The sequence below is a fragment of the Onychostruthus taczanowskii genome, unplaced genomic scaffold (assembly GCF_017590055.1).
Source record: "Onychostruthus taczanowskii isolate IOZ18803 unplaced genomic scaffold, ASM1759005v1 scaffold57, whole genome shotgun sequence".
NCBI lineage: Eukaryota > Metazoa > Chordata > Aves > Passeriformes > Passeridae > Onychostruthus > Onychostruthus taczanowskii.
Genome location: NW_024503346.1, coordinates 4646079 through 4771806, shown reverse-complemented (window position 1 = coordinate 4771806; position 125728 = coordinate 4646079). Strand labels below are relative to the sequence as shown.

The following is a 125728-nucleotide window of genomic DNA, read 5'->3' as shown; positions in this document are numbered from 1 at the left end:
GACTGTCAGCTGTGTTTACTGATAGACTATAGATTGTTTTAGCATGTAATTTTCTGTAGATTAGTAAAATTAGCACCTTTGATCCAGCAAATATTTAGATGCACATATTACTTGCTGGAATAGTCTCCAGTACTTTATAACAAAGTCCTGTCCACTTGTCCCTAGGCAACCACTAGAACAAACTAATTAGTAATTACAAATTCACACATATGCATCAAAACAAGACCCAGGTTAATTTTATGGTGCCTCTGTATTTGCTGTGCTTAAAAATTAGCATCTCAACTTTCCCAAAATAAATTATACTAATCTACAGACTGGTATTAAAAAGGTCTCATCATGAAATTCCACAAAAAAAAAAAAAATGAAGTAAATAAGATATTTGAGCATGAACAAAAAGAAAAAAATCAGATCCTGTCCTAGATCCTGTCCCAGATGGAGTTGGGAAGTTTGGCTCTGGATCTGAAGGCTGCTACACAAGAAATCCCCGACAGGCAGACAAACTAATGTGCCTCCCTCGTCAGCTTCTGTGTCAGCTACAGCTGACTCTATTTACTTTTTGCCCAAAGAAGGAACTGGGAGCAGAAGGAAAAGAAGAGAAACCTTCATTGATATTCACAATGCTGTCTTACATGATCAGCATTATTTTTGTCCAGGAAGCTCTTTCAGAAAATGGGAGAAAACAAGTGATGAGGTGGAAGAATGGCTGTCAGAGGGACAGAAAGGACCCTGTTGTGGAGGAAGGAGTTTGTTTTATTTCGAATTAAAGTACCATGAATCGTTTTGGTTTCTGTTTGTATATTGGGTATCAGAAGAATGAGGTAGATTCAGTCTGAAAAAATTGACTTTTTTACCGTAACTAAGCTAAATGTCAAATTAAACATCTCTAACTGTGAAGGTGGGCTGGTGGAAATTGCAGCTCACCCTGATGGCAAAAATCCCCACTTGTCCTCATTTCCGTGCGAAATAAACGATGTCCTGAACGCGAAGCACACCCTGCTCCGGGGCAGGGGTGCAGATCCAGGCACTGGGCTTTGCCAGGACAGCTCCTGCAGGCTCTGCCAGGCTGGGCTGGCCATGCCAGAGCCCAGGGCAGCAGGAAGGAGCCCTGCCAGCTGGCAACCTGCTCAGCCTTCCAGCAGCAAGGGACCCTTCTGCCTGCAGCACTGCCCAGGGCTCCTTCCACATTTCCATGGATTCCTCTCCCAGGGATGGGAACCTGGAAGGAGCAGAAGCTGCTTTACCTGTGCACGGCTGCTCTGGATGCAAAGCACAATTGTATTTTTCCAGCCCTGCCATTCTGAAGGGGATTTTGCAGGTCCTGTCTCCTCGTTTGGACCAAGTGAGGGTTTCTCCCTGGCTGACAGAGCTCAGTTTTGGCTCCAAGCATGGCATTTACTCTGCTGGGAATAATGTCCAAGAAGGCACGACTGACAGGAAACTTCTAATTGACCACGGTGTGATTCACTGGGAGGCTCACACTCCCTGGGTTAAAACTGCATCACTAAAAAAAAAGAAATCACTGAAACCCCCAGGCTGCCTGGCTATCAAGTGCCCCAGGAGCCTCGACGTGCTGCTGTGGGATGGCCAGGGCTGTTTGCTGCAGGTGCAGCTGGGCTGGAGCTGCTGCAGCCCCTGACATGCAGCTCAGGCAGGCTCCAGCAATGGCTCTCCAGATGCAGCCAGCTGTTTTTTGGAAGTGGCTCTGCACAGGCCAGGAAAAACAGCCCTTCTGTGGGAGCATGGAGGCAGAAGGAGTGAAGACTGAGGCAGGAAGGAGTGGGGTGAGGAAGGAACAATGAGTCTCACATTTCCTCAAATTAGTCATAGAATTATAGGATTTCCTCAAATTAGTCATAGAATTATAGGACAGTTTGGGGTAGAAGTTTTGGTCCATTCCCCCTGCAATAAGCAGGGACACCTTGAAGCAGACCAGGCTGCTCAGAGCCCTGTCCAACCTCACCTTGAACACTTCCAGGGATGGGACATCCATCACTTCTCTGGACAACTTGTTCTGGTATTTTACCACGCTCGTTGTAAATTTTTTTCCCTAATATCTACACTGAATCAATCTTTTCTTAGTTTCAAAGCATCACCCACCCTTGGCAGTGCTCAGATCAGCCCTGGGAGTTCTGACCTGGAGAGGGATGAGTCTGGAGCAGCCCTTTGCCAAGAGAGGAGACACAAGTGCCCTTTCAGCCAGAGTGAACTTTAACAGGTTTTTAGTAGGAAAAAAACCATTATCTGATCACAAGAGCAGCCTTGTGAGGCTGCACATGCTCTCAGTGCTTCAGGCAAGCAGAAGTGGAAGGACTTTTTCCTATCTTTTGTGTCTGCAGCCACTATTTAATGTAAAGGTACTTACCAGAAATTGAATAACTCCCACACCAGTAATTTTATACCCATCCAACATTTAAATTATGAATGCAATAATCTGCAGCACCACGACTCACAAGGCAAGGCTAGAATTCCCCAGGCAAGAAAAGTCTATTTTTAGATCTTTGCAGCTGAGATTTTTACTAGATGTAGAAATTTGCTCCCTCCTGCTGCCTCAGGGGTTAATTTGCATGCAAAGTTTCAGGGTTTTGTTTTTCTGTCGTTCAGGGGGTCAAACCTGAAACCAGCGAAACAAACAAGCTGCTTTCGGGGGAAGGAGTGCAAGAAGAAATCCCCGTGCTCTGTCTGGGTGAGGGATTGCCTAACAGGGTTACTCTGAGGCAGAGAAGTGATGAAATTGGTTTTTCCTCTGAGAACATCCTCTGGCTGGGCTGGAACCTGGCTCAGGAGTGGTTGTGAGCACTGAGCTCCTGAGCAGGGGCTGTGCTGGAATCATTCCATCTTTCGTCCATGTAGCTGGCAGCAGTTTCACAGAAGATGCTCCTGACTCATATTTGCAAATGGCATTTAAGATATTGGGTTATTTTTTTCACTGCATTTCTTAAGGTTTTTTTGGGTTTTTTAGAATCTATTTCAGGGACTTGGTGTTTTACTTGCTGCTTTTCTTCTCTGTGTGTACCAAGGAGAGACCAAAGCAGTGCAAAACTCTTGTTTCCCTCTGTGTGTGGCAATAGCAGAAAATGAATGAGAGCGAGAGAAGGATGAGATGCACCCCAATAATCAGAAGCTCCATTCTGCTGCACCCCATGAGGAATCTGTGTCACCCAGAGCATGGAGGCAGCTCTGCTTCAGGCTGAGCAGCTCAGGGTTTCACCACTTTTTGTGTCACATAAAGGCATTTATCAGCAGGGCTCGTAATAACTGGTGGATGAGATGTGGTGCTCCTTCCAAATCAGGACCTTAGGGTGATGTTCTCCATGACAAGATGTGTCTGGAATTACAGCCTGGTGAGAAATCCCAGCCCTGGAACTCCCCTCCCTTGACAAATCACCCCACTGGCATTTCTTGATCAAAGGCTGCCAGAATGGGAGCTCTAACACCACCCTGCCTGCCCAAACCCAGCTGAGTGGCTGCTTGGTGGCAAGAGTTAAACACAGTTATTTTGCCTCTGAGTATCATCTGTACATCATGTAGAGAAAAAATTGCTAAATCTCTGTCTCCCATGCCCTGTGAAAGGCTCTAGCAGAGTAGGTGGACATTAATTTCCTCTCCTCTGCAAAGTAATGCACTGCTTTCCCTGATGTCATCAGGCTTTGGTCGTGCTTGAGGGAAAAAAATATTAAAAAAAAAATATTGTGGCAAATGGAGATGCGATTCTTTTAAAACATTGTCTTTTTGAGAGGTAACAGCAAGAAAAATTGCGTGAAGATCAAAGAGAAAAGAGATTGTGCTCAAGAATAACTCAAAAATAATATGGGGCAGTTGCTGAGCAACTCTCCAATGCAAAGTATTGCTATTTTCTGGTCCCTTCCCCCATCTGCACAAGGGGGATGGTGTCTAGTGCTGGTCAAAGAAAAGGTCTGTGTGATTGCCTGGGTACAATTAGATCTGAGGTCTTTGCAAACAGCTCCTATCAATCAGCCTCGAGCCATTGATCTTACATCTGAGGCACTTATTGAAAAATAAATTATGGTTTTTTTGATCTAATCCACTATTAAGGATTCCTTTCTTCCTTTTTGAGGCTGGATAAATAAAATTCTTCCATCAGAACTTGCTTAATAATTATGCTGGACACACAGCAGACCAAATCTTGAGGGTGAAGCAAAGCAAGGACTCAGAAGCTAAAGGCTGATTTCTTTCTCTCTGGTCTTTTTTTTTTTTTTTTTTTTTTTGTGTTGGAAGAGCTATTCTTTAACCAGGCACTGCACAGTGCTAAATGCATTCCAATAATCAGGGTATTGTCTGTTATCTGCCTCGAGCTGAGCAGCACGTGTGCCGCAGGGATGTGCCTGCTGCAGAGCTACCCGAGGGCTGCACCTTTCTCCTCCCACAGGGGTCTGCCCTTGTCCTGCTTTTGTGCAGCTGCTGGCACTTGCTTCCAGATGCAAAAGTGCTTTTTTTCCTCTAGAAGAGATTGTCAGTATCCATCCATGGGGATCCTCCAGCATCCAGACTGCACTGGGACCATCAGGTGGAGGAGATGCCATGGAAACTCCACAGCAGGGCTGGGACACAGCTCAGGTGGTCACCACCCTCCCTCCTGCTGGGGTCTCTGGGGAGGTGCTGAGATCTCTGATAACCATGGAAATATATGGTGTCATCTCATTTTGTGACAGAAAGGAATAAATTCCTGAGCTCCAGCCCAGCCTGCAGAAACGGGAAGGGAGGGATCCCACTTTCCCATCTCCCTCTCCAGCAGGGCAAGATGGAGCTGTGACTCAACACCACACTGTGCATCCCACTGGGAAGGGTCCCTGTGAGCATCCTGGCAGTGGGATCAGCCACAGGGTCAGGAACCACAGAGCCCCTGCTCAACTCTCCTTCCCAGGGGCTGGACCTGAGGCAAAGCAGATGCTTGACCCACAGCAACATCAGTGTGACAAGGCTTGCCCTGCTATTTCCCAGTGTGTTTTTTTTTTTTTTTCCCAGTACCCCTTTGAAAGCAGTGCAGCCAGCTCAGCTCTGCCTCTTGGATGCTGGCAGGCTGCCACCCTTTAATTAAGCCTGCTGTTATGTCTAATGCTGGTGGCAGCATTTCAGGGCACCAGCACAGAGGCTGTGGGAGTGGGAGCAGGAGATGAGGTGGCTGCAGAGCTGTGTGGTGACTTGGATGTTCAGGATAACATGCCAAAGTAAGTGTTGATTTTATCCTCCACACTGGTCAGATCAGCTCCTGAGCACAGATCCAGCCAGGCCATAGAAAAACTCCTTTTCCTGCAGGGAAGAGGGCAGCTGAGCGCAGAGAGCATTGCCTTGAAACCCTACCCCTCACTTTGTGGCACAAAAGTGGCACAGAGAGCTCCCTGGAATCCCCTGGTACCCGGCTGTGTCCCCAGCAGGAGCCAGGTCACCACAGTGCACTCACCTACAGCTGAGCACCTGGGTGAGCAGGGCTCAGCTTCCAGCCCGGGTGACAGCAGCAGGGACTGAGGAAGGGACAGCTTCAGCATCTCCCCCTGTGCTGCAGGCCACACTGAAGGTGAAGCCTGAGAGTTTTCCCTCCACTTCTGGCTGCTCCACACGGAACAGCTCAAACCCATCTTGTCCCCCATCCTGTGCCTCAACACAGCGAGTTGTGGCCAGGTGCATTTCACTGCCACAGAGCCTCTTTGCTGCAAGTCATGGCTTGATTTCAGTGCATTCTTCAGCCTCACTCCTCCTCACACAGCTCCCAAGAGCACAACTCTGTTCCTTCCTCTCCTCTCCATGCAGCCGCTGCCGTTGTGCAACCCCAGGACTGAATTTCAGTGCAATGACCGTGCACAGGACAGGACGGTGAGGCACAGCCAGGAGTGTGCAATCCCAAATCCCCGTCCCCACAGCTCCCTGTCCCCACAGCCAGGAGTGTGCAATCCCAAATCCAGGTCCCTGCAGCTCCCTGTCCCCACAGCCAGGAGTGTGCAATCCCAAATCCAGGTCCTTGCAGCTCCCTGTCCCCACAGCCAGGAGTGTGCAATCCCAAATCCCTGTCCCTGCAACTCCGTGTCCCCACAGCCAGGAGTGTGCAATCCCAAATCCCCGTCCCCGCAGCTCCCTGTCCCCACAGCCAGCCGTGGATGCTTTGGAAAATCAGCCTCGCATTGCAAAACACACTGGGATGCTGAGTGGGATGCGGGACTCTGCCACCACCAAGTGATCAGTGGAAAGAAGAGAGCAGCCTGCCCCTGGCAGCACTGTATAACCCCAGACTGGAGCCCAGCACCCTGCGATTTGTGTCCTGCCTCTTGATCCGCAGCAGCTGTGCCCTGCTGCCCCTCCCGACCCCCATCAGGGCTGTCCATCGCTCTGAGCCCCCCGAGGCTGAGCTGCTCTGCTCTGCTCGCAGATAACGCCACGGGCAGAGCCGTGCTGCAATTAAACACTCTCCCGGTTCTATGCTAATGAGGAGCTGGAACGGAATGCACAATGGCACTGAGTTACAGCCCAGCAATTACAGACACAATCCTCCCTCTTCCTTGTCCTTGTGCTGTTTTTTCCACTGCTCCACACTTGCTGAGTGCCTGACACAGCGACCAGAGCTCTGAGGATGATGAGCAGAGTAAGAAAAAAGCTCTTTGAAGCACGTCCCTGAAGCTCCATGAGCCCTGATCATCCCTTCATGTTTCTGCAGCCCTGCTGGCCAGGGCAGCGAGCAGGAGGTCCACTTCAGGTGGTCTGAGCTGCTAAAAGTAGTGTCATTAAAAAACCCCAACTTAATCATGATAATTGAGTTAAAGGAATCTTGTTTTCAAGAGGGCTGGTACTTGTTAAAACCTTTTGAAATCCAGCTGCTGCAAATAGCAGCTCATGTGCTTTCCCAATTGCTTACCTTTCTTGCTCAATACCCAGTATCTATTTAGGAACTGTTTTTTAAAACACTGTGCACTTTGCACAATTAATTTGGGGAAGTCTGTGGTGTGTCCCAATGCTCAAAAAAGTGCTGTGACAAGCTGAGATCACATGTATAAACTCAACATACAGAAACAAATAAGCACATTTTTGTACGTGCAACCTCTGGCAGGATTGCTTAGAAATCGTGAAGAGTTGTAAAACAATGCCATAATAGTCTTAAATGCCAGATGTCACATGAAATGTTATTCAGAATCACTTCTCTCTCCTTCCCAACCTGCCTGCAAACAAGTGGGATCAGCACAGCCTGGCCGTGGGTGCTGGGAGCAGCATCAGCTGTGAGTGGTGCATTATTAACAACTGGAATTATTAACTCTGTTTCAGAAAGCTGTTCTGTGCTTCTACACGCAGTCGTTTGCAAAATTATTTGAAAAATTCATCTTGCACCTGATCCCTCCCTTTTTTAATGAACCGTGTCGTGCTGTCAGACAACGCTGATGGACAGCACCAAGCATGGGAAGGGAAAAGGGAAAATAGCACCTGAAAAGGGAAATAGCACCTGAAATGACAGGCAGAGCCTTTCCCACAAAGCGCCCCACTCACAGAGTTAAAGCAGAGCAGAACAAGGGGAGATTAAATGAGAAATTGCACCATGGGAGGGGTGGCAGTGTGGGGAAGGTGAATGTCCCAATTCCTCACATGCTGCCAAAACTTTTAGCCACCAGGAAGATGCTGGTGGTACCTGCCTGCAGTTTGGTCCCCTCCTCTATTCCCAGTTGCCCTGGCTCTGCTTTTCCAGCAGCAGCTCCAGGAGAACCTCCCTGCCCATGGGGCTTCGTTGCTTTTTGTCTCCTTCAACATCTGGCTGGAAAACAGGAATACTCCCTCTTTGCAGTGACCAGTGGTACCCCTGGGCTCCAGGGGAGCTGTATAACCTCTGGAACCCTTGGCATCCTCACTCCATGCTCAGGTCTGCATCTCATTCCTATTTGTGCTTCTCTTCGCTTTTTTCAAGCAAATTACTGAGGAATCCTCCACCCACCAAGCACCAACCCAGCCTTCATCAAATAATACTGCCTGCAAAAAATTTAAGACAGGGATTTTTGTGTGCTTGACATTCATTTTCAAGCTTCACAGTGCCTTGTAGGCCCTGTAAAAGAAAGGAAAGAGACAAATGGGAAAGATTTCATGCTTCCCCTGCCCTGCTAGGGCGATGTTTTTCAGCCTTCACAGGGAAGAAATGCATATGAAGCAAAAGGGTAAAAGGAGTTTCTGTGGCCACTGGTTTTGGGATAAGCAGGTACAGTTTGTCATGCAGCCTAAAAGGAGATCTGGCTTCTACATTCCCCCAAATTCTTTCTTCTCTACTCTCTGGGCCTACACCATGCAGGAAATTCACTGACGGACCATTGTCCTCTGGAGGTGTTGGATCCCAGCAGAGATCCTGCTGTGCTGAGGATCAGCAGAGAACAGCCAGGGGCATGACAGCAAACACCCTTCAGAAGGATGACCCAGCACCTGCACATCTTGTTTTGCTACAGCTCCTGTGTTATTCAGTCCCTTAAATTACACTGAAAGTGATTAATGTTCCTTGTTCTCACCTTCTCCCTCCAGCATGGCTGCACTCTGCTTAAGCAGAGGTCAGAACCAGCAGGACATGATTACTCATTGGAGAGGAAAGGACTTTCAGTTCTTCTTTTTCCCATTTTTTTTGTTCCAGGATGGTCTGAACTCAGATCACAGCAGCTGTGACATCCAGTGGCAGCTCTGTAGCGTTTGGAGTCCCCCAAGCAGCTTACCAAGACAGCTTTCACAGGTAGAGTCCTCTTACCATCACAGTCAGGGAAAGGAGAATCCTGTTACTTACAGCCACAGCAAACTCCTCTCTTCAGGCCAGAAGCCTCAGCAAAGCTCAGGGTGGCTGATGAGATGGATTTATTTGCTAAAACCCTGTTTGCTGCAAGCCAGACCAATAAAGAGACCTGCTGGAAGTCTCAGCTCTCCAGACCCAGGAGGGCTCTGTTTCCTTTGCCCTGTACTATCTTTACACAAATCTGACTCCAAATGGTTTTTCTAGAGGTCAAACTAACTTCAGCAACATGGATTTGGGCTTGGAAGAGGAAGACAGTAGATAACAGCACGGGCAGAAACATCCTGAGAATCGTTGCAGCTTTTCCTGCAGTGAGCTGATGCTTCCTAAATCTTCATCTTCCTCCTGTCACTGTCCCTTTTCACTCCTCTTCCCCATGCCTTTGTAGTTGGATGCCTGACATATTCTGCTAGTTTCTGCTGCCTTTTAATGAACATCAAAAGAATTAAAATGATGAATTGGAGATCAGGACCCAGAGCAATCGTTCATAGAAGGGAGCACATTAGGCACACCACGGCTCAATAGGAAATACATTCTCCATCTGCCTTTGCTACAGACCTAAGGGCAGGCTTGGCATTGTCTCAAGCAGATATGAAATTGAGACATGGGGTTTTTTATGAGAAAAGACAGGAGTCAGGGAAAATCCTTGTACAGATGAAGGTCTTCCTGAATTAGAGTGATCTGGAGAATGCAGGTCAGGCTTTGGAAGGCAACGGGCAGGCAGGGGGAGCAGAATCCTCTGGCAGCAAATTCAAACAGGGAGATGAACAGAATCCAGCCCCTTCAAAAATGGAAAAGTGGCCACAGTGACTGACAGGGGTGAGACAGGGAACTCGGCAGAGGTGGCAAGGGCTGGACGGACAGAGGGAAGTGTCACCCTCTCCCTTGGAAGGGCACCTTTCTCTGGAGAAAATGCACTTGACAACTAAAAATGCTCTTGCTTAAGTGCTGGACCTTAAACCTTGAGAGAGCTTTTAGAGACACAAACACTTGAAATTCCTGCCTGAAATGGCAACATCTCCAGAGAGATAATAGAGATGGTGAAGGAGTGCTGCCCAAAGGGCCTGGGCAGATGCTGCTGCATCATTTCACAGGAGCCCCTGGAGAGGGAGAGAATAACAACAAGCTTCAGACCCTCTTGGCTAGACATTGCCCAGCACCTGAGGGCACCATTTTTCATTTTCGCAGAAGCCAAATGGCCAAATAAACAAGATAAAGTTAGCTAGACTGCTGATTCTCCTAATCTCAGACACAGAGATTTGTTTGCCCTCTACTCTCCAGAGAAATGTGTTTCCCTCTATGCCATGTTGCTTATACAACCACATATGCTTGGGAAAGAAGTGTCATAATACACGAAATACAAGCTTTTGCTTAAAACCCTCAAATACTGTGCCTGAAGGTCCCTCCAGCTTGTAAGACACCTGATGGGAGCCTCTGGGGACAGCTCCTGCTCTCAACTGCCCTGGCGTGACTCAGAAGAAACTCTTTTGGTCCAGTTAAGTTGGGCAGAGACAAGAGCAAAGTTGTCTCTATTTGTGTTTGGAAGGGGTCTGGTGAACCCAGGGCTTCGTCACCCTCCCTGATGCACACAAAGAATTAATGGATTTGCATCTTCATAAGGGGAAAGAGAAGTGGGCCCACGTTGAGCAGCGATAATGAATTAAACTGAATTAAATTTTGATACATATTAGAGATATGTTAGTTACTATATAAAGTAATATACTTAATTAGCCCAGGAAGTGTGTTAAATATTACATGAGGTTACCAATGAGTTCCTGCAGGAAGCGAGCCAGCTGACATTTGTAGTTCTCCTCACATGAGAACCTGGTGGTAGCTCTGGAGATACCCACGGACTCCACAAATGGGCTTAAACCCTCCCCTCTCATTGCTTAGTGACCCAAACTTTTATCAAGTCTGATGGAGTGCAAAGGAGCCCACTGTGCCACAGCTTGCACCACAGCCCAGAGAAACCCAGCTCATTTCTCTACAGCTGCTCTGTTTTCATCTGCCTGGGAACAGAAGTGGCTTTGATTAGAAATGTTTTAGTCCTTCCCAAATCTCTTTTTGTCGCTCCTAACCCACACTGCTTGCTGCCATTAAGTGTATTAGAAACAAAGGCCAGCCTTGCCTCTTAAACCACTGCCTGATGGAGTACCAAATTTAATGGATACTTTTTCAACAGAGATTTAACATTCACTCCTCCATGTGGCAAAATGCTTCCAGCATGGTTGGTACCAGCTGCACACGGATTTCACATCTTCATATTCAGACCCTGCTGTCTCTCTCTGCAAACATCTATCGGTCTGAACAGCAGATGCCAGCTCAGTCCAGGCTGACAGATGTGGGATGACTTCTGGTTTCATTCCCCGCTGTGCTCTGAAATTCTCATTTTGAAATACAGCACTGAACTGGCCTTGACAAGAGTCAGGTGTTAACTCTGATCAGACACTTACTTCATTACTAATGGCATTACTCATCCTGCTCTGCATTGTTTTCCTCCCCCAGAGTCGTTAAACTCGGCATTTCCCTGCTCACAGAAGTGCTGCTGGATTGAACAGGGATAGAAATGTGACTTCTTGTGGTGACAAGGTGGTTTGTAATTTTAAGGAGCTCATTCCCAAGAAGCAAAAAGCAGTCATGGCAGTTTGAGACAGGTCCAACTATGGAAAGTCTCCCTGTAGTAAAGGATGCATTTTTTAACACTTTGGATTTGCAGGTTACAGCTGGAAATGGAGAGAAAGAACAAAGGAAGGAGAGGAAAGAAGGAAGGAAAATAAAGAAGTGAAAAGGTACAGGACATGTTTTGAGTGCAGATGAACACACACTGTGCCCAGATGGGACAATTCCCCTCCAGAATCTGTGATCCTTCTCAGGGACACTGTGACCCTTCTCAGGGATCCTTCTTTGTGCCATTTGCAGCTCTCAGAACTTGTTGCTTTGGGAGTGGAGATGTTAGCTCCTCCCACCTTTCTGAAAGCTGGCTCACAGGTTATTTGCTAACATTTTCAAGGATTATTCTGGTCATCATTGTCTTCGACATCAAACTCACTCAAATTTGTCCCTTGAAGCATGGTAAAGAAGAGACCTCCTGCCAGCAGCAGAAGCTGTTTTGACACCTGTCTGAGCTGGATGAAGCACATCCAGTGACTGATTTCATCACGTCCCAGCCTGGTCTGGATTGCCACGCTGGTTTTCAGTCCTAATAGCTCCCCAAGCTTTGACAAACAAGTTGTTGTTGGGTTTGTTTTTAAGAGAAATGTATATCAAAGAGTAGCATTTCACTGCAAAGGCATCTCCAGCATGAGAAATGCTCCCCTGGCATTTTCTGTGTTCTACTCATTGGTGGTACATGTGAAATATTTATACTGAAGGTTTGTGCTGTATCTTGGGGGTCTGGCAAAGCAGGAGCTGAAGGGCTCCTTGAAGATTTTGCCTTCAGCCAATCTGGAATCTCTTTTCTCTACCACACTGCCCTTCTCTTCACCCATGTGTGCTGGAAACTTGTGAGGGGATCTCAAAAAAGGGAATTTTCCAAACAGAATAAACATGTCCCATGATGAAAGGCAGAAGAAAAGGAAATAAAACAAAGGTTTCATAGTGACAGATACTTGTGTGAATGCCAGAGGACTTTCAACCCTCATCAGTAAAGACATGAACACAGAGAGATTTTTTAATAATCTCTTTCTTTAAAGTTTGTTTCAGAGACACACTGGCTCCATGGGACAGAAGTAAGCAATGGAAAAACTACAACTTTTGCATATCCTGCTAGTCCTAGGTTTATAGATAGAGAGCTATCTGTGGGCAAGATGGTGCAGGCAAGAGAAGAATTTTTGACTGTGAGGGCAGTCTGGAGGGCAGCTGGAACAGGTTGTCTGGAGGGGTTTTGGAGCCTTCATTCCTGGAGATATTCAAACCCGAACCAGACAAAGCCCTGGACAACCTGCTGTATCTGCTTCAGCAGGGGAGTTGGCCTAGAAAATCTCAAGGGGTCCCTTCCAGCCTGAACCATCCTGTGATCTGCCACCCCCAGCTCCTGCTGCTCAGGAACAACCTCAGAACAAGCAGAAATGAGGCTCAGGAGAGCTTGGAGCTGAGCTACAGCTCAGACCATCCAGAAAGGCTCCACAGGGACTGAGCAGTGCTCAGGAGATCTCCCTGCCCATGGCCTGATGCAGGGTGATCAGAACACCCTATGTGAACTTATATAAGCACTTGTGAGCACATGGGGTACCTACACATGGCATGTGTACTGTGTCAGCCAGGCCCAAACGTGAGCTGTCAGACCATCTGCTTGCATGTCTGAGTGCTCTGCTTTAACTACAGGTTGTGTGATTTTCTTTCCTGAAATATATTAGAAATACACTTGCCCTGTCTGCTGAAGCAAGAGAGAAACATCAGGATCAGGAAACCTGTAGTCTGAGCTCTATCACCTCTTATTTATCTAACAATCCTAGAAATTTACTCTGGATAAACAATACCTGTGATGTGTCCACATTGTATTGTTTCACTTTATAAATTATCTTAGGTGCAAAGTGGGGGGTTTGTTTTCTATCCAAATGGTGCAAATTGAATAATGGCTGACAGCTAACAAACAGCAAACTGCTCCTAGAGATGGGAGCTGCACAGCACACACCCCATCGTCTGGAATTTGTAAACATTTCCATGAACACTAATGCTTGACTGAGTAGCTGGAGATTACAAATAACACCAGATCACGAACAACCACACAGTGAAAGTGGTTCGTGGGTTCATTAAACATCATGGACACCAAAAATTTTTAAAAAATCTCTTTCTCCATCACATCTGTGGTGATCGGTATAAAATTCACGTTCTCTCTGCTGGGCTGGGGTGCAATCCCGGCCCGGGGGTGGGCGGCTCGGTGTGACCCCCCTCGGGCAGTGCTGAGCACACACCAAGCGCCTCGATGCCGCATCCCCAGCGCTCCCACCCGCGGCTCCACGAGCGCACAGTGACATCCTCTGTCGGGATGCGGCAGCAGCCGAGCCTCAGCCACCCGCGGGGAGACCGGCTTGGGGACACTGCTGTGTCCCCAGCGTGCCAGGCAGCTGCCGGCTCGTTGTGCGCACAGCTGGGAGATGCAAGCCCGGCTCTGAGCGCTGTCCCAGCGCTGGGCACGGTGAGGGACGGGATGAGGCTGACTCCTGCCGAGGGCATCCTTTGGTGGGTGCCACAACGACCACACCCTGCGGAAGGGCTGAGAAGTGTTCTCACTTCTCGCTGCCGGCTGCAAGCGATTTAGGGCGATCGCAGAGCTCTCCCAGCAGGAGCAGCCGCCCCCGGCAGGACAGCGGCTGTGGCAGCCTGTTTGAGGAGGAATTCGGTGAGGCTGTAGAAGTTCCTGAGGTGAAAATAGCTTTTGGAGCAATCAGAAGGTGGCAAAACCCCTGGGCCTTAACTGCAGGCTCGTTTCTGGGTTTGCACAGTTTTCTCGGTTTACGTTCTCTCTGTTTCTCGAGTTCCCCAGACAGAAGGGCGCCTGCTCAGGGTCTCCAGCCTGTACCCTCCTCTGTTTTGCAGCTGCTGCTCTGCACATCCCTGCGCTCTTCTCCAGACGTGTGATAGCAGAAGTGTTCCTGCCCCTGTGACAATACCTGTGGGGACGTTTCCTCTCCTGCCACCTGGAGCAGGCACCGTGCACAGGGGTTGTACGGTGGTAACTTCATCCTGCAGAATCACCTGCTGAAACAAGTCCCCAGACAGAAGTTATTCTCTTTGGCTGTGAAGGGTAAACAAGTGGTGGAAGAAGGAAGAGTTAATCACCTTCTTGGAGCTGGGGCTGGGGGCCCCAAGGACTCCTTGGTTTGCAGACCAAGAATTGCCTGCACCCCAGCAGCTTTATCTCTTCCCCTGCTGCCCACGAGGAGCAGAGACAAGATCATCACCCTCTGTGTTCCTCCTGCCCAGGGAGCCCTCCTGGCTGATTAAAAGGCAAATGAAGTTCTGACTTCAGTTCTGTTTATTAAGGCACAGACACCACGGCAGGAGCAATAAACTCATGGTGGACACTTTGGAGAGATGCAGGAATGTTGCTGTGCAGCATGCAAGGATGCTCTGGGAGAATACAAGAATGCTTCTGAGCTGAGAGGGGAAAGAGGAATGTAGAGATGTTCTAGGGGGTGGCAAGGATTCTTTGAGGTAATGCAGTGATGCTCCAGGGTTGAGAAGGGAAGGGAAATTGGAGAAGATGCTCTGGGGCAGGGGGATCAGGGATGCTCCGGGGTTACGCAAGGATGCTACCAGGTTGAGAGGGGAATGTGTGGATCCTCAGGGACGCCCCGGAGGAACGAAGGGATGCTCTGGGTAGTACAAAGATGCTCCCGTGCCGAGAAGGTACGCGGCAATGTGCAGCGATGCTCAGGGCTGCTCTCGTGGGATGCAGAGGTGCTCGGGCGGATTTAGGGATGCTCCGGGAGTCTCGGGGCAGCTCGGGGGGTACGCGAGGGCGCTGGGGGCCGGAGCGGGGGGCGGGACGGGCAGCGCCCCCGGGGCTCCGCCGGCCCGGCTGCTCCCCGCTCCTGCCCCGACACCCTCCCGCAGTCCCGGTCCCCTCCCGCTGTCCCCCGGCCGCTCCCTCCGGCCGGACCCCGCGGTCCCCCGGGGCAGAGCCCGGCTCTCACCGGGAACGGGCCCTTCCGCTTGCAGGTGCCTTCTGCATCCCCCTCTACGTGCCCTATGTGCTGACGGGGAGATGGATCTTCGGGAGAAGCCTCTGCAAACTCTGGCTGGTGGTTGATTACTTGCTGTGCACCTCTTCGGTCTTCAACATCGTACTAATTAGCTACGACAGGTTCCTCTCGGTGACAAGAGCGGTGAGTCCTGTCATGGCAGCTGAGAGGGACATAACTCTCCTCCTGATTATTCTCCAGATTGTCTGCAATACTTAAAAGTTCTTTGAATCCTCATGAAATTATGAATCTTTCAGCCTGGAAGGCAATAATCATCCACAAATGCATAATTCAGCTGTGGTTTCAGATTAGTATTCCTGGCATAATTAAATCACGTAAGGCTCAGTCCCCGTTGTGCAGGTGTTCCCTTCCCAGGTGACAGGATTGTAGTGTACAAGCAAGCCAGCCAGGGAAGCAGACTTTAAACTAGCAACAGCTTATTATCCTCAGGACAAACAAGTGAATTGCAGTCAGACTCGCAGCTTCATGGCAGTAGGTTGCACTGCCAGCTTTGGCAGGGAATGTGGAGAGATCTCTGAGAGTGTGGGAGATCAAAATGCTCAGCCTTTTGCAGGAGGTAACGAGCAGCTCACAGGCAGATCTGACCCACTGCTGTTTGCTCATTCCCTGACTACAAATACAGCACGGATTTAGCCCAGGAGTTTGTCAAGTCCCTCTCCTTGGGACTTTCAGGGAGTAGCTGGGGGCAACTCAGGTAAGTGGTGGGTGCAGACAGCTGTCAGGCTCCAGCCAAATCAGTACATTTCCACTAAGCAGACACCATATTTTGGAGCTGTAAAATGAGTGTTCTAAATTTTCCCTGTAAGAGTGTGATTTATCTAGCAATTGCTCCTGTTGCCTATGGCATATCAATTTGTTGGACTGCTGGGGTATTGCCTAGCAACTTTACCAGGAATGCTAATAGTCCATTTGTGAGGAGCCTCAGCCAGCTGGGGTGTGGGACTGGGTGTAAGAAAAGACTTTCCTCTTGCAGGTCGCCTACAGAGCCCAGCAAGGCAACACCAGGCAGGCAGTGCTGAAGATGGTGATGGTGTGGGTGTTGGCATTCCTGCTGTACGGACCTGCCATTATCAGCTGGGAGTACATATCAGGCCAGAGCATCATCCCCAGTGGGGAATGCTATGCTGAGTTCTTCTACAACTGGTATTTCCTCATGACAGCCTCCACGCTGGAGTTTTTCACCCCTTTCATCAGCGTGATGTTTTTCAACCTGAGCATTTACCTGAACATCCAGAAGCGCACCAAAATGCGCCTGGATGTTTTCCACGAAGTGCACAACCAGTCCTTCACTGAAGAGGTGGAAAGGAGCCCAGAAGCAAAGCTTTCTTTGAAATGCTGTAAGTGGGAGCAGAAGGAGTCAGCTGAAACCCTCGACCTCTCTAAGAGCAAAGCTCAAGCAGCAGCCTCCACCTCCAGCCTGGATGCCAAAGACCTGCTGGAAACAGAGAGCTCCAGGGAACCCAAGTGTTGCAACAAAAAGAGCTGCAAAACTTCAGCCTCCACTCTGTCCTCAGACAAACGGGTGAAGATCGTGTCCCAGAGCACGACTCAACGCTTCAGGCTCTCCAGAGACAAGAAAGTGGCCAAATCACTGGCAATCATTGTGGGCATTTTTGGGATTTGCTGGGCACCGTACACTCTCCTGATGATCATCCGCGCCGGCTGCCACGGCCAGTGCATCTCTGAGTTCTGGTATGAGACTTCTTTTTGGCTGCTGTGGATCAACTCAGCTGTCAACCCTGTCCTATACCCCCTCTGCCACTCCAGCTTCAGAAGGGCTTTTATTAAACTCCTTTGCCCCAAGAAGCTGAAGATTCAGCCTCACTATGCCCTTCAGAACTACTGAAGGTGAAGCCAGCCCAGTGTGAGCATGAGAAAAGCCTTGGTTTACTTCTGCTGTACTGGTGTGGGACAGGAGCTGGCTTCCTTGGAAGAACCCAGGAGCAGTGGTGTGGGGCAGGTGAGGAAGGCAGAAGAGAGCCCACTATTAATTTATTTTAGTTCATCAACAACAAAATCCCACCGCAGAGAAGGATAAAGGGGTTTATTGACATTAACCACGGGTAGTGAAATCTGTGTCTGCCACTTGCAGGTGCCACAAAAGAGCTCTGCTGCCACCTAGTCAACCTGAGCAGCACCAGCATTTTGCTCCAATAAACTGAAAACTGAAAAGAAAAAGCTAATAAAAATAAATATCTGGCTTAAACTACTGTGCTAAACTACAGCTTAGCTGTGGGCAGACCTAATCTTCATAAATGGGGGAGTTTTTTCCTCACACCTATTACACATAGATGATGACACAGAAAGAAAAGAACAAATCTCAGAAGGAAAACATCTCATTTATCATTTTTGTTACAGCAGCTGCAGCCATAATCTGGGTCCCTGTTTCATGGGGTGCAATAGATGTCCCTTCCACACCCCAGGAAGGGACAGATCTCTGCCCTAAGGAGTTTACAGCCAGGCTCTGAGGCATTGAGCATCGTGCTGTTGGCATTGCTTGATCCCTCCCTGCTTCAAAACTGCTCTGATTTCCTCTGGGTCCTGCCAGTGCCCCCGTGGGAGTGCTTCCCTCCTGGCCAGAGCCATGCAGCAGGAACCAGCCCTGGAAGGGCCCTGGAAAAGGATTCTGTGCCCATGTGAAAGGTGCCAGCACAGCGCCAGCTCCTCCACAGACTCCATCCTCACAACCCAAAGACATCTTCAAACATCTTCTGCAGGATTTTAAAGATATGCTTCTGGCACTGTGTCAGGGAATGACAAGCTCAGATAGAAGCAAATCTTGTGGGTTTTTTTTTTTTTTTTTAAATATTCCTTTTTAAAATGTTCCTTTCAGACCTCTTCAATTTTTCAAGAACTCTTGCATTCTTTCTTTTAAAATGCCTCACTTCATTGGAGACCTGGCTTGAGCTTGTTCAGTCAACACAAACATCAATTCTTTTACTATCTAATTTAATTTTTTTTAGAGCTGTCAACTAATTACACAGATAGAGCACAAAATTCAAGAGACCAGGGCTCTAGCCTTGGTCTTACCATAAAATCCTGGTAATTTTACTCTGCCTCCCATCTCGTGCTTCATCACAGTTGACCATTTGTTCTGCAGCCTCTTTGGGCACAGAGGCAGTATGACCAAAAAGCAGATTAATTCCACTGCTGGCACTGCTCAGAGATGTAGTAACACAAATAAGTAATTAGTTGCCATGGCAAATGCTCGTATTTAACAGTATTACACAGGGGAGCTCAAGTTCCTAACTCTGAAAACAACACTTACAAATAGAAACCCAAATGTTGTAAAGCAGTACCCCAAAAGCTTATGATGTTGTGATTGCCAATTACATTTTTCTGCTGCAAGCAAACTGCTTTTGGCTGCTGCTAAAAGTGAAAAGAAAATGCCATCCGACTGTATCTCAGTGATATTTGTCAAGTAGATCAGTATTGTCACCTGAAGTCAGGTTTTAAATGATGTCTTGTCTGGTGTATGTGATATTTCAGACTTGTGACAAGTTCTGTCAGTCTGTTATATATGGGTTAAAATTCACCCCTCCAAGTACCTGTGCTGTGAATTGACAGGGTAAATGTTGAGCCTGCTCATACCTTTCCCTGTGTCTGCTCCCTTCTGAAAACTTCAATAAAGTATTTTTACAAGAAGCTTGCTGAATATTTTGTGGTGAAAAAGGTGTTGTCAGAAGTGATAAAATGCAACTGTAAGCAAAACAGCCATGGGTTTACCTGAGGAAGCAAATATACATGTCACAGAAAAACCAGCTCCTGAAAGAGCTGAGCTTCTCTTACCTCTGGTGAGCAGGCTCCTGGCAGCCCCCTGAGGGTGTGGTGAGTGCACATCACTCAGTTCTCTGGTCTTTTCCAGAGCATGTCACATGCAGTTGGGATCTGGAGAGGTTACATCGGCAATAACTCTTCCTATAACTCACAAACCTCAATGGTTTACTTAAAAATGACAGAGCCATAACGTGCCCAAGGCACCAGTTTCCAGCTGTAGTTCTCTTCAGTTGTTCATCAGGAGAGCTAGAACTACTAGATCATTCATTCTGATTAAAAAAGGTGCCTGGTGTGACCCCTTCCTTTCCCAGAGGGAAGAAAAGAACGTGTTTCCTTGTGAGCCTTTTGCACAGTATTTTCATGGTCTCTGACCTCCATGTGGGCAGAATTATCTGCACTTGGCTGAAAGTAATTTTATTCATTGTTGGATATTGCAGGGAAGATACTTATATTCCTTCCTGAAATAAGAGATCTTGCTTTTCCAGATAAAAAGGAAAAATAACTATTTATGCTTGGACATGGGGTCACACCTGAGCCTGGTTTTCGTACTGAAAATGTTGGGAGATGCTCTGAAGTTTCAGAGTAGCTGATGACTAATTCAAATATGCTTAAAAGAGTATTTGAATTCTGCTGATTTTCAGTGTTCAGAATATAAATGTCTATATGCATTTGGAAGAGGGAGCGACTGGGGAGCTTCTAGGCATAATCCAATATGAATTATGAAAATGCAGAACCACTGGGTAAGGCAGGGGTCCTTGTCATCCAGCCCAGCAAAACACCTGTGTATCATTTATTTTTAGAGGCTAAAAAATTGCCTCTTTCCTGTTGTCTAGTCATAAGTTAAGCAAGCAGGACCTGTTTGCAACAGCCATGAAGGAAAAGTTGCTGTAATTATGAATATGATTGAAATATTTGGGGAAGCACAGAGGCTTCATTTCCACAGAGAAAAGAAACCTGGCTAATTCCAGAGAGAAGCATCCAATTTATGCAGGGAGTGTTGGAAAACAGCATTCACACAGCTGCAAGTCATGCCAGGGAGCTTTTTTGGATAAGTGACTTCCCACAGGAGCAGAGTGGAGGTGATGCCAGTTCCCCTCTGTTGGTACAAATCTCCACTCCATTAACTCGAGGACATAAAGGCTGCCCTAACGAGGTCTGTGGTCTTTTCCTACAGCAGCATCTGCATATCAATCAACTATCAAAAAACATTTTTTATTTTAGCACAGCTACTTTCTTTCTGTCTCTCTAAATGCTTCCTCCCTAATCACCAGTAATGAGAGATCTCTTTACACAGGCAGAGGAACTTTGCTCCACAGCCTCTCCTCCAGCCCTTCCTCAATTACCATCCCTTATTTTTTCTCTCCAACCTGTAGTTACAGAAATTGCTCCATTGTTCCACAGACATCACTGAAGCTTCATTAGCTCAAGTAGGAGGCTGGGGAAGAAGAGAGAATGCAAGGAGCTTTTGTGGAAAAACACCTGTCTGTGATAATTAATGAGATTTTCTGGGAGGGAAGGGCTTTGGAAGTAGCAAGATGTGATTATATTTTGATTTGAAAGAATGCTAATGGTTTGTAAATGACCATTCATTTTCATAGCAGAACTAGGATGGAAAGACCAGGGGTTAACATCCTTGCCAGAAAGAACTTTGACAACACGATTTCTGTGAGGGAGGATTGATTTTTCACAGCACCATCTGTGGAGCAGTGACACCAGCACAACTTTGCAGTACAGACCTGGTCCTGCACTCTACAGAGCTTGTTCTGCAAACAGATGAGGCACAGTAAGGAGTATTGTTATCTTTCCTTCTGAAGTGAGAATTGCAGACAAGAATAAAAACTCTGCGAGCTGCCCTGGATGAGTGCCACAAAAGAGAAAAGCTCTCTCAATTTCTGACATCACAAAGCCAGCCTTTCATGCACGATTGCACAGATGTTCCTGTGGACAGTAGGGAACCCACAGCACTTCTCTGTCCCCTCAACCTTTAAGTCTCCTCCTTTCCTCCTTAAAACAATTTTCTGTCAATATAGTTGCACTTGCAGGTTTAAGGAATTATGGGGGTTTAGAAAAGCAATTAGGAATTCTGCAGGGTGAAAGGTCTTACTTATAATCCAGCACCACCATTTACTGAGATTTAAAACTCTTGCTGGTATTTACTTCAACAAACCCACCACTACCTGAGGGAGGAACACTTGTGAGCACCTCAAAGGCAAAAAAACCCCAGCTCTGTCCCTGCACCTCCTGTTGCAAGCTCAGGAATGTCAATGACTCGTTCAATCAGCTCCATTTTTATTGCTAAGGATGCACAAGCATTACTTATTTACAAGCCCCACACTTTTACTCCATCATTTGCAATGTGCTTGCACAGTCTGGGTGCAAAAGGGAGCTAATACTTAATTCAACATATATGAATTAACCAAGCACCAAACAGCATAGGTAGAGCTATGTCTGAACCTCTGTGGGGGAAGAACAAGACTATTTTTTTTTCCATTTTTAAAGTGCTATTACCTGATTTTTTTTTTTTTTAAATGATTTAGAGGCACTAAGTGAAACATAAACTTTGGTTGGGTTGTAAAGGTTTCATGGCAAAACTGGAGTTTTCTCTATGTAAAATTGGAGTTTTCTCTATGCAGACTGGACCCACACCTTAAACATCTGTTCTTTTGTCTTGCTTTGGAAAGACAAGTGCCTGCTAAGGAAGGCAGGAGCCTCCCCTGAAATGGAAAATGTAAACCCCCTCCCTCCAAACTGCTATAAATTTGAAATTAAGGAGCTCTCAGGCAGAAATATGGGTGCAGGAATAACATTTGTTTATTAGGGAAGAAAATTAAAAGATAAAATGAACAATGCAGTAAACTAAAACAACACTGACAGAGTCAGAACACAGCCTGGCACCCTGTGCGTCAGGGTGTTGCTAGCAGTCCCATTGGAATTGTGGCTGCAGCCCTCCTGGAGTGTCAGGGGTGGTTCTGCTGGAGCAGGGATCCTGTAGAAGGGTGGTCTCTTCCTCTGAAGATCCAGTGCAAGAGGCAGCAGCTGTTCCTCTGGGAAATCCAGTGGAGAAGCCGTGCTGGTGTTCCAGAAACTCCAGATTATATCCAGGAAGGAATGCTTGGCTCCTCCCCTGGGCTCACATCTCCCAGTGGATGCTGTAGTTCTTATCAGCCATGCAGGGACATTCCATAGCCTGTTATCAGCAGATGTCTGCCCAGAGGGAGGAGTGGGTGTGGAAGAGATAAGGAAAACTGCCCACTGAGCGGGAGACAACTGCCCTACAGATGGCAAATAGAATACAATTGCTTGGCAATCCAGGACATCTTCTGAACACACAAAAATGTGTCTGTGGTGTGACACTGACTTTGGAATTATTTTTAACACAATATCCTGGGATTTAGCAGCACAATTAACACTGAAGGAAAACTGATTGCAAAGTAGTTAATAATCTCATTCAAGATCTTTGAGCATTCACAAACAACAAGCTCTTTACTAGGAGGGCAACAACAGTTCTGGCATTTTTTTTTAGCTGTTAACTCACAGCTCACACACAACTTTAGCCTTTGGAAGCTGTTTATTGGAGAACAAACAATAATGGGGGTTGCATATAAATGCTTGAACACAAGGCTGCAAGTGCACCCTGCAGTGTCCATGAATTGAAAACAGTTTGACAAAGCAATCACCCTCCATTATGAAAATAATTTATACTTTATATTCTAAGAAGCACAACCACCATGATTAAACCATCATTTAATGTCTCTGATACAGCTTGTATTCAAAATATACAGGGATAAAATATTATGTGTAATACTTTTACGAAGCCTATGGTCAGTTCTCTGGGAATTAAGCTGCTATCCAAGAGCTTTCATGAAAGGAACAAGGTCTTTTGTTGCTGTCATTAAAATTTTTAACCAAAATGAAGGTTGCAAAAATGTTATGGAACTGTATAGGCAGAGGAATGCTGACACACAGCTAATTCCAGAGTAAGGAAAAGACTGAAGTCAAATATGACTGTCACTGGAAGAATACAGCACCAGGGCAATATAAAACCTCAGCAGAGGACCAAAACGCCCAACACATCCTTCCTGAAGCTCTCACTGGGAAGAGCTGGTGCAGACAGAAGCCTGCAGAACAGTTCATCTCTATTTAGAGGGATAAGATCTGAAATACCTTAGAAATTCCCCCTCACAAGTCTCACATGCTCCTGTCCTCTACTACGAAGTGACAATCTCAAAAATGAGATAATCCCTGAGAACACAGGGATTATACTGATTTCCCTTGAAAAAACCCAGAAATTCAACTTTCCTTCACTCACCTCTTGAGAGATGCTCCAGCAGTACTGAACAAATGGCTAAAAGCTGGGGAAATCAGGAATTTAAGGTCATTACCATTGATTCATCTTAATAACCATGCTTTCACCTCAACAATTACTTCACTGAGAACCAGCACTATGCACCACTTCAGAAAAGTGCCTTCCAGTCGCCATTTGTAAAGAGGAAATATTTGTAATCAATATTAATCACTCCCAAATGTGGCATAAGAAGTTACCAAATCAGAATTGCCTCCTTCACAACAAAAGAATACAGAACATAAATTTCAGTCAGCCTAATGCCACTTTTACAACGGACTCAGAAGAAGAAGTGCTGACAGAATTTACCAAATTACCTTTGAAAAAGCAGGTCTATTAACTGAAAGACCAGAATGGGCATAGCATTTTCTGAGAAAATCTGAACAAGTTCCTTCTTTACTCAAGCACATTTGTGGCCCTCTGCAATTATTTTCTCAATTAGTGTATGAGCACTTAGGCTTTCCTGGCATGAAAGAGGGAATATAGCTATTTTTCAGTTTGAGTATTAACTAAAAGCAAATCTTCTACTGTGCACCCATTCATCAAGTGCCCTGGTTAGCTAAATGTGGTATCAGTTTTATTTCAGGCTAAATAGATTAGGAAAATAACTTCTGTAGCACTAATTTAATTTAGTCTTAACATATAATTCTAGAACTGTTCTGTTGATCAGCTTCATAAGCCACTTCAAGCCATTGAATAACAATTACAAAAATCACTATCTTTAGAACATTTAATTAGTGATAATTATATCAATTAGTAGCACCAGTTAGTAAATTGTAGATGTTTCACATGGCAATTGTTGTTATCCATCTACAGATTAAGTTTTATCCACTGTGAAAGAATTTCTGAATGCTTTAAAAAAGAAATGGGAGTTGTGTGAGTGAGCTCTCCTAAAGCTCCTAAACGCTGCCATGGACTGCAGTTCCATGAAGAGGGTAAAGTGGATACTGGAGGATTATTTCCCAAATTCCAGGTCATCTGTTTTGCCACAGAATTTCTGTGTGACTCTGCAAGTTGCTAGGGTCCAAATCCAGGCAGATATTTTAATTCAAAATGCTTAAAATTCAGTGGGATATAGGCTTTTACAAGCCTGGCTAAGTTTGGACCTCAGCCTTCCATGATTCATTTTCCACCACTGAAAGAAGATCTAAAAAATCACTCAGAAACATAAGACACAGTAATTGAAAAAAAAAAAATTTCAAACCCATGAAATTTTCATCCATCAAAACCATCTTCCTAATGGCCATAAATTAGTTAATGAAGCTGGGAAATTTTGGTTGATTTAGAAACAGAGATGTGTTATCTTGCCAAAATAAAATACATTTTCCCAGCCTATAGACACAAGAGGCACAAGCACAGCTGATGTGGCACCCAACCCATAGCACAGTGGGGCAAGCTTCAAACGCACAACCCCCGGCTCTGGAGTTATTTTTAATGTTACCTGCTTTGGGGTTTTTCGGACAGAGCTCAGCAGCCCAGTACGGGCCCGTTTGCACCGCGGCTTTAAACTCCCATCGCTCGCCTGCTGCGGGGCCGGGTAGGTGAAGACAAGAAACGTTTTGTGAAGCCACGCAGTAAGAAAATATTGATTTAACAGGGTGACATTTTTCCAGGTTACGCTTTAAATGTGTTTCACGGGTGCGCCCGGGGGCGACCCCGCCAGCATCGCGAGCACCGGGAGTACTGAGTACCGGGAGCACCGGGAGCACCGAGTACCGGGAGCACCGGGAACACCGGGAGTACCGAGTACCGGGAGCACCGGGAGTACCGGGAGTACCGAGTACCGGGAGCACCGGGAACACCGGGAGTACCGAGTACCGGGAGCACCGGGAGTACCGGGAGCACCGGGAACACCGGGAGCACCGAGTACCGGGAGTACCGGGAGCACCGAGTACCGGGTACCGGGAGTACCGGGAGCACCGAGTACCGGGAGCACCGCGGGGGCTCCGGGGGAGGCTCCGGCTCCTCCCGGCGCGGAGGGGCCGAGGAAGCCGAGAGGCGCAGTCACGGTCAGGGGGCTCCGAGAACGAGCGGAGAGGGAGAGGAAGGAGCAGCGGGAGCAGCCCGCCCCGCACAAACCCGCAGCGGGGAATCCTCCCTGAGCGAGGAGGAAACCAATAAGCTCCGGGACAAAGTGGGGCTGGAGGCACGGCAGAGCAGCACGGCCAAGAGAGGCGGGCACCGAGGAGGAGGCGGTGGCAGCCGCGGTGCTCACATCCCCGGGCGCTGCGGCAGCGTGAGGGGATCCGCGAGAAGCGGGCAAGGAGAGGCGGCTGCTGAGCCACAGACTGGGAACTGTGAAGACGCTGGGGAAGGAGGAGCCCTGGCTGGACAGGGCGCTGCAGAGGGAGAAGGAGCTGGCAGAAAAAAGGGCCAAGCTGCTGGAGGACATGGACCAGGAGATAGGGGTCAGCCCCTTGGTGGAGGAGGAGTTCCAGCGGCGCCGGCGGGAGCGTTACAGTGCCCGGGCCCTGCAGGGGCTGACGGTGGAGCACGACTCGGCCCCATCCTCGAGGGACAGACCGTGGTGCTGGCCCTCAAGGACAGGGGGGTGCCGGAGGGGAGTGAGCAGGAGCTGCGGCGGCCGAACTACGGCCCCAGCGGCGAGCAGGAGCCCGGGCCCGGCCCACAGGCCGCGGCGGTGCCGGCGCTGCCGCCGCAGCACGATGAACCGGCACGGCGCCCCTCCTTCCGCATGGGCCCGGGGGGCCGGACCCGCGCTGTGGGGGCAGCATCGGCTTCGACGCCACCTCGGAGTTCTGCCGAGATCCCGACCTACGGCCTGGCCGGGGACAGTGAGGAGCAGGACGAGCTCATGGCCTTGGAACCGGCCGGCCGCCTGGCATCGCCCCCGGAGCCGCCGGATTCGGAGAGCGAGGAGAACGTGGGGTGGAGCAGCGTGAACCTGGCGGAGGAGCGGCAGCACCAGGCCTTCTCAGCCTCGTGCAACACGATCCTGGACGAGGAGCCCATCGTGAGCCGGGGCCTGGCGGTAGTGCTGCTGCTGTGGCGGAGCAAAGGGCTGTGGGAGACCACGGTGCGGAAGGTGGAGCGAGTGAAGGCCCCGAACAAACCCCTGCCCTTGGCCATGTACTGCATTGAGGACAAGATGGCCATCGATGACAAGTACAGCCGCCAGGAGCAGTTCCCAATCATGTCCCCATTGTGTCCCCATGTCCCCAGGGCCATCGATGACAAGTACAGCCGCTGGGAGCAGTTCCCAGTGATGTCCCCAATGTCCCCAGTATGTCCCCATGTCCCCAGGGCCATCGATGACAAGTACAGCTGCCGGGAGCAGTTCCAGGGTTTCACGCAGGGTTTCAAGGAGAAGGACGGCTATTGGCCCCACATCAAGATCGAGTACGTGGACAAGACCATCCGCAAGCTCAGCCCCAGAGAGGCCTTCCAGCAGCTCTTGCATTGCTTCCATGGGAAGGGCTTGGGGCGAGAGGAGGATGAACAAGTTGGATGAGGAGGCGCTGCTGAAGAAGATGAGCTCCAGTGACACCCCCCTGGGCACGGTGGCACTGCTGCAGGAGAAGCAGCAGGTGCAGAAGATGCCGTACATCATCTTGAGCGGCTCTGGCAAGAGCATGAACGTGAACACCATCACCAAGTGAGGGGCATGGGGACAACCTGGGACATCCTGGGGACACCTTTGGGATATTGTTGGACACCCTGGGGACACTCTGGGACTCTTCAGGACACCCCTGGATACCCTGGGACACTCCTGGGGACACCCCTGGGGACAATAAAGGTCTCTGGGAGTAAAAAAAAAAAAAGGGTTAAAATCTCAGCCTCTGTCTGCCACGGCTGGGCACTTTCTGGCCCGCCCTTCTCCTTCTCAGCCGTGGTGCCAGCACATAATAGGAAATTTCAAGCTGGCACAGACTCTCTCCCGGGTTAGGGGGAGGCTGCCCGAAGCATCTCAGGGTTCCTCCACCCCTCCATCCTGCAGCGGCTCCAGCCTACCTCACCCAGGTTGCATGGCTTCCCTCTGCCTCACTCAGCCGTGGGCTGGGTGGAGAGGTTCAGACCTCTTCACTGACCAGAACCAAAGAGAGTTCCCCTGGGAGTGCTCGGCTTTTAACCCCCTGTGTTCTCAGAGGTGTGTCCATGACTTCAATGGCCACACCAGGTGCCAATATTTAGATCTGACCACTGATTGGTTTGACTACAGCTTCCTGCAAAACACTCTTCCTTGTCAAGCCAGGACATTGTGATAAATGTGAGTCCTGTCTGGACAAAGCACTCTAGCTGCCCAAACTCATCTTCCTGATTTATAAGAGAGGAAAACAACAGGAAATGAGGAGCCACAAACCAGTATGATTTCATGAATAAGATAATAAAAATAGGGGTATTTCATCTGTAATATCACAGATGTCTTCTTGACAACCAGTGTGTCCTGGATTGCCAAGCAATTGTATTCTATTTGCCATCTGTAGGGCAGTTGTCTCCTGTTCAGTGGGCAGTTTTCCTTATCTCTTCCACAACCACTCCTCCCTCTGGGCAGACATCTGCTGATAAGAGGCTATGGAATGTCCCTGCATGGCTGATAGGAACTACAGCATCCACTGGGAGATGTGAGCCCAGGGGAGGAGCCAAGCATTCCTTCCTGGATATAATCTGGAGTTTCTGGAACACCAGCACGGCTTCTCCACTGGATTTCCCAGAGGAACAGCTGCTGCCTCTTGCACTGGATCTTCAGAGGAAGAGTCCACCCTTCTACAGGATCCCTGCTCCAGCAGAACCACCCCTGACACTCCAGGAGGGCTGCAGCCACAATTCCAATGGGACTGCTACCAACACCCTGACCCACAGGGTGCCAGGTTGTGTTCTGACTCTGTCAGTGTTGTTTTAGTTTACTGCATTGTTCATTTTATCTTTTAATTTTCTTCCCAAATAAACAACTGTTATTCCTGCTCCCATATTTCTGCCTGAGAGCTCCTTAATTTCAAATTTATAGCAGTTTGGAGGGAGGGGGTTTACATTTTTCCATTTCAGGGGAGGCTCCTGCCTTCCTTAGCAGGCACTTGTCTTTCCAAACCAAGACAGCACTCTAGCTGCCCAAACTCATCTTCCTGATTTATAAGAGAGGAAAACAACAGGAAATGAAGAGCCATAAACCACTATGATTTCATGAATAAGATAATCAAAATAGGGATACTTCATCTGTAATATCACAGATGTCTTCTTGACAACCAGTGTGTCCTGGATTGCCAAGCAATTGTATTCTATTTGCCATCTGTAGGGCAGTTGTCTCCTGTTCAGTGGGCAGTTTTCCTTATCTCTTCCACACCCACTCCTCCCTCTGGGCAGACATCTGCTGATAACAGGCTATTGAATGTCCCTGCATGGCTGATAGGAACTACAGCATCCACTGGGAGATGTGAGCCCAGGGGAGGAGCCAAGCATTCCTTCCTGGATATAATCTGGAGTTTCTGGAACACCAGCACGGCTTCTCCACTGGATTTCCCAGAGGAACAGCTGCTGCCTCTTGCACTGGATCTTTAGAGGAAGAGTCCACCCTTCTACAGGATCCCTGCTCCAGCAGAACCACCCCTGACACTCCAGGAGAGCTGCAGCCACAATTCCAATGGGACTGCTACCAACACCCTGACCAACAGGGTGCCAGGTTGTGTTCTGACTCTGTCAGTGTTGTTTTAGTTAACTGCATTGTTCATTTTATCTTTTAATTTTCTTCCCAAATAAACAACTGTTATTCCTGCTCCCACATTCTTGCCTGAGAGCCCCTTAATTTCAAATTTATAGCAGTTTGGAGGGAGGGGGTTTACATTTTTCCATTTCAGGGGAGGCTCCTGCCTTCCTTAGCAGGCACTTGTCTTTCCAAAGCAAGACAGCACTCTAGCTGCCCAAACTCATCTTCCTGATTTATAAGAGAGGAAAACAACAGGAAATGAAGAGCCATAAACCACTATGATTTCATGAATAAGATAATCAAAATAGGGATACTTCATCTGTAATATCACAGATGTCTTGACAACCAGTGTTTTAGCAATTACATTGCCTTATGCAAATATTTTTTGTCATAAGCATTTTCCACTTTTAGGGGAAGATTAATCTGGATTTAGAGAGGGAATAGTAACTTCTGTCAGTAGCTGATTAGTGTGTGTACAAAGGAAGCACTGGGTGGGGATTCACAAGTCTTTGGGAAACAATGATGTTCCAGTCTCAAAGGTAATTAAGCACCAAGAACCCAAATGCCAAGATTCAAATGAGAAATCTTTAAACCATGACGAAGCTTTTCCATATGCAAAAATTGATCCCAAACCATCAGATGCTTTCTAAAATATTGACTGTTACCAGCACATTAATTGCCTATCGATTTCTCCAGTTACAAAGACAAAAAAGGCTCTATGTAGGATTTGAATAACAAAAGATAATTTTTTCAGCAGTTCATTTTCAGCTTTTCAGTCTTAATAAGTCTGGATCTAAAGTGCATTTCTAAACCTGCACTTTAAACGGTGGTTGTGTCTGTATAAAACATTTTCAGCATATGTGAATAGCACAAGGATGTTTTGTGTCTTGTACTCACTCATCATGACATAAAATAAGAGCATCTGAATTTTCTGCAGTGCTACAGTCAGGTTAAAAGCCCACCAAACTGAGCCCAGGTCACCACTGCACTATGCCACTCACTCCAGTTACATGAATTGAATGTTACCAGAATAAAATGGATTGTAACAAAGCAACCAACCACAGCCTTACTGAAATGGAACATGCAAACACAAGTGAGTTATTAAACCATAATCATATGGATTTGTAGTATGGTTGGTCTTCAGTTCTCACTCATCAGTCAGGAAATGTCTATAAAATACACAAATACATGTCCTCACCTTTATGGCAGAGCAATATAGCAACCTGCAAAGAAGAGAGCTGAGTAAGGAATGCAAAGTTCAAGGAGTCAGTGCTATATTTTATATATACAAGGGCAGAGAAAAAAACCCCAAACCCTATGGATGACAAATGAGATGCTGTTAAAGCCTCCTTGGACAATTCTATTTCAATCAGAAAAGAGGAGATGAAAAATTACTCTCAGTGGGGAAACGAAGGACAAACATAATCTCAACATTAAAACAAGGTTGATGAAAATCTCCCTGCCTTTGTCCTTCTACCAGCTAGGTTTTATGACTCAGAAAAATGGGCACACTCCACATGATAAATTTCAGAACTGCTTAGAGAAAAATCAAAAGTGCAGCCTGAAGGGAGCTTTGTTCTGTTATCAAGAGTTGCAAAAGCATCTTTTATCATTATTGGCATACAAATGTAACCTCCCCTTCAAGTAATAATACTCCCCTCCAAGCAATAACTGCAGTCTTTCCAGACTTCTACAGTGCAGGCACATTTAATCCCTATTTAAAAACCAGAAATATTTGTTGCTGGGGAATGGCACTAGGACCTGCAGCATGGAGGACTAGCAGAAAACAGAGCTGTTCTTCACAGGCCAGGCACACATTAACCTTGGGATGAAGTTTAGCAGTGTCAGGGGGGAGTTTTAATCCACACCAAAGCTCTTCCCACAACAGTGCACTGCCAGTGCAGGTGTTGGACAGTGAGCTCCATTGACAGGATCCCATGGGAGACAGGACAGAAAGGCAGCTGGATGGTGGATCCGTGTCAGCAGCTTGTACAAACTATGACAAGATCCCACTCCATGTGCACGAGCATCTCTGGCTCACAGCCACTCCTGTCATTCTTTAATTTGAATTAATGAACAGCTAACATGTTATTCAGCATGTTCAAGTCAAGAGTACTTATTCACTTACCACAAATTTACTATGAAGACTCTTAATAAGGACACAGACAATAATGGAAGATCTTTTCCTAATGTAAAAAAAAATAAATTAGGTAATATAAAAAAGTGCTTTAGGAAACAGTAAGTAAAGTAGATTGCAGAACATCTCATGCTTAAACACACAGATTCAATGCTTTAGTTAATGTACTGCAATGAGTCCTCAGTATCCACATTTAAAAGTGCAGTCCTTTCTAATACTTGCTTTTACATTAGCATTTGATTTTCTTTTTCCGGGCAATTGATACTACTTACATTTTCCAAGGACTTACAAAGGGGAAAATAAATAAAATAAAATAAAATAAACCCCCTACAATTAGCACTGAAATAATGTTGTAATTGTGTACTAAAAAAATGAAAGAGTACTAGAATTGCAAAGTGCTAAACAAAATTATAGCTCAGGCTTCTCCAGGAAATGGAATTGACTGAACTTCAATTCACACTGAATTCCCACAGCTTATTGTCAGAATGAGAAATAAAATCTACCATATCTCTCTCCTCTTGCCAGCTTAAGGAGCAAAGTCACCACCAAAGGGTTCAACAGAGGAAAGCAAAAGGGAATGATGTAGAAGAAATGCACCAAAACCTAAATCAAAACAAGCCCACCCACCCCAGCCCCTGCCAAAAAAAAGTGGAAAGGCATCCTATAGCACACAATTCCCCAAAACAATTCACCATTAAACTAATGATTCTTTTCCTCTCTCTGTTTTTAGAGGCAAAACACATTTCCTTTGCAAATCCTTTATTTTCAGCAGAACCAGAGGTTCCTCCTCAGTCCTGTGCTCCACTGGGATGGGACCCAAGGGATCTTTGTGCTAACTGTGAAGGAGCACGTGGAGAAATGTGGCCCAAGTGGTTGAAGGCTATGGGAAGTCCAAGCTTCTACAAAGAGCTGTTCCAACAACAAAGCTGGAGGTATTTGGCACTTTTCACTGCCGGATGAGGGAGTACCTGAGGCTGCAAAGCCTCTTTGAAGCCTGTTAGGAACACGGCTTTAGGAGCTTGGCGCTGTCACCTCAGAGCAGGTGGCTGAAGCGCCAAGAACAAAGAGCCTCACTGCAGGAGCAGCGGCACGGAGGTGTCAGGAAACCTGCAGTGCTTTCCACACAGCAGTAAACAACACTGCTCTCCCTGCAGGAGCTCAGGGCACCCGAGCACTAAAGGAAGGCTGGGAGCTCCTCAGGGTACTGAGGAACAGCCTCGGCATTCTTAAACACAGCCAGAGAGAGTGAAAAGCCTTTGTGGGTATTAAATAATCTGCTAAGAAGCTGCACCAGCTTTTGATGTTCAGGCAACCTTCCCCTGGTTTTATTAAAAGTGGTTGAAAAGCATGTAGCAATAGCAGGAAGAAAAGCAGTGAAGCCTAAAAATGCTGCACAAATCCAAACAGAAGAGCAGAACTGAGTATTAACTTCTATTTAATTCAACTCGGTAAAGCCCAGGGATGAAGCAAAACACAGGAGACTTTAGGATTTAATACTAGTTTTGATTTTTTCCTGATCCTATTTATACCAACATCACTGCTTACAATGCACAGATTACTCCCCACACCTGACCACAACTAGAAATACTCAGAATGTGAATTTAGGAGAGGTAACTACTTGGTTTGCCATAATGTATTGATCAATTCAGGCTTTCAAGTTGACCTGTACTTTTTCCAGAATTAAAACCCTGCTTTTAAGGATGTTCCATACAGAAGCATCAGACTACCAGGGATGAAAAAAAAAACACGTGCAGAGAAAGAAGCAGAATTATCACCTTCACTGTGGTGTATTACAAAAAGTGGTTAGAGGCTACAGGTTAGTGTTTTTCATATCCACTCAGTAGTTTCCTCTATTTCTGACAGTGTTGTGTCTCAGCACCCCACAAGCCTCTACAGGTCCCTTATGAAAAAGTTTAATGATGTTTTGATGAATTTTGACTTTCCATTATTAAGATAATAATCTTTTACAGAAAATATGACCAGAGTCTACAGAAGCAGCTCTTCTTTCAGTATGAGAGGGCAAAGACCACTGTTCTAAATTAAGATTCCTGAATTCCTAAAGTTTAAGAACACAGTCCATACAATGATACAGTTGATTAAAAAAAGGGACACACACACACAAAGAACTGAACGTTTATTTTATTTGATGTATCTAAGCCTAGGATTTCTCAGAACACTGCCTGAGATTGCTAAAAGGGAGAACTCAGATGTCAGTCTCAAAAGGCTGGCTCCTGGCCAGTTTATTCAGCTGCTTAGCTGCTGCCAGCATCTCAATATAGTAAATTATTTATATTAATGAGAAAATAATTTCATTAATTGCAGTTCTTTCATGCTCCTCCTCCCTAAAATTACTGAGCTGTGCCTCCCTCTGAGGAGAAAAATTCACACCAAACCACAATAGGAGAAAAGTTTTAAGACATGACTGAAATTTGCCATCATATAAAAACAGATAAACATGGGACCACCTGATTTTATTTTAGAACTTTTGATTAGCAAAAACTGAGAAAGTGACTTCAGTACACTTCATAAAATAAGCTAACATCTCCTGCAGATGCTGAGTTTCAGTCATTTCTACTAGACAGCATTCTCTTAATTCCATAGTATGCCAAACAAGAGCCAGGTTTCCAGTCCAACACCCACCATGATTACAATTTTCAAGCTTTGTTGTAAAACTTCAGAGACACCTCACAGGTGAACAAACAAACAAAACAATCTTTCCAAAGCAGCAGTCCAGAACAAATCCCCATGCTGTGCCCTTCCATATTAACAACAAAAACAACCCACAAGAAGCCCAAATCACAGAGATGCACTCAAATCAAGCTGCTATTTTAACTTTGTTCTCCTTCCAGCCCAGTTCACAGCAGCTGTGGCTTCTACCACTTGACTGGGCTTTGTCCTCGTGACTGTTCTGCCTTCACATAAGTGTCATACAGTTCTCTCAGATGCAACAGCAGCTCCTCCAAGTTGTCTCCTGTCAGCGCAGACACCGCGACGACCCTCTCAGCTACCTGCTCCCTAAGGAGTGGCAGATTGATCCTGGACTGAGCAAGGTCAACCTTATTCCCAATCACAACACAAGGCCTCTCAGACAAGCCTCTTTCATATGCTTCCAGTTCATATTTCAAGTCTTGCAGCTGGACCCAGGGCTGAGGCACAGAGAGATCCAGCAAGTACAAGAGGAAGCGGCAGCGCTCGATGTGCTTCAGGAAGGCCATCCCCAGCCCGCGGTTCTGATGAGCACCTTTGATTAGGCCAGGAATGTCAGCAACTGCAAGAGAGATTTCACAGTGAATCCAGCAGATCCAATAAAAAAAACCCCAAAAATTGCCCCAGTCTTTTACTGGCCAGTGTCAGTACTTTTAGAATTAAGTCTCAGCGCTCAGTACTAAAGCACAACTCATGCTAAGTTTGCTGCTGTTATCTTTTAAAACACCTAAATTTGGATTACTCCAGTGCAGACAGAACACAGACTGACAGTTTGGCACTAAGGGTACCTACCAGTGAAGGCGAAATGGGCTTTCAGTAGAGTTTTCTTTGAAGTTCTTTAGAACTAGCAAGAACACTACAAAACTCAATCTATTTCTGCAGCATTTTAAAGCATTTACAAAGGTGACACAAATTGCTATCAAGGTACACACAACAAACTTCAAATTCTTACCTGCCACTTGTTCATAGTCTTGATAGTGGACAATGCCAACGTGGGGGTTCAGGGTTGTGAATGGGTAGGCAGCCACAGCTGGCTTTGCCCGGGAGATGGCTCTCAAAAGGGAGGATTTGCCAGCATTGGGAAAACCCACCTGGAATACAAACACACAAATTTCTCAATCTTTAACAAATCTGCAAAATTCTGCTAGACCAGACAGTTATTCTGCAGTTGTTGGACTACATCAATAACATTTTGCAGCAAAGTATAACTTTCACAGGTTTGCCAGCTGGTGTTAGAATATTTCCATACTCAAATACAAAAATAGCTTAAGCTCAGAGTTGACTGAGCATTTTGAATTTCAGAGGCTGATAAACCTGGCTCTAACAAAATCAAATGTTTAATATCTGTAAAAAGAGAAATACAGGGATTAAACACATGATTTGAATTTTATAATTTAGGGGAAAAAAAAACAAAACCAAGAAAACAAACCAATTTAAAAGAATTCTCTATACTGTAGTGTTCATCTGCAGAACCAGCAGACAAAGCTGCTGTACATCATCAACAACCACTGATGAATCTTGTTTCTCTATGTATAGTATGGATTTTAGCAGAAGTAGGATGACACCAAGTAGCATGAGAGTGACAGCTCTGTGAATCACTTTGGACACCCTTCTACCAAGTAACAGCAAGAAAGCATCGAGCTGTGTCTCCAAACAAGCAAGCCAGGGGCTAAGAAAATGTTATCTCACATTATTTCTTCAGTCAGTCAGGTGGAAGCTGAACCAACAGAAACTCACCAATCCTGCATGAGCTGTTGTCCTGAGCTCCAGATGAAGGACCCTCTCCTGACCTGGCTCCCCTGGAGTGAATAACTTCGGAGCGCGGTTTTCGTTGGAGAGAAAGAAGCGATTCCCTTTCCCTCCAGCTCCTCCATAAGCTGCAATGTACTCTTCTCCATGCTGGGTGAGGTCAGCCACAACTTCACCATCCTCCTTCACCAAAGTACCCACAGGGACCTCAAAGGGAAGAGGTGCAAGCATTACACCGAGGCTCAAAGCCTGCAGCAGATCCTCCCCCAGCTGATTTCAGGTTTGCTGAAAATCACTCCTGCATATTCTCAGGGTGAGCAGCCCAAAAAGAGCGCTGTATTTCATGAAACTCACTTTCTGAACAGCACTGCCAGACATCTACCCTCCATTACACATGAGATTTGCACACAATAAGGTTCTCCAGATTGAAAATCAGCTGTGTACCAAGCTACCACACAGCAGGCAACACCCACTGACTTACTTTAACATACATGTGTGCACCATTAGCTCCATAACAGTTTTTGCTTCCTCCTCTCTCTCCGTGACAGCCCCGATAGAAGCGGAACACCGAAGAAAGGGATTTCATCTGCTGGTCAGCTGAAAAGCAAAAGACACACATTTTGAACACATTGCTTCAGTAAAACAGGCACAGAAAAGCCAATTCTTGACTGTTCTTTCCCTTTTTGAATATTGCATGAGTGCACATCCTATTTACTATTTATTGTCCCTATTTTTTATTTACTGTCTCAACAATAACATGTCAGGGAAGACTAACATCAGTCTAAGTTGTGATGAAGTTTAACTGTCTGTACTTAACTGCTTAATGTGGTCATTCCAAACCAAAACTAATTTGCTAGATTAGATTTTACAGCAGAGTGGTGGTAGAAGCAACTTTATTAATCTTAAGAGGAAAATTTAATCAGATCTTAACACAGTCAGGCACCACTCACTAAACTATCTGCAAAATACCTGAATTTTCAAAATTCTTTCTAAGGCTGTCAGTGTCATTTATGTCCTCCTTACCACAGCCCAGGACAAAACTTCAAAAGTGAAGACATCTCATACAGAAATAACCATTTTAACCTTTTTGCCATTTACCATTTCTCACCATCCGTGCAGGGTTGTTTTGGCTGGGGTGGGGTGTTAAGCAAGAAGACACCAACACAAAACAGAACAGATTCAGTGAAGTTTACCTTTAAAAATGACATGACCTCCATCACCTCCATTCCCACCATCAGGACCTCCAAACACTTTTCTGGGCTCACTGTGGAAGGAATGGCCCCCGTCTCCTCCCTGTCCTCCAACCACGCGCACTTTCCGCTGATCCACGAAATAACGTGTCTGCAACAGGGGTGGGGGTTGCTCCCTTTGAGTACAATTTATCAGACTCATCTTCCAAGAAGTTTTAGTTATTAGGCAGACCTGCTATTTTTAGCCATGATGAATTTCATTCAACAGTAAAAAAAAATAAATCAAAACTCTGCTGCCATTCACAGATCAACTAAATGCAGTGTACGGAGTGCAATGATAGGGATCTCATCTTTCAAGTATTTTTAAGAACTTTTTAAAAAACAAATGTCTAAGGCTATGCTATTTTGATATAACTTTATCTATCTCCAGAAAAGGGACTGAAATTCCCAAGGGAAAGTATCAGGGAAGTACATTCACTGACAGGTGGAATTGTTTACACAGAGGGATGAAAAGAGAAAGCGTGACTGTGGTCACGGTAACTTTCAAATTCTATCAGTTACCGATGAGGGACTTCATGAGAATGGGCTTTAAGGGTCACTTTAAATAAACGGCACATATTATTGTTGTGATACCAAAGATAAGCAACTGAAAAAAAACCTCCTCTCAAATGAACTTTTGATAATCAAATTCATACTACTACTAAAAAGCCTCTTTTAGAAAGTATTTGGCACCACCAGATGGCAAAACAGTAAACTATGTCTTTTAATGGGAAGTGATTTATGGATCATTAGAAAATAAGACTTTCCAGAGACATGTAAATATAAAAATAAGATGAAGAATAAATTCTAGGACCCTGAAGTTTCTCTGACATAAAGTGATGCTTGCTTGGCAGCTGACTACACCGCAATACTAAAAAAAACAGTGAGAAACAAAACAATATTTTAGATTTAAAGCTAAATGGTGTTTTTAAAGCCAAAACACCATTTTACAGCTTTACCTTTAACAACCTTTTTACTTTCTAGACTTACGGATGCTTCCCGCCCAAAGAGGCCAAAGGGGAAGTGGACAGCTAACACGATCCCTGTGAGCACCGAGAATATCGCGGGGCAGACTCATTTCCTCACTATTCTGGAAGTCAGTCATATTTTAGCCAGTATTTCCTCACTCCAGAAGCGCCAGCGGCGGGAGCTGTGTCTGAGGCACCCCGAACTCGCCCGGAGCCCAGCACTCACCAGCTGCCGCTCCGAAATGGCTCTCTTTTGCCTCAGCCGCCTGTCCTTGGCGCAGCGGGCGCAGGTCGTGGAGAAAGCCGGCGGGCTGAGCAGCAGCAGGACCGGCTTCCAGGGGCTGCGGCCGCTCCCCCCGGCCCCGCAGCGCCTCAGCGAGCCGCCCAGCCCGGCCCCACACAGCACCGCCATGGAGGGACAGGCACGGCCACGGCCCCGCCTCGGCCTCCCGGGCGCAGCCGCTGCGGCGAAGCCGCGCCCCCGGCAGCCCCGGCCCGCCTCAGCCCCGCCTCAGCCCGGCCCCGTGAGAGCTGGGGCAGCCCGCGAGGCTCGGAATGCAGAACGGCTGGCATTGCAAGGGATCTTAAAGATCATCTCGTTCCCGGCAGCCCCGGCCCGCCTCAGCCCCGCCTCAGCCCGGTCTAAAGATCATCCCGTGAGGGCCAGGGCAGCCCGCGAGGCTCAGAATGCAGAACGGCTGGCATTGGAAGGGGTCTTAAAGATCATCTCGTTCCCGGCAGCCCCGGCCCGCCTCAGCCCCGCCTCAGCCCGGTCCCAGCCCGGCCCCGTGAGGGCCAGGGCAGCCCGCGAGGCTCAGAATCCAGAATGGCTTGGGTTGGAAGGGATCTTAAAGATCATCTCGTTCCCCCTTCCACTGTCTCAGCTTGCAGCAAGCCCCGTCCAGTCTGGCCTTGAGCGCTTCCAGGGCTGGAGCAGCCACAGCTTCTCTGGGCACCCTGTGCCAGGGCCTCCCGCCCCTCACAGGACCGAGCATCCGCCTAATACCCATCTAACCCTGCCTCTGCCAGCTTGAAGCCATTCCTCCTTGTGTTGTCACTCCAGGCGTTTTCAAATAGTCCCTTTCCGTGTCTCTTACAGCTCCCTTCAGGCACGGGAAGGCTGCAATTAAGGCACCGCAAGTTCCCCTAACCAGGCTGAACAATCCCGATTCTGTCAGCCTTTCCCCACGGCAGAGCTGCTCCATCCCTCTGATCAGCCTGGTCCTCTGGGCCCTCTCCATCAGCTCCGTGCCCCGAGGAGCAGAATTGTGCCTCCCTTGCCGGGATCAGCCCAGCACCCGGGGGATTTCTGGGCTGGGGCACGGCCAGCTCTCACCCACCAGCACCCCAAGGAAAGGGTAACCTGTGCTACCCATTCCATCTGCCACAAGAAAAGTACCACCAAATCCACTTTCAGATAATCTTTAAACTAAACAATTTTCAAGCATTCTGTATTACAAAACAGAAAATGATACAATTCATGGAAGAAGTCAAAATGCTGGCATCACTTTGTTTCCACATTAATACATAAAAATGGACGACACATTAAATAAACGTTTTGTTATTAACAATTAGAAATATTAACACCAAAAATCATGTATAAATTAGGAAATAAATGTACAAACTATTTTCAAAGTGCTCTTTCAAATACATTATATACACAACATTCACGAAGTTCTTAATGTAAGACATTTCAGATTGATGTAATGTTGCTGTTTCGGTTTAAGCGTTGTTCATATTCTCTCAAAAGCATTTCAGCACTTTCAAAAACCACATAAAAGGCGTATTCCCAAACTGGCAAAGAGCAATATTGCATTCTTCTGGCTACCTGTAATAGTAATTATTATAAAGAAAACAATCTTACTTCCTTCTGTTCCTTGCTGTTTGAGAGTACTTATTTGTACGAAAACACCAGCAGGAAAGATGAGAGAAATGAGGACTGACTGAAAACAAAGTCTTCTATTTTACCAGTAGCTGAAATTATTAACGTAGGAAGGACAGTGCTTGGACAACATTTAATAGTAAACTTTCTAGCTGTCCAGTTAAAGATGTTCTTCTAAAGGAAAAAAAAAGTAATGAATTGAGAGATGTTGTGTTTTCCTTGTGGCCTTTGTTTTTCAAAATATAAAGTACTCAAAATCCCATAAATAACACCAGTCAGATAAAGAAAAGGAGAAAATCCTACACAGTGTATTTACTTTTGTAAATCTCATATCAAAAAAGTTTGTGGGCTAGACAGCCACCTCAGCTTTTTGCTTCAGAGAAATTTGGACACAGTATTTTGCTTAACACTTATATAAGCACTTTAAAAGCGCTTTTTTTTTCCACCCCCCCAAGACTTTATAAGAACATATAAAACTGAATAGAAGTGACTTACATTGTTCATACTGATTTTTACATACCACTAGTTTTTCTCTCTAAATTCTCCCTCTATTCTCTCACTGGTTGACCCCATTAATAGCTCCTCTCTCTATATGCATAATAGTGTCTCACAATTAAAGCTGAATTTAATTGCTTGTCTGCAATAAAAATGCTTTTTTTTTTCTTTTACCTCTGAACTATCTTTCTGTCAAGCTACAATAGGAAAATAAAAGTGATGATGAGCTGTGAGAACAACAGACCACCAAATCTGACAATATTTATGGTTATAATGCTTGCTGGGGAATCTGAGCAAGGGCAGCACAAGAATCAGAATAAAGAAGGATGCCAGCCATCTGCTTGCAAAATTTGGCACAAAAATGTATATGCAAGTTATAAAATTTGGAGTAGGATATTCAAGACAGGACTTCTGCCAGATGTTTTTCTCAGCTAAGCATGATGTGAAGCAATATTGATGTCAAGCAGGCTGACACTGCAGGTCTCATGGCTCCCTTCTGTTTTTCTTCCCACGACAGAAATACCTTTGTTTACATGGACATATAAAAGGTGCCTCTGTTTATTAATATTTCTGTGATCATAGGTTTGGATCCTCTTCCACAGAAATGTGGGCTTATGCAGATTACTGAATTATGGGATTTGGGTAGGTAGGTGTTACAGAAGTTGCAGTAATTTTTTGTCATATAGCATAGAAATGACATTTTACAAGGAATGTATCCATCCTCTTGTTCTGTAGAAATAAACTGAAGAGCCACGGATTTTGGAGGCTGGCAGGAAATCTTCAGTGCATCCAGTTAAAAAAAAAAAAAAGACCAATAACTTACCACAGGGAACTTCCCTGGGCTGAGATGTGACTGATGGGCTTTGCATTGGGCCAGACTGCAGAACTACCTGGCTGTTTTCCAGAACGGGGCACAACTGTGATCTAATGATCCTAAAGCTATTCAGAAACATCAAGAATGGGACAAGAGGGGGTAAATGGAAAACCTCTGCGTTGTATCAACATACAGTACTATACACAGCACCAAATATCAAACCATTAAAGCATTGTCTTGTTATCAGTAGTGCACTGCTTCATATCCAGCATGAAATGAACACTGTTCACATACAGACGCTGCTTTGTGCTAAGGGGTAACCAACATATTACAATTAATCAAAACTGCCTGTACATCCAGTTCAAAAGATTGAAAGGAATCTGACACAGCACTGTGTTCTTTTATTGCTGGTAATTTCCATATTGTCCCTGTAAAAAAAAAAAAAAAAAAAAGAAAGGAATGTTGAAGGATAATATATTGGAGGATTACTGCGAGTTAGGCGATTTCTTTTGGTCTGTGAATTTTGCAAGACCTACTGAAGTATCACCCATATACCTGCACCAAATTATCAGACAGTTTTATAGACAGAGCTAACAGCCAGATCTGCTCTTTCAGAGCAGAGATTTAGACAATTTACCTGCTCATAGCCATAAGGCCTCTGTTGCTGAGCGGATGGGCCTGTCTGGGAAGCTCTGTAACTTCCATATTGCTGCCCCTGTCCCTGTTGGTAGCTGGAATACTGTGAAGAGGCTCCTTGTGCAGGACCTGAGAAGAGAGTAAAATCCATTACAGGCTTCATTTGCTGGAGTTTTTAAGAGTTAACACAATCTAAAACATGATGCTAACAAAGTAAGCTCTGTGAGTAAGAACTGCAAGTAAATTCTGCCCAGACCTCCCCTCTGGGTTTAACTAGGAGATGTTAATACTAATAATGATGTAGTTGCAGCAGTGTAAACTTCAGGTTTTAAACTTAGCTCAGAAAATGTCATAATACTTCTAAGTGAGGCCTCTCTGAAACCTGTATTGGCACATCTCTGTGCAAACTACCTGGTCTGTATTTTATTAACAACCAATGTTTAAATTCGTATCTAATCTGGCTGTGCCACCATAAACAACAGAGGAGTGATTCTCTGGACTGTTGATGTTCTTTTTCCTGTCAGTTCAGAAGGACCAAGAGTGTAGGAGGCCTGGGAACCCAGGCAGTGACCTCCTGATGGTGTTTAACACAAAGTCAACATGAAGAAAATGTGTACTTTCTAACTTCTATCAAAAGAGAGAGGGATTCAGGATGGAATGCAGTGCTATACTTATGTATGTTACTGCCCAGAATCCCTTCACTAGAACTTTGGCTAATTTTGGTACATTTTAATCCAGGGTTAATCAAGGAAATAGTTTACAGCCTATTTTAGCTTAGGAATGGAGGCATCAGGGTGAAACACTGCAAACACTTGACCAGCCACTGAGAGTTTTCTTACCATATCCTTGCTGTTGTCCTGGGTAACTCTGTTGATTTGGGTATTGCTGCTGGGAATATGTTTGCTGTTGTGCAGCTCCCTGTTGGTATCCTGCCTGCTGCTGGCTGTACTGAGAATTTCCTGGAGAGGGAAATATTGCAATTGTTTGGTCAGAGATGAGGCAGGTTATTCACTGTACATGTGGATGATAAGGAAAACAAAGGCGTAAAGGAGCCTTGGTCTACAACTCATACTCAAATACTTTTCTTAGAAACAGATGCTTGGATTTTGCCAAGCAAGATGTTTATTTCTCCAGTGATTTTTAATTCTTTTGAATATACACATCACTAAACAAACAACCAACCTGTTCCCCAAATTAATTTTTTTTATCCCAGAAGGGCTTCAGAAGAAAAAGTCACAAAGATAAATCTGCCAGAGTAAATAGCTGCTTTGTCAAGAAGCCCTCTCATTTTATTTTCTTCTAGATAATGATATTTATTCATATATCCCAGAAAGACCACTTATCTAGTTATTGCTGGTATTTTTTTTCAAATACCTATGAAATTCCATTTGCTGTATCCTGAAACAACAAAATTAACAGAGGCTCTATAGCTGATATTGCTTCTCCTAAATGCCACCTTGCTGCATCATAATTGAGTTAATATTACCAGTTAATTTAGAGTTCATATATCTTAATAATATATTGAATTTACTGTTAAGATTTTGCTGTGTTTTCCTACCTCCTTCATAGTAGTGTTGTGTGGAGTCGTCAAACGACCGGTCGTAGCTCTGTTCAGTATAGGATGACTGCTGATAGGCATAATCACCATGTCCTGCAAGGAGTCACAAAGATTTGTCAGAAACATTCTCACTGGGACCATAGACACAGCGTTGAATGTATATTTAATATATATTATGAAGCTGCTTATGCACCAAGATGAGGCTAAGAGCAAATACAGACCCCTTAGGGAGAATATCGAACACGTGGCAAGGAAAGTCACACCAATGGTTAGAATTCTTGTGTTCACTAATCCAAACTGGACTCTGGGCTCCTTTTGGAGCAGTTTATGTAGCAGGGTGCACTGATGTGCATGTTTTGTACCAGGCTCCCATCCCCTGGCATCCTCATTTTCCAGCATTAAATTGGAAATGAAGCATAATAGGTTTGCCATGTCCTTGGACGTGGCAGTCGTGGTGCTCTGCACTTTATCAGTATCCTGGCGAGCCCAGCTCAGAGGAATTACCATCTGGATAGTATTGCTGATTCATAGGTTCTGATGAGCCTTGGCCATGACTGTACTGCTCACTGTAATATTCTTCCTGACCCATGTACTGCTGCGAGGAACCTGCAAGGCACAAGACAAGGCAGACTGAGTCTGTGGACTCCTAAGGGATTTCTCTTATCTAATATTTTTTTTTAAGAAAACAAAGTTTATGTCTGGAAAAGTAAACAATTGAGAGCAGTTATGAAGATGTTTTGCTCACTAGAAAAAGGAAATAAATTTGTATTCTCAGACAAAGATGGCTGAAATTGAAATCACACAACAGTCAGTAACACATCCTAGAATCACTTCTGCAGCAACAGTAAGGGCTACATTTCATCTACTAATCTGAGCTATTAGAAATCACAGGAATGGATTCCATGCTCAAGAGCACAGTCAGAATTAAATATATTTTCATTAATACATTAATTTATTCCTTAGCAAAATTCAGTTTACTTTAGAATCAGTCTAGCAGCTTTGTTACCTCTTAGAACTTTATCCAGAGAGGTCTTAAAGCATGGTAGTTATCCTCTGGTGTTTTCCATTCCTTGGCCTAATTTTTGATTCTAATTGCTGGCAAACTGTATCTTCTTTCCAGAAATGTGTTCCTTGCTAACTGTGCCATGTTAGGGCTGATCCAACACCATGGAAAATAACTGAATAGATTCCCAGTGGCTTGAATGAGCTGTATATCAAATTGTTTATATTTTCTTTAGAGATTTATGATCCCTTTTAGACAGAATTATTTTTCTAAACACCCAAAATAATTAAATAGACGAATCTTGAAAATAGATTCAAGTTCATCTCATTGTCATGATACTTGCACCATTGAGGATTTCCTGTGCTCCTGGGGTGGGGCTCTCTGTTAGTAAAAGTGACTTGGAAATTTTGGTGATTTATGTACCCCACAGGACAGACTGAGTGTCATCAGTCTAATGAGAGTCCTATCAATAATCTGACAGCAATTTTACCTTGCTGTGAAGCTCTGTAAGGGCCCATGGGCCGCTGCCCCATCATGCTGTTGCCTTGGTTGCTCTGGCTCATCATGGCAATGGAGGATTGTCCCTGGTAGTGCTGGCTCCCTCCTTGTGCAGAGTTGTAATGCGACGTTGCTGCTTGCTGGTGCATCATGGAGACTGCAACGGACATGGAAAAGACTGTTTTCCAAATATTAACATGGGGCAGCTCTCTCCTGGTCTCTTCAGAAGCAAGCTAAAACCTTCAGCTAACATGCATCCTGATAATTCTGTGCATTTTCCACAGGGGGAGACGTTTTCCTACTGGATTTATTTACTCTTCTGCACTGGAATCCAGAAGGGATCTTATTACATGGTCAGTTCTTGCCATTTGCTTCAGCAGATATTTAAAAATACACCCAGCCCTTGATTATTATTAGCTTACTTAAAAGAATGTAAACCTTATTGCAGTAGGGTTAAAGGAAGAAACAAGAAATGATGTTTGTTCCTGTTTACCTCCTGACTATTTCACTGCTGCATTTCTTTTCTAATATATTCTTTCTTGTGCTTCCATCTTCTCATACACCTGATGATTACAGAGTTTAAGTAAACTGATATTCTAGGATTTATTTGATTCCTAAATGTCATGCTGCTGTAAAGAATTCTAAAGCATCAGACATCCCATTCAATGTGATTCAACTAGCAAACTTTTTTTTAATTAAGAGATTGAGTTGTCTGCTAGACTCTTAATGCCCTGCAAACAATGTGAAGTACCAATAAAATAACAAAATGGGCCAGTAATGTACAAACAGTGAATGTGTTATACCCTGGCAGGTTCTTTGTGCTCGGGTAAAGGTGCTGCTCAGATCCCTCCCATGGCTGTGGGATTTGCTGCCAGGGCTATCAGACACTGCTGCTGCATCTCTACCTGACCCTCTCTTCCCCAGCTCAGCCCTAACCATGGCGAGTCAGCCTGACTTAAAGCAAGTCTGAAGCTGTTCTGAATTACACTGGCACCCGACAGCTGGAAGTTCAGGGATGTCTGAAAGCTGTCTTTTCCTCTGGTACATTTATAGCTGTCTACAGGAAATATTTACAGAACAAAGGCCTGTGTGACAAACCCTCTGAGGTCAGTGGAAAGTCAAGGTGGCCCAGGAGGAGGGAAGTTACCTGGGTTGGACTGCATGTTGATGTTTGTTCGAGAGACGTAATTGCCTATGGAGCCCTGGCCCTGCATTGGCACGTTCTGGGACGCAGGCACTGTGTGGCTGTAACCAGGGCCAGTCCCGTGGCTGCTGACAGTCATGCTCAGAGAGGTCGTGGGCATGGTGTTCTGGCCTGACTGCTGCATAGACACGTGGTTAGGACCTACAAAAATTAGAGAGAGCAACAGGAAAATCTGAGCTATTATTGGCAAAGCACAGTGAGCGTGAGGACTCGCGGCCTTTCTGAAATACCTCATGGTAAGGCAAAACAAAAAACCAAAAGTCCTCATTATTAACACTCCCTGTCATGTACAGACAAATTAAAACTGCCTGCTGCACAGTTAGAGCAAACCTCCTCTTCCTGGCAGCCAAATCCAGGATTGCAGATGGGAAGAACAAAACCAGCAGCAATGCCCTACAACCACTTCCTTGCAGGCAGCAGAATTAAAAAATCCCAGTAATTTCAGGTGCTTCAGAAAATACATGGACTCTGGGAACATCCCAGCCTGTTGAAATTTGTCCTTTCCTTCCTCTTGTCCTGCAGCTGATTCCTTTTCCCCCTTCACACAGGTGGTGACAAGGGGAAGGCACAGCAGTGGCTGACAGACACTTTGCACATTGCTGCATCCACTATTCCTATACAGTGGATATAACTATATATAACTAGTAGTATATAACTAGTATATATAACTAGTATATATAACTACATAGTTCCTCTATAACCAGCTCACCTTCTTAGCTGGGGCTTCTGAAGTACCAATGCAGCCTCTGCTCAGAGAACAAACCTATCTCTCCCTTTTCTGAAGTTTGACTAAAAGTACCTCAGAGGAAGAGAAATTTTCCAAGTCACCATTACAATCCCAGTTGTTATTCCCCTTCCAACATCAGAATGAAATCATCAGACTGCCCCAGATACATCCTGGGTTTGTATCATCCTTATCTGGCAGTGTGCTTATTTTTCAGAATTCTGTTGCAGTTGGGTAGCTAATATTGGGGGAAATTGGGTTCTTATTTGTTGTTTTTTGCTGGAAATAGTTTTATGAATGAGTTTTGCAAAGTTGTTTTCACTGTATATTGTTACTATCCACGTTGTGATGGTGCAAATTGCTTTCTATCTAAATTAAGCCATATTGTTGTCAATCTCAATTAATTTAGGTAGAATGCAGAATCCTTAGAAGAAGCAGAATTATGCTGCAATGTTTAAATAACAATATTTTAATTCAGGGTTATTAAGTGTATCTGCAGCCTCTGAAAAACATCTAACTCATTTATACAAACCTCATTAATTACCCTTAATGGTTTTCATAGACACCAAAATGAGAACATTTGCTGTAAATAGTGATATTTTCCTCTGATTACGAGATGCAAGCAGCAGTTTCAACATGAAATAAAGAGAGCCAGCTCTTCTGAAATCAGTGGAGCTGGGTCAAAATGCTGCTCCAGAAAATTATCTCTGTGTTTTGCTCTGGTTTGTTGAAGTTGCAAAGCTGACCCTGGTGCAACACAAGGTCACAGAGTGTGTGAATGGAGATAGAGTTGCCTTGAGTGAGAGATGGAGTGAAGCAAGTGTTTGTAAACCTTGCTTTATTTGCATGGGAAAAATTAGAGATTCTTGGCCCTCTTTAAAATAAGGGAAAAAAAAAAAAAAAGGTTGGCTAATTTGTGATTGTAAGTGAAAATAAGTGGGTAAGTCCAGTCCTCAGGACTTCCAGTCTGGTTCTTTCAATCAGCAGCAAATTACTCCAGAGATCTGGAGGAGGCTGAGGAGCAAATCAAAAAACCAACAACAGTAGCACTGAAAATGTCTATTCTTAATAACAATAATAGACAAAAATGTCTATTCTTAATAACAAAACAATGTTTTGACTGAGTTATTATATTACTCATACTCAACATTAAATCTTTCAAAACAAAGGCCCTGAAATATTTAGTAAGTTCACTTTACAGGTCCTTTATCCAATCGTGTAAAAGGTACAATAGGCTTGACCACAAAGGGATTTTCAAAAACTCAGAAGTAATTTCATGGCTTGTGTCTGCTCTTGAGTCCCCCTGCCAAGGTCTGTGATTTTACAATCAGATATTTCTATTTATAGAAACTGGTTTTTGCTCTCTGTTACTCTGGGAGACACCCACAGAAACAACTGACTGAATAACCGTGATCTACAAAATAAACAGATTATTCATAATATAAAATGAACATATTAAAATTGTTTTTCAATTAGTTTAGTTGCATGAACAAAACCAAACAGATTATATTACCTTATTAATATGGAATGCCTGTGCAAATTCTTTGACTGTGTAGTACAACCTCTGCAAGCTGCTGTAGAGGACAAAGACTGGTGCAACACCAAATGATTTGTAAGGAGAAATGATTCCTGGAAGGTCTTTGCAATCTGAAGGCTTGGTTGTGTGGTTAATCATGCAAGCAATTCCATTTTACCCTGGCCAACCCTGCCACTTCCATGACAAAAATACTGCAACATATAATTTTTCTTACTAAAAACTTGGATGCATCTTTACTCTATGATTTTCACCATGCATTTAAAAAAAAAATAATCTTTAATTTCCTCTGCAGAAACACAAAGCACTCTGCAGAAACCAACACCATTCCTGCCTGTAGCCATTTTGTGGTGATTTCAGCATGTGCCTGAAATCCCCATACGCCTGAAAGGTGAGTTAGGAGAGGTCTTTTCCAGCTCTCTACGTATATTCTGCATTAATGATTTTGTTGCCAGGCAACAGCAAAGCAGCACAAAGGGGACCAAAGCTCACCATTGCTAATCTGACTCTGCATGAGGGAGGAAGGAGGAAGGCCGGTGCCGATGGCATCGCTGAGATTGCTCTGCGAGTGGAGGGATTGGTTGGACGCGCTCTGACTCATCCCTCCCGGGCCCAAGTTTATGTTTTGCGTTGGTGGCTGCGAAAAAACAAGGAGGAAAAGCAAATTTTTGGTTAGGTTTTGGATTAGAAAAATAGCAGTCCCCCAAAAAACTACTAATACGACTAAAAACTGCCTCGGTTAAAGACGGGTTTGCTTTGCCTTTTGGGTAAATCTGTCTCGGTTTGACTCCTCTGTGTGAATGACATTGAGCATGACAGAGCAGCTGACAGGCAGCAGCACAGTGAAGGGCTTGAAATTATTGTGTTTGTCACAGAGTGTGGCTTCTGTGCTCGTTCCTCTGCACTCACATGGATTTCCAAACACAACCACTGCGGGGAATGCATTAGCAAAGACAGCACAGGAGTGTGGTGACAGATTGACCTTTGCCAAGCTATGCTGCAGTTTGTGTTATGTGTGGTACTTCCCAAATCAATCCACTGAGCAAGAATAACAACATGTGTGAAGACAAACCAATGCCTGAGCGTTGAATTAGATTTTTGACATAAAACAGCAGCATTTTTTTTCCCCCCAAGTAAAGAATAGAGTAAGAACAGAATAAGAATACAGGTAAGAATATTGAATCTGGAACAAATGGAGCTGTTCAGATCTGCACCACTGCATCATAAACCCTGAGCTATGGGACAGAGATTAACACAAATGCCCCAAAGAACATAATTTAAACGCTGTAAAAGTAACTTTTGATTTGTTTGGTGGTCTACTTGGCCACTTCAAAACTTTCAGCTGGAAAAATACTAAAAAATGGTTCATTTATGGTGATCAGTGACAGAATCAAAGAACATTTCCCGCTGGCATTGCTAAGGTATCTGAGGGAAATAACTATGATATTAGCTATACTAATAACTAATTATTAGTTACAGTAATTGTACTTACAGCAGGAAGCAAGGACTGCATATTCTGGTTAGAGTCTGCTATTGTTGCCAAGTAAACCAGGTTTCTGTGCAAGATTTGTTGGTATCTACAGAACAAGGAGTAAAGCTCATTTGGAAAATGATAACAATACACAAAATTCCAAGTCTTTCTCCCCCCCCTATTTACAAATGGTTAATTAAATTACCTTAACCCATTTTTAATCTGTCCTAATAAACAGCAGCAGCAATGACCTGTGTCTGTGCTGTCATGTTTCCCATCAAGGATCAGTGTGCTCAACACCTCTTTTACAAAAGGATAAACTTCAAAAGGATAAACCTGGGGGAAGGGAGAGGTAAAATACACCCTCCTTTGAAACTTTGAACTGTGCAGCTGGGACCTCCATCTTTGAGGACTGACACACAGAGAGAGGTAAAATACATCCTCCTTTGAAAGCACTTTGACTGTGCAGCTGGGACCTCCATCTTTGAGGACTGACACACAGTCAGCTGCTCCAACAATCAGACGCTTTTCCCTTCTCTGTCTAACAAGAGCCCTGACAGGAACGAAATCCCAGAACTCCAAAACCTGTTTTCCCTGCCAGCAAGCTGAGAATAACATGATTTTTTTCAAGAGTGCTCTAACTGAAGTGTTTACTCAAGTAAGCACCACCAGAACCATTTATGCTTCTTCACAGTTCTCCATGAACTGGAAAAGCTCCTAGAAAGGAACAGGAGTGTTTCCAAGAGCAAAGCAACAGCTGTGCCACTGAGCAGAGTCAGACTTCAGGAAACATTTCTAACAAACTCCCGGATTTGTAATACTCACTGAGTACACTCTGCAGTTTTCCCCTTGCTCTGATAATCCATAATACATTGTATTAGGTGGTGATTTTCATCTAGCATCTGCATAAAAGAAATAGGACCAGAACATGTTACTGTGAGAATTGCATAAAAGTCCTGTATTTTTGTGATTCTCCACCCTCCCTGGCACTGGATGGTGTTTCTGCAGTTTTGTTGCTTTGGCTGTTGTAAATTACCTACATGTGACTTTATTGAGCCACGAGGTTGATTCACTTATAAACAGTTATCTTTAAAGTACTTACTTGAAATACCCATACAGAAGAATTCATGCACTTAGCTTCTTCCTTAAATGGCAGATAAATTCTGATGCTGAAGAAGGAAAACACTTTCACTTTTGAGTTATCTCTGCCTCATCCCAAAGTATCACCCAACCCTTAACAAAACAGGTATTACTAACATGCCCACTTTTACATAGGAAACAAACTTTCAAACAATTAAACCTGCTCCTTTTCCTGCACAGGACTAGAGCCTGCTGACAGCTGAACCTGATGCAGTATAAAATTAGCATCACTGCAGCTACTGAAACCATGTTTAAGAGAATTACATCCCAATATGACCTTATTTTTATTTAATGAGCTCATAATAAGATTAAAAGCTTTAAAAGTCCTTTGATTTGTTCTGAAATTTCAGATATGTTAGTTTGTCCGTTTCCCTCAGATTTCTTGTGAATGCAGTACACTTTCTCCAGGTGAATGAATAAAAAAAATAATATTGCCAGCATGTAGAAATTTAGATTTGCCTCTGGCATAAGAGAGCTTGTAGGTACCATGCTACAAGTGCTTGCAAGATTGAGCTTTTGAACCACTGTGTCATCAGGACAGGAGAGCTCTTGAGGAAAGAACCATTTCTGGTTCAGAACTGAATTTCACTGCCCTGGAAATGCTATTTGATGATCTATTTTAGAGGAGCACCACCACTTTTGGCACTCTATTGCCAAAAGCTCCAACTTCCTCTGTGTGAAATCTATTTTAGGAATATTTGATACTGGGATAAGAACAGCTTTGAAAGGCTATTAAAATTGAGTTAATAAATAAAAATAAGCTGCTTATATAATATGAATGCAAATAAGAACAATATTTTTCATTGAAATTTGTATATGTTAATGAGGATTTTTGGATTTTTTTTTCTCCTGCTCTCTCTGCTCCATTTCCATCCTTGACTATAAATCCCATCCAGTTCCTGTGCCTGCAAGTCTCTTCCTCAGCATTGCTGTGTGTCAAAGAGAAGATCACTGCCACCAGCCCAACACTGATGAACAGTCCCAAAGTACCCTGCCAGCAGATGCACCCGAGATGGGAAATGGTTCCACTCAACTATTTTTAAAGAAAGAACATTTTGAAGATTCCATGAAGTTTATGAATATGCAAAAAGGAAAGGGCTTGAAAATCAAACAGAAGACAATTATTTGCCCTTTGTCTGTGGGTGCGAGTTTAATTACAAACAACTCAATTATGAAATCAATTCCAACTGATTTGGAGGTAAGAGCAAAACTTATTCACCGAGTCCGAAATATTTCAGCATTTAAAAGGAATTGGTTCACGACACCACGTGCTGCAAGAGCTCCACAAAATGGGACGTTTCCAAACAGTCTCCTGAGATGCAGGTCATCTCTCTGGCCCCTCTCGGGGCAGTTTGCTCTGCCCTGCTGCCACCGAGGGGACTTTTGTCCCCGAGAAGTCACAAAGTGGCAGCGGATCACGGCGTGGCTGCACAGCCCTGGTGACAGTGAATTGCTGTGCTGGCAGTGCCACTCCTGCCCTGGTCCCTGACGGAGCTCACACCTGGCTGCCCCCACACGCAACACCTGAGCAGCCACAGCAAAACGCGCCTGACAAACAGCAGCGACAGTAAAACCCAAACAAGCACGATCTTTATTGACATTTCCAGCCTCGTCGCTCCTGAGCGTCACCTTCTGCAGGAGAAGGGTGCCAGGGTCTGCCTGGGCTGCCAATCCTGGGAAATAGGAAACAATAACTTCCCAACTCAGCACCCTCGGATTTGGCCTCCACATGAGACCCATGTGGGGATCTCCTCTCCAGAGAAAAGCTTTCAAAACATTTGTTTGTCATTAAACATCAATAAACACATCACAACAACAATAATAATAATAGTAGTTTATGAAAAATACCAGCGGCTGGTGCTCCCTCTATCTTCTGAGAGATTAAAATTCTGCATCCAGATACAAAAGAAAACCCTTGCAAATTCAGGATTTTATTTCAATTCATTTTTTTACGTTGGATTCTTTGGGGGCCAGAAGCTGACATACCATCATAAATTAATTGCATATTTGCAAAATTTTATTGCCGTTTCCCAATGTATGCTTGGCAGCGTTTCCCCTTGGCGAGCAGCAGGGATAACGTGCCATCCCGATTTTATTCCCCGCGTCCTTCTCTCGCTCTCTTTGCAGCGATCTGAACACCTTTGCTTTGTTCCACCTCCTCCTCCTCCTCCTCCTTCCCCCACCTCTCTCTCTCCAGCTGTCCATCTCTGCAGCCCTCGCAAATTCACGAGTTTTCCTGATCGCCCTAGAAATCAGCCTCCAGCTGCAGGAGCATGGACAGCATAAATGTCTAAAATTGTCTGTATAAAAGCATGCTCTTTTACCTTCTGGATAGTTTGCTGGGTGACCTCCCCTTTGCCTCTTGGGCGAGCAGAAGCAAAGGCAACCGACATGGTGGGGGATTTTTATGTGTCTATAATATATCGGTTCCAGGCTCTAATAATATTGTTATTATCTGGCTGCTATTGCCGTGCGAGGATTCTCCGCAGTGCACGGCCAGGGGGGCGGCCGCAGATGGTACGATCCCGCACATGGTGCGGTCCCGGCCGCCGGGCTCCCGCGGCCTCGGCCGCGCCGCCCGCTGCGCCAACTGCGTACGCCGGCTGCGTACGCCAAGTGCGCCGGCGCGGGGCCGCTACGCCAAGTGCGCTGCGTGCGGCCGGGGGACAGGGAGCGGGGGACGGGGAGCGACAGGCGACACGGTGACACGGCGACACGGTGACACGGCGACACGGTGACAGGGATGGAGCACCTCTGCTGCCAGGAAAGGCTGGGAGAATCGGGGCTGTTCACCCTGGCGTCGGGGTGGCCCGATTGTGCCTCTCCAGTACCTCAAGGGGACTCACAGCAAGGATGGGGCAAGGCTCCCACAAGAGAGTGAAGTGGCAGGACAAGGGGAATGGGTTCAAATTGAAAAGAGAAGGTTTAGGTTAGATATTAGGAGAATCTTCCCTGCGAGGGCGGCGAGGCCCTGGTGCTCAGAGAAGCTGCGGTTGCCCTATGCCTAGAAATGTGGCACACGGGGCTGGGAGCACCCTGGGATAGTGGGAGGTGTCCCTGCTCAGGCACGGGCTGATTTTTGGGGTCCCTTCCATCCCGAACCCCTCTGGATTCCCTGCGCGGGGCGTGCGCCGAGCGCGGGGCGTGCCGGGCGCTGCGCAGCGTGCGCCGAGTGCGTACGCCAAGTGCGCAGCGCAGGAGCGCAGCGGCTCCGCCCCCGGCCCGCCCGGATGACGGTGCGGGTTCTGCCGGAGCCATGAGCTACGACCGCGCCATCACCGTCTTCTCCCCGGACGGGCACCTCTTCCAGGTGGAGTACGCGCAGGAGGCGGTCAAGAAGGGCTCCACCGCGGTGAGTCGGCGGCCGCGGGGCTGGCGGGGCGGCGGGGCGGAGCGGGGCCCGCGGCGGGGCCCGGCGGGGCCTGCGCCGCGCTGCGCGCCCGGCCTGGCGGGCCCGGGAGGCCGCGGGGGCCGCTGCACCGCGACCCCTGAGGGGCACCCCTGGGGCTGCCCCCGGCCCATCGCTTCCTGCGGGGCTCCGGCCTTGTGGCAGGCCCGGGGGGATCCTCTCCTGGCCTGCGGATTGTGGTGTTTTGTGTTTGTGCTCAGATTCCCAACGCGATGGGAAACTCGTCGGTGAAAGCCCTTAGGAGCACATTGCTTCTCCCGGCTTCCAGTGGTCCCAGGCTTTTGCTCGATGAAAGTTTTATTTCATTTAGGGGAGGAGGAAAAAAGTGCTAATTTGCAAATATCTTTGTATTAGTGATTGTAATAAGTTCTAGCAATAGGAAGTTTTAATTTTAAAAAGTTATAACTGTATTAGTAGTTGTAGTATGTTTTAGTTACCCAAAAGAGAATTTAGTATCTTTGGGATGGGAATGAATGTAACAAGATTTATTACCAAATAGATTCCTCGTTTTTTTCAGAAATTAAAAATACTGTAAAAGTGGAGGCAGCATGCAGTATAACCACCCATCTTATCTCGTGTTGAGTTTAACATTTTTGGAAGCATTTGGAACATTCCCATCCCTCTGTGAGAATGTGGGAATGAAGGGGAAGGGTTAAGGGTTCTTTTCCTCAGTGATGTGCTGATTCCCATTTGGAACATGCTGATTCCCATCCCTCTGAGAATGTGGGAATGAAGGGGAAGGGTTAAGGGTTCTTTTCCTCAGTGATGTTGGAAGAGGTGTATTCAAGGTACGAATTAGGACATTAAGGCAGCTGCAGACAGAACATTTTGGCAGCTGTAGGTGTTACTTGGCCTGATCTTCAGTGCCTTGGCTCTGAGTTGGGCAGTGCCACTGGACTAGTGGGGTTTGCCGTGGCTGTGGAAACACTGATGGTGCTGTTGGAGAAAAGAGTTTGTAGGAGGAGCCTGTGTCTGAGGAGCCACAGGGATTTGGGTTGGTATAAACTGATGATGAAACTGCACCCTGAAATGCATTGCCATTTTTGTTACATCAGTCCTGCCTCTGGGTTGAGTGGGAAATAAAATCCTGACTTCAAGCTGAGGTAATGGTTACAGTGTGGGGGTTTGTGCTTGGTTACTGCTCACTTGAGTGAAGTCTGCAGCTGTCAGGATTTTTGGACCTGGGTTAACTTCTTTACTTCTTCTTTTCATGCACGGAAGGTTGGAGTAAGAGGGAAGGATATTGTTGTCCTTGGCGTGGAGAAGAAATCAGTGGCAAAGCTGCAGGATGAGAGAACTGTCAGGAAGATCTGTGCCCTGGATGACAATGTCTGCATGGCCTTTGCAGGTACACGGTGCCTTCAGGGCTTTTGGCAGTTACTGGGGCACCTTTGGGGGTGTTTGTGGAACCTGAGAACCCAAAATGCAGGGTGTAACTGGCTGAGAACTGTGGGAAGCACAGTATTTCCATGGTAGCTTATTCTTTTTTTTTTTAATATAGAGAAATAGTGTGTCAGTGTCAATAATACTTTTAAGGGGAGATCTGATTTACCTGACTAAAACAGCAGGGTTTAGGTTCAGTGTGCAGGAATGAGAGACTCAGTTCTTCCTCCTGCCTTGCTCCCTTAGCCAGGGTCTGGGATATGTGCAGGGGTGTTCACAAACTTGAGGAAAAAATCTCTAATAAAAACAAGGCTGTAAGTAAAAAATGGCAGCATTAGCTAAAAAGTAAATAATAATAATAATAAAATAATAATGAAATTTCTTTAAAATTTTTTTTTTAAAGGGTCACACTTTTGTCAGCTAATATCTGCTGTAGCCTCATTAACTAGATGAGGTTTGCTGGGCAGATGAAACTGGACTGCATGAGGAGTCATGTGTGTGAGAATAAGCATGGCAAATCAGCTGGGATATGGAATGCTGTCAGTAATATTCCCATTACAGAATTGTGTGTGTCGCTTAACTCACAAACATGGAAGCTGTAAACTAAACCCTTTAATTATTTTTGTGCATATTTTTGTGCCTTAGCCACTTTCTGCTGCCTTACAAATGCTCGTGCCCAGCAAACCTGAGAGTTTGAGCTCTGCTTTGATTTTCCCTGACCCCGTGGGCCTTTTAGGGCCAGGTTGTGAGGTTTTCTCATGACTCTGAGGCCCCTGTGTCGTTCCAGGGCTGACAGCTGATGCCAGGATAGTCATCAACAGAGCTCGGGTGGAGTGCCAGAGCCACAGGCTCACTGTGGAGGATCCTGTCACTGTGGAGTACATCACACGCTACATTGCCAGCCTGAAGCAGGTACCTGGGGCTGCACACAGCTGCTGGGGATGTGTCCTGACCTGACAGATGTGTTTTATGTGCTCTTGTGCTAGCCTGGCTTATGTATAATGTACAGTTAGCTGTGTACCATGTGGGACTCGAGTGTCACACGTGTAGCATGAACCACACGTTGTGTAGCATGGAATATCTGACATTTCCTCAAGCTGTGCAAATGTCTGTGCTCTGGCCTCACTTTTACCACTACCTGGTAAAAAACACATTGTGGGTTTTTATTGGGAATGGAAAAAAATGAGTGAGTGCTGTTTGATTTGAGTTTTTTCCCCCAAGATAAAGCAGCTAGTGCTTGCAAGGCCTGCACAGTTCCATGTGTCATGTCATCAGGAACACCCTGCTCATCTCACTCCCAGAACAGAGGGCCTAGGTTACTGTCTTTTCTTCGTGGCTCCTGGTAGTTTTTCCTCCTACACAGCCATTGCAGGGATGGGTAAGAGGGGAGCAAATTGGTGCTCCCAGTATTTAGTATGTTTTGTGTTTGATAGTCATGAATTTAGAATGAATTGCAGCATCAAAATATGCCCAGCTGCGTTCTGTGAGAAAATTACTCATTTGCCAGTGTATTAAACTGATTTTCAGCCACCAGTGAGAATTAGAGAAAATTTAATTTACTTATGCACTGATGTGTTGGAGCAGTGGTGATGATAATAATGTGATTCTTGTAATAATCACTGGTCTGTCAGAGCAAGGCACCACTTGCAAGTTTCACTTTGTTCCTTTATCCAATCTCACATTTCTGTCTGTCTTTCTGGCAATTTCACCATTTCTCTCACACTGTTGCAAAGATCACTGTTGCCCAGCCCCTGCTGCCGTGGTGCTGTGGATGTGAGCCCCCCTGCCCCTGGTGGGGGACATGGCAGTGACTTTGCTGGCAGTGTCCCAGGAGGGCTGTGACATGGCTCCAGTGTAACCTGCTCGCAGCAGGAGCTGCCACCATTTCCTGTGCAACCAGTGCAAATCATTGGTGCAAACGGTGCTCAGGTGTGCTCATGGTATTTTTTGGCACTCTGGTGCTACAGTGGGGCTTGCAGAGCTGGCTCTGGTGCCTCAGCACCACTCGGCAGGAGGGGAGGTGCTTCTGAAGCTGTGACCGGGTGTAGGAACAGGGCTGGACAGGAAGCACCGCTCACCTGCCTGCCTTGGGGGCTCCGTGAGATACAGAGTCCTGACTAACGAGGCAGCCAAAGCATTCCAGGTGGCTCTTGTGGTTGTCACTGCAGCAGAGGGCTCTGCAGCCTAGCAGTGCTCAGCAGTGCCTGAGTGTCCTTTGTGCTCAGAGGTACACGCAGAGCAACGGCCGCAGGCCCTTCGGCATCTCCGCCCTCATCGTCGGCTTCGACTTCGACGGGACCCCCCGGCTGTACCAGACTGACCCCTCTGGCACCTACCATGCTTGGAAGGTGAGTGCCTTCAGTCCCTGGTGGAAGTGGAATATTGGTGAGGTAATGTCTCCTTTAAAGTGGGATTGGGGTAGAGGAGATCTCGCTGGCCAGATGGTGCTGTCCCACAGCTGCAAAAGTCCTTAATGATCAAATGTACTGAGAGTGGCCATCTGCAGTTCAGCTTTCCTTGGGAAGTCTTGTCCTGCTTTCAAAAAAAACCCAAAACCAACCCACCTGTGCCAGATAACTGTCCTTGTGTGTGACAGATTATGCAATTGTACAACTTTGTGTTTCTTTCTTACTCTGCAAATGAAATCTTTTCTAAACTCCCATTCATTTTCTTTTTCCCCTTAATGTTTCCAGGCTAATGCCATTGGCAGAGGAGCCAAATCTGTGCGTGAGTTCCTGGAGAAGAACTACACCGATGAGGCCATTGAAACGGATGATCTGACTATTAAACTTGTCATCAAGGCTCTTCTCGAGGTGAGGCTGTTTCACATCTCTTCTGTGGCTTTTCACTGTCCAGATTCACTTCTTAGGTGTGAATATGGGAAAATACTTGTGGGTGTCCCAAGGAAGTACTGCAAAGGATCTGTGAGAGCTGTTTGCTGTGGGTATTGGATTGAATTCAAGGTTCAGAATAATTGGGGTAACAATTTCCATAGTTTACACAGAGCTTACCAGCAGCTCTGAGGAGGAACACAGACTTCAGTTCTGGGTGTTAACACAAATGCACGAGAGAGGTGCTTTGCAAAGGATCTGTGAGAGCTGTTTACTGTAGGCTGTGGGTGTTGGATTGAATTCAAGGTTCAGAATAATTGGGGTAACAATTTCCATAGTTTACACAGAGCTTACCAGCAGCTCTGAGGAGGAACACAGACTTCAGTTCTGGGTGTTAACACAAATGCACGAGAGAGGTGCTAAAGCACATGCTGAGTATTTATTTTTTTGATTGAAGTTTAAGATACAGAAAACAGCACAAGTCAGGTGGTGGGGCTGAGGTGTTCTCCATCTGCCCAGGGCACTGGCACCATTGTGAAGACCCTTTTGAGAGTTAGTGCTGCTGGTGTTGAGAGCTTAAGAGCTAAGGAGTGAAATACATCTATCCACATCTATTCTCCTTCTAAGGAGACCTGAGAGGGGTCAGGCTCCTAAAGCTTCCCTCTGCCTCATGCAGGTGGTGCAGTCTGGTGGGAAGAACATCGAGCTGGCGGTCATGAGACGGGAGCAGCCGCTGAAGGTGAGGCTGTTGTTTGCTTCTCTCCCCTTGAGCCTGTCTCTGATACTGTCCTTGTTGATCTGCCTGAAGTTAATCTCACATTTTGCACTGACAAATACTTCAGTTTATTCTTAGTAGCCAAGGAATGTTGTTGTGTCTGCAGCAGGTACCTGCTTTCAGATAAACAGCAGTTCTTCCCATGGCAGAAATTAGAATCACTTCCATGAATGTCTCCTAAGTTTATTGGTATCCTGAGGGTCACCCATGTTTCTGTTTTAGATCCTAAACCCTGAAGAAATTGAGAAGTATGTGGCTGAAATTGAAAAGGAAAAGGAAGAAAATGAAAAGAAAAAACAGAAGAAAACATCATGATGAATGAAATGCACCTGCTTAGCTGCTTCTTTTTAATTCGAGAGATGGGTTATTCTGTATAGACATGTAGGCATTCCAGTTACTCATACTGTGCTCTCTTGAGGTCTACAATAAACCTATTGATTTTTTTTTAAAGCTGTTATTTAAAAAAAAAAAACCTGTCTGTTCCTTGGATTTTAATTACCCAGGATGATCTGGTTGGCTACAGAACAGCAGCAGTGACCCATTAAAGGACAGAGACTTTGCTTGCATTTTTTTCCCTGGACACTTCACTTTGTTTAATGGTTCTTTTCTGCACTCTCTCAGCATGTCCCTATTTTTTTTTTTACTTTAAGCAGTTGTTTTGGGAGGTTGTGTTATGCTCTCAACATAACTAATGTGGAGTTGGGGTTTTTATTCCCTAACGGGCATCTTTCAAGGTGAAGAGGCTGGCTCTGCCTTGCAGCAGCCTGTGACAGAGGTGTGTGTTGTACTGCTGAAGGACAGCACAGAGATGGGGGCTGTTTTGGGGGTCAGCATGGGACTGTGCTGCTGCAGGGAAATGCTCAGGGCAAGGTGCATGGCCTGGTGCTTCCAAGTCTGGTTCAGAGTAAAGCACTGCTGGTGTGGTTCCCAGGGGGGATTTGTGCACCAGGAACTAAACAATAGCTACAGCAAATGTTACATACAACAGAGTTGTAGCTCCTCCGCTTTCTCCTCTGGTATTTGCCCTCTCTACCTCTTACCCCAGCAGTTGGTTTGAGCTGTTTCCTCATTTCAGAGGAGTCTCAGGCCCCTCCCTACCTGAGCTCACTCTCAGGTCTCAGTACTTGAAGCAATAGGTACAATAGGTACAGGTGCTCCTTTATTGAAAAGTTTCCCCATTTGTATCCACCAAGGGGGTAGAGCCAAAGTGCCCTTCAGTCTGCTCCTGCACACCCAGAGAGGCTGTGACAGGGTCAGAGCAGGACTGGGGTGGCAGCAGGCACAGCAAGGACTGAATGTGGCCCAGAAGCCTGCAAGGGACAGCCCTGGTACTCCAGCCCCTGCTCAGGACACTGAGGGACTCCAGGGATGCTCCAAGCAGCAGAGCTGAGTGCTGGGCTCACACAGCCAGGAGCTGTTTACAGGGAGATGCTGCCCAGCAAAGTGTGGGCAGAGGATCCCACAGGAGTCAAGGACAGGGAAGCAGCAGTGCTGCTGCTCAGGGACACATCAGAGCACATGAGCCAGAGGAAGCGTGGTCCCGAACACCAGGGAAATGTATCAGCCCTTGGGCTGGAATGCTGAAGTCAAAAAAGCTGCACTTGGTTGTCTGCTCAAGCCACAATTGTTCCCACACACTGGAACGTTCCATGGGGAAGCTGACAGGGCTGCAGCTGAGCCCACAGTGCTCCCGGGGAAGAAGGGCTCACAGGTAACAAGCCCTGGGGCTGAGCCACAGCCACCAGCCCCCTCTGCCCCTGGACAGCAGGAGCCAGGCCAGCACTTGGCTCAGAGGCTGGGCCACACACTTCAGCAGTGGCAAGGATGTGCTTATGCCTGGGATCTGGAGCTTTACTGTGGAAACAAGGGAATCGATCCCACTCAACTGAAAAGGCACAGCTATGTGTGAATAGTGGTGATTACACAGGAGCAGTGAGGATTTCTCCTCCCATCCTCTGCCAGGGCAGTGCAATTCCATCTCCACACTTAGAGCCACACTGGCTGCTTTGCCAGCAGAAAAAGCAGAGGCAGAGCAGCTCTGAGTGAGGCGTTTCAGCTCACCCCAGCTCCGAGGTGTGAGCCAGGGCCTGCAGCAGCAGCTCCTGGGGAGCCCCAGGGCCTCCCTCTGCAAGGCTGGAGTAACATAACCCTCATCAGGCTGAGTCCCAACACGGGAACCAGGGCCTGGATTTGGGTGTTTCAGCCTTTTTCCAATACTGTGTAACACTTCCAAGTTTGCCAGAGCTCTGCAGCCAGGTTTTCTCCAGCTTGGATGGGAGCCCTGCAAGGACAGGTGCCAGAGGAGGCGTAGGGAGTGATGTTGTGGAGCTATGTACAGAACAGAGGTGGAGGGAAACATTAAACATTTACATGTTTATTATAATTACAATTTACATTACTCCAAAGAGCAGCCCCACTGCTATGTTCTAATTCTCAGCAATAAAGTCCTACAAAAATAAATCCAAGCTTTTACAGTAACCTAGGTCAATGCATAACTAAAAAAACTTGAGCTATGTAAGGGGTTCAGTCATCAAGGTGCTTTTTCAACGAAATTCCCTACCAACCAAAAACAGGACACATGCCTATAGCAATTTAACCCACCTATTTCATGCAAACAAAGGTAACCCCTCCCTCCCAGCCCTCTCCCCACATACAGATTTTTAAAAACAAAAGAAAAACAACTAAACTATTTACAGTATGGGGGTATAGAGGAAAGAAATTAAACATGCCCATCTGTTAAGCTTCATTATATGGTCTCCCATCCCTAGCTGAATGAAAACACTCCAAAGAGTTCCACCACAGTCTACAGAGTACAGAGAACTGTTTGCATTTGCTGCTGCCTCCAGCGAGGTACAAACCGAGGCAAACAAGTCAGAGCTTCAGGTCTCCTTCCCAGACAGTCACTACTGCCAAAAACTCTGCACATGAGTGGGGACAGTCACTGCTCCCATCCCACGTGGTGTCCCCACGCTCCAGCCAGGAGCTCCAAGCCCCAGGCACTCCCAGCACCCTGCAGCTCAAGGCAGAGCCACGGTCCTGTGGTACCTCCAGCCCAGCAGCAGCCCACAAACAGCTGTACAGTCAGAAACACTACTACATGATCAACACTCCAGTATTCCCAAGTGACAATATACACAACTCCTCAGCACCAGGAATCCATTTCTCCAGATACCAAGTGCTACTTCACACCTGCTGCCAAGATCCGTGAGACCAGCAGCACCAAACGATCCATTTGGTTACTCAGAACAAACAAATTATAGCTGGTTTATTTCAAGTGAGCTTTGGTTCCGTGTTAAAACAGCATGATTTCTCTTCTCCAGGGTTCAGAAAAGGAGTCTGACTTTGAGCTTAGACTATAGCAGCCTTGAGAGACCCAGAAAGAAGAACCGTGTAAGTTAGTCTGCACTTGAAAAACACAAAAAGAAAAGACACCCTGAAGAAGGTACCCCTGAACACATTCCCTCTTCCAAAAAATATTCCAGCAGACAGTGGCTGGTCCAAAGTAAGTCCAAAATATAAGCAGTAGTACATGAAATTCTGTCGCTTGAGCTGAGACAGTAAACAATATGAACCATTTTCCCACGTTAGTGCAGCAGTTGGTTGTTTTCTTTCTATATACAGTTTCATCCTCTCAGGAGATGAACCTATTCAGAAAAAAGGTAGAATTAGATTTGATATTATGGGGCTCTTCTCCCAAGAAGAAAAATAGCAAAGCTCACACCCATGTATCAGCTGAAATGCTTAATTAGAAACCAAAACTGCTTGCTTGAGCTGAGCCTTTGACAGGTGAGACCAAAAAATCAACATGTTAAACCACCCCTATCTCCTTCTACCATTTAGAAATATCAATCAGATCCAATAAGGAACAATTCTTGATATATCCATGACACTGGAGGGCGAAACAGGCTGCACAGACAGTCCAGGCAAGGATTAAGAGACAAACCTGGCTCAGAGAGAGTATTTACTCTTGCTAGAGCACTTGCCTCTGAAGTTACACTCTGCCAGTACCAGCTCTGTGAGTGGTTTGGTTTCTCCTCGCTGCTCCACTCCCCCTTCCACCTCGGAATCCACCTCGAAAGCTGCGGCCGCGAAGGAACCGTCCAGACACTCCAAACGTCTCTGTATTGAGCTTCCTCTCCTCGGCCCACGTGGTGCGCCTGGAACTGAGCAAGGCCGAGCTCAGCTTGAGCACAAACGTTACAGAACCAGCAGCTCACGTAGAGAGGAAGCCTCTCACCCCTGATTTTGTTGAGCTGCACTGCAACAAGCAGCAGCTGCAGTGTACCTGCTCTAACCCAACTCCTCTGCAGCCACACCGCAGAGCCAAGGGAACCCCTCAGCTGACACTAGAGGGATGTCTCATTTCTCCAGGCACTTGAGAGCATCAGTGGTGGCAGTGAAAGCTGAAGCTTTTCCTTCATATTCCCAGCATTTAACCTAAAGCATTTCCACAGCCAGAGCTGACCTCTCCGCCCCACCTCCAGGCTTAGCTCACTCCTGTCTGCCAGCTGCACCTTCAGTACAGCATGACCCTGATGCCTCCTCTCCCACAAGCCAGATAAGGGATTTGTTTAAAATCAGTGGGTTCAAAGTCAGTACTGGGAAACCGAAATGGAAACTCCTCTATCATAGTTTAGGCAAGTGTATCATATCAGCTGAAATGCTTTTTGTTTGATCCCACTGTATGAAGCTTGGTTCACATCACTTGTGAGCCACCAAATGCATGGCAATATTCCCTGTCTGAAGGGTATTCTAAAATTTTTAAATAATCAAACCATGTCACATAGATTATGTCTGAAATTGTATGGCTAAAATTTCATTTAAAAACCAAGCTTTTAAAAAACACTTACCTAGATTTCAGTTCTGAAGAAATGTTGTCAAAGAAAGACTTGGATTTATCATAATAGCAGTTGGGCCCCAGCAGGTCCTCCTCCGCGTTACCATCATTGTTTTGGGTTGCCACTCCAGGGTCCCCTTTTTCTTCCCCCGTCTCTGCTTTGTCATCTGAAGATAAAGAAATGTATTACACCTCCTTGAGGCACACACTGCAGAGCCATCTGTTCCTCTTGCTCCCTCAAACAAGATTTGAGAGGTAATCATACAGTTTTTCAGAACCAGTTTGTCTATGCAGAGTTTACTACTAGCTCAACAATTCATATTTAATGAAGGCACAAACCTTTAAAGTTCAGTTTCTTCTTGAATTCTTTATCAAGCTCCTCTCTGTTGAACTGTGCATTTGCACTTTCAAAGTCAAAGTCACCTTCAAACTTTATTGTATTTTCCTTCACAGTAGTTGGTCTGTTTTGTCCTCTAGAACGGTTTCTGGTTCTCCTGTTTCCTGAAAGCAGGAGAGTTTAAACACTTGGTAACGCACAGGGAGGTTACATGACTTGCTCAAGACCAGAGGAAACCAGGGATAGAACTCGGGAGTTTCTGGCTTCCAGTCCTGTGGTTAGGCCACACCTCTTTGAAAGCAACTTCTGATTTTGGCTGTAGAAGACACATTACAGCAACACTTTAACTTTCTGAGCAGCATTCCTGGATGTCAGTCTTACCACTAAGAGTGCACCCAACTTCCCTGCCAGTGTACAGAGAGGAAGTCAGGACAAGCACTACAGCAAGAAAAGCTGAGGGAGGTGGGGAAAATTATCTGCCTGCTCTTCACCTGCAAACACAGCACTGTAATCAGCCTAAAACTCATCTTGATGGCAAAGAGGAGGTCTCAGAAAATCCAGCAAAAGACTCATCTACCCACAAAGGGAGCTTGTACTCTGTCTAGTTTCTGGTTTCCAACTGAGATGCTATCAACTTCTTTTTGGAAAAGCTATAACCCAGTCTACACACAATTTAATTTGAAGACCTGAGAGTCTGAAGTGTTGTTTCCTGTCCTTTCTCATTTTATTTGGGCAGAAACCTCTTTGAATTACACTTTCTTCTGGCCCATGCTCGCACTGCCACTTTGAAATAAGAATTCTGCTCTATGGAGGTGAGTGTTCCATAGTTCCTCTCTGTTATAAAACCACTGGAAAGTCTCAAACAGGCTGCCTCTCCCAGTAAATATACTTGAGGTTTCAGAGAAATCCAGTTGCTGCTGCCAAGTCACAGCATTGATTTTTATGACATACCTTTAACTTTTCTAGAAAAGGCGCTAGAACTCTGTCCCTGGAATGTTCTGAACTTCTGCGACTCCAGAAGCTGTTTTGTTAAGGAAACATCTCTGGATGCCCAAAGCTTTCTCCCAGTCTTCTGTCAGTTAATCCTTCACTGAAGTTACCACCACTTGCCTTCACAGGCTGTTGAGACTGTTTAGCGCCAGCTTAACCTACCCGATCTTCTCCTTTGAGGTCTTCTGTTTTCATCATTCACCTGTCCTTGGGTTTGCACAGGTGCTGCCTGAACTGTATCTACTGAACAAGAAGGATAAACTTTAAAGGAGCACAAGAACAATCCCCAGCCAGCTCAGGGCAGCAGTGCACCTTGGAAGGCTGCTCCAGCCCGGCACTCAGGGCTGAAGCGGTGCGTACGTACCGCTCGCTTTGCTGTTGGCCTGCGGGACCTGCCGGGCGCTGCGCGGAATCCCCGGAGTCACCTTCACTGGGGGCAGCTTTTGGGAATTCATGCTGTCAACTGGGCCTGTCTGGACAGCCTGCTCTACCATGGGGCTTTTGCGGACTGGGTGAACAGAGGGAAAGCCAGCACCTGGAAAAAATCCCAATGACTAAGTGCCTCTCAGAAAATGAGCCAACAGCATTCAAACCCTGCCCACTTCTAGGGAGAAACCTTTTGGTTAAGAATGACTCAAAGCCTTGAGTGTGCATCTTTACAGGCTAATTTTAAGTGGCACCAGGTAAGGCACCACTGCCATACAAGTCATGGCTCTCACATCCAGAGCCTCAGTTTCAGGAAATATACCCATATATTTCTTAAATCAAGTTAGACAAACATTAAACAACCAAGCCAAGTCAGTCGCTCAGACAGTTTACACCAAAATCTAATTTCTACATTATGCAGGATTTTACTTTACATGATAACTTTAAATCTGAAACAAAAATTCATCATTTTGAAACTGCTCAAGAAAGTTACCCCACTTTGTCAAAAAGGTTTTGCAGCAAAAGCTTAAGCACCTCAGCTATATCCCCTTTTGTAAGCCGCTTTTAGAAGTCCTTCAACTTCATTGCTTATTGTTAGAGCTTTCAGACAAAGAAAACCTGAAACCAGACCAGGATCTCAAAGTTACCCTTTTAAATTCCTTCTTGGTCAAGGCCAAAGTGTTACCAAGACTTCTGTTGCTCTTCCATCCAGGCTTATTTATTCACACTACAAAACATGTAAATACTTTTCATGGTTTGGTATACCTTACACCAATTATATTAAAAAGTGACAGTCTTCAGTACTCAGAAGAAACACTGCATTCTAGCTTTAATTAGAAGGTTTGGAGTACTACAGGTTCATGTAGTTATGCATAAGAACTGCTTGGAAGCAAACTTTAACTGAATATATTAAAAGAGCAAGAAAAGTGAAAAGCTGAAGAGTTCACACAAACCAAGCCACTGACACTTCTGGGTCACCCAAGTCCAACATGAGATATACCCAGTAGGTTACACCATGCAGGTTCCCAGCTATTGTACACCTGGAAAACTTGCAAGGAAGACAGACATACCCTAAGGATTATTGAGTAGGACAAAGCTGATGTGCAAGTTTAACATAAGAAAGTCTCAAAGTTTAGCCAGAATATTGGGAAACTATGTACAGAGAGATGGCCAAAAGCAGAGAGTAAGTAAAAAGCTTCATGCCAACACAAGCATACATGCTTAAGCTAAAACCAGATGAAACTAATTATGTTTAAATGCAGGCTGCACCTGGTCACCCTGCTCTGAGGAAGGTCAGTCAAGTATCTCAACCTTCTTTAAAGGTTTTACACATAGAAGCAAGCACCCAGAACCGTGTTATGTCTGCTGCTCAGGACTCAGGGATTGCTTACTGTTAGTCATGCTTTACTAACTGGGAGTCTGGACAAGGTGCAATGCCCCATCATGCATGAAATCTACCCTGATGTTTCCTCGATTACAGAACATACAACCGAACTTTTGATCAGCCTAAGTCTTCAACCACAAGGCCACCCACAATTTAGGCAGTGTGTTTTTTTTTCCAGGAAAGGCTGACCAATTCCTCACCCAAACCCTGTGGTGACACATGTTCCTGGACAGGATGCAGCACATGAGCATCTCTAAACTTCATCCTTCTCCTGATACTTACACAAGAGGATCCACTGTCCTGGACTTTTCCTTTCTCCTGTCTCTCTAATTGATACTTCTAGGACAGGAGGAATCACACTTCATGTAATGGAAGGCAAAAAAAAGCTGAGAACAAACTAGTTCTACTGGCATTACCCATATAAGCACTATCATTTTAGGAGGGGTTAACAAGAACAGAGTGTTTGCAAGTGCCATGCAGTTCTTCCAAATATTTGGAGTCCTCAAACTGCTGTTACCCTTGGAAGAGAGCTGATGGGGCTCTGAAGACATGTCAGGCTCTGAAACAGGTTGTGGAGACGGAGAAGAACTAGGGCTGGAAGCAGCTGCTGATGCTGGAGGGCTTACCAATTTCTCTAAAGAGATAGAGGGAAGAAGAGAGAGCAGAGATACATGGATAAGATACAAGGTAGTGAAACATCTGAAGGACTTGGAAAGAGATACAAGATTCTCTAGAACAGCATTAGAGCAGCTTATTTACAGTCTTCTCTGGAAATACAAGTTCTTTTTACATGTGATGTGAGGTGTGTTAGGTTAAAAATGAACTGGCCTCAACTGTCAGGTATTCCCATTAATTTCAGAAAGAAACTTCAGCTATTTAGTTTGTTTCTTTCGTGTGTGTGTGTGCACATGCAAGTGAAACATAAGCCTCTTTGCAGTAAAACCATTGCACAAAGTTGTGAGCTGCTTATTCACTGCTCCTTGCAGCCTGACACTTGGCAAGGAGTTTGGTGTTAGTTACTGTTATTTGCTTTCACAGCAGCTGCATACAAGACCATCCCTTTATTCTAGCAAGTAAAGTTTGTACTTACCTAAACCTAAGGAAGCTGCATACTGCTGGCTAAGCAAAGAGCTGGCAGCAAGCTGGCTGTAAGGTGGCATACCTCTAAACGGGCTGTAAGGCACATGTGGCTGAAAGGATGATGTAGAGGCAGAGCCCAGTGAAGACTGTAACAAGACAAAGTACATTTCCATTTACAGTGTCCAAGAGGCAGCTTGCTTTGGCAGTGATTCTTTATTGCATGTATAGCATTACTAAAGCTTAAGTAAATTCTGAGAAGGGTTAGTTTACCTCTTTATGATTTTCCTGCATTCTCAGCTAGCTCTGGCTTTTGTTGACTGAAGTCTTAATGCTGCTGCTACTTTAAGCATTACAACAAAATTCAGGATGCTTTAAATAATCTGAAGATGCCTGGAGGCACTGATTGCCTTCATTTCTATAAGTTTTTACCAAATGCAGTCCCTTCAACACCAGTGTTTTATCTCAGCTTTTTATCAAGACTTCAGGCTAACTTACTTGGACAATGGCAGGATCTTGTGGCAGAGTATGCTGAGCTTTTGGAGGTTCACAGACAGTGATGTCTTTGATGTCACTTCCTCGAAAAATAATGTACTCATAGATTTCTTCTCTGGGAGGAGCCGGTCTGTCCGTGGGCCGGTCCTCGGTCCCGAAGGATCGCACTGGAGCACGGAAACGGTGACATTAGTGCAGCACTGCCACTGCAGCACTGTGCAAGCTCAGATTCATGCAATCAACAAGCACTCCTTCAACACTTGCCATTTGTAACAACAACAGCAGCTACTTCCAGAACCCTCAATCTCCTTCTCACACACATCTGCTCCCTCAAATGCCAACTTTTTCAGCAGCCTGTGTAAACAGTTTTGTTTACATCAAGCTGTGAAGGTAAAGACCATAGACCAGCTGGAGTGAAGAATCCTACTGCAAACCCAAGGACTTCCCCACAGCGCTGTACTCTCCTTCCCTCCCCAGCAGCTGTCCCAGTCAGGCATTCAGCTCCAGGCAACTGCACCACACCCAGGGGAGGCCCCTGAAGCAGCAGGGGGAAATTACAGAAGGCTTTAGAGCCCAAATCTGCACCTCTGGTTTCATACATTTATTATGCAGATAGAGGTGATTTTATCAATGATAAAAACTTGCTATTAAAATTCCCTCTCTGCTCCAATGTCACTGTTTTTATGATTAATGTGACTACAAAGCAAGCCATCAGTGATAAATCTAACTGCTTAGGAGGCTTTACGGAGTGCCAGCTACCAAAATACTTGAACAGACACTAACCAGCAATGTCACACATCAGAGTGGAAAAAAAAAAAAACCACTTCAGCTGACTGTGGCCACTACTAGGTAGAAGCATAAATTAATTTGAGCCATTTAGGAAGAAGAGGTCGGACAGGATTATTGGCACAGGAAAACAGACAGCACAGTTCCATCAGGCACTGACAGGTAAAAGCCTGACATTTCAGCCACAAGTTACAGAACTCCCAAGTTCACTGGTGTGGCTGCTTTCTGTCTTTGAGACACTCCCAGTTCAGATGAGTACCAGCACATACTGGCTTGAAGCACATTTTCTGCCAATGGAAGAACTCTGTACTGGACTCCCTCAACTGCTCCTAGCAGGTTATCACAGAAGCACTGAAACACCTCCACCAGGACATGCCACTCTTCCTGTCACACAGATGGAGACATCACATCTTCCCAGGAAAAAGAACACCAAAAGTGGATGCACTGAGCATCCCCAGTACACCATGTTGCTTCTAACTCACAAGGAATGTTGGCAGCCATAGCCAGGGATACTCAAGAGTCCTGTTCCAGGGTGTATGCACATGGCTTACCTCACACCAGGCAGCACTTAGTGCCACAAACGGCCTTCAGCCCTGTTAGCATACAGGTGAGCTCCCAAGGAGCAGGTGAATGCCAGAATGTCCCTATCACTGCTCAGCACCTCATTTGCACCTAGCAGGAAGGGGATCTTCACTGGTACAAGGACAAACTGCCAGTCATTTCCTTTCAATGGCCATCTTCCATGAATTCCCAGGGTAAATAACCTCTCCAAGTTATTTTAGATCTCCAGCTGCTGCTTGATCATATTACAGCTGTAACCCAGTCAACCAGAAGCAGATTATAAACTGAAAGCAATGCTTGTAGCCTTTTGGACATGAACCGTACCACTAATCTCTCTGTTCAAAATTAGATTATTACAGCTCACGGCAAGATGTACTAAAGGTATCCAGGGCTCCTGCAGGCTCCACAGCTAACTTGGAAAGCCCATCAACTTCCACATGGACAAACACATGACCTGTAAAGCCCAAAGCTACCCAGGCAGCCTCTCAGTTGGCTGGTCCCAAGGTTTCTAACAAGAAAGGTGGAAAACCAAGTCCTTGCTGTAGACAAAACAGGGCTGTAGGAGTTGAGCTTGCCTGTCCCTGCACCTCAGGTGTTTAATTGTTTCTGGCACTGCACAAAATGCAGTTTAAAGTTGCTGTGGAGGTGGGAAGGGCTGTCTCCCATGAAGTTACTGACTATTGCTTACAGATGAACAGGAAATCAATCCCACAACACTGCAGCTCCTGGTTTACAACACAGCTCCTACTCGTGTAGGGCTAAGCTCTGAAGGGGCAGGAAGCACAGCGAGACTGACTGGAAAGCAGAGCTTACATGGATATTTTTTGTTCCAAAACTCCAATTTCTTGAGACTTTTACTTAAGGGTCAGTAAGTTCCTGACAGGACACCAGTAGGCTTAAACTTTCTTTGTTTGCAATTTAAGTTTAGCCTCTAACAAAACAGACAACTTTCTTGTAGTGATTAATTAAGCCCATGGAATTTCCAGCATTTAAGATTCTCTGCACGTATTGAGGTTTAACAAATATAAATCAATTGAAATCAGCCTGGCTTCAAGTGAGAGGCTGAACCAGATTTCCTGAGGTCTCTTTCAATTTAAATATTTTTGCACATGGAAGTGTTTAAACAGTGGCATCCAGGGTTTAACAACAATTTACCTGGACAGCACGTCAGTAATTCATGGCCCTTCTAATGCCTCAGAGATCAAGTGTTTTAAACCACCGACACCACACAGGGGGTTGATACTGCCGTGACTAACTTCAACATTGTTGCTAAACTTGTAATTCTGACACTAATTTTGCTTTGCTATAAAGTCTCTAAATTTGAAAACCCTCTCCGAGCTACAAGGAAAAGCAGGGTTTGCCATGTAAAGTTTATAGAACAGCTCTTTAGGTGGGGAAAAATGTATTCCCCACCTACTGCAACAACCACTTAGGCATTCCAGTTCATCAAAATTGAACACTGAGAAACCAATTAATACAAGAACTGCCAGAAATCTTATCCACAGCATATACTTACTCACATCATAAAGCACTTTAATCACACATGCCTTTGAAACACACCAACTCTAAAGTAGCAAGTGCAATGTGTAAGGCAGGACTACGTAAGGAGCCATTTCTACTTGCTGCTGGGTCAAGGTGATCAGAAATCTTATCCAGAGCACACACTTACATCATAAAGCACTTTAATCACACATGCCTTTGAAACACACCAACTCTAAAGTAGCAAGTGCAATGTGTAAGGCAGGACTACGTAAGGAGCCATTTCTACTTGCTGCTGGGTCAAGGTGAAGACCTTCCTGCACCTACAGGAGAGGAGCTGCATCCTTCCAGCAACCTCTGAAGTACTTTGAGCCAAGCACTAACATAAACAGCTCCATTTAAATTAACGTGCATTTCAATAAACGGCTACATTCCTAGAGGAAAAGAGAATTTGAGAAAATTCGCATTTTTAACTTCAGAAGACACTCTAATGGGTGCTAAATAATGTCCAGCATCATATAAACATCATTATGCTGGGTAAACACCGGGGCACAGGCTGCCTTGAGGGTAGTTGTGAATCTGGCAAGTCAGTGCCTCCTGCCAGCAGAGCCTTTCAAAACAAAAGGTGTTTGTTTTGTGGACAGCCCCGACGGCTGGCTGCAGGCAATGAAGAACGTGAGAACTTCCCAGAAACAGGAAGGACAAAACTCAGGGAAAGAAAACGCCGATGCACATTAGCTGAAGTAGCCAAGATGGACTTGAAAAGCAGTACAGGAGTAAGTTCATGTTTGAGGGACTAAACAAGACAGGACAGGTTTTACTGAGACGAAATACAGGAGTTCCCAGCACAGGTGACAACTGAACCCAAATGACACTGTTTCAAAGATAATGATCAGTATTTCTACAGGGAAACAAAACCTAAAGCCTCGCTGAGGAGCCAGCAAGATCGGCGAGCCAGACCCACGTGCAGGTGGCCCACAGCGCCCGGTGCAGCAGCTCCCACCCTCCTCACCTGAGCAGAGTCCAGTTATCGATCACGGAAGGAACAAAGACACAACAACAGCAACTGTTTTCCTCAGCGCCGGCCTGGGGCCCTCCTCGAGCCGAACACCGACACACAGCCGAGCGAGGGGCACCGAACCACGCACAGCCGTGCCGAGCGTCACCTCCCCGCGTCTGACAATGGCAAGGGGAGCCAGCGCTGCCGGCTGCCCGGGAATTCCCGGGGAGAGCCGAGGGCTGCTCAGCATCCCGGGCCCTGCCCGCCCCTCCGGCGCGGCTCCGTGCTGACTCACGGAGAGCAGCAGCGCTCCGGACCCGGGGCTCCAGCCCCGCCGCAGCCCCGCGGGGCGGGCGGGCCCCGGGCGCGCTCATTGTTCGCGGCACGGCGGCCCCCGCCGCGTCCCCTCAGCCAGCGCCGGCCTAGGCCCGCCCGCGCCCCCCACAGGGCCCCGCCTCACCCTTGGCCAGCGCCACGGTGGAGTTCTCGGTGTCGATGGTGTAGAGGATGCCCTCATAGCGGATCTGCGCCTTGGAGATCAGGCTGATCTTGCTGCCGATGTAGGGGGTCCCCGAACTCATGGCGGCGGCGGAGCCGGGGGAGGGGAGGGGGGTCCCAGAGCCGCGCGGAGCCGCCGCGCCGCCCACGCGCACTGCGGAGCCGGGACCCCGCCGCGCGCGCCTTATATAGGGCGGAGGGAGACGGGCCGGGGGAAGGCGGAGGGGGGCGTGATGCGCTACCGCGCATGCGCCGCGCGCTATTGACCAGACGGGAGAGACGGGGTCAGACGGGGAGGGGCGGAGCGGGGGGGAACACCCGGGGCCCGCGTCACGTGACCAGCGCGGGCGAGGGTGCCACGTGCGCCGCGGGGCGGGGCGGGGCCGGAGCGCGCGCACTCCGCTTCCCGCGCTGCCGCGGCTGAGGGGAGCGCGCGGGGCGGGGGCGCTGAGGGCGGCTCTGTGGCACCGGGGCTGCGCCGCTGCCCCTCGTGTGGCACCGCCCGCGGGTCACTGCCCCTCGCCTCGGTGTCATTGCCCCTCGCCGCTGTGGCAGAGCTGCTGTCACGCAGCGCGCGGAGGAGGAGATCATCGCCTTCCCGTCATGGAACAGCCATGGCTGCCTCTGCCCAAGCCCCTTCTCCCTCCGGTGCCGCGGTTGGTGCTGGGTGCCCGCCGGGCGCTGCTCTGTGCGGGTCGCCCTGCGCCTTTGTTCTGCTGGCCCGGCTCGGCTCGGCTCGGGTCACCCCGTGCCAGGCTGCAGCTGGAGGACGGGGCCGCTCCGTGCGGCGTCTCCCGGGAGCCCTGCGGGTCAGTGAGAGACAAGCGGCAGCATCTGGCAGGCTCGGCCGCGGAGCTGAAATCGCTCACCAGCGACAGGGTGCACCGGCAGCAGGCTGGGCAGTTGCATTTCGGGCAGCGGGTCAGAGCGCACAGATCTCGCTAATTTGTGTGGATCGAATGAGATCCAAGCCCAGCAGCCGGGGACAATGCAGCGGGAGCCATTGTGTGAGTGCGGGGAGCTTCGCTGGAGCTGCAGGCGCCCGTGCCGTGGTTCCATGTCTGCCTTCCATCGGCGAGAGCAGCCCACAGCTTCACCCCGCACACCATGGCTCGGAGAGCTGTTCTCCCCAGGCTGTCTGCCCTGTGACCTCGTGTGTTTTATGGTGCTACTCTTCGTGCTGTTTTTACAGCCTGAAGAGCAGATCTCCCCTGCCTGAACAGGGCAGATGCTTCCTTTCCACTCGTACATATGTGCAGTCTTCTCCTTGTTAAATTGTTCTAGCGTAGAGGTCCTGAAAAATATAAAGTAAAAAAACCCCAAAACATATTAATTGGAAAAGTAGTAATTTTGAATGAGAAGCTCAGCCCTTAAAGTGAACCTTTTTTGATTTTTAGCTCAGCCCTAAATACAACTTACAGAGGGAAAGCAGAGATTCCTTTTTTATTGCAGTAAACAGTGCCCTTTAGTGGGCAAATTGGTGGTTAGAAACTTCCCTAAAGAAAAAGCACCTCTAGTTCCTCTGTATGAGGAGTGTCTAGATTTGAGTGTAGAAAAGATCAAATGGAGAAATAATAGGGAAAGAAATAATAGAAAAAATGTGGCTGCTCAGTTTGGGGCAGCCACAAAAAAATATTTATAATGAAAAAATTATGTCAGTAGTACAGCCAAAGGGACAGAAACAGAACTCCCTCTTTTGGCTAACATCTTCCAACTCCACAGTATGTTTAAATTGATGTTTCTTATTTCAACTCTTAAAGTTTTCTTTAGAAATAGTAAATGGGGCTCCAAGTTTTGCAGCTCAATTAATTTTTTTCTTTATGCAAACCAAAATGTCACTGGTTCATAAGCACCTGTAAGTTCCAGTACTTTGTTACTTATTCAATACAAGGTATTATTATGATTGTTTTATTCCTTCACTTTTTTTCCCTTTTTTTTTCTTTTTAATACCAAGGAAGAAAGAGACAGTCACATGTACCAATACAGTGATGTGGATCCTGCAGGAAGGCTAACTAGAGCAGTGTGGAAAAAGAAAACTACACCAAGCTGGCATGACTTTACACTGGTAAGAAGAGATATGCAAACATACAGAATTTTAGTTATAATCACCATGGCCCATAAATCAGCCTGCTTCTGGAAGATACTCTTATTGTAATGAATTTCCTCAATATCTTGTGTTTGACAACAGTCAGAGATAACAAGCCATCAGCAAGAAGAAATATGACACCTGACATTTTAAGTGGCCTGTTAGTATTATTTATTCTGCTAAAAAATACAGTTCCTCATCCACTGAGTGTTGAAAGGAGGAAGCAAAGAGCATCTCTGACTGTAAATTCATGACAAGTGTGCTATCCCAGACATCCCTCATATGAAGAGGGAACATTTGGCTTCATACGAAGATGCTGACTGCAGCTCATCGTGGCTGTAGGAAGAAATTTGGCAGAGAGGCACCTCATGAAGGATTCACACAACAGCCATTTGGATTGCAGGTACCTGTGGTCTTTGGAGAGTGGAGGTAGAGTACAGTCACACCATGTAACTGCATTGCTAATTTATTTACAGGAAAACCTGTGTTGCCAGAACTCAGGAGACTCCATTGGCAGCTGGAAGGCAACTAGAGGCATTTGAGAGGGTAAGCACCCATGTATCTAAGCACATTTCATAGCAGGTAAAAGAGAAACCTGTGACTTTCTGCAGTGATGAGCATTTGTGGGGTGTGTGATGGTGAGAGAACTCGTGTGGTGGATGATGGCCACATCCATGGAAATGTGAGCTGAACTGACTCAGGTGAGTTCTGGCAGAGATAAGGACACACCAGCAGTTGGCAGAACACTTGTAATAAGCTCCAGCTGCTGGAGGAAGGGAGCCAGGGTACCTCTTGCACCTGGGGACAATGGGATGCCTTTGCAGTTGGTGGTAAAAATAAAAAAATAAAGGAGGAAAGAAAATAAATAAACGTGGAAAATGGAGGAACTGAAAATGGAACAGAGATCTGAATTTGGGTGTGGCAAAACAAAACAAATTATGCAAAGGAAGAGAGAAATGCTTGAGCCCTAGAGGAAGAGATGTTAGAGCAGTAATTTCAAAACGAGATTATGGTAGCTGCAGGGTGGGAGGGGAAGGTCACCACGTACAGTTCTGTAGAGGTGTGGGGAATGGGCAGTCAAAAGAGATCAGGAATGAAGGAGGGACTGGAGAAACAGAAAAGATGAGAGGGAAAAAATTGATCCACTCTTGTAAAGGTTTTTATTCTACACAAAGAAAAGCTGATGAAGTAGAATAAAGAAAAAAGCATGTAAATTCAACTGAAGGAAACTAAAATGATGGGTAGAGTGAGGGGTAGAAAATGGCATAAGGATAACAAAAATTGGAAATAATAGAAGAATCAGTAACCTGTATTTAGATAATGTGGGCTTTGTAAATTAGTTTCTCAATTTCCCACAGTCTAAGAAAAAGAGATACAATGATACAAGAGATACAATGGAGAAAATAGTGCTTAATTACATTAGTTTGCCTTACATCTCAGGAAAAGGGGTCTCTTGAAAAAAAAAAATCCACCAAAACAATAAGTGTTGTTTTCTTTTTTATTTCAGAAATAAATACAGAGACTGTAATGCCTGTAATGCTGTTCTGTCCTCTTTCCCCTTTTTCTCTTTTTCTCAGTTTTGAGTCTGTGCGTCAGGGATTTTAATTTTGACATCTTTCATCCCACCCCCATACATCAAATTTAAAGTCAGTTTAACTTCTGGTTTTAAATGAAATATTTTATAAAATGTCATCGTTTTAGGCTTGTGGGGGTTTGGCTCTTTTAATTAGTACCTTGACTATGTATTCAGTGGCATTGGCATAAATCTGCATTTTTCCATTGCACTTCTCAGCAATCCAAGGGCATTGCACAGTCAAGACAAAATATATTTTACCAGTGAGGAGGAGATGGCAGAGAGATTAAACTTGTTATCCAGACCCACAGAGTGAGCATGAAAGTGAAACCACACTTTGGGCACTGTTTATTTGAATGCTCCAACTGTATGAACTACAAACAGAAGAGGAAAAATGCTCACGTGAGTTTGGCTGAAAACAAACTTATTTTGTGCAGATACACAGTGTTTATAATGTATGGTGTCAGTATCTGAGACCAGGAATTACCTATAAAGATTGAAAAAGCAGCATTTTGTATTATTTATTTGTATTATTTGTATTATTTACTAGAATTAACAAGCTCTTAATCAACACTTTAACCAGCTTTATTGTAAATACACTCATGTTAGAATGATACATTTTTATTTTCTTGTTCCATGAATGCATTCAATGCCACTTTTCATACTGTAACCAGTTACTCTTTTCCCTGAAAAATCGACCACTTTCTAAAAGGTAATGCAGTTCCTTGCTATAATGCAAAATGATAATTTCTTTTTGTACTTGTGAAAATCCAGTGGTAAAATTCCAAAAACATGCTGGAGGATTTTTCTGTTTCTGTAGCACTTCCATGTGGAAGATTCAAATGACCAGTCTGACTTCTTCTTCTGAACTCTTCATTTTTTAAAGATATATCAATATATCCACTGAAATGGGTGGGATAAGCCAACAGTGCTGTTCTGACCTGCTCAGTCTTTGCTGATTCTATGCCATGAATATACTTAAAAATTGTGTTTGATTGTCTTAATCTATCATGGAGTCACTTTTGATGCAACAGAGTAAGGAGGGAACATAATTTACTTGTTTTTATAAAACTAAATCTTGGATATGTGTAACATCTTTTATTAGAATGAACATAAACTGCTGTTCCAGACTATTTCCACGCACACACCACTCCACCAGTGTCTACTTTATAGAAATGAGACTAAAACTCACACTCAGTACTAGACATAAGACTGAGAACTCAGCCCAAAATCCTGCCTGCTCTTGCAGTTCACTTTGTCATTGAAGTTTTGGGGAAAGAAGCACTTAAGGAAGTGCAAGTACCTTTTATACCAAGGCTTTCTGGATCTTGAATGGCAAGATGAAGTTATCCTGGCTAAGTAGGTAGTGATTTATTCACAGATGTGGAAACTGGGTTTAATTTTAAGAGATCCTTTAATGAAGACAGTTAAATGGATAGTGTATGTGATACCAAAAAGGTTGACACAGCTGAAGTTTGCAGTTTGGTGACAAAAGTTGAAGGATGAAGACTTTTAAGTCAGACACATTCTAAAAAAGGCATTCATGCATCTATCTCCCATTGAAAAGAGTAAGAGGATTCAGACCTAAGTTTAGAAATAATTAGGGCCATAAAGACATATAGTTGTCTGTCTGGGAGAGTGGGGAGAACTGAACAGTGCCTAAGATACTAAGATCCATTAGGAGAAATTTCTGACTGGGTTTTTTTGCTGCATAGGCTGCTTTCTTTGGAATATGTTGCACTGAAGTGAATGGCAAACCTTTCAGTATCCTCACAGGTGCACTGATGTGAGGGCATGGGATAAAAGTGGGATTTCATCAAGTTCTTCCAGGCATAAAGTGAGCAAAATGTGGATTAAAGACACACTACAATGAAAGAAAAAAAAAAAAAAAAAAAAAAAGAAGTAATACATGGAGAAAGGAAGCAAAAAGTTTACTTACAGGGATGAAATGCTGCAGAGGATTAGTCTGCAGGGGAAGATTTGGTACAGGTTTACATTTATGCATTAATTGGGAGAATATGAATCTGTGTATTGAGTTTCATGGCCAACTTTCTGAGATGTTCAAGAGCTGCAGTGATAACCAATGATCTAAATCCACTTCTGGCCTGAAGAGAGCCCAAGCTACAACCAGATTGTCACAACTGACCTACTTGGTACACTTGACAGTGTCTCAGAGGAAAGACCAAGGAGCAGATGGGAGTACAGCCTGATACCTCACTCTGGGACCAGTCTTTTCTGAACAAAATCAAATGTTTTTGAGAGTAAAAAACATACTGCAGACCCCTGGATGTTGCAGACCAGAAAACATCACCATTCTCTGGACAGCAATCCACCTTCACCAGCTGGGTTTGGCTAAAATTCCAGAAAGCTTGACAGCAATGTTTCTTTAAGGGCTCCTCCTTCCCTCTCTGGACTTTTCTCTCTCCAAATTATTGAACACATTCCAGCTATCAGTACTGAGCACTATTTCCTTGGCACTGAGGCTTCAGTGGGGTTGAACCAAGACCCAGCTGCACAGCTCTTGCTGTGCAAATCAAACCATAGGGCAATAATGTACATCACTGGGCTGAGAACGTAGAGGAGAGAGTTCTTTATGAGATATTTTAGTTCAGAGACCTCATTTGCATTCATCCTTCTTCAACCAAAGAATCTCCCTCTCCTTACCTGTTTTTCAAATGGGTTGTGGATTCAGCTTCTTTCTGTTCAGTGAGGTAAGGGATCATTTTACCAGCCTTGGCAGTGTGCTGTTCTTTCCCTGCACAACATCTGCTGCAGTTTTCATGGCTTGAATTGTTTCTGGACTTGTTTTAAAAGTCATGTTTCAGAAATGTCTTTGAGGATATGAATTATTAGTCATTGTTTTATCTTCTAGGGTGTTCTTCATTTATCTTGGTTATTTTCCTTTTTAAAATAAGACTAAAGAGGCTTTGGAGTTTAAAGTTTATAGGTTTTAATTCAGGTTTAGGCTAAAGATACCAAGAATGGTTCAGTAATTCATAGCAATAGGATTTTAATGCAGTTTCAGGAAGTAATTTATTACAATAAACTGGGATTTAATCTCCTCCTAACTCACACTTCTCCTTACCATTGTAGTATTTGTGTACACACTTTTCACAAACACATCACAATTCTGACATTTACTGTTCCAAAGCCTTTGCATTATTTGTGCCTCCCACCTCATTTCTCCATCACTTCATGTATGACAAGGTGTTTGATATTTAGTGCACTTTTAAACCACATTTTTTTAATGCAAACTAACTAAAAAAGAGATTTGGGTTTTCAATTTTTTTCACTTAATTCTGATTAATATGTTTTAATTTTTTTCCAGAACACCTCACATCTTCATTTTGGACTCTGTATTTTACTCAGCAGCATCCTCAACATTTACTCTGCCTATGACATCACATGTGCCAAACTTCCAAAGGCTGATTGGGACATACAGCAGCTAGGAGGACATTTTGAAGATCTGTGCAAGTTTAACTTGGAGCATGAACTGCTCTGAAGAATAGTGACAGCAATTTTGTTATACTTGTGGGGTACTGGAGGAATACTGCAAGGTACTCCATACAAAGGAAGGTAACAGTAAGGAACAACTTAACATGATTCCCTTGGCCCTACATCCAGGTGTGTCATTTCCTTTGGGCTGGAAGTTTTGTCTTGTCTTTTAAGAGATAAAATCTTTTTCTGACTTGCTTCAAAACATGCACTAGTTTCTTCAGGCAACTATGGGAACATGGCCCATATTTAACTGAGTTATTTGATTTGTTTGCAGTTTCCAAAATGGGCAAAAGCTTGTTAAAGGAATAAGGGCAATTCCAGAACTCTCTCTGACAGTCAGAATATATTTTAGGTAGTGTAAGAAAGTAACCTAGAGTCTGGAATCATATCCCTAACTATTTAGACTGCTGGAGAATCCAGAAAAAAAAAAAAAAAACCAAAAAAAACCCCTTGTCTAATAGCCTTTCTAGCTGTGTTTTCATTAAGTCTGAGACAGCTCAATAAGGAAGCTGTGGCTTGATTTATTTTAATCACTTATTACAGAGGAGTCATTAAAAAAAAAAAAAAAGAACAAAACAAAAACTAGGCAAAATCTTCCTTACATACTTTTTGCATTCCAAATCCACAAAAAGTTTAGATAAAATCTCATTTCATTACAACCAAAACAAACCTCCTGTACTGGACTGCTTTCATTATTTTTTTTTCTGTAAATGATGATGTTTTTATACCTCTTCTGTCTACACTGGCTTTCCAGTTCAGTGTCTTTTGTGTCTGTTTTCTTTATAATCTCACTAAGGTTGCTCAGGAATTCTATTGTCTCCTAAGGCTTGGTAAGAGCATTTGACAGACTGTGAACTAGAAATGGAGTAGGAAAAATGATTTAGCCATTTTTGTCATGTGAAAATGACTTTCAGAACTGCTTGCACACATTATTATTCTTCCAGTTCAAAGGTAAAAGAATCTGGATTTTGCCTTATGTATTGAACATATGCTGAAAGTTTTACCAACTTTACAGCCCGTTAGTTTAATTTAGTATTATAGTTGAGCTAAAAAGTGTGCATTCAGGCACACACAAAATCTTCTTTTGAAATAACTCCTCTGTCTTAAAAGAGAAGAACCATGGGGCTACTGAATGATTTAGATGAAGTAAGTTACAGTCTCTAGGCATTGTGATATGAAATTCCATAGGATAAATGTTTTAATCTACAGCAACTGCTGTTTCACAACTGAGGTGGCATTGGCTGTACCTGTTTGTGGCACTGACCACAAAAGGATGAAGATTCATCTTTGGTTCTTTCACTTATTTTTATTTATGAATTTTTGAAGGCCAGTGAGTGGAGGGAAGCATATAAAGAAGGGGGATAACAGTGATTACCATAACTGGTTAATTGTTACATGTGTCCAGCTCTGAGTCAAGAGAGGGCAGGAATCCATTACTGGAATATCCATGGTATCATGTACCATCAGGTTGTCTGAGGATATATTGTTGATAAAACATCCCTAGCAGGATCATACTTTGCTCACAAAGATTCACAGAAAAATTGAAGCAAAACCTGCCAAAGTCACCTCTCTCTCAAAAGAAATATTTCAAACATATTCTAACAAATCCTGACTGTAAATTGCGCAAATTGGATTTCCAGTAATGAGACCCATCAGTAGGCACATTTTCTTGACATATTCTGTCTTGGAAATAGTGATTCAATTTTCCAAAAGTCCTTTAATTTGCTTAGAGAGGAAAGCATTTTCATTTTGCCCAGTCACTTCTAATAATTTGCTAAATTCAAAATATGTGAAATTACTGAAGCTGGTTGTAGTGACCAGAAGGACCTCTAATCTTCTAATAGTATTTTTCTTTTTCCCATGAATCATGTAGGCTTGCACAAGAAATTCTTCAGAACAGATAAAACACAAATCTTAGTTGACATCTCTGCTGCTTGTCTTTTCCACACACAGAATTCTGGACATTTGCTAGTAATCCCCTTCAGATTTGCTTTAGAAATCTCTGTTAGCTGCTGGGGTGTGTGCTTAGACACTTTCATTTTCTCCTATGAGTAAAGGTTCTTAAGAATTCCCTTACAGATGAGTCTGGGTATTGATACTTCCTATCTTGGCAGTAACAAGCATGACAAGCCAGATGAAGAGCAGCTGGGAAGGAAAAAGTTTTCCACAGCTCTTTTATGCTGTAAAGCCTTGAAGGGTTTCAAACAATAATCCTTTATCCCACAGTATATTCTCCGGGCGTTTTCTTTTGGGCGCCGGATGTTGAGTTGTGTGGACTTTGGAATGCCTCAGGAGAGCCACACATAAATAACTCCTGTGGGAATTGCATGTTCTAGAAGCACAGTCTTCTATCCCAGAAACACTTAGGAGATTGCCAAGGCAGTTGTGTGCTCAGATAACATTTTGGTTTGAAAACCAAGTTCATAAGTAGTGTCCTTGTAACAGACATTTTCTATGTCTTTCCTAATTAATAACTAAGTATTGTTAAATACCTTGGTTTAAAAAAGAGGATATCCCTCAAGGTGTCACATAATATATTTATTCAATCAAATATATTTTATGAAAAGAAGAGTTGGGGTTTTTTTCTGCTCTACTTCTGGAGTTCCAGTAATTGTTATACAGATACAAACACCTATTTAAGTGAATGCTTTTGCCATTTCTCTTCCCTGGCAGCATCATGTGAGGCTTCTGTCCAGAACACTGAATTGCAGCACGGGGCTGGAGCTTCTGTGGCTGGCAGAAACAGTCCAGTACCCATAAGGACAGACACTGTCCTTCAGTGGAAATATGGGTGTAGGTAGGTATGATTATCATAAAAGAAAAAGGGACTGTACTGTTGCTCTCCAAATGTACTGTTCATCTCTTTTTATTTTACAGTGCAAGGGTTAAGACATTTTCCTGCAGCATACCATACTTAATTATGAATATTAATCCCTATCAGGAGCATTAGACTTCTTCAGGGATTCACCTAAGGACAACTGAAGTACATGGGATGAGTTGAAGACCAAGACTTTAACAATATTTTGGGATTTCAGGGAGAAGACAGTTAAGAGCACAGACTACAAGGGGCACTGAAGAAGATGCTTTATTGTGCATGTGTGGAGTAAAACTGCATTTGTCCCTAAATTCGAAGAAAAACGTTGAAACCAGGAATATTTTTCCTATAGATTGTTGAAGATTTGTATTCTGGATGCAAATGAAGTCTTGGTGCTTTTGCTGCTCACTTGCTAGTGGAGACTGACCCATTTGCAGAAGAATCAGCACACAGACTTTCAAGGTTACCAACAGGGAACTTGTGCACAGAACTGCATCATCTTCAACCAGGACTTCATTCCTTTCCTCCTAACACTCTCTACTTATAAAATTATCCATTGAACTGCTGTGGTCTTCCAAAAGGGAAAAAAAAAAAGGAGATGGGGTACAAGGCAGAAAGGTAGGGAAGGATACTGGCTACAAGGTTAGTGCAGCTTTATGAATGAACCCAAAATTTTGTGTTTGCTGAGCACTTTCCAGTGGAAACTGACACAAGTGTGAATTTTGTCATCTTGTTTGACTGAACTTTTGAAATCAAGGTGTTACTGGTTAAATCCCAGCTTTCAGTGTTTCAAATGATCCTGGGTGAGGAGCAGAGAGAGGGGCAGGAAAGAGCAAGAAATCACCCATCAAAACAATAAGTTTTTAATTTATTTATTGATGGGCCTTTTGTCTTCTGATGGGTGAGTTAAGACTGAAACCATCCATAGGCTTCTCTGTTCTGTCCCTTGTCACCCCAATCCATACCTCTGTCAGATGTTTCTGTAATGACTTGTAGACTAACTTAATTTTTAGAAAACAAACAGAAGGAGAATGGCATTACCTTAACCTGAGATAGTCTCTGTGTCATTACGTACATTGTAGATCTAGGAGAGGAAATAAGTATTTTAAATAATAATATATAATAATATAAAGGAAGGAGATTAAAGGAACGGACAGTTCTCCATTTTTCCTGGATAGCTCCTGCTAGCTTCTGCTCTTTGACACACAGAGAACCCATATGTGCCTGTAATGTTCAAGATCTTTTGGTGTAACTGATGGGTGCTGATGGGTGAAGTTCACAGCATTCACTGTATATTGAGTCTGACTATTTCTACACCACACTAATAATTACCTGTACTCCATTACTAGAATTCTTGTGCAAATTGCTCTTTTTGTATCATTTAAAATGGAGTAGTACAGCACAGAGGAGCTGGAATCCTTGTGCTGAAGAATTCAGTCTAGAAACTTACTTCCAACGTCAAACAAGAGACAGAGTGTATGAAAAGATAAATTATTCAGTAATGGATCCTACACACTTATAATGCACAAGTTGTAATGAATCTCAGTTGCTCTTGTAATTTTGTAAAGTTGTTTACCTAATATGGTAGATGTGCCATATGGTACACTAAAGAGAGTGTTAGAATGAGGACGTGAAGATTTCGAGGTTTTTATTTCTAGTTTTGTAGGCATCTGTAAACTACATTCAAGCTGTCCCAGAATGTGAGCAGAGCAGGAATGCAGGCTGCTCTGCCCCTTCATGCTGACTGCTGCTGCCACCTGATAACATCCTCCATCTCTTCCTCCCGTGCTCCTCGGGCACTGTGGCCCAGCATGGGGCTGTGCCCTGGCTAGATGCCATCAAAGAAATTGTCTTTCAGCCACTCTGCACCTTTAGGCTGGCTTAGCTTAAGTCAAGCTTGTTCACCCTTAATAAAATCATTTGAGCAGCTGATTAACTCTTCTGCTGGATAGGGAATGTGACCAGGCTTCCATTCCAGAGAGTTCTTTGGTATGTTGCTTACAGAATTTCACCATAGCTAAAACTAGCAACGTGCTTGACTGAGGCAGCAGCAAAGAGGCTGGGACTGCCCTGCTCAAAGCAGCATTTCTGTCTTGTAAGAAAAGGGTAACATGACCTACAGTGATGTCTGTAAAATCACATCCACTTTGCAGCACTGTAATTTGTCAAAATTTGATAAAATGGGAGTTAAAATTCATACAGATGAAAAGGGCAGTTTCTTGTTCACCCTTGAGTTTCAAGTGATGCCTGAGAAAAGCATTTAAGTACAAGAATAAAATATTAATATAAAACTCAGAGGATGTAGGCAGTCTCTCAGGGTGATGCCACGGGGGTAGGTGAGCAGAGCCTTGGGAAAGGCTTAACATTGTAATTTTTTAGTTATCAGCCAAAGTCTAGTGTAGGTGAGAAGAGGACATAGAAACTAGAAGAGTAATATCACTCACTATGAGCTGAATTTCTAGGATTTTTATTTCTAGGATTTTTGATTTAAAGGTACTTGCTCTATTCTTTGGGGCCTGTATGTTAAGAGCAAATACATATGAGTTTTTATGTGCCTTTTTGGCAAACAGCTTCTCCCTGGTAGGCATGTTTGCATATTTGGGGACAGGGTGAGAACTGGACAGTACTTCAGCACTGTTCCCATTGCTCATGGGGTCGACTGTCAAGCAGATCAATTTAATTCATTTTAGAGTACTACAAGTCAAGTGATCACCACAAATATGTGATGGGGGAAGTGTTGCCACACCTGGGCAGCCCTATGTACAGAAAGCTTGGACATATTTAAAGTGATCCCCTTTTCACAGATAACTCATGGCTCTTGTTCTTCCAGGTCTCCACCAGCCTCCAAGCAGCAGCTTTTAGGCCAGTCAATTCCCCAGAATCATCAACCAGCAGGTGCTGAGCCCATCCCACTACAACAGAGTTCCAGCCTCTAATGCTGCCCATTCCCAAAACATAAGAGCAAAGCTTATTTTAAAATCCTGATATAAGAGGTGCTATTTTGAGCTTGCTACCCCGTTGATTTAAAGCTACTTGCTCTATTCTTTGGGGCCTGTATGTTAAGAGCAAATACATATGAGTTTTTATGTGCCTTTTTGGCAAACAGCTTCTCCCTGGTAGGCATGTTTGCATATTTGGGGACAGGGTGAGAACTGGACAGTACTTCAGCACTGTTCCCATTGCTCATGGGGTCGACTGTCAAGCAGATCAATTTAATTCATTTTAGAGTACTACAAGTCAAGTGATCACCACAAATATGTGATGGGGGAAGTGTTGCCACACCTGGGCAGCCCTATGTACAGAAAGCTTGGACATATTTAAAGTGATCCCCTTTTCACAGATAACTCATGGCTCTTGTTCTTCCAGGTCTCCACCAGCCTCCAAGCAGCAGCTTTTAGGCCAGTCAATTCCCCAGAATCATCAACCAGCAGGTGCTGAGCCCATCCCACTACAACAGAGTTCCAGCCTCTAATGCTGCCCATTCCCAAAACATAAGAGCAAAGCTTATTTTAAAATCCTGATATAAGAGGTGCTATTTTGAGCTTGCTACCCCTTAAAACATGAAAGTTAAGTTAAATCAGGCATTGGAATACATTGCCCAGAGAGGTGGTGGAGTCACCACCCCTGGAGGTGTTTAAGAGGCATCTGCATCTGGTGCTGGGAGATGTGATTTAGTGGTTTAAGGGTTACAGTGGTAGTGCAGCTGGACTTGATCTTAAAGGTCTCTTCCAACCTTGATGATTCTATGATTCCATTGTGAAAGATAAATCATGCCATCTGATAATATTGTTCCAATTGCATCTGCTAATACTGTTCCAGTAATTCAGTTTTCTGGGGAAACAGCGCCTGGCAGAAGAGCGCATTTATTGAAAGGCGGGTTTTATTTTTACGCTATTTACTTCCTTTATGATGGTTGCACAACAAGGTCAAAGTGCAGCCGCCTCCTGTGAGCGATCATGTCCACCTGCAGCCGGGCCGGGCGCGGGGGCTGCGCTCCCGCCGAGCGCCGCTGCGGAGCGCGGCTCTCCCCCAAGGGTTAAGCGGCGGCGGGGGTGTAACGCGGGCTGACACACGGGCGGGGATCGCCCCGCCGTGCCGGCTCGCAGCTGCGACTGGACCGTTCAAAATTGCCGTCTCCCTCTCTTTTCCCCCCCGCCTCCCCTCTCTCTCGCCTTCCTTTTCCCTTCCCGGCGCTGGGCTCGCAGCCGGCCGCGCTTTCCCGGAGCTGGCCCCGGCCGTGCTGAGTCAGACCGCGCCCCGCGCCCGCCCCCGCGGCCCGGCCGCACCGAGGGGCTGCGGCCCCCGGCTCGCCCCGCCGGCGGCGGGAGGGAGGCAGGCGCGGGGGCTCCTCCTCGCCCGCTGCCCCCGCCCGGGGCTGGGCGTGTGCCCCGCCCGCCCCGCCGGTGGATCAGTTACACGCAGCTGGCACAGGTGCGGGGCGCCCTTCAGACTCGCGCCGGCGGGGGAGACCCGGACGCAGAGAGCAGCAGGGAAAACATGCAGCCATTTTGGGCCGAGGCAGACAAAGAGCCGCCGGCGGTCGCGGCCGCCCCCGCCGCCCCGCGCGGCTCCCGAACCCCCCGCACCCGCGGCGCGGCCGCACCGAGGGGCCGCAGCCCCCGCCCGCCCGCGGCCGCCGGGGGGCCGCCGCCGCCGCCCGACTCCCAACTAAGCGTTCGCAGCCATTTGCACGGCCTTTTATAGCGCGGGCGCCGGCCAATCAGCGGCGGGCGGAATCCCTGCCCGGCCGGTGATGTGCGGGCCGGGCGCTCGCGCGTGCGCTGTTGGGCGGGGGGGCCGAGTGTGAGCGGGGCGGGGGGAGGAGGGAGCCGTGAGAGGGGAGGGGGGGGAGGAGGGAGCCGCTCACAGGAACCCTCCGAAAAAAAGATGGCGGCGGGCTCGGATCTGCTGGATGAGGTTTTCCTGAACACGGAGGTGGATGAGAAGGTGGTGAGCGACCTGGTGGGCTCCCTGGAGTCCCAGCTGGCGGCCTCCGGCCACCACCACCAGCACCACAAGGCGCAGGAGCCCCTGAGGGCCGCTGGGGGGCTGCTGGGGAACCATGTTGTGAGCAGCAGCAGTAGCAGCAGCAGCCCTAGCCCCAGCCCTGGAGGAGTAGTAGTAGGAGGCAATGCTAATGCCCAAACAGAGAGCAGCAGCGGCAGCAAGATGGGACTGAGTGCCCCAGAGATCACAAAAGCAGGTAACGTGGGCAGGGGTGGGGGGCTCTGAGGGAGAGGGGCCCTCCCCTCCCCCCACTCCCCAGCTCCCGCTGCCTCCTTCCCTCACTGCTTTCCCCCCTTTTCCCTCTCTCCTCCTTCTCGTTGTGGCAGGAGCGGGAGTGCAAAGGGTGGTATCGATCATACGGGGGAGAGCCTCCCCTCATCATGCCCCCTCGGTGTGTATCCGCGCCTCTGCTCCCTCCCCTTTATTTTCCCTCCTCGCCCGTGCTTACTCGAGGGTGTTGGATCATGTGTGGGGGCAGCCGCCCCGCAGAAGGAGCCGGCAGTGCCCGTCCGTGACTCTGCCGGTCCCCTCTGCTTTTCCTGCCCTTGTTGCTGGAGTGTAAAAGGGCTCTGTTAATCTCGGGGACTGAAGGAGGCAGAGCCCACCCCCTTGGTCATGGCTGTGCCTCCCCATGCCGCCTGTGATTGCTCCCCTTCCCTTTCCAGGGGTGGAGGTTATGGGGGGGATTCCCTCTTGATAATGCCGCCTTAGCTGTCTGTGTAAATGCTCCTTCCCCTCCCCCTTCGCTGTTGCTGAAGTGGAAGGGGGTGTTATTAATCATGACACCTATTTCCTGTAGAGGAGGAAGCGAGGGGGGATTTCAAGGGGAGGAAGTCCCTCAAAATGCTTCCCCCCCATATCTGCCTGCCTTGATATTCCCCCCGCACCCCCTCCCTTGTTCCAGGGGCTTGGAGGGGGCATGGGGACCTCTCATTCCTCCTCTGCCCTCAAGGGGGGGTAGTCACAACGCCGGGTCCCGGCAAGGGGGGGAATTCAGGCCACAACACCCCACCTTGCACAGCGCCTTCTCCCCCCCCCCCCACCCCCGGAGCTGCCTGGGAATATTCCCCCCTTCGTCTTGTGAGGCTTGTAGGGGGGCAGTGTGAAGGCTGGGACTGAGGGCTCGCTACGTGGGAATGGAGGGAAGCTGTTTTTCAGGGGGATTGAAAGAAATGTCTCCCCAGAATCTCTCTGCAATTCCTCCCCTCCCCCCTTTTTTATTTTTGATTTTGTCTTGCTGAAGTGTAAGAAGATACTACAGACCGTCTGTTATGATTGATGAAGCTCTTCTAGGAGGATCTCCTTGACCCTTATAATGTGCATCTCAGTGTCTGCCTGTCACTGTTCTTTTCCCATTTCTGTCTCCTTAGGGCCAGGACCTGGACTGTGTGTGATTGTACTTGTGCTAACACCAGGCCTTATCAATGGGCATGAGGATTATTCAGGACAAGAAGCTACATCATCTTGTCCCTTCTGAAAACCAGCTTTGCTTTTTATTTATTTATTTTTAACTGTCTCGGGCTGTGGGAACTTCAGATCCGTCGGAACAAATTCTGTCATAAGGAAGAGGGGTCTTCTAGAAACCTGCTCCAGGCCTTGCAGTACTTCTTATCTTGCCAGGCCAATGTTTTTCTTTCCTTTCACTTTTCATATTTTGCTGTTGTTGAGCCTCCTGATCTGACTGACTTACTTTGCAGATGACAGGATTAGAGAGTAATGTGTGCTGGGTATAGGGAATATGTCTTAATAATGTGTCTTCCTTGGCCATTTCCCCCCCCCTGCAGTTGCAGTCCTGTTTCTAAACGGGATGTCAGGCTCCAGAATGGGGAGGAGGTCTTAGATGATCTTCTTGCTTCCCTTGGTTCATAATAAATCTGTTTTCCCTGCTTTGTACTGTAGTGTCAAAAGCAGGGGTGTTACAATTAATACTGAATCTGCCAGTCTTTGGTGGGATATTGGAGGCTTTAAGATAACGTATTCTAAGCCATGTTCAGTTTGTACTCTGTCCTGTTTTCCTGGCTCCAGGCAGGCAGCTTGGGAGATGGAGAAGACCTGGTGATAAGGGAGAGCATTCTGTCTTTGCTGGGCTTCTCTTCTTGCTCATTCGCTCTGTTTAACCTCGTTGTTGTTTTGCAGGGGCAGGAGGAGTGCAGGGGGGTGTTATTAATCATAACACCAGGTCCCAGACTTCAGCTCTGGATGGAGCCACCACAACGAGCACCAGCACCACCACTGCAGCAGCAGGAGGATCTGAAGTCACTGCTGCTCCAGGGACCCTCAGTCAGGGCAAATCGGTGGTTATCAGCACCATGGCAACTGCCTTGTCCACCAGGAATGGCAAGATTGGGACCACGACGGTGCAGACTTTGAATGGGAGTAACGTGGTGATGAACTCTCACCACACAGGAAGTGCTGCTTTCTCTGGGACTCCTGTGACTGCCAACCCCGCTCCTGCACCTGCTGTTGCCCCTCTCGTTAACAATGGACCTGGATCCGTGGGGAAAGGAAACGCTGTTAATGCTGTTTTGCCCTCAGCTTCTAACACTGTCATCCAGACTTCTTTCCTTAATACTGCTGTGTCCTCTGCGTCCTCCTCCTCGCCCACAGTGATCTCCTCGCAGCCGCCGCCGAGCGTTGGCACCGGGGCGCCCACGGTAACGCTGGTGAGGCCCCCCATGCACACAGCAGGACCCACGGTGGCTGCAGCTGCTGCAGCCACTCAGAACGGGAGCAATACTGTGATCAATTCGACCATCAGTGTGGGGAGTTTTCCTGCTGTTGCCACAGCCACTGTGGGATCTGGAGTTTCCCTCCAGACGTCACTTGTGAACAGCCAGTCTGGTTCCAGTGTGCCAGCAGCTCCTGCCACGCAGGTCATCAAATCTGAGTCTCCTAAAACTATAGTCCAGGCAGTATCCCAACAGCAGACGCTGGCTACTGCTGGCCAGCCCAGTACTACAGGGGGTAACATGATTATTGGGCAAACTATGCAAGCTGGGCTCTCCAATGTTGCTCCCAATCCTGGTGGGATACCTCCTGCAGCTCCTGGCACCCCCACAGGAATGGCTAAAGGCACTGCCAATACAGTGGCACAAAGTCTGCCGAGGACTCCAACACCAACTACGAGTGGAATCAGAGCAACTTTGACTCCTACAGTTTTAGCACCTCGTTTGCCTCAGCCACCTCAGAATCCGACTAACATTCAGAATTTTCAGTTACCACCAGGTAAGTCAGAGGATTGAGGGGTTTTATTTTGGAAGTGTGTATCTTGCAGGGAGGAAGGAATCCAAGTAAGATTCCGTGCCATTTAATTGTGAATTGTGGAAAAGGCATGACATGTAACAATGAGAATGGTCTGGTGTTGAGTAGTAGTGGCATAGTAGCATTCCACTACTTAGTGTCTGATTTTGGGTGACCAGAAAGTCTTTTCAGCAGTAATTGAAAATAATTCTGCCTGGTAGCTTTGTTCCAATGTGAGTGTAGATGAAGCTGCAAACTGCCAAAAAGTGACAATGGAACATTATCTAATGAAGTGTTGTTATTTCATTAGCACAACAGACATTTTGAATTTTCAGGTGGTTTTGTCAGTAGTTTGTAACCTTTAAGTGCTGCTTGGTTCCCTCCTGTCCCTGCATGCCCCCAGTACCACAGAGCACTCATGAACAGAGAAGCAGCAGATACAACACAAGAAAACTACCTACTTTGGCTTTAAATACCTTCAAACTCTGACTTAAAAACTCACAGATTTGAAGCTTATGATCATCTTTCTAGTCACTGGCATTCTGATACAAAAGGCAGACTTCCTATGTCCTTACCTCACCCTGTTGTGTCTAGGGCTGCAGCTTTTGTGGTAGCTAGTCTCATGCTTAGTGCTGAGCATCTCTGGACAAGGATTCTAGTCCTGAACTCAGTGGATGTGTGAAAAGCAGGATGAGAAGCATTTATTTGCTCAGAATTGTTCTGTCCCTCCTTAAATATCCCAGATTTAGAGATTTAATGTTCTATATTTCCTATTATTTTGAGTCAGGCTTGTTGCTTGTATCCACTTTGCTTTTTAACTGCAAATACTGATGTGAACCTACACATTGCTTCCTGTCCTCATAATAATACATACAAGGGTATTGTATGTATTCTTAGTGCTCACTGTTTCCAGGGCACTGTGCAAAGAACAGCTAATTGAATTTTGCTACTAATGCTGAATGAAACTGGTGGTGATTTTTGTAGGTGGTCTTAGTAAAATAGAAGTGGTCTTAGTAAAATACATCTCTTGGAACTCCTGACCAACCTCAGAGCAATGCACCTGTCACATAAAGTAGATCAGGAATTGTGTGCTGTGTTACTAAACACTGTGTTTTTGTGTAATGTGCTATCTGTGGTATGTGATGCCATGTAGTTTGATGAAGTCTGTCAAACATTGTGTGTATCCAAGTACTAACTGGTATAAATATTCCTCCTTTTTTGTCTCTAAAAGATTATGCCCTATATGAGTAATTTGAATGACATGTTGCGAATTTAAAAAATAGCAGTAAAATTCAGATCTTGGAATTGTGGTGCTTGATTTGAAGCTTGTAAATGGATAGGTTGGAAAAGCCTTATTTTATTTATTGCTATATTGTATCAAGGATTGATCCAGTTTAGTCTAGTGCCATTTATACCTACATTTTTTGTTAATACTGCATTATAAACCTGATTATGAGGGAAAATACTCGTGTGGAATCCAGTGGGACCCTTTTTCAGGTAGCTGATGTTTTCTGACTGCCACAGCATCCTGAAATGTGTTACTCTTAGAAGCAGCATTGCCAGTCCTTAATAAAATTGGACTATAAATTGTTCCTTTGGAGTTCTTGATAGAGCTAAGTAAAACAGTGTAGGTTCTAAGAACTTGGATTTTTATGAAGCACTTTTTTTTTCTGTCCTACACTTAAAGAAATATTTATGACTTCAAAAGAATAAGCATGACTTAAAATAAGCAAGTATATGTGATTGGATACATAGAAATTGGAAACTGAGTTCTTGTAGGATAAGACAGGCTTAATATTGAAAAAGATTTTTTTAAATGGAACTGATTATTTTTCTTTTACATTGCTTTGGTTTGTTTTTTATACTTTGCAAAAGTAACCAGCTTTAAAAATGCTTTGCATAAACCATCTCTTTCAAAACACTTGAGAATTGGTGCATGCTGGGCTCTTGCAGACATCTCTCAGGCACAAAGGCCAAGCACCTCTGCAAATCTGGCCATGTGAAGCTGCTGTGATCTTCAGCAGAGTGCAGGAGAATAGGTGGCTGTGCTTTTGAGATTGTATTTTCAATGACAGCATCATAGGCCAGGTTTTTGGAGGCAGTTTGGTAGTGTGAAGCTGCAGCTGCAGTGCCTGTGTGCTGTGCACCTACTGCATGCATTGGATTTGCATTCAGAAGTTCGTTTCTGTAAGTTAATAGGTTGTGCTAGTAAGAGTTTCTGTGACAGTGCTTGAAGCAGTTTGAAATAATACACTGCACACACAGCTTTTTACACCAAGAGTTACAAACACTTAGAAAATTCTGATGGAAGGTTTGACCATGACAGCACACCTTTTACTGTTATTTTCTTATCCAGAATTACTGTTTCTAGCTCTCCAAAATACAGTTACAGTGTCACATGTGTGGAAAGCAGAATGTAAAATGTCAGCATGAGTTATAAGCTGGGACTTGAAAATTAGAAACCTTACAAGATTTTAAATGTTTTCTTTGAAAGACCATGTGGAAAATAAACTCCATCAATGGTCTTTAAAATATATTGCTATTAGAATAATGCTTTGTATCACATCAAGGTAATTATGCAGCAGACCTTGACTGATTGACAAATTGGAGATGTTTGAAGAGCCAGTGGGCCATAATTATTGTGACCTTACTGGATTTTGGTGTTTTTCTTCTCCAAGGAACTGAGCTATTGTATCTGTGTATTAATGATGGTTTTCCACTTCTGGCATCTTTGAGGAAGGGACTGTTGTCCTTAGTCTTTTCTTCAGGAGCTTGTGTTTGGGACTTTGTGCTCCAGTTGGACAGATTTGTGTAAGTGATGGTCCCAAGATAACCTTATTCACACCCTCTTAGAAATGAGATGGAAATAATTTTATAAGGGGGTAGAAACAAAAGTTTACACAATACTGCCTTAAGGATGCAACACTGCTGAAACTGACTGGAAATAAATGGAATGAATTTTGTTGCTGAGTACTTCAGTAATGAGAAATGTGTTGTGTACAATAATATGGTAAGAGGTAGAAAATCAGTGAGTTTGTCGAAGTGGTAAGTCAGTATTTCACTGTTAGAGGTGCTCAGAAAAGTCTGCAGAAAAGTATAACTGGGATTATGCACTAAAATTTATCTTTTGCATTGTAAGAGTGTGTAAAGTGTTTAGAGGTCATTGCTGACACAGGGTAGAATCACCTTGTAAACTGGCAAAACTTGGGTAATTTCAAATAATTTTTTGAAAACCCCATCTTGTCCAGCAGTGCTGTAGTACAAACCCATCATGTGTGAGTTTATCCTTACCTAGCAGTACTGCCAGCTTGGGGTTCCAAGATTTGATTTCTCTTCTTGCAAATTTGTGTTGCTACTGTCTTCTGCTTTATCTTTATGTACAAACATCTCATAATAAGTTTTTAAGGTATCTGCTTAGAGAAGGAGCACATTGGTGAGTGCTGAGGGTATGCAGTGAGAATAGCACAGAGCAGATAGGTCTGGATGGTTTTCTCCACTGGCTTAGGTGAAATTGAAATCTAGAAACTTTCACTTCCCTCTGTCCCTCTCTTTTCTTTTACCTTCTGAATGACTGTTAGTAGTTATGAAAATTTGGTGGCTTGTTCATAAAGACTGATATTTTCCTGATTAAATGTGATTTGGTGACATGTAGTCCTGTTTGAAGGTAGCAGATAGGATGGCATGTCATCATGTGGTTTTTTTTTTTTACTTCTACAGTCATGACCAGTTTTCCCACTAGCAGTGGTGCAGTTCTGCAGCTGTCGTAGAGGAGAATTGTTTTGCCTTGTATCTAAAAATAAAACTTCTTCATTACTTTCTGAAAACTTAGTTGGATCTGCCAGTAGCTGATGATAGGGGATGAGACTACAGATTTCTTTCTTGCTGTCTTTCTGAAGGGCATCTCATGTGCCTTTTCTGTGGTGAGGACAGGATGGGCCTTTTATAGACTGAGAAACTGCTGTTAAAGGGGCCCCTTTAGCAGTGAGATGTTCCAGAGTTCTGAACTCTAGCAGTGGTTAAAACTTACCATTGATGCTTTCCAGAAGCAAAGGATACCTGAAAGAGCATCAGTGCTCTACATCTGCCCATCCTGGAAGATGTTCTGCATGAAAATGCACACTCAAGGGTTTCTTCATGGCTTTAGAGGCTCAAAACTTCATTTGGTGTTAAATTGGTGCTTTTTTGTAGAAACCGATGGGTTTTTAGCTTGTGTTCACTATCCAAGAAGGATTCTAACTCAGGCCATGGTTATGGTGGCTTTAGGATGGGCAAACTGCCTGAACACATTATTTAAAGCATGAGTTTGGGTCCTTTTGACTTGAGCAGTTGTAGTTTTGGGAGGTGGAGTAACTGAAAAATAACTTCTGCAGGAGTAATTCCATTTCCTTCAGCTGGGAGTCGGGGTAGTAGGTGGTTGGGCAAAGGAGAGTTTATAAAAGTGAAGAAGGGTGGCAACTGAGAAAAATCAAAGCAAGCAATTTGTTACTTTTTCATACTGAGTGCCTCATTCTTTGGGTTGCTTTGGACTTGAAACATGTACCCCAGAAGTCCCTGAAGGAACTAGGATGTAGATAGACGAGGAAATCCTCAGAATCCCATAATATGAGGAACACAGGAAGGAACAGGGGAAATACTATGAAGTAGTGGAATGTGGTTGTTTCTATTTCTCACTGACTAGTAAGCGAGTTCAAACATATCCTCATTATAGTTTCCCTGTATGTTGCATGTGCTGCCAATATTATGCCTGTTAACTGTGTTGGCATGGCTCGATTTTGTTAAAAATAATGTCTGCAGTGCACCGTGACAATGGGGGTTTCTTAGAGTTTTACAGTATGTTTTACTTTCAAAGCATTTTACAAAATGCTTTAATCCTTGCAACCTGCCTGTGTGGTTGGTAAATAAAGTAGTATAAACTCTGCTTTAGAGCTGGGGGAAAGAGCAAGTCAGAGAAGTTCTGACTTGCCCTAGGCCATGCAGGAATCGATATTTTGCCAGGATTGGAGCTTGGGAGTCCTGTACTTGGCGTGTAAAGCAGTTCTGTCTTTCTGGAAGATGACCATGGATCTCTTCTGCAGAACTCTTCTGGGTGCAGGGTGGATTTTATGTTCAAATCATGCATCAGCAAAAGGAACATTCTGCTTTATTTGGAATCTGCTACATCAGATCTGCCATATGTCACCAGACTGAAAGTTGTGTTTGTTCACATTGCACCTTCCATAGCTGAGGACTCCTGCAAGCTTGGCTTTGTACCCCAAAGAGCCTGAGCCTCAGAGAGCTGTGCAATGGGGTTTTCTGGTTCTGTTAAAAAGTGTCTTGATGTTGTGCACATCTGATAAGACTGTGTCGTTAAGTGATGGGATCTAATGGGACTATAATTGTGAATTCGTTAAGTTATGAAAGCTATTAACTCTGATTACATATTGTTCACTTCTGTTATGAAAAATACTGTTGCCAACAGCCTTTGGAAGTGTATGTATGGATATGTCTGTATGATCTTCAAATTGTGATCTTCTGGGGTTTTTGGGTATCACTGAGCTTGTGATAAAGGTTATTGGTCAATAACCAGAAGTGATTTATTTCTTTTGAGGTATTTTGCACTCTGCAAGAAGTTACGTGTTTTCCGTCTCTGGAAATTGAAGCAGGTTGCTTGTGAAACCTTCTTGGTTTGAGGACCACAAATATGAATGTTGCCCAGGACTTTAATCCCTTACTAAGAGAGGATGCTGCAGCCCTGTTAGCAAAGTGACAAGAAAATGCGTGAGTTTGGGCCACTGATAAGAGACAAGTTAGATCACAAACTCCTCAAATGAAGTATTCTGGTGTATGAGAACTCTTACTGTTGTCTGTCTTCCCCGTTTTGGGAAATGATATGTAAATATCATTCTAAAATATTTATGAAGTAGTTCTAGAACACAGCTGAAAATACTGATATTTAAACTGTCTGGGTTCAAGGAAAGAGAAAGTACTGGTGTGTGGAAAGGTTGCTTTGTGTAAAAACTGTGATCAATACTGAGTCTGCCCAGAAAGAACTGGACATAGAAGTCTCTTAACACATTAAACATTTTTTGTGCTGTGTTTATTTTTTTTCCTTTGGTCAGAAATACTCAAAATCATAATTTTTACCTTAAAATAGCTACTCTTGTCAAGATTATTGTTTGTGTTGAAACTTTATGAATGTTTGTAACTCCATTAATCTGTCTGAAACTTCTTGAATTTGTTGCCATTGCTTCATGTACGGAAAAAGGGGTTTTGCTAATTGGAAGACTGTTAGCAAGTTTTGTTAGGCACGTTATCTCTTGTGAAAAAAGATTTGGAAAGGTGGTGGCATGAAGATAAGGATTTTGAAAATACAGTTTCTCATAACTGAAGAGAAACACATGTATCTATCACAATGGTAAAGAGGAGGTTTTAGTCCTGGTTAATTGACATTTATTTCAGGTGTGTTATGAACCCCAAAGCTCGGTGTGAAGGAAGGCCAAACTGTAGGCAGAGAGTGTTGCTCACAGGTGACAAAGGGCTTTTTCTTTGCACAGCCACAGGTCTATTCCTGTGTGCAAATAATTGTATCAGCCCTCTTGTATCTGCTTCCTTGTAAGAGAAGCAAAATTGCTGATACAGCCTGGTCTGTGTACAGGTTGTAATTAAACAGGTGTAAAGACTATGTGATCATCCATATTTCAAATTAAATGAGGCTTTTTTTTTTTCTTTTTCCCAGGCACATGAATAGAGCTTTTTGGTTGTTTTAAACCTTCTAGGACAGTTTTACCTCAATTTACTCTGGACATTTTTACACCAGTTCTAATCTGTGGGAATTTCTTCCTGGAAATGCTGGTTGTCTTCTGGAGGTGCAGGTGTCTCAACTGAGAGACACTTTTTTAGCACAAACCCTCCTCTCTTGGAGTAATTCTCTTCAGGTGTCTTTAGCATAATATTTAATGTAAAATATAATAATTGTCCTTGAGGTCTTATTTGTGCCTTTAAGGGTTTTTTAAAATATAGAATATTTTTTGTAAGAAGAAAATGTTGATTATTGTCACTGGATAATGGTATAGATCTATCAGTAATCAGGAAAGAGGTGATAATTATAAGGAATTGATACACCTACAGTGAGATTTGTTCAGCATCTCAGTAGAACTGTCCTAAGGTGTTGTACAAATGTATATGATCTTTGGGTCTGTAACTGTTGTCGAACTCAAAGTAACATTTTAAAACTATGACTTTCTGTACTTAGACTACCAGTAATCAAAAAGTTGCACTTTGAACGTCAAAGGCTGATGCTCAGCAAAATGTGTAAATGTGTTATAAAATAGGTTAAATAGGGATGGTGCTTTTATTTTGTATTTACAGAATTTAGTGCAAGGTCCAGTTTGGATACCAAGCTCTATCTGTGGGATTTGGAAAAGAATATTGTTGAAAATTAAGTAACTTCTTGCCACGGTAGATCTCTGTTTATGAATTTGAGTTGTAACTTATGAATGCTATGTATCTTAATTTTGATGCTTTTTCCCTTAAAATGCCTTACTAAAATGTATTTTTCAGTAACACATACCCTAGACAACGAATAACATAAAAATCACAGCAGTGTGTAATATTACTTTACATGACTGACATGACTGTCCTAAGATTTGTATTGAATTGAGTAAGCCTCTCCTGTAAAAATGGTCTAACTTATGATTATAGCTTGATTAAAATATGCTTCTGAGAGCAGCTGAACTGTTAAAAGCTATCACAGTGCTTTTGTGCAGAATAAAGCACGTGCTGGATAGACTGTGCTGTCAATCAGTGCAGTTGAAAAACGTGTGCTCTAGATATCAGAGTATAAACAAAAGCCAGGCAATGAGGTGTGGTGCTATGCTCGAGTCTTTCTGAGAGGGTTTGGGGTGCAGCAAGGCTGTGCTAAGTTGTCTGCACACCTTCCTTCAGTTTATTAATCAAACATTTCTATAAGGGAGGGCTCATTTTAGAGCCTCTCTCCCAAACAATAATAACATCAGGTGCTTTGAGCCTGAGTCGTGGTGTGGCGAGTGGGACCAGTTGTGCTCACATGAGTCACAAGTGCCAGCTCCGAGGAGTAGCGCTGAGGAATTGCAGCACCTGTGGCAAAAGAGTCGATGGAGGGGACCAGAAGAGTGTTTGTGGAGGGATCAGTGTGGGAGAAGAGATCTGGGGTAGGGAGGCTGACAGTGACTGAACTGTGTGGAAGTTAAAAGACAAGCATGAGGAGTTAGTAGTTTTTAACAGACATAATGTGCAGTCGTGTTTGCAGTAGCATTAAGGGTGGATTGGAAGAATATACAAGTGTTCCTGCATTGAGATTCAGCCTCGTAGTTCCTTTCTTTCTTCCTTTTTTGCCAGTGTATCATTTGATTTTCTTTCCTTCCCTGTCCTCCATGGGGGAGGGGGAGAAAAGGCACTAATTATTTATAAGTGTTAGTCATACCCAGTCATTAAGCTTAGTCATTACTCAGGACTGTGCATTTGATGGTTAGTAAAAATCAAAACGAAACCTGATTTTGTTGAAAAGCATTCTGAATTCAAGCTTACAGGTGTGAAAATAATTCTCCTTCTGTGTTCAGACTAACTGCAAAAGCAGAGCTACTTAATAAATGTTGCTATCAGCCAAATGGCATGTAATGTCATGTCCCAGTTGATGGCTTGTATTGAACTTGCAGGCGTAGTGTTTGGCATATTCTTAAAGCAGAATAATTCTGTATGGGCAGTGAGAGAGGCAGGAATTCACAGAGGAGGATGTGGAGGGAATGTTTGTGCTGAGGCTGCCCTGGGGAGCTGTCAGTCAGTGGAATTGTCCAGCTTCAATTCTTCACAGCTTCAGCTGAAAAGGTGGCATCGACTAAAATTACAGAGAGTGTATACCTTGAGTAGGGCATTCACAGTGGGGACAAATTAAAGAAATGTGTTCTTTGTGGCTTCTCATGGGCTTAGTTGTTTTAGGCTCTTGCATTCTGAAGGAAGAAAGCATTGATTTAAAGCATTACTCCTCATTAAGTATTTCTGTGCAGACTCTGGTAATAAATGCAAAGTAACTTGGCCATTCCCATTTCTTTAGGTGCTTGAACAGCACTAATGTTGACACACCTTGGTAGAGACAGACTGTCACAAATAAAGACAAGTTGAGTTTTAAAACCTCCTATTTAAAATAACAGACATAAAGAATTAGTGACACTTTATTTTGTGTCTTCCTTTCTCAAACACAAATCTGATTTTGGTATAATTGCTTTGTTGTTTGATCTAAGTATATTGAAATTAATGGCAGAGCTGCATCTGAATTGCTTGGAGATCAATAATTAAAGTAATTGGTTTAGCTCTTGATAGTGTTTTTCTTAGCTGTTTCGACATCAGACAGATTTGTGTGATGATAGTGTTGCAATTTGACAGAGCACTCTGGTTTTCTAGCTTTGTATCCTTGACTAGAAAGGAATGTTAACACACTTTCAAGGAATTTAGCTTTCCAGAGAAGTCAAAATAGTTGCAAATCACATTGTTGTTGGAGCATTTGTCAATTGTTGCTATATAAAATTACGTATTTTCCAGAACAGTTCTTACACACCTCTTCAAATGAGCAGGTAAGATTTTTTACCTATGGGATCACTCTTAAATGCAGTGTCTTTTCGGCATTCCAACATGACCTTATTCCTTTAACTATATTCTTAAAATGTTTGTGAATCAATACTTTACAAATTATTCATTTCTTTACCTTTTAGACAGTACAGTTTTAGACAGTTCAGTTGTGTTGTTTGAAACAGAACTCTTGCACAGTAAGAGTAAGCAAAAGCTTTTAAAATTAAATCAAGTTTTTTGTCTATTGACTCTTCTGTAAGAAAAACAAGCAGTTTTTCATAATGTGAACTTTTGTGCTTGGTCTGTACAAAATGCACTTTCTGTGCACTGCAGTGAGGATTCTTGAGGATATTTGCAAATGTATCTTTCACCTGTGTTGACAACAATCATGACTCAGCTGTTGAAGAATTGATGTTTTTGAGACCATAATGGCTGGTTGGAATCCGTGTGTTCACGTTGGATAGAGTAGTGGTAGCCAGCAGTGGAGTGCTGCTGTTGTATGTTGTACCTTAACTTTTAGGCACTGTGTTTGGGTAGAATTCTCCTTGACTCCAGAGTGACATGAGTTGAAAAGGAAATGGAATTTGCTTTTGTAGTTCTTGTCTAAAACTCTGTGCCATGCCAGTCTTCAGTGTCTGTTGGGAGAAACTCCAAGCATTTTGTATCAGAGATGCTCTGAACAACACCTGGCAGTCATGCCGTGTTTTTTTCATGGTAAGTTGCAGCACACCTTCAGTGCAGCAGGTGCTGACCATTTGAGAGGTCCCTTTCATTGGGCACAGGGTGTGGAGTGTGCTCAGCACAGCTGTGTGCAGAACCTCAGCCTTGCAGCTCTGGGCTGCTCGTTGCTCTGGAGCAAGGCATGAGGGAGTTGGCACAGGTTTGTCCGTGTGCTGGACAGCTCTGTCACTGCCTGGCAGTTTTATGGAGCTTGCAGACCTGCAGCTCAGCAGGGAACCTGTCTACTACTGCCTTGTGTTTGTGCAGCCTGACCTCGTTGTGCCAGTGCAGGGCAGCCACTTCTGGAGCAGCTGCAGTCTCACATGGTCATGGGGTCATTTTGAGCTGCTGGGTTTGCTGGTACCTCCTGATCTCTGCACTATGGAGACTTCTCCTTAGGCACTGTGCTTATCCTTGTGGAGCTAAGGTGTCTTTATGGAAATCACAGCCCAACCACGTTTGTTGATGGAACTGGAAAGCTCAGATTGCTGATGAGGTCAAAGGCTTTGGCAAAGAACTTCAAGCAGAATTTTTTCTGGACTTGTGGACTTGTGCAGCACAGGTCTCCTAAGGTTCTAAGCACCTAAACTTAAGTATATCTAATATATACTTAACAGTAGTGCACATTTCTCCTGAAGTACAAAGTAGTGTGTCTTCAATAACATCTAATCTGCACTTCTGTTATCATTACAGTTCTGTTGTACTTGGCTTGATTTGTAATCCCTGTTTCTCATGAGTTGGTGTATAGATGGTCCTTCATGAGCCGCTACTCATCTGGTTTGTTACTGAGGCTGTTCTTTAATGTGTGTAAATAATTCTAAATCTGCTAGAAACTGTCTAGTGTTAGGGAAGATTTCCTTAATGACCCACATTTTCACAGAGCTGCAGTGGACTGGTAGACTTCAATAGGTTCTTTCTGCTTTCCTTGGGCTTTCACTGCTGTAGAGTGGGAGTTTTTCCAGGTGGATCAGTTACTGGAAGAGGAGGAATGGTGGATTGTTGGACAGCATTCATGTCAGTACCAGGTTGTCTTTCCCTTTCTGCAGTAAGGAACCCTGTCACATACACCACTTATTCTGAAAGCTCTTCCTGTAGCTTGTATTAGCAGCTGTCTTTTTCTCCAGCTCTCACTCTGGTATTCCAGCATTTTTGTATTGGAAAAATCTTAAAAACATTGTCCTTTTATAAAAGTTTTGTCATTCTGGGGTCCCTGTGTAACCTGATCCAATCAGTTACAGAGCATGGACTCAGCCCCTTGGCTTTAGATGATTTTTATGGTATGTGTGATAACTTGCATAACCTTAACACACATCCACTTTCTCTTTTGCTGCGGCAGAATCTCTTCTGACAATACCAAAAGGATTCTTTCCTAAAGCTTTCTCCTGCTAATATGGCACAACCCACTTAGGATTACTGTCAGATTTTTCTGCCATGTCAACTGTTTGCAGCATCTTGCCACAAATGTGTGTGTGCTCAAGAGCTTAAGGCCCAAAGGGCTTTGACGTGGAGATAACCTCTTAGTGAACTTCCCTGGCAAATCTAGTTAGGATTTGAAGGTTTGTCAGATGTCAGTGCACTGTATGATCAATAACCTCCTTTTCTAGAGATGTTTGTAGGGACTTTGGCTTTCTACACCAGAAGTATCAGTCCTCTGGTTATTCTTTGGACGTTCTTTCTGAACATCAGTGTGTGTGTCTATTGATTCTTTGCTGCCTAACAGTTCTCCCTCACCCCAATTGGTTTTTCTTGGGAAGTTTATAGATACCTTTTTACTTTAAGAAGAGATTTTCCTCAGGAGACTAGGAAAGGATATTTTCCATGCACTTTCAAGATCATACATCCATTAATTCTTCTGTTACATCTCAGAAAAAAACAACTTATTAAAAGTTTAGAGTCTTAGGTTCTGACTTGATCTGGATTAACCATGAGCTACATTGTGGGTAACAAACAATATCTGTAAGCTTGAACCTTCTGTTCTTCTGTTGAGTGTGTGCATCAGAAAGAGAGATGATGTCACTTGGGACCAGATAGTGACAGATGATGTCACTTGGAATCAGGGTCCTGTCTAGGGTTTGTATTTCACAGGCAGGAGTTTTGTCCTTGTACACTGTCAAGCCCTGTGACAAGGACAAGCACACCTTGCTGTGTCCTCCGTTAGGTGCTTGCTAACTGGAGAGGGAGTCCATGGTGCGAGTGGAGTCCCTGAGACATGGAGGGGTGACACTGGGATATGGAATGTTACCCTGAGAGGTGACATTGAGATATGGAGCATTATCCTGAGGGGGGACGCTGGGATATGGGGTGTGATCTTGAGGGGTGACACTGGAATATGGAATGTTACCCTGAGAGGTGACCTTGAGATATGGAGCATTATCCTGAGGGGTGACATTGGGATATAGAGTGTTATCCTGAGGGGTGACACTGGAATATGGAATGTTACCCTGAGAGGTGACACTGGGATATGGAGCGTTATCCTGAGGGGTGACACTGGGATATGGTGTTACAGTCCCACAGTGATTTCAGCCTTATGGGGTGTTATCTTGAGGGGTGACACTGGGATATGGAGCATTATCCCGGAGGTGACACTGGGATAATGAGCATTATCCTGAAGGGTGACACTGGGATATGGAATGTTACCCTGAGGGGTGACACTGGGATGTGGAGTGTTATCCTGAGGGGTGACACTGGGATGTGGAGTGTTATCCTGAGGGGTGACACTGGGATGTGGAGTGTTATCCTGAGGGGTGACACTGGGATATGGAATGTTACCCTGAGGGGTGACACTGGGATGTGGAGTGTTATCCTGAGGGGTGACACTGGGATACGGAATGTTACCCTGAAGGGTGACACTGGGATGTGAAGTGTTATCCTGAGGGGTGACACTGGGATATGGGGTGTTATCTTGAGGGGTGACACTGGGATATGGAGCATTATCCCGGAGGTGACACTGGGATAATGAGCGTTATCCTGGAGGTGACACTGGGATATGGAGCTATCCTGAGGGGTGACACTGAGGTATGGAGTGTTATCCTGAGAGGTGACACTGGGATGTGGAGTGTTATCCTGAAGGGTGACACTGGGATGTGGAGTGTTATCCTGAGGGGTGACACTGGGATGTGGAATGTTACCCTGAAGGGTGACACTGGGACATGCTGCTGTTGGAGTGGCCTCCTGCTGGGTGTGGCTGTCAGAGGTGACACTGCTGCACTGTGCACTTCCTCAGAACGCTGATCTGAAGGTGCTGCTGTGTCTGCAGATGGTTTTATCTCCCTCACTGGAAAGACCAGCCCCTATAAATATTGCTAATTAAGATTTACTAGTAAAAACTGGTAACAAATCAGGAAACTGTTTCAGTTTGGTTTGTTTTCTGGATGTAGAGGTTCTCTAGTAAGAAAGTTGTATGTGTGTGGCATTACACAGATAATCAGAATGGTCTGCAAAGGCTACAAAATATTTTATTGGTCTTCCTTATCATTCTGTTAATTTTTTCTTTAGTCTTTGTTAAACCAAGCCATGTTTCAAAGAGAGAAGGAAGAGGGAAGTATTAGAAAAAAAGTCTGGTTTGTGTTTTTCTGATAAGTCCAATGGCCACAACTTTTCACTTTTTATTCCAGTGCATGATTTTACACGTTTTATTAATTGAAAAAAACACTAACAAAGAAAAACCCCAAAGCACAACACTTTATAAATGGAAATGTCATTAGCAAATGGAATTACAAATAAGCAAGAGGCAAAGATGACCCTGCAGAATCATGCAGCTACATCACATAATGATGGCATTTTCCATCCTGAACAATCATGTAAACAGGATTGATCTGGGAAGGTCTTCACAGCAAGAACATGTGAGGTGACCATTGTGCTGGTCAGGAACACAAGTCTTTCTGGCATCAGAAACTGCCAACCAAGTTTGTTAATCCTTCATTTGGAGCCATGATGAATTGTTTAATTCAAATTCAGATATGAACTCTTTCAGGATTCTCTTAAGCATCTAACTTCTAACAAAAATGGTAATTAATTTTAATTTTAATTAGTTTTTTAATGAGAGACTTGGAAAGAATTCTTGAATGTTTGCATTTTTAGTAGTGAATATGATTTTAGAGTGCACATGATCAGACTTTCTAGGAAAAAGAAGGCAGAAAGATATTTAAAATGGCCAGGTTTTATTGTCACCTTTTTCTAATTGAACATTTCCAGTGATGTTTATTAGCTATTTGATCTCAAGCAGTAATTAATCCATTAATCCAGGAACAAAAACCTGGTTGATACAACAGAAAGATGTTTTCCATCTTTAAATATGTTGCTGAATTTAATTGAAACAGTGAGATAAGTTACACAATTCTAGCTGTCTTCTAGTACCTGGGAGTCTAGACCTGGTTCATTCAGCATTTGCAGCCTTATGCATTGGAGTTTGAGGTTATGATACTTACCTGTGTTTAAACATTTAAAATGTAAGTTTTGGAAAGAAATTTCTTTTTCTACACATGTGGCTGCCAGCCCTTCCTCTTCTCCACTGTCAGGAATTGTTAACTGAGATTCATGTATGGATGGGGAGAGGGGGGTGTTACAGTCCCACAGTGATTTTGTTTAGAAGTAGGAGATAAATGGGACTTTAGTTTTTAATGCATAATCGAGTTATCTCCAATGACCCTTCTGAACTTCACTGAAAATCCACTTAATGCCAGCTTGGGTGTAGTTTTGGGTTAGTGAGTTCTTTTTTTAGCTAATTGGGTTGGAAAAGAGTTTGTAGTTGGACTGTGGGGATAGAAGCTCAGAGAGCAGCTCCATCTCCCTTTTTAAAGAATTCCCATCAAGATGGAGGGGTGTTTTGTGTTCAGTCAAAACTTCCTTGCCTGCACACTGTAGTACTGGCGAATTTCTGCACAGAAATTTCAAGTTCATCACATTCTGAATTCTTACACCTTTTCCAAAGTCACCCAGACACCAACAAGCTAACATTCCAAGCAGGTGAAATGTCTCATGTCATCATACTGTGATTAAAGTTTGTGCAGGACTAGTCAGATGGTAATAATTGTCTTTATGTTTGTATGTAGCCTTGTGTGTACAGGAATTTATCAGTGGTAGAGGCTGACTTAATGACATGTTAGAATATAAAAATTAAAAATAACTGTGTATCAAATTTGAGTGGGAATGAAAGAACTATTTAAATAGTGACAGATATAAATGTGGCTTTATATGAGTTACTTTTTTATTATGACTTCAATACTTGAAAGAAGTACTTCAGACTTCCTGGAGTTAGAAATCTAACAGGGTAGTGCTTAGAGTCAGGGTTTGAATTACAAATGATTGTTTTGTCTGTCTGCTGCCAAAAATTGAACTTTCTTGATATGTTTTCTAAAACTCACATTAATATGCTTTTCAACTGTCTGTTTGATCAGTTGTGCTATGTTAATGTGTAGGCATGTTCTAATTTTGCATGTAGCTCAGGGAGAATATTTCATTGTTCAGATGTTGTGCTTGCACTTCAGGGGTATTGAACCTTCACTTTGTGATTATTTCCCATCTCTTCTCTCTCCTCATTCATATTTTGGGGAGCAAAGCAGTAAGTTCACCGTAGTGGTATGTTGGTGTGTGATGCAGACACATTGCTGAGCCCAGTGGGTGTGTTGAGCTGGAGACAGGAACAGATACCACAGAGCTCTGGGCCACTGCCTGATGCTGTATATAAAGGTCTCATCTGCAGGGGAGCTGCTTTGGCTTGGTGCTTTCAAATATCTTCAGGCACTTTTGCATTGAGAAAGAAGTTTAAACACACCCCCTCCGTCCAAAACTAGGCTTAGTATTTCTCATGTTGCTTTGTAAGGAAAAAATATGTAACTCTTTGAAGAATTTGGAGGTCATATTAAGTTTAGGATAGCTTAGGGAACTCCCAAACTGGTGAATTTTAGGAAAAAGGGTTTATTGTGGGGTGTCAGTGTAGTTCTGTGGCATTTAAGGACTTCTGAAAGCTTGGGCATAGGTAGTTGCATGGGGCCTTTTCAGTTGCTAGAATCTAAATAAGTACTCAAAAAGCCTTAATATTTGATGTTGACTTGAAAATAGCTCCTCTAATCAGATTTCCACTGTCCTGATGATTTAGTTTATAATAATATTGAAGATTTCAACTGATGCAGCATTTAGCTGCTTCAGCTGATCGTTATGAGGGATGACAAAAGTGGGCAATGGGAGTTAATTTCCCAAAATTTTATGTTTGCACATTGAAGGGGTTGCCAGGTTCTTTTGGTGCAGGAATGAGATTGATGTAGTAGCAGGTCATTCTGTAGTCTTTAAAATGTTCAGTTTCTCTGTGTTTTGTCAGTAGCCCCCTCCCCATTGACTGATGGTGGGAAAGTAGTGATGGTTCCAGTGAGCAGCCCCCAGCATCAAGCTCTGTGTTCAGTATTAAGGTCTCTGAGTTCTCCTAAGATGTGGTGGAGATGATGGTGCTGTGTGCCTTTGCTGTTTTAAAGGAAATACTTCTCAGGAGAAGAGTTACAGGAGAAGAGACCTTACTTTTTGGAATGGCTTGGAAAATAGTTTTTTGGACCTGACAGTTAAACAAAGAGTATTTACTTCTACAGTCTGCAAGATAATAAATAAGTTTCTCCTCCTCCTCCTTTCCTACAGAAAAACACTTTGAGGCTATTTGTTTCTAGATATAACACTTGTCCGTAGCGCTCTGTGGGTCCCACCTTAACACTTTAAAATAAGTTGTGATGGAAATTCACATTTTGGATGTAAACTAGTTTAACATCTCTGTGTGACTCTGCTTCATTAAAAGAGAATTAATGTAGAGAGTGTAAGGAAAAAAAATAGGGGCAAATCAACTCAGGCTTTTCTTTTGAACTCATTGTTGTAGAAATCAGTATATGACTTTTTGCAGTTTACTTGTAAAACTGTCCGAGAAAACTGTTTAAGGCATTGTCTGTAAACATTTCAGCACTTCACCAGAATAGAAAAGCAAATAAAAGCTTGATTCTTTTGAAGTAGTCAAGCTCTGAGATGCAATAGACCACATCTCCAGATATTGTTGGGGAGTGTGTATGGGCTTTTGATTCACTGAACAACACTTAAGAAAAACTTTCTGATTTCACTAGTGCCTCTTGATTTTCATGGCAAAGGTTCTTCCTGTAGCTGCTCAGAAAAGCCAACTAATTTTGAGTGCCCAGTTTGGTTCCTTGGGTGGCTTTTTCAGAGCTGATGAGGTCCTGAGGCTCTCAGAGACTGAGTGAGGCAAGCTGAATGAAGGAGCTCTTGGCAAAGAGTTCATGTTGTCCAGATCCTGTTTGTGCCTTCAAGGAAGAAAGAATCACATCTGAAAATCTGCCTTTTAAAATCTGCTTCCCTACAGCTACCCAGTGGGGTTAAGTGTATTGATCTGAGTGGCTGAGCAGGGAATGACTTCCTCATTTCCCTCTCTGTTTTATTTTTCATTTGGGGTGTAACATGGCACAGTGCAGTCTGTTGCTGATGCACATGAGAGAGATTATGATTTTATAGCCACTTTCATTACTAAATTGGTTATGGGAAATTAATTTAGAACTTAGACAATTGTGTTGCTGTTGATGGTGAAGCCTAGGTTTGATTATTTTTCTTCCCTTCTTAAAGACAAACTAACAGGAATCTTGCCTAATGGCAGGATTTTCTTCTATTTGTAGTGTCATAAAACAAATTTCTTGGTGAAGAGCAGGTAGGATTTTTACAGGGTCATTTTAACTTCTAGTCACATGGAATATTTGTGGTTGAGGCAGATACAACTCACTGTGTTCTGATGCACACCATACTGAGCATTTAGATAGAGTATTTCTGAAATTAAGTTATTCTCGACAAAATACCATACCTCTCTTGCTAGTTGCCTAGTCCTTCAGCAGTACATTAATCCCATATGTACCCAACTTGAATTAAAAAATACAAACAGAAAAATAAGTTCTTTGATATTTGCAAAGGATGTGTTCCTTGACCACTCTCTGTTTTGCAGGCATGGTCCTGGTGCGCAGTGAGAACGGGCAGCTGCTGATGATCCCCCAGCAAGCCCTGGCACAGATGCAGGCGCAGGCACACGCCCAGTCTCAGCCTCAGAACACTCTGACTCCTCGTCCTGCTACACCTACCAGTGCACCCCCAGTGCAGATATCCACAGTGCAGGTCAGTGCAGCAAGCTGTGCTGCTAAAAACTGTTTTGTTCCCTGTGCAGACCACATGAGAAAGTGAGGTGTGATACTAGTGAAGAAACCATTGATCTAACTGAGATGTAAAGACTTTTTATAGATTCATAGAATCTCAGAATTGTTTGTGTTGGAAAGCTGTTGGAAGGGGCCTTAAAGCTCATCCAGCTCCTGACATGGGCAGGGACACCTTCCACTAGACCACGTTGCTTCAAGCCCCATCCCAACCTGGCCTGGAACACTTCCAGGAATGAGGAGTTCACACCTCTCTGGGTAACCTGTGCTGAGGCCTCATCACCCTCAGAGCCAAGAATTTCTTCCAAATAGCTAATTTAAATCTACTTTCCACAAGGCATAGGCATTGGATTTCGTTCCTAATTCTGTTACAGCTTGGCTGTTACTCATCAAAAATATTTTTACATATCTGAATCTCATTAAGTTGAAAACTTTGATATAAAGGAGACCATATATGGTTAATGTGTACAACTCTTCTCCCCAGAATAAATACAAGACTAAAAGAAAAAAATTGATATGGATATACGTGCACCAAGATTTTGACAGTTGCATTAAGTTCCCAGAGTGAAAATCCTTCTCAGAGTTTTGTAGTGCTTCAGATGTATTCTTTGCTCTTTGTAATAATGCAGAATCAGAACACCAGATAGAGCAGTTGGTATTTTTACTATAGGCACTGATGTGTTCATGATTTTTTTTTCCCTCTTCCCCAGGCTCCAGGAACACCCATTATTGCACGACAGGTGACACCAACTACTATCATCAAGCAAGTGTCTCAGGCTCAAACAACAGTGCAACCCACGACCACGCTACAGCGTCCCCCGGTTGTGCAAGTGAGTGTGTAGGGAAGTGATGTGTGCATGAGATTGCCAGGCACACAGGAAATGCAATTGCTCAGTGCAGGGAAGAAATGCCTTCTGAATTAGCCTTTCTGAAACATCTGCAGGTCTCAGTGTATATTTTGGATGTACAGGTATAATTTTTTATAGGTATATTGGTATTATTTCATATTACACCTATACATATCTCCATTGAAAGGTATTGTGTTTGTAGTTTGTACAATCACAGAGCTGACTAAAATGAAACACCTTTATGTTTTCTGCTTAAAGGAAGTGACAAGAATTCCCCTTGGGTTTTTGGCTGTGGTGTTATTCCTGTGGTGGATCTGCAGTCCTCTGAATTCTGCAGCAAAATTCACAATTGCAAAGATGACTGCACTGGCAGCCTTCTCTTCCTGAAACCTTCTCCCTTTCACAGGAGTCTCTGCTTTGGTCTGTGTCCTTCTGGAGACTGATAACTCACAGAGAGACTGATGTCAGTGTGGGCTGGCCTCTATTCATTTTGGGCTTGCTTGGACTTTTTTTTTGAGATTCAAGAGTTTAAAAAACAGTGCAAGAGTGTGAAATTCTCCACATGGCTTCCAGGCAGCAGTGATACAATATGATTGCTGTCGCCTCATCTGTCTCATTGTGCTTTCTTCATCCTTTGAGGAGACAGGATTAGAGAGTTTTAATTTAAAAGATGCAGGTTTTGCTATGCATCCAGTTAACCTTTTTCCCTCCTCAAAGAGCCTTTCCCTATGCCAGTGCTCTTTCTAGATCTAAGAGTTAATTTACCTAACTGAGTCTCCTTAATTTGCACTGCTGTTATACTGGACAAAAAAAAAAAAAACCAAAAAAACCCCATCATTCCATCTGCATATTTTGTGCTGTAATGAGCACACCATGGACTTCATTTATCCTGATTTCAAAAAAAAAAAAAAAAACAAAAAAACCCCATCATTCTATCTGCATATTTTGTGCTGTAATGAGCACACCATGGACTTCATTTATCCTGATTTCAAAAAAAAAAAGAGCCAAATGAAATCCTCTCTCTTAGTTTCTCCCAAAATACCAATAAAGTTAGCTTTAGCAGCAGGGGAACCTGGTTTTTGTGCATCTTCATATAAAGAGCAAGTTTACAAATGATTTGTGAACATTCTGAGTGTCAGTTGTAGCTTGGTAGGAATTTGTCTCTCAGACTGGGTTGTTGTTAATAATTAGACTGTTGGAAGCCCATGAATGAGCTGTGTATGTGAGAGGATCTTGCTTGTAATTGTGATTCTTTTGAGCTGATATTTCTACTTCAAATTACCAATTTGTCTACAAAACTGAAAAAATTTTCCTGTTGTTTATCACAAACACCTCAGTAAGAGCAGAGCTTTTGTGTCAGTTGTGCCTTTTTAGAAATTCCTCCCTTTGGAAGTGGCATTTAATGAAGCAGGTAGAAAGATAAATTGAATTCACAGTAATTCAGCACTTGTTTTAGCTGAGCTTTGAAACCCCACTGGCTGAGATTGTGTTTATGGTATTTTATTCAGTGACCAAAAATCGCGCAATTTTTAATCAACTTTCGGAATTCCCGTTTCGAATGTTTTTAGTGCCATCTGGTGGCCGTTCCCTTCCACTGCACCAGACCGTGAGCAACTTATTTATAGGAGCTGAGAGGTGTTCTGCTGCCCTGTGGCTCATCTTCTGTTTGATGGCTCAGGAAAACAGGCTCTTGGTAGGTTCCACGGAAAAATAATCTTGTGTTTTTATTCTCTGCAGCCTCAGATTGTTCTGGGTGGTACTGCACAAACAACCACGTTGGGGACAGCAACAGCCGTACAAACTGGAACTCCTCAGAGAACAGTGCAAGGGACAACGGCCACCTCCACTGCTGCCACAGTAAGATTCTGAGAAATGTAACATCTCTTTTTGTCCACTCACATATGCATGATGTGCATATGTACACACACATGTAAACACAGATGGGAGTGGAGCTTAGTAAAGATGCAGGAATCCTGTGAGCTGTTGACCTTGAAAAGGTAAACTTTAATAGAACCATATAATTTACAAGGTGTGGGTACAGGTCACTTGAATTTTTATAGGTGTCAAAGTGTTTTTATTTCTGTAATAGTATTAAAGCACTCATTTAAAAAATATATTAGATATATTTTATAGAACAGTGAAGTGTTCAGCACTGTAGAGGAGAATCACTATAAGAAAGGATAAGCAGTTGGCACTGATTGATTCAAGCTGCATGTTTCCAGGATTGCAAAACAGGGAGAATCCATGTACTATGCACTGTGAAACAACAGCTTTACTATTTTTTGTCCTGAAAAAACACGTATTTTCCCATATACAATGTGCCATTCTTAAAATACTTGGTGTTTCCTAATTTCATGAAGAATCACAATTCCTTAAATTTTGGTAACAAAAATGTACAATACATATGAGTATATGAAGAAAAATATTAATCTCAGTCTGTTTATGTTTTAATGTGAGGGATATGTATGTATAAATATTACTTTGTACTGATGAACTAAAGGATTTTATTTCATGGAGTATATGGTCAGATCATGGATTAAGTGGAGTTTGTCTTCCTTTCCCTGATTGTTTTCCTTTTGCCCTTCTTTCTAAGGAAACTATGGAAAATGTGAAGAAATGCAAAAACTTTCTGTCCACATTAATAAAACTGGCATCATCTGGAAAACAGTCCACAGAGACTGCGGCTAACGTGAAGGAATTAGTACAGAATCTGCTGGTAAGAAAAGTTCATCAGAAGTTGTAAAATACAGCATCTGGGCAAATTCAGACTCAAAATTGGTTTTTGGTGTTTTTTGGTTTTTTTTTCCATTGGATGGAGTTTATAAAATTGGAGCTAAATCAAATTAACTTTGCCTCTTCTGAATTAAAATAGATGGATAAATTTTCCATTAAGTTTATTACTGCTTGTATTCATGCATGAGAACATGAGTTCTTTTGGAGTGTGAGTAATGCAAGTAGTGGCTGTTTAAATTCTACATTTTGATAAAACAACGAGTAAAAAGATGTATTATGTACTTGAGGGAAAACACTACAGCTGGTGCAATAGCTGACTGTAGGAAATCACAAGTTTTTACAAAAAACGTTAATAAACCTTGCCTGATGCTAATATAAAACTTGATATATTTAATATTTATAGAATGAATACCTGTATTGCTTAGTCTACATATTAGCAACCTTTAAGTTATGGTTATCTGCATTCCATCATGCACTAACCAGAGGTCTTTAGGTCTTATTACTTGAAATTTGTAGTAAAGTTGGTTGCTACCGTAAAGCTGTTGGTAACTAAAAATAGTAAGGGATGATAAAACCACTTAATTTCAGTATGTTCCCAAGTCTTAAATTTTTTTTTTGGTGTTGGATATCTGTAAAAAATTAATTTCTACAAGTTTGTTCATTTTGATTTTCTGTTTTGAAGGATGGAAAAATTGAACCAGAAGACTTTACCAGTAGGCTCTACAGAGAACTTAATTCTTCACCTCAACCTTACCTTGTGCCTTTCCTGAAGGTAACTTCTCTTCACTACTCTTCCTTTATCTCTGTGCTTATGTATCAGCAGCAATTAACACAAGCACATCCTTTGCCATTATATGTGGAATTCCAAAATCATGTTAAAGGGAGCTTTAAATGGTGCCTGGTTAGGCTTTTGCTCCCTTAAAAAACACTTTTTGTGTCTTAGTTCCCAGAGTTTGTTACTGTGATTCATTGGCACAGTCAGTAATGTAACTTCTACCATGGTGACACATAGTAGCTCTTTTGAGAAATCTGAAAAGTTTTATTTCTTTGACTTAAACCACAAACCTATGAATTGATTTATTGCTCTCTTTTTAGTCTTGGAAAGCAAAGGGATTCAGTGATATAGAAAACTGTACTTTCTGGGAAATTTTTTCCTGTGCTGTAAAATGGTTTGGATAAGCAGGAAATTTGTCATCTCCCAATGATAAATCACACTTGACATAAATTTTATAGTAGTTCAGCAAATCTTGAAATAGTATTTATTGCAAAACATTTACTATCAGTGAAATCAGTGAAAATATAACAGCACTAAATGGTAAGACTGTAACTGCTTGACTAATGTATGATTATGGGATATAGTTGTAGGTGTGTGTTAACATTTCTGGGTTCTTAAATGCTTGTTCAGCCTTGGGCTGTTCCTGAGGACAAAAATTGTTGCCATAAGAAAACGACTAATTTAAGAAGCCACCAAAACACTGTGGTCTCTGTTGAGCTGTTGTAAAATCCTCCCGGGTGTTCCAGTGTGACTTTTAAACCGTAGGATGACAGTCAAGGCAGGCAGCATGGGCTTGGGTTGTTAAATACATACCAGGGGTTCCAGGTAGGCTGCATAGCCTAGATGCCCATGATATCCAAAAGGTATTGTCCCTCTGTCCTGCTTATTGAATAGGAGCATGTTGGGATTTCTGTGTGCTCACCTTTCCTCAGGTGCACACAGCCTGATCCAATGGACTGGAACAAAACACGCCGCTTCTTTACCATTAGTATTGTGTGAACCAGGATTAAACAACTCAACCGAGCTCTTTCCCTTCACCTTTTCAGAGGAGTTTACCTGCCTTGAGACAGTTAACACCAGACTCTGCAGCTTTCATTCAGCAGAGCCAGCAGCAGCAGCCGACGACGCAGGCGACGATAGCCACGATCCCGTCGGCGGCGGCCGTGCTGCTGAGCTCCTCGGTGCAGCGCACGGCAGGCAAGGCCACTGCCACTGTCACCAGTACCCTCCAGCAACCCGTCATCAGCCTCACCCAGCCCACACAAGTTGGTGTCAGTAAACAAGGGCAGTCCACGCCGCTGGTATGTGAGCTGGAGTGCAGCGTTTGTTATTGCACAGGGTTTTTTTTTTTTTGATAGCACTTCTTGAATTGGTGGTTTGGCTCAATCAAAGATCAGATAAAAAAAGTATAATTTAAATTACATCTTGGTTAAAGTGCTCTTAGGGTTTGTTCTTGCCACCTGATTCTCAGATTATTTACAGTTCTTTTTTTTTCCTTATGATTTCCAGGTTATCCAGCAGTCTCAAAAAGCAGGGGCATTGATAAGGCCTCCACAAGTAACATTGACACAGACACCCATGGTGGCATTGCGGCAACCACACAGTCGTATTATGCTCACCACGCCTCAAATCCAACTGAATCAACTTCAGACAGGTAAGAGGCCAAGATATTTGTGATGTGCCATATTTGATAGCATTACCTGAAGTGTGGTTTAGGGATTGCTTGCCCAAAGAAGTTGTTGATCCCTGGAAGTGTTCAAGGCCAGGCTGGATGGGGCTTGGAGCAACCTGGTCTAGTGGAAGGTGTCAGGGGGGTTGGAACAAGATGATCTTCAAGGTCTTTCCTGCCCAAACCATTCTGTGGTTCTATGAATGTCAGTTCATAAGTGCCCTTTTTGTACTACTGCTAAAATCTTCCACTGTATAGTGCCATAGTGGCTGGGGGTGCAGATCTGTCAGGACAGCACTGACAGAGAAATGTTGTTTGGCTGCTGGAATTTTGTGGAAAGGGTCCTGTTTTTACTTGGGTGAAATGCTGACAGAAGCTATTGAGGTCAACTCTTTATACCAGACCTATTGCCATAACTACCTGTGACTGGCTTGCATGTGTGAACTCTTATTGATGGAGTACAAATCCTGTCTGTCTTCTTGCAGTACCTGTGGTAAAACCAGCAGTATTACCTGGAAACAAAGCTATTGCCACTGTTTCGACACAAGTAGCTGCTGCTCAGAAGAATAAACTGAAAGAACCTGGGGGAGGCTCTTTTAGGTGAGGAACTGTATGTTTGTGCTTGGGCAGCTGAACTCAGACCTTCCTGGTGCTGAATCCATCTGGGGAAACTCAAAATAACCTAGAGGTGGATTTTCTGGGGGCAGGTTTGCTTCTTCATTAAAGACTTCAACAAACAGCACTGGACATACTCGTGCCAGACTGGTTTTAGCATTTAGCTGGCACTAAACCTCATAAACAATTCCTGCCCAGACAAGCAAGTGGAATTCATTCCTTCACTTCTCCCAGCTCTGCTGGAGTTACTTGGTGAGGTACAGCCTGTCTTAGTGGTGAGGGTAGATTATTATTGTTTTGTAGTAGTGATTTGTCTGGTCTCTTGTTTCTCAAGGTGGTGAAACATTACATAAGAGAAGATTTTGGAAAAAACAGGAAGTACGAAATTAGTGCTCTTTGAAGTCAAAGCAGTAATTTCTCATTTACAAACAAATGAGTTGTATTTTATTATATCACAAAAGCAAATAAAATGTAAAACTAATTATTCAGGTTTATGGTGGAATTCATTATGTGCAGCTGTGGTATCATAGCAGTGTGTGCAGATAAGCACTAAATGTTAAGATTATAATAAATTTTCCTTCCTTTAAGGGATGATGATGACATTAATGATGTCGCATCAATGGCTGGAGTCAACCTGTCAGAAGAAAGTGCTCGGATATTGGCAACAAACTCTGAGCTCGTGGGCACGTTAACAAGGTCCTGTAAAGATGAAACCTTCCTTTTCCCAGCACCTTTACAAAGAAGGATATTAGAAATAGGTATGTTCTTTTATCTTGAACATAAATAAAACCAAATTTCACTACTCTTAGGTTTAATTGAAGGCATTTTCCAAAGAAATTGGTTTGAATAATTAAAAGTTGCTGGAGTCGTTACCTTCTGGTATATTCAGATGCTCGTGGGAAATAATTTGTCTTATGAAAGTAGAATAGTGTCTAGGAATAGCAAACATAGATTTGCCTTCTAAAGTGATGGCAATTCAACTTCAAAACTACTTAATCTGGCTGAAAGTCTGACTATATAAACTAATAAGGTGTATCAAGCATGACACAAACAATGAAATAAGTCCAGAAGCACTTTTATCAGCTTTATTTAGTAATTTAGAATAGATGGTGGAACAAAAAGCAATCTTGAATTCTTTGTTACACTGTAGTACACAGCATTTATTAATAGATTGTCAATTTTGTTAAACTAATGTGAATTTTAATATGTGTGTAATTTCCTGTTTAATCCTTGTCTGAGAAAAATCTGCAAATCCTATTTAGAAAAATATTTAAATTTCTGTGGCTGAGATTTTATTCATATTTAGTTGTATTGTAAAATGGTTTTTTGCAACCCACTTGTGTTCTGATTGTAGGTAAAAAACATGGAATAACAGAAATCCATCCTGATGTAGTTAGCTACGTATCACATGCTACACAACAAAGACTACAAAACCTCGTGGAAAAACTATCAGAGACTGCTCAACAAAGGAATATTTCCTACAAGGTACCTGTATTTAATTGCTCAAATCAAATGGCAGAATTACACAAAGTCAGCAGGCTGGGGTGTTGACTGTAATGCAGGAGTTCAGGTGTTCTTTTTTCTGTGAAATCAGGTTGTTTATTTTCTTTGACTGATTCACCTTCCATTAAGATATTAATACGCATGGGTGACTGGAGCTTTTCAGCTTGCATATACAAAATGGTTTTAAAACAAATGCAGAGTAGCTGTGCCCTCCCCTTTATTTATTATGTCAAATGTTTAGTGTGTGAGTGATTGTAGAGTCAGACAGATAAAAGCACTGCTTTGAATTCCCAGGAGACTGCTATCTGACAGATGTGTGTTCCTAATAGATGCAAATGCCTGAGCAGTGTTTAAAGAACCACACAGCTCTGTGAAATATGTTTGAGAGGTTAAAGCTGTGATGATATTAGTTTAGAAGTCAAAATCTGATGATTCATGGAATAGAACAAAATGCTTTTAAGAGTTCTAGCTGGTTTGACTGGTGTAAATATACTCCTGCTATTTGTCTGAAAAGGACAAAGTGAACATTGGAGCTTTGAATGTGTATGTTCTTCCCCAGTACAGTACAAGTTAACAGCTTTGTTTTTAAGGGAGTAATGAGAAATGTATTTGCTGTATTTTCAGGATGATGAAAGATACGAACAAGCAAGTGACGTTCGGGCACAGCTCAAGTTCTTTGAACAACTTGATCAAATAGAGAAGCAGCGTAAAGATGAACAAGAAAGGGAAATTTTAATGCGCGCAGCAAAGGCAAGTGCTTGGCTTACACACGTGTTTGCAAAGTGTCAGTTTTGACATCAAAACTGCATAGTTTCTTTTCATTCTAAAACACTTGCAATGAAGGGGAAGACTAATCTTCAAAGATGGAACTTAATGAATGTGTTCTCAACTCGAGCTCAGTTTTGCTTTTCTTTGTAAAGCATGCGAAACAGCTTCTTTGCCACTCTCGTTGCACATTCCCAAATTAAAAGGAGTCTTGAAATTTAGTTTTTGCATTTTGCATTGGCAAAGAAAGATGGATTTTATAACTTGGTGGTACTCTTAAATGTAATAGAGAGAGACTAGAAATAGAATTCAGAAAGATTTTTACAAACTGGAGAAATACAATAAATAGGAAGCAGTTGATGTAAACATGAATGTGAATATTAAACTGTGGTTTTACTCAGTGAATATAGAATGAATATGGTTAAATAAGAGTACCCTAGAAATAATTCACAAAACAACCTATGTTTTCAGTTAGTTTTATGATCCAGCATGAGTTGACAATGTCAAAATCCAAATTTATTTTGTTGTTGGCCTAAAGAATGTAGGGATTAACAACACTCAGGATTTGATAGGACGAGAGGAAATGGCCTCCAGTTGCGTCAGGGGAGGTTTAGATTGAATATTGAGAGCAATTTCATCACTGAAAGGGTTGTCAAGCCCTGCAACAGGCTGCCCAGGGCAGTGGTTGAGTCACCATCCTTGGAAGTATTGTGTAGATGTGGCACTTGGGGGCATGGTTTAGTGGCGGGCTTGGCAATGCTGGGGAAGCAGCTGGACTTGATGTTCTTAAAGGTCTTTTCTAATCTAAATTATTTCATTATTCTAAGAGTATGACACACACAAGGAATGCAGGTGCCCAGTGAAATGGGCAATTGCTGATGTGAGTGGTCTTGGGTCACTCAGGTGCACTTTGTTCAGCCTGCAGCCTGACCTGTGTGTGTAGGTGTAGCAGAAAAATCAGCTCTGAGTAAGTGCTTGGTTACCCAGCAAGGGGAGGAATTGTTCCAAAAAGTACAGGTCTGATTCCTTTGTTCATATGCAAAGTGTGTAATTCAGTTCACAGATCTGTGTAATTTGTGTCTTGTAATTTGTGTCTTGTAATGGTTGCATTTAAGACATAATTGCTTGGCTACTCCTTGGTTATCTTTAACAAAGCAGAAAAATGGGATGCCTTTTTCAAAAATAGAAACGTTAAGAAAAGGCAAACTTTTAATTTCTGAAAGTTGTTTACCACTGTTGCCTTCTGTGGGGAGTGATAGGTATTCCCCACTTCCTGCTGAAATTTAAGAAAAGCTTTCCTATATAATCTTTAACTGCTTTTGTAACCGAGTCCATTTTTCTTTATTTTCCTCCAACCACCTCCTGCTCATCCTTTATCAACACAGTCTCGATCTCGACAAGAAGATCCAGAACAGCTTAGGTTGAAACAGAAGGCCAAGGAGGTGAGTGCTGAGCATAACTTCAACTTTTATTTTGGAAGTTGAAAGAGAAATCATGACCCATCCTTGTTCTGGCACACACAGATGCAGCAGCAAGAGCTAGCACAAATGAGACAGAGGGATGCCAACCTGACTGCGTTAGCTGCCATCGGTCCCAGGAAGAAAAGGAAAGTAGATTCACCAGGATCTGGATCAGGGACAGAGGTACAGTATAATTGTCACCTTTGGTTTTGCTGCCTCAGCCTCTGTGTAAACCCTTATGTTCAGAGCTTTTTTCCCAGTTTCTGGAAGCTCCCTGAGCAGCAGAAGTGTTTTGTGTTCAGATTTGCTCACTCCAAGGCAGGATCAGTTTTTAGCACCTGTAGTGGCATAGGGAATGGTCTGAGTGGTCATTCCCTGATTGCTGGAACTGGAGGGATCTTAGAAAAACCATCTCTGATCTAACAAGTCTCAGCTCTTTGGACCTCCATAGTTTTGGAAGGAGATTTTTGTGGTCATAACCTATCTAACTTGAAGTGCAGAGTAATGCTGAGTTAGTGGGGTGGTAGAATTCAGTCACTGCTAAATTTGACAGCAGGAGTTTCAAGTTACAGGAGCTTGCCTAATTTTTCTCTTCAGCAGCTGATTTGCCTTAGTTTTAGTGTCTCCACAGCAGATCAGTTTGACCAGTTCCATCTGATCAGGATGTTCTTGCACATCCTCTGTACATTCTACTGTTGAATCTGCCTTTTAAAAAAATTCTCTGCAGATTAGGTACTGGAATGCTCAGTGTCTGATTCATTTAATTTACATTCTGGTACATGATTATCTGCTGTATTTCTAAACAAGTTAATAAACAAGAAATGGTATAAAATTGCTTTCTGCATGAGACATTCAATATGGGATTTCTCTAATGTTTTAAAAGAGCAAAATATTCTTGAAAATTGTCATTTGTTGGACCAAAAGCTCTCTTCATAATTTGAGGATTTTCCCCTGTGGGGTTTTGTGTCTGATAGCAAGTGACAGAATAGTAATAGTGTAATAGTCCTGTTTATTACTCCTTGAGCATTCTGAATTTCCAGTGCTAAAGCATTTATACTGTAGAAAAACCTCAAAAGAGTTCACCTGGTTTTATACTGAATTGCTGGAAGCAATAATTTACATGTGCTTGATATAAAATGGTAGAGAAAAATCTGAATACTAGTAAATGTTATTTTTGTTTATAAAAAAATCAAGCCTCTTGAGCTTCTTTTAAAGTAATTTTAAGTTTTGAAATGTACTAAAATGTCTGCTACTGAGAATAAGACTTGCTTTATATAAGCTGACAAATGACTCTATTAAAGGTTTATAGATGTAGTTTAAAATTATGAAAATTACAGAATGGGGCACTTTGCAAAGATAGATGTGTACACAAATGAAGTTGTCTCAGAGGAATATGCTGAAGTACCTCATGCAGAGTTAATGTTGGTATTGCTTACTCCTGCATGCTCAGCTGTGCCACCTTAACGGTCTGTTAATGTCACTTAGGTTATGGGATGTATTTTGCATCTCCTGTGAACACTTGTTTGTATTTCATCTAAATCTGACTAATTTCGTTATCTTGGATTAATCACTGGTTAACCAATTAACTACAGGTTCCCTGGAAATCCAATCTTTTTGTCTGCTTAATTAAGGAGCAGCTGCCTTTGATCTGATACTCACAGCTGTGCTTTTGCTGCTGTGTCACTTGACATTTTTAAATTGGGCTCCACTTGTCACCATTTGTATGCAGTTTGTGGTTAAGGCATATTACAAGAAGTGTGGAAAATAAGGTTTGTTGTTACTTAGACACAGTTTTGTAAATGGAAGCTTTTGATGTCTACAAATGCTGACTCTTAATTACATGTAAAATCACTTCTAAGTAGTAATTGCACTGTTTTGTTTCCAAATTCAACAAAACAGGTTGCTGTCAGTTTGAGAGTTTTATGTCCGTGTGATTTTACTGAAAGTTACCAAAAAGCTTTTTAACTTATTCCATACATAATTCTGGGTCTTTAAAGACTCCTGAAATTTTACCTTTGCATTTCAAGTATTATGATCTAGATAATAAAGCTCAGGCCTTGAGCTTTCACTAAAGAATATTTAAAAACCAAGAATAAAACCCCTTCCAGCCATTCTTTCTGTTCTCTAGCAATCATATGTATGTGAGAAAATTTAGTCAGCATCCAGTAATTTACTGCATCTTCTTATTTCCACTGAAGTTGGTGAAAATTAGATGGCCAAATTATGCAAGTGCCTTAAAATTTCTCTTGAAGATCCAGACTTTGAGCAGCCCTAACAACAGGATTTTACTGATTTGGTGTTTGCTGGGTCACCAGAATGCTTGAGAATCAAAAATCTGAATTTCCTGTCAGCACTGTGGTGAAGCAAGTTCACCTGCACTGAACGGAGTTCTGCTACCCCAGAATGAACATTTCCAGTGCAGGTTTAGGTTGTTTGATCATCGATAATGTTCATTGATTAAATACATTACTTTCACACCTGTTAGTGGGAGCCTCAGCAGCTTATTCACATAGCTCATGCACCACTCTAAATTTGAGTTTTTTTCAAGTCCGGGGTGTTTTTATTAAGAAAAATTTTTGAAAATTCTCCAAACACAGTGGCAGATCAGTCTTTATTCGCTACTGGGGTGCGTTTGGTGTCGTGAAGTATAAAAGTTTCATTTAAAAAATTAAAAGATAACATTATTACAGTAAATTAAATTGGGGGGAAAAATAAATGCGTAGCTGAGCCTCAGAAATGGAGCCCGTTGCCAGAAGAATCCGTTCTTTAGGCGAATCCCATCCGCGCACAAGGATTCCCGGCTGGAAGCTGCGGGCGCAGCCTGCATTCCGCTCCGCGCGCGCCCTCTGCCGGCACTGCGCGGAGCTGCAGCTGCTCCCGGCCGCTCCTTCCCCGCCCTTCGTGCCGCTCGTTTGTTCCCTTCTGCTTTTTGCTGCTTCTTCTTCTTCTGCTTTTTGCTTCTTCTTCTTCTTCTGCTTTTTGCTTCTTCTTCTTCTTCTGCTTTTTGCTTCTTCTTCTTTCTTCCTCTTCTTCTTCCTCTTCTTCTTCTCCTCCTCCTTCTCCTTCAGTGGTTGATATATAACATGCTGTCTGTTTGTCCTGCCACTCCGGGAAACTCCCAGTATGTACCAGAGGGGTACAGAGTGATGCTGAGAGATGGAGAGGCATTCAGAGGTCGTTAGAGAATATGTCACTGAGTATAGGAAAGCTCCTCCTGAATTTAGTCCTGAGCTTGGTTACAGCTGTTGTCATCAGAAGGAGAGCATCCTGCCATGGAGATCATGGATTCAAGGCCTCAGTGCTGGGAACAGGACTGCTGCCCAGGTCATCCACAGCTCCAGGGCTGCCCTTGGCATCTGTATGCTGGAACTGTGAAGAATCCTTCCTTTCTGTTTGGTTTGGTTGTTGGGATTGCCTGTCCTTAGCACCTTCCTAAAAATGCAGGCAGTGCTTTGGGCCTTTTTTGTCTGTATTGAATGACGCTGAAAACTTGTTCAACTGTTAGTAAATCAGAATTACAAAGGAAATCTCCAGTCTGGTAGCATACGGCTGTCTGACTATGAGCTGTTTTTAGGTCACAGATTTTCTCTGAAAAGTTTTGGAGTGCTTTCAGGCATGGACTGATTGACCTGTTCTTGTGCTTTCCAGGGATCTGGTTCGAGTGCAGCAGTCCCAGGCAGCTCTGGAGTTGGAACAACCAGACAGTTTACGCGACAAAGGATAACGCGGGTGAACCTCAGGGACCTCATATTTTGTTTAGAAAATGAGCGAGAGACAAGCCATTCACTATTGCTATACAAAGCATTCCTTAAGTAAAATGGAAAAGATCAAGGTATTTTTGACGGAGAGACGCCTGAGGACATTTTTTAATATATTTGCAAATTACGCCTTTTTGTAACAAGCGAATGGGATATTGTTTAAAAAACAACCACCTCTTTACATGGAACAGTTTTATATTCCTGTTTATAAATAAACTCTTCAGTATAAGAGAAATACATTTCTGTAACAGTGAGGATACTTACAAGGCCTGTGGATACTATAAAAGGACAATTAAATTTTAACTCATCTCTTGATTGAGTGGCCTTCTTGCCAAACAAGCCATATATAAAGACTGATGGAATCGTTTAGCAAATAACTAGCTACCCTTTGTCAGCCCTGTAGCAGTTTCGACATTAATTGTTCATTTTAGTTCAGTTTTATTCAACTAAATCCATTACATAGGCATATGTCTACAGCAGATGACCTCATTTCATTTAGCTTTTTTTTTTTAAACAGTCAGTTAGCAAAGCAAACTGATTTTTTAAGAATATTTATCTTTTCCCCCAAATGCTCAAAATCTAGAGGGATATACAGTTAATTTTAAACATAACCTCAATTTTAATCACATTATTGCTTATTAGAGGCCCTGAAATCCCATAAAGGAGGGTTACTTCTGAATGTTCTAGCAGCATCTGTAAAAATGCATTTTATTTGCTATAGTTTGTAAAGCTGTAAAGTTAAAAAAGGAAAAAAAGGAAAAAAAGAGAAACCTTTTCAGCATAAATATATTTTACTTGCACTGTGTTTTTTAGCTAAAGTGAAAGCTTAGATTAAATAAAATCAAAAGTTGAGAGGAATCATCGAAAGACTTTCTCAGTGTGAATCAAGTGTTGAAAAATGGTTGGTGTATTTTGTCAGTAATTGTACATAATTTTTGGCACATAACATAAAAATGGCTATGTAAACTATAATTATTTTGCTAAAAGACTGTATGCAAGCTGTGGGCCTACTTTAAAGATGTCCAGAGCAAAGTCCCTTCTTTGTACCTATTTTTTTATTACAAATATACTAATTGGTTCTTTATATTTTCAGAGGTTATTGTATTAAATTGTCTATTGATAGTACTTTTATGACTGTAAATACTTTGGCTTTCTTTGTGTGAACTCTCATGGTAGAATTTAACTCTCTTGCGTGTAAACTGAATGCTGATCAGTATTTTTATCAACAGCTGACAACTGTTACACCCCTTTTATTTTGTCTCTTAGGAAATCCTGTCTTTCCATTTTTTTTCATGTAAATTTTGCACAGTTACTTGTTCATATGTAAATATTTTACTTTCAAAAATGAAGTTTTTAATTGCTATTGTTTTATATAGGATTGAAAGAAAATTAACTCCTTTATTAAAAACAAATTTATCTGTATTTGCTAATGTATTTTTCTCTCTAAATCTTTTCTCCACTTGCATTTATTTTTCTTGGTGCAGTAAAAGATGAGTCTACTTGAGGGGATACTGTTTGCTAAAGATGCACTTTGGGATGTTTTTATACTGTTTTGTTTTATCAGTATTTTGGAGGATGTGATTTAATGAATCTTGGCATTTGGTTGTTGTCTTAGGGGTCTTGAAGTAGCACCAGTGGGCAGTGGGTTTGGTTT

General features: G+C 44.0%; 6 protein-coding genes and 1 pseudogene across 7 annotated transcripts; 4 read left to right on the top strand and 3 right to left on the bottom strand.

The window, feature by feature from the left end:
• Positions 1-13676: 13676 nt before the first annotated feature.
• HRH3 (histamine receptor H3) lies at positions 13677-17305 on the top strand. Its single transcript, XM_041417770.1, has 4 exons — positions 13677-13933; positions 14038-14093; positions 15416-15582; positions 16433-17305. Exons 1-4 carry the CDS (start codon positions 13677-13679, stop codon positions 17303-17305), a joined length of 1353 nt encoding a protein of 450 aa, XP_041273704.1.
• A 7898-nt stretch (positions 17306-25203) lies between these two features.
• LOC121342993 lies at positions 25204-27198 on the top strand (annotated as a pseudogene).
• Positions 27199-33491: 6293 nt separating this feature from the next.
• MTG2 (mitochondrial ribosome associated GTPase 2) lies at positions 33492-38494 on the bottom strand. The gene is made up of 6 exons (XM_041417885.1): positions 38253-38494; positions 37023-37170; positions 36311-36426; positions 35818-36036; positions 35033-35171; positions 33492-34642 (listed from the first exon to the last, which is right to left on the bottom strand). Exons 1-6 carry the CDS (start codon positions 38436-38438, stop codon positions 34248-34250), a joined length of 1203 nt encoding a protein of 400 aa, XP_041273819.1. The 5' UTR covers positions 38439-38494; the 3' UTR covers positions 33492-34247.
• Positions 38495-39432: 938 nt separating this feature from the next.
• SS18L1 (SS18L1 subunit of BAF chromatin remodeling complex) lies at positions 39433-53465 on the bottom strand. Its single transcript, XM_041417799.1, has 11 exons — positions 53310-53465; positions 50671-50747; positions 49867-49951; positions 48867-49011; positions 46060-46257; positions 44905-45069; positions 43916-44017; positions 43412-43504; positions 42693-42812; positions 41855-41982; positions 39433-41645 (listed from the first exon to the last, which is right to left on the bottom strand). Exons 1-11 carry the CDS (start codon positions 53376-53378, stop codon positions 41619-41621), a joined length of 1209 nt encoding a protein of 402 aa, XP_041273733.1. The 5' UTR covers positions 53379-53465; the 3' UTR covers positions 39433-41618.
• Positions 53466-54181: 716 nt separating this feature from the next.
• PSMA7 (proteasome 20S subunit alpha 7) lies at positions 54182-59949 on the top strand. Its single transcript, XM_041417801.1, has 7 exons — positions 54182-54337; positions 55616-55742; positions 56565-56689; positions 58003-58125; positions 58471-58590; positions 59285-59347; positions 59606-59949. The coding sequence occupies exons 1-7, from the start codon at positions 54242-54244 to the stop codon at positions 59696-59698; spliced, it is 747 nt and encodes a 248-aa protein (XP_041273735.1). The 5' UTR covers positions 54182-54241; the 3' UTR covers positions 59699-59949.
• Positions 59950-61729: 1780 nt separating this feature from the next.
• On the bottom strand, positions 61730-73413 carry LSM14B (LSM family member 14B). Of its 2 annotated transcripts, none has more exons than XM_041417838.1 (10): positions 73216-73413; positions 68933-69096; positions 68448-68583; positions 67875-67991; positions 65912-66082; positions 65710-65790; positions 64560-64721; positions 64234-64387; positions 63367-63546; positions 61730-63027 (listed from the first exon to the last, which is right to left on the bottom strand). In XM_041417838.1, exons 1-9 carry the CDS (start codon positions 73334-73336, stop codon positions 63375-63377), a joined length of 1278 nt encoding a protein of 425 aa, XP_041273772.1. In that variant the 5' UTR covers positions 73337-73413; the 3' UTR covers positions 61730-63027; positions 63367-63374. The 2 variants fall into 2 exon arrangements, with proteins under 2 accessions (XP_041273772.1, XP_041273773.1); XM_041417839.1 differs by having other exon boundaries at positions 65710-65787.
• A 14598-nt stretch (positions 73414-88011) lies between these two features.
• TAF4 (TATA-box binding protein associated factor 4) lies at positions 88012-125430 on the top strand. Its single transcript, XM_041417880.1, has 16 exons — positions 88012-88428; positions 90369-91457; positions 109747-109913; positions 110659-110778; positions 112534-112653; positions 113390-113512; positions 114212-114301; positions 115351-115605; positions 115814-115958; positions 116459-116573; positions 117177-117346; positions 117943-118073; positions 118716-118841; positions 120242-120298; positions 120380-120499; positions 123965-125430. The coding sequence occupies exons 1-16, from the start codon at positions 88113-88115 to the stop codon at positions 124130-124132; spliced, it is 3312 nt and encodes a 1103-aa protein (XP_041273814.1). The 5' UTR covers positions 88012-88112; the 3' UTR covers positions 124133-125430.
• Positions 125431-125728: the final 298 nt, after the last annotated feature.

Excerpts from the sequence above, each read along its gene's own strand:
- LSM14B (XM_041417838.1), bottom strand. The coding sequence starts at position 73,336 with ATGAGTTCGGGGACCCCCTACATCGGCAGCAAGATCAGCCTGATCTCC. Across the intron at positions 69,097-73,215 it reads CACCGTGGCGCTGGCCAAGG|TGCGATCCTTCGGGACCGAG; the intron begins GTGAGGCGGGGC and ends TCCGTGCTCCAG. Across the intron at positions 64,388-64,559 it reads GAAGAAACTGAACTTTAAAG|ATGACAAAGCAGAGACGGGG; the intron begins GTTTGTGCCTTC and ends CTTTATCTTCAG.
- HRH3 (XM_041417770.1), top strand. The coding sequence starts at position 13,677 with ATGCCGCATCCCCAGCGCTCCCACCCGCGGCTCCACGAGCGCACAGTG. Across the intron at positions 13,934-14,037 it reads CCTGCCGAGGGCATCCTTTG|GAGCAGCCGCCCCCGGCAGG; the intron begins GTGGGTGCCACA and ends CTCTCCCAGCAG. Across the intron at positions 15,583-16,432 it reads TCCTCTCGGTGACAAGAGCG|GTCGCCTACAGAGCCCAGCA; the intron begins GTGAGTCCTGTC and ends TTCCTCTTGCAG.
- PSMA7 (XM_041417801.1), top strand. The coding sequence starts at position 54,242 with ATGAGCTACGACCGCGCCATCACCGTCTTCTCCCCGGACGGGCACCTC. Across the intron at positions 56,690-58,002 it reads ACATTGCCAGCCTGAAGCAG|AGGTACACGCAGAGCAACGG; the intron begins GTACCTGGGGCT and ends CTTTGTGCTCAG. Across the intron at positions 58,126-58,470 it reads GCACCTACCATGCTTGGAAG|GCTAATGCCATTGGCAGAGG; the intron begins GTGAGTGCCTTC and ends TAATGTTTCCAG.
- MTG2 (XM_041417885.1), bottom strand. The coding sequence starts at position 38,438 with ATGGCGGTGCTGTGTGGGGCCGGGCTGGGCGGCTCGCTGAGGCGCTGC. Across the intron at positions 37,171-38,252 it reads CCATTTCGGAGCGGCAGCTG|ACACGTTATTTCGTGGATCA; the intron begins GTGAGTGCTGGG and ends CCCCTGTTGCAG. Across the intron at positions 36,037-36,310 it reads GTGCACACATGTATGTTAAA|GTCCCTGTGGGTACTTTGGT; the intron begins GTAAGTCAGTGG and ends CTTCCCTTTGAG.
- SS18L1 (XM_041417799.1), bottom strand. The coding sequence starts at position 53,378 with ATGTCGGTTGCCTTTGCTTCTGCTCGCCCAAGAGGCAAAGGGGAGGTC. Across the intron at positions 50,748-53,309 it reads CCCAGCAAACTATCCAGAAG|ATGCTAGATGAAAATCACCA; the intron begins GTAAAAGAGCAT and ends TCTTTTATGCAG. Across the intron at positions 41,646-41,854 it reads GGCCTTATGGCTATGAGCAG|GGACAATATGGAAATTACCA; the intron begins GTAAATTGTCTA and ends TTTTTTTTACAG.
- TAF4 (XM_041417880.1), top strand. The coding sequence starts at position 88,113 with ATGGCGGCGGGCTCGGATCTGCTGGATGAGGTTTTCCTGAACACGGAG. Across the intron at positions 109,914-110,658 it reads TGCAGATATCCACAGTGCAG|GCTCCAGGAACACCCATTAT; the intron begins GTCAGTGCAGCA and ends CCTCTTCCCCAG. Across the intron at positions 116,574-117,176 it reads CCTGGGGGAGGCTCTTTTAG|GGATGATGATGACATTAATG; the intron begins GTGAGGAACTGT and ends CCTTCCTTTAAG.